This window comes from Tinamus guttatus, unplaced genomic scaffold (assembly GCF_059628265.1).
Source record: "Tinamus guttatus ecotype Peru unplaced genomic scaffold, ASM5962826v1 Tinamus_guttatus_pri_ptg000213l, whole genome shotgun sequence".
In the NCBI taxonomy this organism is placed as follows: domain Eukaryota; kingdom Metazoa; phylum Chordata; class Aves; order Tinamiformes; family Tinamidae; genus Tinamus; species Tinamus guttatus.
The window spans coordinates 11,055,467-11,199,645 of record NW_028288747.1 but is presented as its reverse complement, the minus strand read 5'-3'; the positions used below and the strand labels follow the sequence as shown (position 1 = coordinate 11,199,645).

The 144,179-nt window shown below is 37.5% G+C and overlaps 2 protein-coding genes across 2 annotated transcripts; one reads left to right on the top strand and one right to left on the bottom strand.

Annotated features, from left to right (window-relative positions):
- The first annotated feature begins 37,020 nt into the window (after window positions 1-37,020).
- On the top strand, window positions 37,021-37,765 carry LOC148594702 (cyclin-dependent kinase inhibitor 1-like). The gene is made up of 2 exons (XM_088524826.1): window positions 37,021-37,414; window positions 37,496-37,765. The coding sequence occupies exons 1-2, from the start codon at window positions 37,021-37,023 to the stop codon at window positions 37,546-37,548; spliced, it is 447 nt and encodes a 148-aa protein (XP_088380952.1). The 3' UTR covers window positions 37,549-37,765.
- Window positions 37,766-59,249: 21,484 nt separating this feature from the next.
- On the bottom strand, window positions 59,250-141,791 carry KCTD8 (potassium channel tetramerization domain containing 8). Its single transcript, XM_088524749.1, has 2 exons — window positions 140,916-141,791; window positions 59,250-60,550 (listed from the first exon to the last, which is right to left on the bottom strand). The coding sequence occupies exons 1-2, from the start codon at window positions 141,748-141,750 to the stop codon at window positions 60,090-60,092; spliced, it is 1,296 nt and encodes a 431-aa protein (XP_088380875.1). The 5' UTR covers window positions 141,751-141,791; the 3' UTR covers window positions 59,250-60,089.
- Window positions 141,792-144,179: the final 2,388 nt, after the last annotated feature.

The following is a 144,179-nucleotide window of genomic DNA, read 5'->3' as shown; positions in this document are numbered from 1 at the left end:
CCATTCATTTGGCCTAGTGTGTAATTTATCGAGTATTTATATGTTCTATATAAAACTAATTCCTCCCTAGGTCAGGGTACTGCTGCAATACTGATTAATGCTTTTGTCATTTCACATATTGATTATTATAATTCACTGCTTATTGGTTCTCTCATTGCACACTGAGCTTACGCTTATGAAAAATGTTGCTGCATATATCCAAGTCAAATTATAAAAGTTTAATAATATCACCCTCATTTTAATGAAACTTTGCTGCCTCACTGCTCATCCATGGAATAGGTATGGTGTTCACAGTTGTCATCATAATGTGTAACCTTTCTAAATATTTGCAGGCTTTTTGTGGTAAGTGACCTTTCCCATGTATTGCATATTAGTTTCTTGTCTGATAACTTATGGGGAGACCACTGACAACAATCAGGCAGTAAACTTTTATATAGCTTGTTTTTTTCTCAGTCCCTTATGCAACTGGTCTGCTTTTCTTTCATATTGACTCATTTTGTCATAAAGTGTAATCATGTCTTCTGAATAAGTTTTGCAGGGAAAAGGAAAATTATAAATATGACAGGTCACAGTCTTTGTTACTTGTTTATTAACTTTAAGTGATCCCAGTTAGCTTCTTAGAGTAATCATCTGCTGGAAAGAAATTTTCCATTTTTTAATTATATATTTGCCACTCTGAGAACTATATTAAAAATCTTATATTTTCCCCTAAAACGTTGAAAACTCATACATTCATTGCATTGTAAAAGAACTGAGGGAATAAGCCAGTTTAAACACTCCAAATTCTAGAACAGTTGGTTTTCTTTTTTTTTTTTTTTAGTGTGTACATTGTCTTTGTGAAAGAGATCAGCTCATCTTGGCCATTTTGTCCCATGGGTAGGGTGTGTCATGGGCAGGGAGTCAGCAAATGAGGTGCAATCAATTTTATAAGAATTCTTCACAATATCAGAACTATCAGTTGTCTAATGAGAGTGGTCCTTTAATAGAGGTAAAATACAATTACATTCAATAATGGGGACAACCTGAGAAAGGCAGATGCTTAAAGAAAGTGTTCTTTTTATTTTTGCTTTGTGACTTTTGTAGAATTTAAGTATTTTCTAAATTTATGGAAAAGCTGCGTAGTGCAATTTCACAGAAAACTTGTTTTCTGTAGCTTCTATAAAGAGTTGCTGGAAAAAAAAAAAAAAAAACAGTTCCTGGATTCCTGGGCATAAGTTATTCCACATCCAAGACTTTATGAGAAATTGGTTGAATATTATAGTTTTATGCCTTTAGCATATTTTTGACTTAACAAAAATGATCAAGCGAGGACATTTTTTGATCATTAACAGTCAAAAGGGAGAAGATGATGGCCTCAGGTTCAGCTGCTGTTAATCCCCAAATTATGTCTGTACCATATCTAGTTCCATTATTTTGAGATAAATTCCCTTTTCTTCCTGTAATTTAGTGAAGATAGATAGAAAACAATTAAGATTAAAAACTACTCTTTCTTACAGGTATTTATTTTAGACGACCAGACGGTTGTGTGTAGGGTCATAATGCAAGCTGATAGGTACATGTGAAAAGTGGAGATCTGGCACTGCAGGTAGCGCAGGACCCATTTAGGAGTGTCTGCTGGAGTGCATGGAGAGCAACATGAGGGCTATGGCCTTACCCCTCTAAGAGAGGGTGTTGCTGAGCATTTAAAACTGGTCCTGACATCTAGTACAGCCTCCCCAAACAGAGTTTGGAAATACCAAGCAATACTAGGTCAGAAACAGAGTTGCACTGAAACTACCTATTCGACCATTCACACAGTTGAAAGGGAACATGAGTGGATTTTCCTTCAACATTCACCTTGCAAATTTTTTCAACCTACTTCTATTATCATGGGTACAATTTAGCCAGATAAATCAATGGTAATCACTGCAGAAGTACAGTAAGTACTAGAGCAGATTCCAAGCTGAATTTGTAGACTGATTTCTTAATGTAATGCAAAAACTAAGGGGAAAAAAATAACAAAAAGAATGAGAAACTTCTATTTCCGTAGACAATGGAGAAGAATATCAGCTAAAACAAAAATATTTATCTAATATACAGTGAGTTTACCTGTATTTTCCTTGACTTTCTGTATAGACTTTCTGTTTGTGCTGTAATAAAAGTCTACATTTATCAGATTACTTTTACTATTGAAAGACTAGAGAGTTCCTGCTGGGGTTATTGCAAATCTTTATCCCACAGTTGACACATTTGCCTATCTTTGCCAGCATTTACTAAGAAAAAGTTCCATAAAGGAATGTTTCAGGTAGCGGAAATGAGCAAGAATTATGTTTTATTGATCCATCATCATATATTTGAGAATACTCTTCAATAAACAGAGCTTTGAGTGTAGAAAATGTATGCCATTATATCCGTGGAATAGTATGTAGGCTGTTAGCTATACTGGCAAAAACAAAACACATTTCAGAACTGTATTATAGGCACAACAGTACTGTTTATCTTCAAGATCAAACAGAAAGAATCAATATCCTATAGAAACTGCTTTCACCACTGACAAAGAGAAAATAGAAAAAAAAAAAAAAAAGCTGAAAAGAGCACAGAGCTGGAGCGCTATGGTCCTCCAGAGTCCTGGGAGCTGCAGCACAGCAACTACCTGGATATTTTCCAGATAAAATCCTAGATGTAGATCAGCACTCTCGGCAAATTCAAACAGGGAGCAGAATAATGGAGTTAAAATGATGATAAGCAAGAAATACAATTCTTCACGCAGTTTTCATGTCTGCACAACCTTTATTTAAGCAAACCTGCTTTTGGAAGACCCATCCTACTGGTCAGGGAGTTCCCATTCCTCTTCCTTACTAAATGGATCTGTTTGGGATTTTTTTAGTAGAACCTTATCATTAAAATTAAGGGAGTAGAATAGTAGAATAGTACCTATTCTATGATATGCTTTTTTTAATGAGATAAAACTGAATGTTTCCTGCCATCTAGGTGGAAAATTCCACCTCATACTAGATCAGCTAATGTTCTTAGAGTGAATGTTGATGGAATGTATTCCCTACAGAAATCTTCCAGGCCTGTCATCAAAAGTGTATAAAATGAAATCCATTTCAACAGGACTAACACACATGCACATTCACCTGAAGAAACAGGGAACTAAATTTTAGTTAACTTCCACCTGATTCTCATATTACTTCTACAGAGAAACAAATAAACATATAAAGCAGGACATGAAACATGGTAAGGCCTAAAATCTATCACAGAAAATAAATTCTCTGTGTACGTTTTTGTTTCTCTGAATATTTTTGTTTCTTTTACATTGCTTTTCTTTAAGTAAGCATCAGTGCAGGGAAACATTCCTCTTGAAGAACATATAAAAATATAGCACATGTTTGGTAAATTCAACTATAGTCTGAGCAGTCAAATGAACATGCAGAACATACTTTGTTTCTCTATAAAGTTATGATTATCAGAAGTGATGATATGAATCACTGGAAACCTTATAAGTAGCAGCTATATAGTTGTAACTTAGCTATATTCAGACACTTCAGATATAAATTCAGAATCACTAAAAGTAGTACATTCTGATTACTCATACTGTTTAGGTTTGAAAATAACTTCTAAAAATCTGCCCACATTGTAACTCATCGTGCCAACTAATACCATTAGTATTGATCACATTTATCCTCTTAATTGTTGCCACAAATTCTCTGCGTATATATATATATATATATATATATATATATATATGTAGTTTTAATGCACCAATAAGCAGTTTCTACCATGAGAAAAGAAGTACTGAAAATGGACCAGGACATAATTTCACTTTCATCCTTAAGGTGACCGGCAAAAAAAGCAGATCTGTGTATAAGGTTTTGCCCATGTGTACTAGAAACAGTACTGAAATGCGCCGGTGTCTGTGCAAAGCAGAAATACATTGTAGCATATGATTTATTGCATAAAGAGCATAGATCTCACGAATTTTAGTTGCTCAAAATCAGGTTTCCTTGTAATGCTAAAGAGGAATGTGGCTAATTGTTAGCAATAAGTTTTACCAGTGATGGGAATTAACACAGAATGTTATAAGGGCCACTTTTTTACATAAATTTAAAATTTAATTCACAGGGATATGTTGCCATATCACATCGAACAAAAATATCAGATTCATTTTCATTGTCTTAGGAAAATTTCTTAGCATTAAGAAAATGATGATATGTGATGGAAACCTGTTAACCAAGAGGCTGTCAGATTCCTCGCTCTCCATACTGCAGACGTGCTTGTACCATGGTGCTGCAGCCAGATAATTCGCTCTGTGTTTTCAGCTTGCAGTCTAGAAATCCTGGGAAGTCACTATGCTACTTTGAAATGGATCCATGAAAGGAACCTGAGAAAAGCAAGCATCTTTTGACTACTGCAGGAAATGATTTAGAAGTCAGCAATTTCACATCTCTGAACTGGAGATAGAAGAAGGATAAATAGAATCTGGCCACTTTGGGATGGATACAGCCAGATTGAGATATTTGATGTACTGATGTATTAAAGATGTGACACCCTGGAAGGCTGCTAAGAAGTGATTCCTCTAAAGTGTGGAAGCAAGGAGCTGTGGAAAGAGAAATGTGAAATAAAATTAATTCAAGGTCTACTATCGTTTTTAAGACAGAATTTGACTGGCTTAGGTGGGAGGTTTTGAGGTGTAGGAAAAGCACACGCATGGGGGTTAGGCATAGAAAATACTGAAGCAAGTCAATGCAGATCTATTAGAATTGAACTGAAGAAATTTCCCTGTATTGGTGGACCACTACACATTTTTTTTTAAAAAAAGATCTGCTGCATCACACTGAGTAGCAACTAAACTAGCACAGCTGGCTCATTCAGACTCTGGAGGAGTTAATAGTAGAAAATGGGTCATCGTTCAGGAATGACTCATTGCAGCAATTCTTTTTGATACTGCCTATGTCAAGCTCCTCATATTTACAGGCAAGTATGTTAACAGAAAATCTCTATAAGCAGCAGCAGACTTGGCTCAGAGCAGTGCCTCACACCCCAGGCTGTGCAACTGCACACGATGAACACTCTTCAGCAGCTCTTCAACAGGAGAAGACAAAGCTTCGGTATCCAGATTTACAATTTCTTGGTATAACTCCACAGCTTTTAAAGAAGGCAAGTTATGAAAACAGATAAAGGGACTCATATAATGAGAGATCCCTCATCTGTCCTTAAGAACTAGGTTCTTTCCCAGTGATTCCTGGTATTTTATGCAAGCTGAAGTTCATGAAGATCACCATTAGCTCTGGCATAAACTGCCCTTTAAATCGATGTGGAGCAGATAGCTTCTCTGCAGGTGAATTGAATGCTATTGGAGCACATTAGTTCCTTGAACCAAAGGTACGAATAATTTGGGATTATAAGGGCTCTATGAGTAGCTAATAACTAGAAAGGTAGATAGAATCCTCTCAGAGCAAGCTCCCCACACTTTGTTGTCTTTTCAGTAACAAAATTCTGGATAATTCAAAACAAGCTCAGAAGCTAAACCTTGTTCAGCTTCCTGTTTCAATGTTTTGTACTATTGCCTTTCCTTCTTCACAAGAACCAACCTGCTACATTTTGAGTGTAATGGGCTATTAAAGAAAGAAAGAAAGAAAGAAAGAAAGAAAGAAAGAAAGAAAGAAAGAAAGAAAGAAAGAAAGAAAGAAAGAAAGAAAGAAAGAAAGAAAGAAAGAAAGAAAGAAAGAAAAGAGATTTTAACTTTACCTACCGAATGATTTTTGACAGTCCTTTTGTCTCTTGGAATCTCACTTCGGTCTGCAAAATGGGGATATTCACTGCAGAAAAAAGTCTAGGATGTAGTGATGAAAAGTTCTATATAAAATTAGGTAAGCAGGCTGACATGCTTCCTATGAAACTGTCAGCAGCTTTTCATTGTTACATTTTCTCTCTAAAGCACAGTTAAGAGTTTTGCCTGCTATTAGTGACACTTTAATACAAGACCTGGACCAAAATAATGGTCTTAGTTACCCCACAGTTCCAGTCAGTGTGAGTCTGCTGAAGTTATTAATGATGGTACACCAAAGCTCAAATGATGTAGGGAAAACGAGATTCATGCCCTTAATGTTAAAGGTGACCTCTGCCATGCATGCACACTATGAAAATCTACAGCCCATAGGCAATTTGATTTTCTGGATGAAAATTACTGTAGAGACTTCAGGAGCTGTGAGGCAGACTCTTTTCCTTTTAAAAATATTAGTATGAAGGGCAGAGGAAAGATATTAAAAATCATCTCAGAACTGAACTAAGAATCTGATTTTAATAGTCACTTGATTTTAAAAGCAAGGCGCAGTTCAGAGGTGCAAGGGCAGTTTGTGCAAGTTTGGTGGTTTCTGATGGTGCAGAATCTGCTGACTGCATTTCCATCTCATTAACCCAACATTCCCTGGAGGGAGAGAAAATCTGTGGTGCTGGAGAAGTGTCAGGCACATCTAGGTCTGTCATTTGTTTTTCTTACGAGGAAGCAAAAAAATAACTTGACTTGTGCCTTTCTCCAACACTGCCCATAGCAAATCCCCTGTGGCTACTGCAGACCACTCTCTAGGGATGCGGGTTGGACACATACACCAGCTAAAGGACTTCTTCCTTCTCAAACCCACATGTGGAAAAGATAGAGCTCGGGAACCAGGAAATAACCCAGAATCAAGGACTTTGTGGTCCACTAAAACACAGAAGGAAGGAAGGGAAGATGCAGCCTTTGTCCTCCTGCATCTTCCTCCTGCCTGTACGGTCTTGGTCATGCTTTACAGAAGACAAAAGACTTCTGTGCCAGGATGTCAGATATAAATTATTCAGTCATAAATAGGAGCATATACAACAGAGCAACACGGGTAACACTCTGTCGTAAGGACTCATGTGCCCTTACTATGCTTAAGGCACCTTCAGTGTAGGGTATGAAAACAAAGATCAGTTTGAAATAAAATACTTCCCAGGGACTGCTCAGGAACAGAAACAGATGGTAGCAGGGCCTTCGCAGGAGCACAGGTCTTTCTGGTCACTGGCTGGTCACAGAGCTGCACTGGAGCAGCTCCAAAGGAGCTGAGGCAGGTCAGCCCCCAGCTCTCCGGATTAGGTCATTTATTTAACTGTACGAATGAGGCTTTAGGAGTCCTGTTGTAGGCGCCCAGGTTTGAAATGCTTCTGTTCATAAGGATCTGTTCATAACGAGTTCCTTTATCATCTTTCCTGCATTATGCAAGTTGTTGATTTTTTAAAAAAACAGTTGTCAAAAAGAATTTTAAAAAGCCTCCATGCTGTCATTGTGCTGTAATCCAAATGATTTATTCAAGTTGGAGCTGCTGAGCATGGCTCAGTGAATCAGAGGCTAGCACAAAAGTCCCCCAAAACTCTTTTGCTCACTCTTGCTCACATTTTGAGTTCATAATGAAGGGTAAATCTCACAAATCCTGCTCAAATCTGTACCGCCAAGACGCAGTTCAAGCTGCATTCAGAATAAAAAAAAAAATGCATCCAAAAATAATTTTATTCTTAAAATATTTCTGGTATAACAGAGCCAAAGCTTGAATGATTTGGAGAAGAGGGGAAAAAAAAACTCAAAATAAAACCCCCAAAACAAACTAACAACGTGCTGAATTGCAAAACTGTGAATAAGAAAAAGCTACAGAAAAAGTTGGAGAGGTCAGGGAGAAAAATTATCAGTAGCTTGGGGTAGAATATGTAGAAGTGAGAAATTGTCAGAGGTAAATTGCTACACCCAAAGAAGGGTTTTCAAAACATGAACTGTGTGACTTCAGTGGGGTCCAACATGGGTCACTGGGCAGTGAAGTGTGAGGTCCAATTAGGGAGGCACAGAGTGAGGCTGGACTGAGAAGAAGCAAGAGGTACAAGAGGCTAGATGGTAAAGGTGCATAGGTGAAGCTCATACAGGCTGGACTAAAGGCTTGCAATGTAAAGCCTAAGAGGAAAAGAAGGAAGCTGAATTATTTGAGATGAGAGATGATGAGACAGCTTTGATAAATTATCAAAACTGTAGCATCTGAAATAGAAAGGAAATTATACAGCTTACTCATCTTACTGAGGAGTAACTGGAGAAATTTAACAAGTCTAGCAGTGGGCGGAAACAGAAAAGGAGAGTAGAATCTGAAAGCCTGCTATTAAGCTTGAGTGACTGGGAGTATGGGGGAGTTATTTCACAGTGAAGAATGGAGATAGCAGGGAAATTAAGGAATATGATGTTTGTATAATTTTATTTTCTGTATGTATAGAAACAATCAATATGACTAGAAAAGAAGGCTTATTTTTTGCTCCGCTCTCCCATACCTGTCAGGCATGGACTACAACACAGCACAATAACTGCAGAGCACTTTTTATTCTCAATGAGCAAGGGTGGGGATAATTCATTTTCATGTCATGCATCACTTACAGCTGTCTGCTGTGATTGCAGAAGGCAAATTATATCATCCTACATTCAAACTAAACCAGATTTGTTTGGGAAGCAGGAGACAGAAAGTGGGTGTGTTAATAGCAGATAATATCCTGCCTTAATATATCTATGAGGTCAAAATGGTCATATTAATAGTCCTGTGTGATATCTAGTGCTATTTTATGCACAGGGCCAATTCCCTTGCATGAGTTATTCAAACTACCACAAATGATAGCTTAATTTTACCATCTTACGGAGTTCTGTAACAACTGGTAATTTTCCGTGCATCTTTTTTCTTTTTCTGATAACATAGCATATCCCTAGGCAAGCATCTGTAAGGGTATTATTTCTGAACAAAATTCAGATGCAAGACAGAATAAAATCTACAGAAAAGAGAATATAAAAAATTAGCAATTCATGCCTGTTAGCCATTTCTCCTTTACTTTCATATACTCTGGAGATTATGGAACCATATTTAAGTCTGGGATGATACAATACTGCTGGTATTTCTCTCCCTTTTGCTATGTATAAGAATTTGATAAATAAAAATAAGTATCTTTGAATCTAGCTTTAGCTTTGGAAACAATCTATTGACAGTGAAATTTCTCTTTTCCATTTCCAGTCTGACTGCTGCTACAATAACGAGAAACATGACTGTGTACATAGATGTACACAGTATATAGATGTATAGTGGTAGGTGCTTAAGTGTATAACTGAAATCTCCAGAACCAAAGATGTCCCGATACTCCTAGTTACAGCAAGACATAACTGGGTAGATGCTTTTTTGCTGCTTCTGTGCTAACAACTTGCCTCTATATTTCCAGAGCATGGTGCTCTTTGAAAGACTCTTATTTAGTGAAATGCCACAGCACTATTGCATACATGGTTCTTTTCATAACCATTCCTTTAAATCTTTCTCTCTCTTTCTGAATGTGTATTCAGAAGTATTCTATTAGGGTAGCTTGTTGTGCTGACAATATGAGCTGGAATATTTGACTGCATACACACACTTTTTTTTATTTTTTTTTTTTAATTTTTGGGACAAAGAAAGTGTCCAAAAGTAATTTAAGTAAGTAAATTAAGCTGAAGAGTAATTTAATCTAGTAAATTATAAGTGAATTCCATCCTGTCAAGTATAAATAAATAGTAGAGGAGAAAAAGTTGCCTTCATGAGTTTCAGGACAGGAAGGTTGATGGGAAAAAAGTACTAGAACAGAAAATATTTAATGAGATGCCAGGTATAATAATTGGAATTCCATTTTCCACCTGATGCACAAGGGTATGAAATAGCCAGTTGCTGTGATTCTGTGATTAAGTTTACAGATTACCAACTGTAGTTGGAATTCTAAAGCCATTATAGAAAAAGAAATAAACAAATGATGCATTTCATTCCTGCTCAAATAAAAAGTTATGTTTGACTCTTTTTCTTTCCCTAAGGCATCAGATCTTTTGTGTTATAAGAAGAAAAAATAATTTCGGATTTGTAAAATATTGACTGTTCTTAGGTCATCAGGCACAAGTACATGCACGAGTTGTTAATTCCGCAGGCTACTACTTTCAAAGGCCTCCTATTCTTTTTCTCTCCAAAATAGCTTAGTCTCCCTTTAGCCAAGATAACGGAGTGCCTGAAAGTCATTTCAGCCTTATGTGTGATGAAAAGGAGCAAGGTAAGAAGTAGAGTGTCCTGTGCAGAGTGCAAGTCGAGCAACTTCTTGTTGTCTGCATCACAGGTCTTCCAGCAGAAAATCTTTGATTGCCTTTGATCACATTAGTATGGTCCGTTCAGGATGAGGTGTTATCTCAGGTAACCAGGGCTTAAATCACTTAAATTATAATAAATTCAACCCATAAGTTGCACCTGGAGCGTTTCTGGCATCCACACATATCAGTTTATTTATTGAAACATCACACTTGCACTTAATGATGGAAAGTGTTATTTCGGCTGCTTAGCTTCTGAGCAGTTTGAATGGTAACTTCAAGAGGACTGTAATGAAGGTTTTGAATAAAAACATAACACAAGTTTGTGAGCAAAGGGGTGAACACCAAAAGAGTCCAAGAATATCATTTAATATTTCATACTCGATTGTATAATGGAAAGAAAACTGGCCCCCAGGAAGTCCTGGATTCTAATTCCTTATAATTATGACTCCCTGTTCACTGAAAATATACTATAAAATATGGTAAACATCTGCTCTGACTGAAACTTTACCCCATTCCCTAGTTTCTCATGAGAATGTTTAATTAACTAAGTTAGGGATGAATTAGTAAATGCATTGTAAAACATTTCAATGATGGCAGTTGTTTTGCCATGTAAAAGTAATGTAATTGCATAGGAAATCTAAAACTATAAAAGATTAGCCCTGGCTTAATTTGATTTTTTTTATAGAGTTTACAATTTTCTCTCACTATGTGCTAATCATAAAGTATGCAAGAGACATATCACAAATTACACTTGTGAACCGTAATACTTTGACCTTTTCAGTATTCAGTAGTTTGCATGGCTAGTAAAGTGTGATTTACAAAAATTAAAACAGCATGTTACTTTCCCTTTCACATAATGGCAGGCGAAGTGTGTCTGAAGAAGCAAATAGGAAGCTAACTATAACACAGCAAATTCTTCTTATCTCCAGTGTCTCACTGCAGCAATAATATCAGAAATTCCAGATTAATGTTTTATTTCTATATGTTAACGAGCCAAATTAGTAGAAGCAGAAAAAAATCAGCAAAAGACATCAAATTAAGGCTATGAAAGACTTCCACATGAGGAGCATTTTTATATAATAAGATGGACTGAAAAAGAAACAAATATAAAGAGGGATGAAAGTTCTATAAGTCATGGCTGATTTGAAGAGAGTGCATAAGGATCAGAGGATAAGGACCACTGTGTCCTCCAATTCAAGACTAAAAAAATACCAAATGAAGCTAAAAGGCAATTCAAAAAATAAATAATAAAATATTGTGACATGTAGCTTGTGACATGTAGCTAAGCATCTTTTGTACATGTATCTCATGACATGTAACTAAGCTGTAGACTTCTTGACCACAGGAGGATGCATCTTCTAATACGCATTTTAAAATTGGGCAAAACTGCAAGAGAGAAATCACCAGTGATTATTAAATACAAGAATACCACTTTCCAAGGGAGCCTCTAAACCATGAACTACTAGAAGCAGAGAGAGCATTCTGGGAAATTCCTCTCCTGCATCTTCTGCTCTGGTACCCTTCTGGGGCATTCCCAGGGGCTGCTTAGATGGGCATTGCTCTGATCTGTTAGGGCCATTTTAACAGGATCTAGTTCAAAGCAGAATCCATCAGAGAGAATATTCAAGTAAAGCTCAGAGTATTTGAGTTCCTTAGGTCTTTAGATCCTCTTCAGTAGGTCTCACTAAAACTGTTCTTGCAAGGGTATAAAATATGAAGAGACAGATCTTACTTCCATGAGGTTCTGTATTTCAGATGAGTTACAGTATCCATTATCAGCTCAAATAATGCAACAGAATAACTATCATGTACATCAACCAATATAATTAAGTAATTAGGTACAATCTATCAGAACAGTTAACAGTTATATATATTGTACTCTACTTTTCCCGACCTGTCAAAAAGGAAATGCAGTGGAAGCTTGATATGCTTATAATAGGGGAAATAACAGATTTCTATCACACAAGAACATCTCCTCTAATTATGTGTGAAGTGACTAAGGAAATGCTGATGCCATGGAAAGAACCATTAAAATTCCTCGGTAAGATTAAAAATAACTATGTGTGACTGGCATTAGCACGTTATGAAAGTATGCATAAATTGATGAAAATTATATGAATGTGCTACTGTATTTGTAATATATTGTGAAAAAACTTTATTCCTTAATAATTTAAGTGTGAAGAAAGGAGAGTAAAAACTATGATCTAACTTCTGAACTTCAAATTAAGAGACGCTAAAGATATTACTACTTTTCTTAGCTGTAAATAATTTAATATAGCATGCAGTTCTAAAAGTCAGGCTAGCTGTAAGGTTTTGTAAAAAGCTGGAAAAAATATAGCATTTTAATTGGAAAGTATTTTATAGTTTCACCCTCAAGGGTCTCTAGTTAATGGTTTTCTTCGTCAGATTCTTGCTCTCCAGGCTGCTCACACAGGCCTGGATTTTGAAGGTATCCTGGCCTTACAGAACCTCAGTGAGTCTGGGACAGTGATTCAGCTACCTGAGAACAGATACGAACTATATTAATGACATATTATAACATGCTGCCACTTCAGAGGACAAATTACTTTGCTTCCACTCCCATATCAGATGACACATAAAGCAAAACTGAAAGTACTATTTCTGAAAGTACTGTTATATATATCCTTTTTTATTATTATTAATTTACTTTTATTCCTGGGGACAGCTGCCTAGATCACAGCCCTTCCAAGGAACATCACTGTCATGGCTTCAGAAGTAGTAGGAAGCTTTGAACTTTAGACACAGTTATTTCCCTTTCAGGAAACCTTGAGCAAAGATAAAGATATAATAAATTATTAGAATCTGTAGCATTTATATACATTACAGTCTCACATAAAACCAGGATTTTTTTTTCCTAGGGAATCAAACAGCAAAAACAGGATATACAAGAGCAATGCATATCTTCCTGCAGACGGCGACCTCCACATGAGCACAAACACACTCGCAATCTTCTTCGTTTAATGTTGCTTGCACCAGCTGTCTGCTCTGAATTGTGCTGTCTGCATAATTCAACAGTAAGACATAAAATCATCAGTACCGAGCTACCTTGCCTCGATGCTTTATCTCTTCATACGTCCCTTATTCGTTCTTTTCTGTCTTTAAAATTTTGCATTAAATTTGAACTTTGGCAAAATAATACTGCAAAGTGATATTTTTCTCACAAAATAATGTTATTTCTGCAAAGTACCTACATGCCATGAATGGTTACAAACATCTTGATCAGATTTATGTTTGTTTTTCAGAGTGCCTTCCTAATTATTTTGATTGTATTTATGAAGAATGGGATTTGTCTCATCTCATTTTGACTATCTGAAGTTTAATGTGTGCTAATCATCTACTTTTTTTGAGAGACAGTGAAAGGAGATAAACTGATGTCAGGAAATGGTTCAAGTTATTTCAAGTAAGTTTAAGTAAGATATAGAGTCTTGCTCTCTCCATTGACTGAGGAAGCTTAGTTGCAATACTCCTGATAGAAGCTTAGATGAGACCATCTTTTTTGTGGCTAAAGTTAAGGGAGATGTATCCCGTCCTAAATATAGATTTTGTCACTTACGCTACATTAAACAGTCTGTGGTGGGAAGTGCAGAAGTCAGATCCCATTATCTGTGTGACCAGTCACACGGAAGAGACTTGGCCCTGGTGGCGTAATAGGAAGTTTGTTGCTTCAGGAAACACTCATCTATACTTTCAAGTGCCACCACATCTAGTCTGTTCCTTTGTTTTCAAGGACACTTTAGCATTATTGAGTAAAGATATAGCATAAGTCTCATGGAACCCCCATTCTATCATGAGACAATACCAACAAAGAATGGATTCACTAGTATTTTTTCTGTTTTGGAAAATCTCAGCTATAGACTGACATTTTCCTCATTTGTTTTCAATCCTACTTGTATTACTCAATAAAGGACACAGTAAGAATGCATTTACAATTGTGATTTAACATACTCACTGCAGGAATTCTTTTCTTTTGTGAATTTACCTTGCATCTGTATGCAAGAGTCTTGTAAGGTAGAACCGAGCACATTCATGGTGCTCTTGAAATGTCCCTCTGGTACCAAGGTCTAAGTCATGCATCACCAAATTGCATCACTTGCTGTGTAGACAAAAGTTCTCTATACGTACTAGTCGATAATGTAGACACACCCTAAATATTTCTATTTTCCCTGTTTATGGAAGCTAGTTTATTTTTTCTTGCATCCTTCCACTGATGGTGTGCTTCCTTGGTCTTTATAAAATTTTGCATTCCCATAAAACAGTTGAAAACACTTTTAACCACATTATCTGGCTTTGCTTGTGCTTTCCAGAAATTCATCTGGCAGCACAGGGCAGCCGGCAGCAAGCTGTATCATATCTGTAAACTCACCTACATGAGTGCAGCATCACTCAAGTAAATAAACTGACACAAGGTAGATATTGCTAAAGTAGCATCCTGTGCTGGGGGAGAGGGAGAGGAGGAGAAGAATCAATCATTTTTCCATTTCTATTTGCATTCCTCTGAGCATTTAAAGAAAGAAATATTTGAGAACCAAGTTCAATAGTAGTGTTTTCCGAGATGGAATTCAATCTGTAGTAGGCATTAGTGTTTAATTATTGAAGAAAGCTTTTTGATTAAGCTAGATGACTTTTTGGGGACCTACCTGGGGACAATGGATTCTCAGTAAGGCAACATTATGAGGAGGACACAGGGAAAGCCCATGTCAATGTGAGTATACATGTCTACCTACCCACCGTAAACTTGGGGGTTGGTGGGATGCATATGTCTTTATGTGTATATGCATGTGTGGTCTCTGTTATTCTGAAAAGTCTCCATATTCAAAATCCTACTAAAGCATCAATTATTACTGCTGTGAGAAACGCTAGTTGTTCCTTCGTGGCTTTTCTTTGTTATATCTTTACTAATTTTTACCATTTTTCTGTAGAAAAATCCAAAATTTTACAGGCACTAACTTTTAAAAATGCTGATTCAATGTTTTATTAACTTCAGGTATATACTATTCCTTATTCCTCTGTTCAGCTTGCAAGGTCTTACAGCTGTCTTAAATACATTGACAGATGTTTGTAATTAAAATAATACAAGAATAAAACAAAAAAAACCCTCAAATTACCTTCTGTGCTGTTCAAGTACATAGATAGAGGAACGACTCAAAAAGCTGGACCTGAAGTAAACAACTTGGGAAGTTCCAATACACAAATGTCCAAAAAGATTTCTGAAGAAACAAGAATATGTAGTGATTATAGTATTCTTGACCTCTATGGTACTTAAAGCAAAGTCTGCAACTTATTATGCCTCCTCATCTTTAATGTGTGTTCGTCCTTTTCTATTTTTCTTTATCACAAAAGGAACATTCAGAAAAAAACGACACCCTACATTTGAAACCCTTGTCTGAAAACTGTAGTGAAAAATGACACGAATTTCTGGAGTGCTCAATGGAAGCAAAATTAAAGGTGGATTTGGCAAACTGTAAATGTTCTGCAAAATGTCACTTAAGTAGTCACTAAGAATATTTTTTTTCTATTGGAAACGGTAGTTCTGTATTTCACTGGAAGAAGATTCCAGGACTGAGCTATCAAATTTGTCAGAGAATGAGATGTCTCCAGTAAGCTCAGGAATGGTGTTCCTCATTGCAGTGAGTATTATTTACTAAAGAGGAAAAAGTTTTTAAAAAGTGAGAGAGACAGAGCTTGAGACACTTTTTTGCCTAGTGTGTTTTTGGGAGTCCTTCTGAAATTCACAGTAAAGCCCTGCCTAATTCCTAATAAGAATAAAAACTATATAAAAACACAGGGTGGTACAAAGTGTGGTACAAAGTCACATAAACTCTAAATGCTATATTTCAAAAATTACAGTATAATTTATTCTGTACTGATTCTGTTCTGAGATGTTTGTTCATCTCTCATATGCTGATGTAGATGAACATATTTTCTGAGGAACTTCTTATCATGAACAAATTTGACTTTTTCTTTTTTCCACTTCCCTTAGCACTGGCAGTAACTATAGTTTCATACAAGTTACTTGAACCTAAAACAACCTCCTGGACTTCTTCCAAGAAGAAAGGACGGATCCAAAGAAAGCATCAAAGTCTATAAAAATATGTTCATCATGCATTTCGATTATTCTGAGGACAGCAAAAGAGAAACCAGTCATCTGAGTTTATTTTTATCTAACATTGAGCTAGGTTTCTATCACATTGAAGTCAATGGTAAGTTTCTGTTGACTTCAGTGAAACCACAGTTTTCTTCATACTCCTCAACATTATTTATGGAAGTCTTCCTTTCTGTCATACTCACTGTGAAAATGTTATTGAAGTATAAACTTACAAAGAGACAGAAATCATTCCACAACTGTTACTTATTATAGCATTTCTTCTATACAAATAGCATGGAACCATGCCATATTATTGAAAGTTATTTTTCTTCTCTCTTTTTTTCAGTGACTTTGTGCAAATAAATTCAGAAATATAAATTGCGTTGTCTTCTGAAATGACATTCCTTGTTTGGAAAGCAATGTTGCAGCCTTTGAGAATTTGTTTTAGCAAGATACTGACTCCCCCCCACCCAGATTTACTCATACTGTTGTCATTAGCAAGAAAATGTGCTCTGACTGGCCTGAAATTTAGAGAGATTAAAAAATTCCTAGCACTAAGACAGTTTAGCTGGAATGTATGAGATTATGTAGAAGATGTTGCACTTCACAATCTGGTCAAAATATGGCAGACAAAGCAATCAAAGTGATACCACACACAGTATTACACTTTTTTTTTTGGAAAAATAATAGAGATTTCTATGCATCTTTGGACAGGAAACTGATTTTACAGCTTTGGATACCTTTTGAACTTGATTTATATTATCTGTTGTACTCTACTGGAAAAATATGAGATGTTCCTCATTTTGTAATGAGGATATGTTCCCTGTATATTGTAAATAAATTTTGGCTATGTTTAAAGATGAATCTGTCAGCTGCTGGCCTGTGGCATGGGTGTTTTGCTGACACCTCCCTTTTTCCTGAAAACTGACCCTAAAAGGGGAGTTTTATAATCGTTTTTCCTTCAGGTAAGAGTAGGAAGTTAAATTGTGTCTAAGAAAAACACTGTCCAGGCTAAGCTCTGAAGAATGCTAATAAGAGCAGAGCAGAGCAATCTCACCAGTGGTATAACCAAAGGCATGATCCCCATGAAGGGAAGAGAGGATGTTTAAGTTACTAGTAATCACTAATCCCTTTTAGGATTTAATATTTAATTGTGGAAGGATGTCAATCAATGACCCAGTCCCCAGTGTGCTGCACAGACAGTCCTGCCTGCAAAGGCTAAAGCTAACGCTGAAACTTTTGTCTTGCACATATGAATTCTAGGGTTGATAGCTGGTGGTTACGAAGCCATTGTTCAAAATCCCATGAATAATTCAAAATATACCTTTGTTTGCAGCAAGTAGCTCAGAGGAGAAAGTTCCTGAATTGCTTTTGTAATTTTCCATGAAGTGCACCTGACTTTGCCAGGAGATAACATATTGAGATAAAATTCACTGGCTGTGGTTTTTCACTTTCTTCTTAGCTCTTTCCATACTCTCTAACTCTGCTCCCAAAAGGGTTCTGCAAATGGAGGTGAGCTTTGAACACAGAAAATTAGAATGAGCTTCGTTATATCAGCCTCTGGTTTCAGAGTTGCTGCTATTCTACTTTACATTTTGAGGTGAACTTGTAATCTTATTCTTTGTGAAACTGTATTAGAGGTTTGGTGACTAGCAACCTAAGTGCCATCCGGAAAAGGTAGCACAACTCTGCAGGCATCTAAATTGTCCAAGCCATTCTATTCAAAATTCTCCTGGTGTGACTCTGCAACCCTCTGTGGGAGGAAAAACAGTGAAGGATTCTCTTACTGCCTTTGCTATAAAGCTGGCAGGGATGGCTTGCTCACTTCCTGATCAGCTATGAATAGATCGTCTTATATAATGTGATTGGAGAAGTGGAAAGAAATATATTAAATGCATCCTGCAAGCAGCATATATACAGGGCAAGTAGAACATACTGCAGAAAAAACTAAATTTTCTTTTCCAGTGGCCTTCTGGGAATCTACATTAAAAGTGGGCTATAGGCAGTCCCAAGGCAAGCAGGTCTGAATGTGCTCCAGAAACATGCTCCCCTCATGCTCTTACTTTACACCGTTTCAACCCAAGAGGAGACTAGACATTAAGGACCAGAACATCTGACCTACACAAGATCAGACTGACTGACTCTATTATACTAAAAACATGGGCAAAGCTGTACAAAAGAGGACCTTCCTTCAAAATGAAGATTTCACATATAAAAAATAGAATTGCTTGAAAATTATCAGTGTAATTAGAATAGACATTCTATGTACAAGTGCAGCAAATTCCCTTGTGTAAGTTGTTGAATCAAGCAAACTCAAAGGCTAGATTACAAATTAAATATTTTCACAATGTGAGGAGCATTCTTGATAAAAGGTTATGTTGAAATGTTGAAGGATTGATAATACAAAGACATATATTTGATGTATGAAATTAAAAAAAAAAAAAAAAAGAGAGAGAGAGAGAGAGAGAATGGCCAGGCAGATTTTGTAACTGTACAAACTCTGAAGCTTGAATTTGGATGTTTTATCAATGGTGTCACTGATACAACCTCAACCTCAATACACCAGTGTCGCCCATTTAGGATTAGGGAATAAAGATACATAAATTTAGAACATCTGTTTACCACCATTTCATAGAGGTTTGGCAAGGAAGTAGAGGTGTTCTGTCTATCTTTTAATCCTTCCATGTCTCCACTGATTCTGAACCACAGAGTCTTTGGGGTTGGCAACCCCTCAGCTCGAGAAAGGTTGTACAGAGCAGATTGCTCAGGGCTGTGCCCCTTTGAATATCTCCAAAGATGGATACTCCACAACTTCTCTGGGCAACTCATTCCAAGGTTTAAACAACCTCATATTAAAAACAAATTTTCTTTAAAAGTTCAAACAGCACATCCTGTGTTTCTGTTTGTGGTCATTGCCCCTTATCCTTTCACTGTGTACCACTAAGAAGAGTCTGTCCCCAACCTCTTTATCCCTTTCTACCACATATTTATCACCATTGATTCTTCCGACCTGTTTCTTTTGAGACCAAACAGTTCCAGCTCTCTCAGGCTCTTCCCAAATGCCAGATGCTTCAATCCATTAACCAGATCTGTGGCCCTTTGTTGGACTTGCTCCAGTATGTGCATGTCTTCTTGTACTGGGGAGCCTAGAATTGGACTCAGCACTCCCGGTGTGGCCTCACTCGATCTGAGTGTTTGGGAAGGATCACAGGATCACAGAGTGCTTGAAATCGGAAGGGACATCTGGGCATCGCCTAGTCCAACCTCCCACAACCTGCTGGTAGCATTTTTTCTAATGGAGTTCAGAATACTGTTGGCCTTCTTTGCTGTGTGAGTGCAGTGCTGACTCATGTCCAAATTGTTGTCCACCAGGACTGGCAAGTCTTTCTTTGCAAAGTTGTTCCCCAGTTGGTCAAATGCAGATGGTACTGGTGCAAAGGGTTATATCTCCGCAGGTTCATATCAACATCCTTCTGAATAGCAATGCAACCTGGTGGTGTATCAGCCACTCCTATCACGATATCTTCCTTTCAGAGTGTATTCCTGAAAATCAAATCATTTAAAAACAGGGGAAATAAAATATGGGACTTGGCCTGTTCTTTCCCCATTATAATGTCCAGGAGCAAGGGAACAATAATCCCATATTTGCTGCATATGCAAATACATCTGTGAATAAATTCACTGCTTCATGAAGGTAAGGTATGTGTTCCCAGTGGACACACTTCTCTATAGAAAAGCATAAACATTTGTTCTTTCTTTTTTTTTTTTTCCTTTTAGTTCTTAGCTTTCCATTAAATATTTATTGAAGCAAGAATCTAAGTGCCCAGTTCAGTAATAGATTTTCTCTTGACTTGTTTCAAGGTCATTTTAATTTTGTTTTGAGCAGAGACTTTAGCTCACTGGAATCTGGTATGCAAGATACAATTCCAATTGCACCTGGGGGTGCACACATCTGAAGGATGATCTGCACAATTGTCTTCCTTAAATGTTGATGTATTTATCATATAATTAAAAATAGCAGTAGAAATGAAAGTTTCTACAGTAGAACAGTAGAAATGAAAGTATATCTTTAATAACTTTAATTTTTACTGTTACTTTTAACAGTCACTACAGTCTACTGTTAACATTTAAGGTTAGTAAGTACTTTATCAAAGCCATACTCATCATATTTTCTTCATTTTTAAGCATGATATAATTTTCAATTATTTCAGAGATTGTAGAATACAGTGTAAGATACATAAAGTGAAAGCTGTAATGCTATTTACAGTAAGGCTGAGCCAACATGGGATACAAAGAATTGTATAAACATATGGCATATACAAGAGAATTTCCAGTCGGAGTGTCTGATCATCTTTTTAGGCAGGCTTCTGGTGAAAAGTTATTTGACTTTTTAATTCAGGTTTGAATCTAATTTATCTAAATTCTTGCAATTAATGGAGGTGTTTATGTTAAAATTACAACCACTCTGGGCTGCTTTAATAGTCTTTAGAGAAAATAAATGCCTCTAGACAATATCTTAGCTCATCAAAATCCTGAATTTCCTCTGAAGATGCTTCTTCCTTTCTCTTCCTGGAGAAAGCAATGGAGAAAGTTTGAAGAGGCAATGATGCTACTGATTTATGTGCTTTACTGAAGTGGGAAATTTCCAACCTCATACACTGAGTGGATGTGGAAGTTCAAACAAATATAAAACCAGTTGCTTATAATAAATAACTTTGTTTTGTTTTGTGATGTGTACATACAGCATTCTGACAACCTTGAGTTAGAACTGTCCTTCTTCTACCATCTCAGCTGTGTTGTGATCGTTACTTTGGTAATGACTATTTTTACAAATCACCATTGCCATATTCCTTCTCTACTTAACCACATTTCATAGTACCTCTTGAAATCTGATTGCATTGTAAATATTAGGCAGTGGCAGTTTAATTACATGATAATTGCCATAGATGTTCAAAGTAAACATAGCCAGTGTCAGTTACATAGTAATTATTCTTGGCCCTACTAAGCATTTTACCAAGTAACCTGCAGGAACATGTAATTATTTTATCACCTTTTCACTTGTTTCCTTTCTTCCTTTCTACTGTATCAGAAAAGGAATTTAAAACTACCTTCTTGACTCCCAAATTATCTTTATTTACAGTTTTGCTATTTGCATTTGCAAAGGCCCATCCTGCTCGTGAAAGCCCAGCTTATTCTCTGTCATCACCTTTTGATCGTACCCATCAGGACAAGATAGCGCCTTCCCAGGCTGTCATATTAACATTTACAAATGCAAACATGCATGTCCCATTTGCATTTCTTATTTTTAGGTACCCATCCAAGCATAGATAAATCACTACTCAAGTTCATGCTCTGAGAAGACACAGAACTGTCAAAGATGCTTCCTTGCGGAATAAGAGGATAAACAGTGTTAGGCAGGGCTTCTGCAGTGTTACAAGCAGAGACCAAAACTTTCCTATGTGATTCCTGCTAGTGTGTGTTTCTGAGAGCACTTTTTGACTTTTGTTGCAGCTATAGCTAGGATTTTCAGAGCTCACATCAAGGTATAAAAGCTCCCCATTATTCCACTTCCCACCACTCACTCTCTTTTCATCCTTTTCTCCCACATGATGTTTTCCCCTCTATAATATTTTGCCGACTATGTTTTCCTTTATAGTACCTGTTGCATCTGATGCCCAAGACAAACAATTCAATAACTGGTGTAGGAAGAGAATAATGATGACAGCAGCAAGCTTCAGTTAAACAAACAAACAAACAAACAATAAAACTTCCCTGAAAAAAAACTGCAGCTCTCTAAATAACATCTGTGCTTGTGGCATTCTCCATACTGATGAGATGTTCATTGAAACCTCTCTCTGCTACACACTGCTTGAAAAGCCCATGCAAGTGAACTTGCTTGAAGGAACAAGGATTGGAAAAATCCATAGTAAATAGTCAGAGAACCTGAATGGGACTTCCCAAATTCAAACCATCTTTGGTCTCTGTATCCTGTACTAATTCACTTGTGGCTACCAATTCATCTTACAGAATGATCTGGACTATGTCAGGAGTAGAATCATCCACAAACAGTAAAAATAAAGTAATGGAAGAAATAGTTGTCCTAGTAATTTCATATGGCTATAGATGAAACAGGGCCTGGATGTTTCATCTGAGAAAGAGAAACTAACTTCTTGCCTGGAAGTGTTTCATTTTATTAATTTTCTTTTACAGTAAATTCTGCTATCTTTTAGAAGGAGCAGATTAGGAGCTCTGTAAGATTACTTTATCTCTACAATAATATTAATTAAAATATCAACTCACACAGTAGTTCTGCACATTAAAGACTGCTTTGGCGTTGACACCATGCTGTTTGTGACCACGTAGGCATCAGAGAGTTTGTACTTTCACATATGCAAATTTACGGTTCATTACTCTGGCAGTAGTGTTATAAACATTTCTTCAACTCAGTTCGTCTTAACCATGTGTCATTTTGCCTGTTGATAAATTAACAATGATAATGACAAAGAGCAGGAAATAAATCACTACACACAGCAGTCATTTCTCTCTCATAGTTCAGGAGCAATAGCTAACCAGTAGTAAGAGAACCAAGAAGGAGAAAAAAAAAGTGTTCTACGATGAAAGTTTTATCCTTTTAATACAGGTTTCAGCACTCATTTCACAGGTAGTGTTGTAGAGGCTGGAGTTATGTTTTCCTTCTAGGTTTCCTCTGACTTGTTTTAGGATATGCTGACATAACGAAGAAAAACTTGTGAAGGAAGAATATGAGGCTCATTTTCATAAGTGCGGTGTAAAACTATCATCAGAACTGGAAGTTCATTTTATTGCTTTCCATGACATTGATTCCAAAAGGTGTTGTTATGAAAAGCAATCTCAGTCCTCTCTTGGCCAGGGTGCCTGGGAACAAATCCCTCCCCATAGTGAGGGGGCACTGCCCTTGCCGTGCCACAGCCCTGGTGTGATGAACTGTGGGCAGGTGGCTCAGCAAGAGCAAAGCAAAGCAAGACACAGGAGGAGCCCCAACCTCATGTCTCTTTTGCAGTGACAGTGAAATATGGACTGCACAGTGGGGACAGATATATGTCAACAGCTGTTTAACACCCACCTGGCTCTTTCCACATGGAAAATTACCGGGCACTGAAGTAACATCTGCTTAACATGGGGAAGGCCAACAGCATCTAAGGAAGGCTTTCTAGAGCTCAGAACTTAACTCAGTATCACTGCATTTGGAAAACCAATTTTGCTGCTTCTTACATTCTTCATTGCTACATCGTGATGTGTTTAAAATGGTTCAAAAACCAATTTCAATCAGTTTCTTCAGGAAATTATCTCAAAGGTTTGAACCGCAACATACTTCGGGACTGAGGGGGTTGTGATGTCTCTCTGGTATTTTTTCCTTTCTGAAATTTTTCTTCCAGTTTAAATAGGATCAGGCAATTGCCGAATTGCTTCACTACAATATGTGTACAGTCATTTGTAGCTCATTTGCACTGCCATTAACAAGTTTTTCAACACCCTAAAGTAGTAGGAAAGAAAATATTCCAAGCTATTAACAAATGCAGCACTTAATGACATTATAACCCTGCCTGATCAGAGCCTTTTACTAGATATTGGATTGCTTGTTGAAAGTCAGTTTTACAACAAAATAAACACTATCAGGACATAAATTTCACTGTTTTAGTTTTCAGCTGTGGTTATATACCATATTGCTCCTCAGGGGTGAAAACCATAATGTGTGCAAATGAATTTAGATCTATAGCAATCCATTTCCAGTAATGATATAATTAAGGCTATAAAACAGTGCCTATGTGTAACAGCTATTGTGGGAGCTCCTCACACTTACTCACACTCATATACATGATGACCATACTTTGTTTTTCTTGGTTTTCTCTAACAATTGCTTTTGTAAAGCAAGAAAATAATTCATTGTCTAAAAAAGTTCCTAAAAGACTGAGAAGCTCAACAATTACACCATTTAAACTCAAATTTTGCATTAGAGAAAAACAAACATTGCTGAATCAAATCACATTCTGTTTGTTTAATGTTTTTTTTTTATATGCACATGAGCCTCATGGGAACAAAGTGAGTAATTTTAACATTTTGGTTTTCAAAAATGATCACCTGATGTGTCTATTAGCACTTCACTTGTTCCTAAATAAAATATTGATCCACTTTGGCTTCATATGGGATTAGAATAGCACCAAATAGACACAGTGCAATATTTTGTTTTGTACCAAGGAAGGCTTCACTGGATTGCTTTTCTAATGATGCCAAAACAACTAAATGCAGCAATTGTGGGCACCATTCAAATTTCTGCTCTCCTTCTTCACCTGAGAAAGCAGAAGTTAAGTGACTGTAGTTCTCTGTTGGCTGTACAGCACCAGCGCAGAGAGAGGGCTGCTTGGCTACGCAAGCACAAGAATGGAAGGAGTGGGAATAAAGATTTCTAACTATTAAAAACCGAGCTCCATCACTGGAAAAAAATCTCATCTGTTTTAAAAAACAGTTAGGAATCTATGAATAACAGTGTATAAAGACACACTTTAAACAAGGAACAATTTATAAATATTAATAAATTTATTTTCATTTAACTTCAATTGTATTATGGAGAATTATTTTAATAGATATTTAGAGGCAGTTTTCTCTCAAATTTTATGTGTATAATTTCACTTATTTCCCTAGGAATTTTGTCTCACTTTAAAAATGAAAAAGAAAAAGAAAAAGAGAGACAGTTTCCATTTGGAGGCAGTTACTTGCACTATGCAGGTACAAGACTTAATAAGTAGGGCTGATCAAAAATCTGCTATTAAATTTCTTTATGAGCGCAAATTTGCTTCACTGAATACACAGACTTTGCGGGATAAAAATTCTGCTCTCAGCAGAAATGTCAATATTCCACTAGAAATACTAGTATCTGAGAAACGAAACATCTAGAGTTTTGACTGATGATATGCAATATTTTCTCTAAAAAGTCAAGATTTTAGCTCAGCATATTTTTCCCCTGTGAATTAGATATTTTAATTGACCTCCATCTCATAAATCATACATCGTGGTTGCTATCTTCGTTAACAGGCGAGAAAGAGATGCACCATGTGATAAAGAGTGAGTCAGGCTATAGAGTCCATCAAATGAGAGAATAGGACTTTAAATCTTGAGCAACAGTCATGGCAATACCTCCATCTGTCATGTGGCACCATTCTGAAGATAAAACTTTGACATGTTTCAGTTCCGGATTTGCTCCTGAAAAAAAGGAGCTTCTTTTGCTCCTTAAAATTGTGATGTTTCAAGGCACTAAAAATTCCATCTTAATATTTGCCACATATTTGCCACATCTTTGCCTTTGCATTTCTATTTATGCAAAATGCATTTACACAAGGCACACTGTATTTTATCCAGACTGCTATTCCCCTATTATCAGTTGAATTGTGAACTCCAAATGGTTTTGGATCCTTGCTTTGCTATCATTAGAGATGCTCAGAGAACCTCTCAGATTAATTTTGCAAAGGTTCTAAATCTGATATTAGATCTACATCACAGCTGCCGAACAATCACAGCCACTTTCAGAGCCATAAGTAACATAGGTCTGTAATTTGTTAGTAAAAGAAAAAAAAAAGTATTTGGAGACTGTGAGGGTGACTTACCTATAACGCAATCTCATTGCATCACTCCTCATCCTTTCCTGCATCACCTATACATCACTCCCTTTCCAAAATAGGGTTCTTCTGAGGTTTTCCTAAAAGTAGATGCTGCAATTATTTCCTTTTCACTTCTGATTGTATTGTCTTAAAGAGTATCCATAACGTCCACTTGTCCCTGAAAGCAACTTTGTGAAAATCTGTATCAGAAATAATGAAAACTCAGGCTGCAAGTATCCCAAAGAAGCTCCAATTCATGTAATACTTATGGGCCCACTCAAGCACACAGTTATATTTATTGCAATATTTCCATTCGCTCAGGTGACTATTTGAAAGCTTCGCAAATTCAAAATTGAAATATATTTGCTCTTCATCATTTTCTTTTTTCCCACTATAAAACTTCAATCATCTGTCAAAAGCAGAAGAAAATTCAGAAAATTTTGGTGACCACTTGTCACCTTAATATTCAAGGTGACAATACTTGAATAATAGTAACTTTGGTTGCTTGAGAGCAATTCACCGAATTCTATGCAATGTTTTGTGGTAATGCTTAACTGTTCTTAAATTCCAAATAGTTTAAAATATTCCATCCAGTGTGTAAATATTTTAAGTAAGACTCAACATTTTTTATAATGTTATATGCCACTGTGACCTTGGGTTGCCTCCAGTAACATTATTACGAATTATTTTTCAAAGACTTTAGACTGCATTTGCAAGCTCACTGAAATCTAAGTTGAAATTGTTCTTCTTTACACACACACAAAAAACTCAGCAATAAGATTACAAGAGCTTTCAATTTTTCCAAACCTTTCATATCTTATTTCTTCAATGTGTCAGAAACAAAAGTGTATTCAGTTCATTCTGAATAACATAGCCAATTAGTGTGTGACATGATAACAGGTAAATACCAAGAGCTTGGACACACAGATGAGGCTTTGTTTTCAATAAAAAGCCGATGCTTTGTGGTTGCCAGGATGTAACGCTATACAGAGGTGGAGAAATTTTTAGCACTTTTTTTTATTGACTGTAGTGTATTGTTCCAGTAGCTACAGAGTTTATAATTGAGTTGGTTTGCTTTTATTAGAAATTTGATGGTTATCTATTACATACATTTTCTTTTGTTTCTATTAGGATTATAAGCAATAAAATGTACAAAAAATGCTGAGGCCTGAATAGCCCTTCAACTGTAACAACTGATTTCACAACTGCAAAGAATTTTAGATAGATATTAAGTCCTGCTGCTAGTCTTATTCCAAGGGCAATGAACAGAGTCATAGAGGGATATATTAAGAAAGCCTAATGTACATCTTGCTAGCTCAGTTGCTTTTAAGGACTACCACCAAGAAGTAACTTATATAAATCAATGATTCCACTCTCAGTGTAACTGGATGTGCCATATCTCTCTTCAGTAGTTATATGCGTGGTGTAAAATTCCGGGCATACACTGACCAAATCGAGGAGAGGAGAGGAGAGGAGAGGAGAGGAGAGGAGAGGAGAGGAGAGGAGAGGAGAGGAGAGGAGAGGAGAGGAGAGGAGAGGAGAGGAGAGGAGAGGAGAGGAGAGGAGAGGAGAGGAGAGGAGAGGAGAGGAGAGGAGAGGAGAGGTATTCTTTCTTTTTTATATATAGCGAGAGTATACAACACATCAAAAGTTGTTTTTGACATATTAGCTTAAATATTATTGTCCTATCCACTTCATAAATATTGTTCTACCTACCTCTCAGACATTTAAATCAATGTGCAGGTGACAGAATTATGCTTCAAAGTGCCTGAAAGGGTTAGAAATTGAATTGCATAAAGAGTCATTAAATTGCACTTACAGGCTAATGGGCAATATGGTCAACAACGTTGCATGCTTTACTTAAGATGAGATTGCAAAGCATTTACATGAATCATACAAATAAGATCATTTAGGTAAGAAAATATTTCTCAGTATGAGTAAGGACTACACAACAAAACTCTAATATATAATTTTCTGTCAAACTTGAAAATCTTAGTTTGATTTAATACAATAGGAGCAATAAGCACTGAAGTTTTACTATTCCCAGGAGACCAAGCAAATACGTACTTAGTTAACTTGGACAGTGTACTGAAAATACAGTAATTATTATAAAAGGTGCAAATCCCACAAAATTCCCTTGCTGGCTACTTTTTTTAGGACAATGCAAGCCTAAGATTGCCTTTTCTTGCCTTGAAGATGGAGAGTAAAAATGCATTATAGAGGCTTGGAGATGGGAGAAAGAGCAAGAGCTTCTGAAACCGAGAAGAATTTAGAAGATGACTAGGATTTAATGAGGAAAACTGTGAGGAAAATAGGGCTAAACAAAAAGGAGAATTTTGTGTGAAAGGGAGACTGACATTTTCGCATTTACAGTCATGAGATAAATCCCTACTCAAAATTCGCAGGAAAGACATAAAGCATTAAATAACCAGTAGGTCTAGCCAGAGTGAGGTAAAGAGAAAAAAGAGATCATTTACAGCATTTTCAAAACTCCTAAAGTGATAATGAATCTCAAGTTCTATTTTCAATGTAAAAGATTTCCCATCAAATGTATATCAAGTCTAAGTTTATGAACAAAAAATAACTAAAGACAACTTCCTGTTCTGGGCCTCTCAGTCTATCCCAGGCTTGGAATCATCAGGCTTCAGTAGAAAACTCAATATGAAGTTGCTTTTTTATGCTATACTGATCTCACTATAGTATATAATAAATAAAGAGTGTAGCAGTAAGTCCACTATCTATCCAATAATATTATATAAGCCATATTGAACAATAATATAAATCATATTAAAGTATTGCAGGTCAGAAACTACACTCTATCCTTGTTCAATGAAAACTTATTTGTCACTGATAATGTGATTATTCTTACTGCTTCAGAACTCATTAACAAATAGAAGTCCTGAAGAGCTATTAGTTCCACATAGAATGATGCTTTTACTGGACAGATATCTGATTCTCAGTTGTGATGAGCTTGGTGTTTACTAACAGGACTTTTCTGTCTCAGTAAAATCCTCTCTACCTATTTTTAGAACTCTCTCACACTTATTCATGCAATGCTTATCAGCGTGTAAAATTAAAACATGAACTGATCAGTACATAAAAGTGAGGTTCACAAAGTTAATTTATAAATAAATTAAAACAGAGATGATGAATGCATTTAAGAAGGCTGCCCACCCTGCTGAAATGAGCTACTACTACTACAGGGTCGAGCCAGAATGGCTCCGAACTGGTTGGAGTTTAACAAAGTCCTGCAAATAAAAGCAAGTTTCTGAATACAAATGGCTATACTTTGCTGGGATGGCTAATATAAATTCCTATCTTTAAAACGTGAACTGTGGGATTAAAGCAACTCAGTTTATACTGCTGAAGATGTGCATTTTAAAGACAGCCAATGTGTTAACCTATTGAAGTGCTTTACAAATAAGAAATGCATTTTTATGCTCAATTTATTGAAAGCAAATGTGTCCATGAACAGTTATAAAGTCTTTGCATTAGACAAATACTTTCTTAGCTCCTCAAACAAGTGCATTCTAGGGTAGGTAAGAAGTGGATATGACCTGCTAAACAGAGCAGTTAGTTAGTCTTCTGCTGCCAGATAAGTTAGACCACTTTTAAGCAGCTTGGGTTCCAAAAGACTGTAAAAAAACACTTGGATTCAGAACTAACATGAAATGGAAAAAATAATAGAATGGAAGAATGCTGCAGCTAATGCTCCATTAGAGCTGAAATCCTCTGGAAACTGAAAAGTGCATGGGAAAGATTTAAGTCATACCTGTGGGAAGATAATCAGAAAGTATTATTTTTGATAATAGATCGTTTGGGTGCAATTAATGCATCTTGAGAGATAACTGTTTATGACAAACCAGGGATACATAGCCTGATGTGCCTGACACATGACTGATAATTTATCTATTCTCTGCTTTCAGGTGGATGGTGGGTTTTGGTAGCAGAAACATGGCTATTCTACTGCACCAGGTAAAACGTATTATATGGACATGATGCTGGAATCATAAATTAAAAAAAAACCCACAGGATAGTCAACTCATCTTCAAAATGCTTTGTTGGAATACATTTATAGTAAAATATATTTTTAAATAAATTAAACCTCTTAAAAATGATATGCTGTAAGCTTATTTAAAAGCAAGCAGATTTCTGGACATAAAAATGGAAATATGATCAGTTCCGTTTGCATAAGTTGTATATACTTTACATTTTAAGAGACTGTAATCCTTTGTGTACTGTTCTTTCCTGTAAAAGTGCAAGTTGGTGCACAATTGAATCATATAGAAAAAGCCCTAATGGTGCCTTGTATGGCTTGTGAAATAATGAACATGTTCTGTTCACAACCTTGGCCATTATAATGTTATTACACAGTCATTAAATTGAAGCTGTTATTCCACTGCTAAAACAACTGATCAATACCCATTACCATTCACTGATAGCTGGAGCCAAAATGAGATTATATTGCAAATGAGCCACAGACAAGGTAATGGTCCCTCCACTTTGATATATTTAAAGGCATTCCCTAAAGCAGATAATTTCCTTAAGAGAGAGTACAACATTTCCATCAAGTCTCTCAGGTAGGTGAATAAAAAATGTGCTTAATTATCAAAAGACTTGCATTATATGGTTTATGATGAAATAATAGTGTTCTAGAACAAAGAAGAAGCAAGTTAGATAACCACTGCTGTGGGTCAACGAAATCATTTCTAGTTTCTACCATCGCAATGGATTTTATAAATTTTGCTGTTATAAATGTTGTTTTAGAGTTGAGTTATGCCTTACCAAAGGAACATTGTTATGGGCTAGAAGCCACTGCATCTTCTACTGAGATACATTTTAGGTTTGGCCAAAAAATGCAATAAATAAGGGAAATATCTTCTTATATTTGTTCCTTTCTTATGAGATGCAAGATAATCTTATTTTACCTCCTCTTATTGGTTACTAAGTTCTATTTGAACCTCTTCCAAGGCTATGTTGAATGGTTCCTTCAATGACTCATCAGTTACTGACTTAAGGAATCCAGTCTTTGTTATCATGACATTAGTTGTTTCCTCCTCATTAGAGTATCTGGGTTTTTATATCCCCACAAACCAGATGTCCTTACATCCCACATTTCTATATACCTTTCATAATCTGTGCATCCTTACAAAATGCAGGTTTTCCAATTACTCCCTCACACATCTCTCTCTCCTGCAGCTGGTCCTGCAGTTTCCCCGTTGATGTAAAAGGCCCCAGTCGCATGCTAAACAGTCTGGGACAGCTACAGCCTAATTTCCAACTATATCTCAAGCCCATTTGCTCTTTCTGGCTTGTTTTTCTTCTGTATTTGCCAGACTTCATTCACATTTTTCTTTCAGTGTGGCTGTTGTCTTATCTTATGTGGACAAAATGCTCAGTTTCTTTTTCCTTTGAACTCAGACTTCTGTGCTTTTGAACATCTTTTCAGAATACAAATATCACTATAGCCCTCATTAATGCAGAGCTGTTCAAAAAATATAGTCTTACTTTTGTCACTATGATGACTATTCGAAGGGAAAAGATTACTGGTGATTATGATGTGATGACACAGACATTTATATCTATAAATGTATCCTATGACCGAAAGAATTTTTTTCAAGATTAATGTGCAAATATGAGAAGTTTACCTCTCCTCTTCATATTCCCTCTTGATCTTTTCTGGTAAGTCTTACTTTCTGTTATACTACTTAGTTTAAGGTCTGCAGCAAGTGTCTGAAGGACTTTTGACTAGTCCTAGAGTCAGTATCTCTGCAATGGACTAAAGGCAAAAGGCAAAGAAACCACCTTCTCAACTGGTATAAATTAAGCTATTGTCTTAGTAATCCTATATAACTATAAAAGAGAAGCTGTGACCTAACTGTGCAAACTGGACACATTCTCTGACCAAGCTATTCAGCAGGAAAAGAAAAAAGCTAAACATAGACTGTGTTATGATGTTAGTATTCACCATTTCTTTCTTCTTTATCTTATGTGAAGCTAAGAACTCCTGCACATTCTCACAGTTTCTCAAAACTCATTTTTCTAGCCTATTTTTTTCCCTGCTTCATCCTTAGCTTTTCATCCCACTGGCAAGTTCTTCTGTGTCTCATGAAACTTTTCCCTCTTATTGCCCCTGCTCAACATCCCCTCTTAGGATTGTTTGGGCAGTCTCTGCTTCCCATGCATTACATTTTTAGAAAGCGTAACTGGGTTGTCCTCACCATTGGCCTCGAGGCTTGGAAGGCCTCTTGGAGAACATCTGCTGGGTTACTTCACTCTTCTCAACATATTCCTCTTTGCCACAAAACCTTGAAAAAAAGCTTTTCTAGCTAGGCACCTGGTGTCCTGCGTCCATCGTGTGCAATCCTGAACAATGCTGGGCTCACTGCTTCCCTGCCCTCTCTAATTTCTGTGCTTGCCCATGATGGAGCCTGGAGAGCATTAAGCTAGATGGCGTGACCACTACAGCAACATCACTGTTGTGATACGTGGGCAGGGTAAGACCATCCAAGGTCTCAGGAATGGGCTGAAGCAGCACAGGGCACGTGGTGGTGGTTTCACTGCTGTTGTTACCCATGCTAGAGAAGAGTAAAGCTGCCCTGGCTATGTGCTGTAATCACTCCCCTGACTGCAGTTTATATGGACCCTCAATTATAACTTCCTTGGCAGAACTGCAACTCGCAGCAGGAACAACTGGATCAACAACTGAGTCCTTGGTAACCCTGAAGCACAATAACAATACTACTAATAAACAGTAGTAATACCTTTGCATTATCTGGCAGCCCAAAGGCATATTTAATGTAAAAATAAATAAATCACTGTTAGGAAGAGATTCTTACAGCCCCTTCTATGCTACAATATTCTGCTTCATTTAGTGTAAAGTCCATATTCCAGTCTGACAGCCCTGACAGCAGAACTGTCAGAAGATTTAGTGGAATTGTATGATTTTCTTTCTCTGATCGAATTGAGAACCTAGTTGTCATGGCAAATTATAATGAGTTTTTGAATGTTGACAGAAGAAGGGCACTTTCCGGAGAGGTGCAGGATATAAAAGCTCTCTTATCTAATGAATATTGTAATTCTTAATGAATTTTGTCTTGTTTTTTTCTAACATGGCTGTTTGCAGGGAGTCCTCTAGTCTTAGTTTACATATTCTATATGAATACACTAATTGCATCTTAGTTTTCAGAGATCTGAGGACTGGTGCTAGTAGCAAAACTAGATGCTCCTATTTATAACAACTGTTTGATCAATAATGTATTGCAGATGCACAGCCCATAGTACGTTGTTACAAACATACAAATAGGACTCTATGTGCTCCGTGGTAACTCGCTCTGCACTGTCTAAGGCTGTTCTGTTGGAATAGAAACCAGTGGAAATCTTGCGATTTAACTGCATACCCGTTAGAAAAACACCATAGGTTATCACAGTTACTGACATTTAGAAAGTTAAAATCAAGTTCTGAGTAGGAGAAAGGAAGTGGGGTACTATTTTTATTCTATGAAAAGAATAATTTAACTGAACTCATAAAGATGCTCTTGTTGTTATTGCAGTGCTGCATTCTTTTTGGCTTTGGGTGAATACTGTAACAACATACAAAAAAAGAGATTAAAGAGAAAAACAATTCCAATTTCATTTTACTCATACCTGCCTTACCAACTGGGTAGTGAACTAACTCCACTGAAGAAAATGTATAGGTGAACTGATTCTGATGTCTGGTTTTGTAATTTAAGACATGAATATGATTGAATCAAGTCAGAATCTGTCCTAATTGTTTCCTTAAGTTCTGTGGGTAGAAATAATTTCCAGAATAATGCAATATAATATAAACAGAAGGCCTATTTAGATTTGTTGTCCTTAGGATAGCAAATGAAAATTATTATGTTCTATATAATAAGCAATAAAGAACAATGATGACTAACTAATGGCTCAATTTAATAGAATGAATTCAATAGATCTAATATATATACACACTAATGACAAAATACGTTCTTTTTCTTAAATGAAGATTCCAAATGCTTTTCTTCCCCCACAGTAGTACCTTTTTTTTTCCCCCCTCCCCCGCCAAGGAATAAGATAGACTTGTTAGTACTTTGTGCTTAGAGCATTATTAAATGCCTTTCTAAAGATATTCCCTTGTAACTTCCTGAGCTAGATGCAAGAGATGCTTGGTAAAATTCTATTGGTTTTCTTAGATAGAAACACAAATGTTTTCTTTCAGCTTTGAAAGTTTCTAATGTAATATCTTTTGACACTACATACACAAACATCAAATTCAACTTTCTTTTTCAAGATTAGTTATGTTAAAATAGAGCACATATCAGTTTAGTCTTTTCATATACTCTGAAAAGCAACTACTAACATACTAAGCTGTATTTTCTGTCCTTTTTAATTTCTATTTTTTTTATTCAGTCCATTTTGCTATTTTTTTCTTATTATGCACTATCTTGCATGACTTCTAATGTCTTCATAAATTTTCAGCCATCTCATGAGAGCTTCACGTAATTCATTTTACACAACAAATGCTAATTGAATGACCAAAATTTTAATTTTTGAGAATAATTTAGAATACTTTTTTTTTTCTTCAAGATTTTCAGATATCTTAAAATACATTTGATTATTAGATTTGCTTTTGGAATTCAAAAAATGCATAAATAATGCTGGTCACTTTTAAATTTTTTTTTTCTTAGAATATCAATATATTAACAGCCAATAACAATTATGTTGCCTTTAACTTGTTCCTTTCAGCATCTTAAGTTGTTCAATTTCTTTTATAACACATACACATTCTGTAGTGAGTTATATAGAGAATTTTCTGTTTCTATCTATGAACAAAATTTGATTGCCAATAACATTCCACAGACAGAACAAATGAATTAAGTTTCGCTGGTAGCTAATCAAAACCCCGTCATAATAAACTTTATTTATTTAATGCTGTACTCATTTATACTTCCTTTTAAAATTATATAAATTTATCCTTTTTGTTTAATACTGCTGTTTTTTTTCCTAAAAGGCCTTTTTATGATGGAGCTCAGCAGTAAAAATGATACTTACATAGTTTTATATTTCGGTTTGTAAGGCAAAAAACAAACAAGCAAGCAAACAAACAAAAAAGAACTATACAATTTCAGCTGGGTCTTGCCTTCTGAGCACATCGCAGATGTGCGCATGTTGTCTATAGGATTTCTTTCCCAGGTGGTACGTTTTTCCTACCTAAATGCTGTTTTAAGTGTTTAGAATGAAATTGATTTTTCTAAGGGAGTTTCCTAACTATGGACATCAGTGGGAATCGTGAGAGCAGAGTTTTTAGGTTTAAATGGCCCAGCCCAGCTCATGCTGAAGTCAATGACAAATGCCCATTCCATTTCAGAGAGGCAAGTTTGGACTCCAAGAATTTCAGGAGAGAAAATCAGATAGCATAAGAAAAGACCAAGTAGATTCCAGCAATCTTTATACTAAATTGTATAAGTGTAACTCTAGCAATTTCAGCTGCTTTCAAATTTACATAGTTAAATAAAAGCAAAATTAGGCCCACCAAGATTAGATTTAAACTTAAAAGGGGTTGCATGGAGCAATACTTGATTCGGTAATTCTTGTTTATCAAAATAAGGGACCTAATTTCTGTAGTATTACCTATATAGGCTAACAGAATTAATGTTTAATCCAAAGCAGTAAGAGTCTACAATTTTTCTGCATCATTGGTTTAATTATAGTGGAAGACTTATGCTTTATATTATGCATTATGCATCCAAATGTAGATTTGACATGTCTCTGAGTGAAGGAGGCCAGCCGGAGTCAAGACGCACACTCAATGTGAGTTAAAAGATCTTGCTCGTTTATTAGCTCGCATGCAGTACATTTCTATGATTCTGGCAGATAGTGATGTAACTACACAGGCTCCTAATTGGTAGACAATGATGTAACCGAGACCCTTATGTCCCCCTCCCCCCCGGCCCCCGCCGGCCTCAGCCTTTTACTTCAACAGCTCTTTCATTCCGTCTGACCGTGGCCTACTTCCTTATCCCCTAGTTAGCAGTCCCTTTGTTCTTTCACTGAAGTCTGAAGACCCGGATTGAGCAGGCCTGCTGGGCAGCCATGTCCGCAGCTCCCTAACCATTTCTCTATAATTCCCCCTTTTTTCTTTTGCACCAGCCAGGCCTGATTCGTAGTAGAGAATAACATTCATTTAGCGCATGTGAAAGCACAGCTAAATAAGCACAGGACAAAAAGCATAACAATCAAAAGCATTAATCCCCTGTTAAGCAAAGATTTGAGCCACCCACCAATACCCAACAAATCTGTTAACCCATCCAGTCCAAAGAAACACACGTCCTTTTGTATCTTCCGGGTGTGCTCCATCAGCTGCTGAATCTGCTGGTGGATTGCCTTAGAGTGGTCTTGTAGGCCCATGCAGCACATCCTTCGAAGTCTTCACATCCATGTCTGTGGGCCAGTAGCAGGAAGTCAATAGCCGCCCTATTTTGTAGCACCGCATGTTGCACCTGTGATAAATCTAGCGCCAAATTAGAGAGGACCTGACTAGCGACATTTGCTTGTTTAACTACCCAGCAGGACAGGGTGTCTAAGATTTTGTGGGCTCTTGCTGCCGCTGCCCCAGAATTCCCCGGAGCTTCCCCGATTTGCACTCCGTCTTGATCTTGCGGCAAGTCGCGATCTTCCTGGCGTGGCTCCTCTTTCCTTGCAGCTCGGGTCCATTTGCTGGGCACTCATAGTGGACCTGAATCACAGTGTGGTGGATGCAACCATGGCACATCGCATCGACAGCCTCGTGGCTCTGAGCATGGACAGGTCTGGACTTATGCGAGAAGGACTCAGGGTGCCCAGTAATATTGCCTATTCCGGCTTGTGCGGACTTGGCTCTGAGAAGCAGTAGAAAATGTCGCCGTCACCGCGAAAGCCCCAAAGGTCTTCAGCACTATGTACAAAATGCCACCTGAATGTAGGCGGCGAGTTCCCGTCGTCCTGGCTGCCCAACGGGAAGCTGCCCAAGACGAGCGAGGCGGTGGAGGCGGCGCCCCCAGCCATGCCGCACCTGTGGAAAGCTGGCCCCGAGCGGAAGGAGAGCCACTCTGGCCTCGAGCAGTGGTGTGGCAGGCACGACCCGCTCATGGAAGCTGTATACGCTCGCTGGAGAGCAGCAGAAGGGTGAAAAGATGGAGTGGAAGCCAGGGAAAACAACCCACGCCCGGATGAACCTCTTTGGCCCCGTAGACCACGAGCAGCTGCAACAGGATTTCCAGCACATGCGGCGCAGCAGCATCGAGGGAGCCCGGCAGAAGTGGAACTTCAATTTCCTCCAGGACATGCCAGCTGAGGAGCTCCTGCAGTGGGAAGAGGTGGAGGGCCACCAGGTGCCCGCCTTCTACCACAGCTGTGCGGTGGGGGACACTCGGGGACCCCTGCAGCACTTGAACTTGCCCCTGGGCAGGGAGGACAAGATTCAGCACTTAGCCCAAGTGATACTGACTGAGAAATCCAAAGCTTCAAAGAAAACAGGGGTCAAGAGGAGCCCAGAAAGGAAAAAACGAAGACAGACATCTCTGACAGGTCTTCTTTCTGAAGTGTATAGTCCTGAAACCCCAATTTCTGCAGAAGAAGTGGGAAAAAACAAGGGAGAAATGAAAGCAGATTACTACTCAGCAAAGAAGCGAGTCAAAACGAATATGCAAGCTGCTGTATAGAAGTCAACTCCTTGAATGTGAGCGTAGGATTGTTCTGCACTGGGGAGGTCAGAGACGTCTGCCAAGTTGCGTTGACACTCAAAACCACGTGCACAAGCTGTGGACACTTAGGGGCATCACTCAGAAAAATACTCGTTGCAGCAGCGATGAAAAGTTTTCTGGGCACACAAAAACTTTCATTGGAATGGGGTCATTGGAATCAACTGGAATCATTTGGATGGGAGATGACTAGCCTTAAAAACTGCTGGGCGAGTTCCCCCCGTCCCAACGGGAAGCTGCCCAGGGTGAGCAAGGCAGTGGAGGCAGTGCTGTCAGCTGCACCGCACCTGCGGAAAGCTGGCCCTGAGTGGAAGGAGAGCCGCTCGCCGCCACTGCTGGAGAAGCAGGCGCCAACCAAAGACGTCGCGGACAAATGGCTCGACCTGTCGGTGAAGGTGGTCAACGCGGAAAAAGATGGCACCGACGGTGCTGGTGCACAGCCAGCTGCAGGGCAGCTCGCTCCTGCCCGGAGGCGATGTCCAAAAGGAAACGCTTTCTCCAGGCAGCATCTGCCCCCTCTACAGGACCGAAATTATCAGCACAGCCTCGTCCTCATGGATCGTTCCCGGCCCCGGCCCCGGCCAGGAGAGTGGGAAGAGCATGCCGCTGAAGAAGAAAGCGCTCAACTGGGTGATCCCGCAGCAGCGCAGCTCCTCTTGCCCCCACATGGGCGGCGGGAGGCTGCGGCTGGCGGCGGTGGCGGCGCCTCGGGCTCTGCCGCAACGGGCGGGCGGCCGGCGTCGGCATTGCCCGCACCCAACGTCAACGCCGAGTGCGCCAAGGCGAGCAGGACGGCTGCGGACAGCACCACCTCGGTCACACAGCATGTAGGGCAGCCAGCGGTGGCGGCCGCCGTGGCTGCGGCGCCCGCGAAGCATGACAGTAAAGTTACGAAATCCTGCAGCCAGGACGCCAACTTCAAAGCCAGCGAGAATGCCCTCACATTGAGCCCCATATTTTTGCCACCCAATGAGGCGGATTGAGCAGGCCTCCTGGACCATCCTTTCCTAGTTGCTTTGCCGAGTGTCTCCATCCGGGTTTGGATACTCTTTTTATTTATTTATTTGGCTGCATGGATAGAAACACCCATTCCAGAATAGCGATGTCGTCTCCCCCCTTTTTCTTTTGCCATTGCATGACGATGGCACACACTGTATCCTCGTTGGAAAGAACCATAAGTCTTAGTGGGAGACCAAGTCGCCTCCTTTCCGCGCACCAGGCAGAGATGAGGTATCCCAGATGGCGTATGCACTGCTCTTGCTCGGGTGAAAGCGTGATTGATTTTGCTGCATCAGTTCCTTTTAGCAGCGGTCGTAAGGGTGCGAGGTCCTGTTTAGTGAGGCCCAGTAGGGGACGCACCCACTGAAGGTCCCCCATGAGGGTCTGAACGTCAGTGAGAGTCCGCAGTGACATGGTGAGGGTCGTCTTTTGTGGCGTAATAATGCTATCAGTAATTACCCACCCAAGATATTTCCAGGGCACTATCTGCTGCACCTTTTCTGGAGCGATTTGTAAGCCGGCTGCTGCTAAAAATTTTGTCAAGGTCTCCACATCGTGACCCGAAAAACCACGCTCTTGTGCCAGCAGGATGTTGTCCATATAATGATAGATTATTGTATCGGTCCATAGGCGCCGCAGGGGTTGAAGGACTACAGCAACAAATAGCTGGCACATAGTAGGACTATTCTTCATTCCTTGTGGTAATACTGTCCATTCGAAGTGCGTGGCTGGCTCCTCCTTGTTAATCGAGGGTAAAGTGAACACGAAGCGCTGTGTGTCATGAGGATGCAATGGTATAGCGAAAAACAATCTTTTAAATCAATTATTAAGATGTCCCAATCATTTTGGAAGGTTCTCTATTTCCATTTCTATTTATGTTTGCATGGCTTCAATTTGGTTTCCTCCTCAGAAATTGCTTGGGATTTCCATAGGCCTCCGCTCCAGTAGCAATTGAGGCTTTTATAATTTGTAAGGACTGTTGCAGGTCCTTCCGTGCCAGTCACACTGGAGCTTGGCCATCGCTTCATTCTTGTTTCCCATGCTGAAGTATTTCCCTAATCTCTTTCCAAGGATACAGTGGAGACTCCCAGTCCTCCACTGCTGGTGGGGGGGGGACACCGTAGTCTGAGTTATTCCTGGCTTTCCCGCTTTCAAATTCTGCACTATGTTGTTGTGCTTATTCAGCCCTCTCTGCTGATATATATTACACAATAAAGATCTAAAGACCACAGACACAAAAAGCACAAACACAATTTCTATCCAGTGGCACGATCTCACCTAGCTGTGCACTCCACTAGTGAGTTCTACTGTTTCAATTGTCGAATCCCATCCTCATTGCCAATTAGGTTGCAGATGGGCTTGGGATTCGGCAATAATCACACAGAACAAGGTGGCTACGACTATTCAGGTGAAAGCACATTAAAGAAGCAAATTATGAATAATTATTCTTGAGGTAATACTTGTCAGCAGGATACTGAGACTGAACATTCTCTCGAGTTGGCAGATTAGAGGGTTGCTGACAGGCTCCTAACTTGGTGGGTGTCCCCACGGAGACAACGCAGGCCTCTGTGTTAGGAATCTCGCCCCCACCTCTCTCCGCACTGTCTGTTTATGCCCGGTGCATCCTGCCACATAGGGCCAGTACATGCCAGCAGGCAGACCGGGGGGCAGACAAACTCCACCTTCAGTCACATAACCTTCCCGGCTGTCAGTCTGAGGGTTCTGCCTTTCTCATCTCCCTCCCTCTCGGGTGTTTTGACCTTCAAACTAGTTTAGAAGATGTTTGCAGTTAAGTTGGCTACAAGCCCGGTCGAGTGGCCACCTTCAACTGCTTTCGGAGGAGGTCGGCTGTGAACCTGGCTGAGCAGCCACCTCCGTGCTCCTTATCGCTCAGCTTGGGCAGGCAAACATCTTCTTTCTCAGGGTCTTGGATTCTATTTCGCACAATAGTTTTATGACTCTACAGATCATACAAATTTCCAGCTTTCAACCATACCTCGTGTCAGCATCAATATACAAAGGATACAACACGTAATACAGACTAGCACAGCACATAGGAATAACAGCCCTAATAACAGTTTTTGTCCTCACTTAAGGCATTACAATTCTTCAACCCCCACATTAAAAGACGGGCCAAATTCCCCTGCACCTCCCTCCTGGCTCTCGTCAAGCCCTCAGCAACACAGGTCTCCTTGATCTCATTCGCCTTCTCTTCCCCAGTCCCCCTTCTCCTTTTTTCAAGGCGATCGAACAAGTCCTGGACCCAGCCAGGCCATTCTTCAGGTGCAATGGGGGCAGAGGGGGTGGTCCGGAAGCGGGGGCACAGACGGTGCAGGCGCCACAGGCACAGGCGAGGACGTGGGCGGAGGGGTTGGCGATGGATCTCCGAACACCAGTGGTTTTCGGTGGCGTGGCAGTCCCAGTCCGGAAGTGCTTGCAAAGGCGGACATGGCTCTGACGGCCACTTTCCTTTTGATTTCACATCAGATAAGGTAGATAGGACCAGCTGCCATGTAGTAGCAAGGTCCCTGGCCTGCTTATCCCCATCAGCGATATGATTCCAGAGCTGCCGCCCTATGTTCTCCCACGTCTCCACATCAAATACTAGGTGGGGCTCGGCTTTGAACCCGTTCTCTCTGCACCAGATTGAAAGCTTGCAGAGGGACTGTTCATCATGCTTAATTCCTCTCTTAGAGAGAATATGTTGGAGGAGCTTAACCACTGCTTCTTCCTCCACCCCTACTCTGTCCCACTCATAGAGCTTCCCTGTACTCACGCTGGCCTCTCGCTCAGTGAGAATTTCTCCCAGCAAAGTGAGTCCCGCCCCCCTATCCATTGTTGCCGGCAGTCTTCAAAATGCAGGTCCAACCTTATGCGCGCTATTCGGGTTGGCAGCCTGCCCCCTGACCTCCCCTGTCTGTCTGCCTCCCTGACAGCCACCTCTCTGAGAGGTCTCCACGTTTTAGGCAATTCACCTCTCGGTCCTCGACGCTACCCCTCCAGGCTGCAGATTTGAGAGTTTCCTGCTCCCTTCCTTCTACTTGTTGGTGACTCGGGATGCAGATCCAAGGGTTCTCCGTGTTTTAGGCAATTCGCATTGAAGCGAAATCTGGGGTGCCTGTTCGGGCGCCAGATGAAGGAGGTCAACCAGAGTCAAGACGCACACTCAATGTGAGTTAAAGGATCTTGCTCGTTTATTAGCTCGAATGCAGTACATTTCTATGATTCTGGCAGATAGTGATGTAACTACACAGGCTCCTAATTGGTAGACAATGATGTAACCGAGACCCTTACATCCCCCCCTTACTTGTTTAACTCAGCCTATTAGTTCAACAGTTCCTTTATTCCCTCTGACCTTGGCCTACTTCCTTATCCCCTAGTCAGCAGTCCCTTTGTTCTTTCACTGAAACCTGAAAGCCTGGATTGAGCAGGCCTGCTGGGCAGCCATGTCTGCGGCTCCCGAACCATTCCTCTATATCTGAGGAATTGGATTTTCATTACGTTGACCCTAAATGAAAGGGAAGAAACACATTTTTTTCATTTAGGAGCATGGCCCTCCACAGTGCAGAGCACATCTTAGAAGTGTCAAGGGCTTTGAACTGCCAGTAAAGTCAGAAGCTTGAAAGGTTGAGTCATATAGACACTTATTTTATGGCAATTAATAACCTGAGAAACTAAGTCACCCAGATACTGCACATCTTAATTAGAAGCCACATCTTCAGTTAATTTTAATTACTTTCTGCTTCCCTATCTTCAATTTAATTACTTTCCTCTGCAGCTTGAATAACAAAGGTGCAGATGTAAGATTTAGAATATATTCAATTTTTTCGTTGTTTGTTTATGTGAAACTTGATGAGAAGAAAGATGAACACTAAGTGATCTATTTTTACTCCTCACTCCTTTACAATTCTCACTGATAGTAGAACATGCATCACAGAGAATACTTTCCAATGTTTTTAGGGAAATGCTGAAGCTGTACTGCTTTTAAGATGGATGGCTTTTCTAACCTACCCCCTTTATTCCTTTTATAGTAATGCATGTCGCAGTGGGATAGTTTATCCCACTGAAGGTCCAATTATAATGAAAAGTTCAGTACACAAATCAAGTGTGAGATACACTGAGACAAATAGATTAGGAAGGTCTTCTTCCAAATACAAATTTCAGAGCAGGTCATGGACATCACACACAATTGAAAGCAGTTGCCATTGCTTTCAGATAGGGTGTGTTCTAAACTGACAGAGAAAAGCTCCATGTTTTCACCCAGTTTTCCTATTGGCAAGCTCAAGCAGTTACTTCTGGAGTGCTTATTTTAGTAGACTTTATGCTGCAGCACTTTTTCCTTGTTTTGCAAAGGGGATCAAGGTACCTATGCCAGAGCTATGGACCCTGCTCCTGGGAGGCAAGTTAACTTCACATAAGTTTGGAAGCTTGTTGCTACAGGATTCTGTAGAGCTAAAATTATAAATGGGTTAGTGGACATTCTTGGAGAGTAGATGAACTAGCGATTATTGAACATTATGATCCTTTAAGTCAGGAAAACCTCAATTTTCGATTATCAGTTTTGGGAGGGAAAAATGAGGACAAAGATGCTATGTTTCCTTCAGTGTTTCTTGGGCTCCTATTACTAAGCACTGTCCAATACAGGCCATTGAACTGGATGGGTTTCATTGTGATTCTGGAAGGTAGTTCATGCCTACTTTAGATATACAGATTAAAAAACCTCAAATTAAGCTGTTACTCTAGATGTCAGAATAAATTTAAAAGAATATTCATAGAAGTCTACAAGAAGAATAGACAGACATGTAGTAGTTCTTCATTTTTTTGTCATAAATATTGTCCTGGGGAAAAAAGGCACAATTAATAGCAAGAGGTTTTATAGATAATAAGGTTCTTCCGGGATTTAAAGCAATCCCTTCTGTCTCACTGAATTCTACATTAAAATGTTTAAATTAGTTGCATTAGGAAGCTGTGATAATGACAAAGGAAGTCAAACATATGTACATACATATGTGTGTGTGTTTCTCCAAATTTTATCTGTGAAAATATTAAGACACAAAATGTTGATGTTATGGATTTACTAGGAAGAAGAAGAAAAAAGAGACAAGAAAACACTCTTTAAACAGTAGCTTTGAAAGTTGCACTGGTAATTTTAGGAATTCTGGAAATACACTAAGCCGTGTTTGTCCCTTAAATCTTCCTAAAGCTGGTGGATTTTTAACTGCTTCTTTTGATCCACTGTGCAGAAAACTGATACAGTAAATCTGCTATCATGGCCCTCCAAAGGCAGTTAGTTTATTGACATTTTAATGGCCCCAATTCACATTACATTACCATTGTTGTAATGTCAGAGCCATTCCAAAAATAGTGGTACTCCCAGTTGTCATGTATCTTACTGCTTGCAAATGCAATGCTGCTAGTTTTTAATGAAAAATATGTTGTAGGAATGGTGATCAGGGACTGCTCTTTTGAACATTCACCTCTCCTGTCCCAAGCCATTATATTCACCCAAGCTATCAAAATAAATGAAAAAAAAAATCCCTAGAATCATAAAAATATGCACTTCGTTTTTCTAATACCTGCTTGATAGAATGTCCTTCCTAGGAAGATTTCTAAATCAACTTTACCAGGGCAAACACAGACACCCAGAAAGTAACAGGGCTCTAATAACATTTTATCTACCTGCAAGGAAGGATTATATGTGATTAATAGAACTCTCAAAGCCTGGCTGTGAGCAGGTCCCTTCCAGCTAGTGCAGGCACAGCACTCAGGGGTAGCAGGTTTCTTCTGGTCTTTCTATGAGATTGTGTGGGCAGAGGATGTCCACACACAAGGATAACCATGAGGTAAGTGTACAGGCATGAACACATGAGGCATGGGTATGAGGTTTATATTTTCTTGGAAGACACCTTTCTTTAGAGCATCTCTGTATGCAAGACTTCTGGACCATTTGATTTTAAGCTCTCTGTGTCTTAGTCCCCATATGCACAAATATGCCGCAAAATGTATGTAGGAAATATTCAGATGGATGGGATTGTTGTTGTAAGGAACAAGGTGAGGTGGTCGCCTGTGAATCCAACGGGAGCAGGCATACAAACACAAGGTACACAGCGGGCAAATTAGGGCTTTTACTACTTCTGCTTCTGCACAGGGGCTCCCCAGTTTCCCGGCGGGAGGTAGAGAACAACAGGGATTCCAGGCACCGCTGAGCACCAGTCGATGGCGAGTAGCAAAGAGGGAAAGGGAACCTATGCTCTTATGCAGCTACTAAGTGTGTGATCGTCCCGTTACAATTCAATTGGTGCTGATTTAGCAGGTAGGCATCACGTGGTACATCATTGTACCATAACAAGCCTCCGCTTGTGTACGTGGTGTGTACGTGACATGGCCATAAGCCGAGCACGGAGTATAGTACAGTTAGGTCAGTGTGCCCCATAACAGTCTGGCCAGCCCCCATCACCCATCTCTTCAACATTCCTCCGCATCCTATTCCCTACAGGGGTGTAGAAGGTGTGTAGAAATATGCCGAAGGAAATTGTCAGTCTATCTTCACTGCAAAGTTTTACAAAATCCGTAAGAGAATGTAGGGGACAAAAAGTCATAATGAGTTCTTGTTCCCAAACTCATATCCCATTGTATTTAATACCCTGAATGAGGAACTGATCCTAAGAAAGAACAATATTTATCCAGGTAAGGTAAAAATGTGTATTTTTAATACCACACATAACTGAAGATTTCTAATTTTGCAAGGACTGATCTTGAAACTTTGCACAGCATTACTCTAACATAAACATTATTGATGGGTAATGTAATGCGTGAATTTTGTGATGTGTCTTTAATAATTTGGCTTCTAGAATACAATTTAAACTGCTATTTTTATTTAATATTATTTAATTATGTTACTTTTACTAGGTTGCCTTTACTAAAGACTATCTCACAGGTCTCAAGTGGGTTGGTTGCATAAGACAGAATATTTTTAACACAAACTACCAGCTCAGTCCTCCTAATATAACCATTCCATTTCTTTTTACTTTCCTTCAGGCAAGAATTATAGGCAAGAGGTATAGTGTATTATAGACTGAAAAAGTCTTGGAAAGAAGATGGAGAATTTCCAGAAAGCTAAAATAATCAGAGATGTAAGTTCCTGAAATGCCCAGTTTTTGTAACTGTCCTTTCAAGCAATGAGTGAGTAGACAGAGATCAATAAGTTAGTAGATGTCCAGTTGTAGTTTTAGCTGTAAAGACGTAGCTAATTTCCTAGCTAATTGAAGCCATCATTACAAATACAGATCCACTGTATTAATGACCCCAATATTTTATTTTCAGCGTATACTTTCAAGCTGAAATCCTGCAGAGAAAAGTTCAATTATCGTCATATCAAATTAGAAAAAACAGGTTTTATCCATGGAAGATAGCTTAAAATATGAGAAACTAACCTAGCTTTGTATTACTAGTTATCGTCAAAGTAGAAGTGGGGACTCTCCATCTTAAATCTGGTGTTTTTTGCTCAGTATTTCTTACCTGATGAAATAAATCAGTCAAGTCTCATTAGAAGACAAGTACTTGATCCAAACCTTAAAAAAGTTGCTGCAAATGTCCCCAAGAATTTTAACTAGCCGCAAAAAAATTAACTTAGAAAATACTTTGGCCAAAATTGCAAGAGTTGTTAATTCTATGATCTCTGCATCACATAGGTCAAATTTGGCTAGAGGTCAAATTTCATTCCTAAAATTCTCAGTTCATACCCATAGTCTACTGTTTGAATTTGGGATAAAGGTCTTCTTTAAAAATAATTCTTACTCTTGTTTTGTTCATGGCTAATATGTTCTATTACAATCTATGCAAAGTATATTTAGTCTCAGTACTGAAGCTAGTAGTCTCTTTTTTGTCCTTTCTCACAGTTCTCTTCTGGTATGTTTCTTATGGTATAGAAAACAAATTTGCAAAGACAAATGCCTCATTAATCAGATTGATTCAAAGACATTGTCGACTGTTAATTACAAAGCAAGAATTGCTGTTGGAATCTTCAACTATTACTTTGAAAAGTAAAAATAGATAAGCAAACTCCCCAAATCTTTTGTGTTCTTCAGAGACTTCTTTATAGCCTTTTAACAGTTAGATTTATAATATAAATATGTTCAAACTAATCTGAAATATAATTTAATTTGAAATTCTTACAATTCTAGATCAAAGTTCCTATAAAACCATAACCTGATCTTTACTAAGATAAATAGTTTGTGTTTATCCTATACTCAGTTTCCATTTTTATTCTGGTGATTTTAATGTGTTGCAAACTAGATGACTGTTCTTCCACTTAAAAAGCCCTTTTCCCTATATAAAAAAATCCAAAGTGCTATTTAATTGCTTGATGGAATAGGCAGTTTGACTTCCTCAGCATTTCCTGAATGAAATAGCTTAAAATTTTATAGCAATATTTCATGTTACATTATTAGAAATCCGTCAAACAAATAAGGACATGTAATTCTGGAAATGGCAAATTGGCTAGTAAAAGCAATGCTAGATTAAAATATTACTGGTAAGGAAGGACAAAAAGAGAACTTGCACAGAAATATCTTAGATTTCATCTGTTAGAATACATATGGTAGCAAAAACTCATCAAGACTCACTGCCACAATACTTGTTCACTGCAATGTATCAGGATGGGCTTGGAGGAAACTGAATCCTTAAACCATCTTCAAGAAATGAATTACTCAACTTAAATCAGTAATCTCCCTAAAATTAGGGTATGTTTTAAAAAATAATGAGAATAAAACAGCTCCTAAACATACTTTTGCTTCATCCCAGCAATGTGCAGCTCACCCCTGCTGATGTCATGAAAACTTTGCTTGTCTAGTTTCTTCCATTTAGAATGATGCAGGCTCCTTTTCTATATGCAGCTGCTATGGAGCATTTGCTCCAGCTTTACATGCGTTCACATCTTACAAATCCCCATTCACACACCCATAGCCTAATTTAAAATTAAAGTTGAGAACCTTATTAGTAGTAGATTGAGCAGGACTCTCTTTAAACTTGATCACAGATTACCAGTAGCACCTTTCCATCTCATCTCACTTATGCATAAAGAAGAAAAAATAAAGAACTTCTGACCACAAGTTATTATTGGGAAATGGAAAAAATACTGCTCTATGTTACAAACTATTTATGTTTTGTTAATATGATAGAAGGATAGGAGGTGGATTTTTAATGATTCACAAAGAGAACTAGTTTTCTAATTTTTTAAAAAAAAGTGCTTGCATCAACAAACAGAGTCTTCTCCTTTCATTTCAAATCATAGAAAATAAAGCCAATGGAGCATATGATGTGGGAGGAAAAGAGTCATTGACTGCGAGATGCAGATCTCAAAGGGAGAGAGATGAAGGAAAATATAAATGGAGAATTCTTCTGATGGATTGAGTAGTAGTTGTCTACATTTTATATATGCAAAAATAAATTGTGTGTGAAAAGAAGTGGTAAGCTGAATTGTACATCTCTGCTTTGTTTTAAACATAGCTTACTCCTAGGATATATATCAAAGATTATTTAATCAAAGTTTACTCGCTGCATGATGGCAACTATAAATAGAGAAAAATAGGAATTAGGAATTTTAATTAAGCCCTTTGAAAAAAAATGCAAAACTTGAAATAAATAAATAACAACAACACGGCTGCATGGGAAAGGGAGTGTAGGTGGTATTGGCAGGATATGCCTGTTGCAACTGCTGATATGACAATTAAATAGGAAGGAACTCCAAGCCATGGCAGTGAGACAGGCATGAAACTGCAGTAGATAATGGGGAACCAAATTTAATTGCAGTGTCATGGCAGCAGTGGATAACTGCATTCATGCTGATCAACAGACTGTGTGACAAGATAGCAGAGAGCAGCTCTGCAGAGGGTGGCACCCACATTTCTTTGGACTCCAAAGGAAAGTCTTACACTGTGTCAAGGATTTGCATCCTTGTCTGCAGAACTAAGGAAAGGGGGAAGTAGAGGGGAAAGTAAATGTCACAGGTAGCGTTGACAAATATATATAGAGAGACCATGTATATATTTGTATTTAGGCAGTTCCCAAGCTATATTCTTTCCGGGAAGCATGGAAGAAAACATCTGTTGCAGAGAGCACAGGGACTTTGCATTCCAAAATGTTCCATCTTTTATGCACAATTTGGTCTTCTATGCATATTACGAGACATTTGTAGTGGTGGCTCATATGAGTTGTGTCTCCCTTGTGAAATCTTGCATTGGGGGAGGTTGCTGGAAGCCAGTAGCCATTACAATGGTAATTTGAGCTGGGACAGAATAATGGCAACACATTGCAAACCAGTAATGGGACACTAATGTTTGTAGTACACTCTTGCAGTGCATAATAATGAAGGGAGAGTGTAAGTTTGAAATCAGTCCTTAATTATTTGGATGATTTTTTGACTCTGAGTTTAACAAACACTGAAACTTGTCCAGGCTTTCAGCACTGACTCAAAGCGCTTGCAGTGTGTCTGTGTTAGAGAATATATAAATATACCTACAAAGCAATATTTCAAGGGGTGTTTATTTTGGCCTTTATTGAATAAAACCACCTGAGCCTCTGAGTAGCTTTTCAAATCGCTTAGATTTGCATAGATATATTCCTGTACTGCAAGTGATCTTACGCCATTTGGCATCACCCACCACCACCGTGATGAACACATGTCACTGTTTCAACAGAATGAGATGGCAATGAAAAGAGAAAACGGTGGCATCTTGGGTGCAGTTGGCTTATTTTTGATAACTGTGAGGAAACAGACACTTAGCTGAGGAAAATGATTTCAATAAATATCCTCTAAGTGCGCTTCCAAATGTTTGAAGTGGCAAAGGTTACAAATCTTCCCAGCATGGGACATGGCTGCATACAGGATGCCTTGAATTGGAAAGACAGTAATTAAAACAACCTGTTACTGATTCAACATCCAGCAGATTTGGGTTCAGCATCTCACCAGTGTGAATGGCACCCACAGAGAGTGATGTGGAGGGCAGCATTTTTTCTTATCTTGGAAGGTCTGAATATCATGTGTTAGTCATATGTGGGGGAGGAAGTGGTAAAATAAACAAACATACGGCATGGTTAAGTCTGCCACAATATTTGCACACTGGCCCAAATTCTCTGCGGCTACACTGTGGTATCATGCAGACTTTATAGTAATGTAAATTGAGAAAGAAATTTGGCTTCTTGAAGCTAAGCTGCAAAATCTCTTTCTTATTATTATAATTGTGTTTCTGTTTTAAGATTTTTTTTATACTTAAGAATAATGTGTAAGAATTCTCTGTGTTTGCAGATTCAACTGTACCAACTTTGTGCTGTATTAAGCTAAATGCCCTTGCTATTTTCACTGACTTCGTAGAAATGGTGTAACAATTAGAGAACCAAAAAATACCTAAGAAACGATAAAATATGACGAGTACAGATAGCATACACAGAGTATGTTCATCAATCCATTTGGCAGGTCTTAGCTCAGCTAAAGCTGTCAAATTTCTTGCTGAGCACTTAAAACAGAAAGGAGTCTAGAGAGATGGGCGAGATAAGAAAATAGAATAGCAGAAGGAAATTGTCCATTTGTCACTTCATGATTTAAATGCTTGTACTGGGAACATTTTTGTTCAAAATGGAGTTGGCAGTTCTCTTCACTGAAGCCTTTGGATCTTTGTAGAAATAAAAGGAAACATTTAAAATAGTAACTTTTATGGGCATTTTATTATATAATTGATTTGTATTTTTCCCAAAAGATGTATTGTAGTCATCTTAGAGTATTTATTAATATCTAATATTAATAATGGCATTTATTATTAAACCCTCTTCAGTTTGTTTTTTATTACCTTCTTAAAGGCAGGTCAACTAATTCAGTTTTTTACCGTTTAATCATGATTATAGGTCATGATTTAATTTAGGCCAACTAAGTAAGTTGCTAGAAATTTCAGCACATACCAGGTCAATTCATTACCTTTTTTTTTTTTTTTTAATTCGTCTGAAGATTAAATTTAACATTTTGCTGAATTAGAACTCTAATTAATTATCTTTTACAGTCTTCATCAAAAGGAGCTATTCTTTCCTAACTTAACCCGATAAAAACTGGCAGTGATTATAAGGAATGTGCCAGATTCCCATTTGCACTAAGAATCTTCACAAGAAATAATGGTGAAAGGGTTCTGATAGGGATATAAGATATCTTTTTCTCTAGTTTTAGAGGCCCGATTATAGCTCTAATGTAATAGACAGATACTTGGATAGAGTGTCTAAATAGGGACAGATCTGAGATTTTGTGGGTAGTAAACAAATAGCAAATGCTAATTCTAGGATTTAGCACCAATTTTATGTACTTTTTTTTAAAAAAAATCTTTTAAAGTTTTTCGTATGTGTTCTCCAGCCAAGCTCATTGCTTGTAAGGCAACTATATATACTGAAGGCACAGGAGGGTGGGTTGTTTTTTTGTTTCCCTGAAGAGCAGGACTTTGCAGATAGCTGCAATGCTCCGGACTTCTCTGGCCTGGAAGAAGAGCTGTTTTGTGGGTGATTGCTTCCAATCTACTGTGCGGCAGCATCATTCCTGTCCTGCATTATTCCAAGCAGCGGCCAGGACTGCCCACGGCCCTGCCTGTGAGGGCAGCCGTCCGGCACCACCGCAACGTGGCAGGGCAGGAGGGCTCCCCGCAGGCTGAAATGGTGGCCGGGGTCTGGACAGGAGTGGGTAGGCTGGGCCGAGGCAGTACCCTCAGGCCCCTAACAGAAATTCTGAGTGCGCTTATGTATATCTCTCGTAAACAAATGTGTTTTGAGCCTGTACTTTAGTATATGTAGGCATATAAAAGCATACATATTGTAGGTATTTTTGCATTTCCGAGCTCATTTCCCCCCTAGAGACACTCATCTACCCGTGCTGGCTTGCAGGCAGGGGGAGGCAATGGCTGCTTGCTTCCCCTCTGCCCCACCATCTGCTTGCGGAGCCATCTCTGTTCACCCTCACGTCCTTGACTCCAGTCCCCAGGCCCTCCTGAGCGGCACACACCCCCTGCCAGGAGGGCTGGCTTCAGCCCAGCGCATTCGCTGATGATTTCCACCTCTGGCCTTGGAAACGATGCCCACTGAGGCTATCGATCCTGCTTCCTCTTCCTCCATGGCTCTCCCGGGCCACGCTCCGACCAGGACGTTGCCATGGAGCGGGCACGGCAGGGCTGCAGCTGGCAGAGCGGTGCTGCAAGTGCTTTCTGCTCCTCCACTTCGGTGCCATATGTCAAGGAGAAGCTGAGAGCGGCTTATCAGCAGCACCACCTGGGCCCGCCTGGACGAGAGGCTGCACATCTGCAGGTGCCCCATGTCCGTGCGGAAATTGAGAGCCCCTCTCCGGGCAGCACCTAAACCGCTGACCATGGCTTGCTCGAGTGTCGCCTAGCTGGTGCGAGCAGCTGAGTGATTTTCCTTTGCCCTCGCTGCGCTTGCCGCAAGCTCTCCCGTATTTTTATTCAAGGAGAGACGGAGTTGGCGGCAAGCCCAGATTTGCAGCTGGTGTCTCTAGAAGAAAGCTTACAGAGGGGAGGGAAAATGAAAAAAAAAAGAAACAAAACACACAAACCAACAAACAAAATCACCCAAATTCTTTGCTGAATTTGCAGACTATGCAGTCGGCATCACTCAGCTGTATGGGAGACAGGAGGTTAAGGCTGTAACTGCTCTCAGTCTCTCCTGCCTCGCTTCCCATAAAGCGAGGATACTAGGAGAGAATAGTGCTGTTAGATGCCTGGCTCTGTTCTGTAGTTCTGCAGCCTGGAAAAGAGAGAAGAAAACAGGAGATTGTTCATTGTGGCTCACAGAAAATACACTATACGTTTTCCACATCCAGAAATAAATAACTTTCTCCATCCTGCTCTGAAAATTATTCCAGTAGCAGTCCAATACCAAAATGTGCTTTAGTTTCCTATTAATAATATTCACCCACTCTACGATCTAGTGAATAGAATACAAGTGAGAAGATGAGAAAGAAAGAAGTCCTTGAAGTTGCTTCTTATATACCCCACATATGTATTGGGGACGGGGCTGGGCAGATCTGGTCAGATGTGATAATAGGAAAGATCAGGGGCTGGCCTTCTTAGCTAGCTGTTGCAATGTTCGGCTCTTCTTCTGAGTTTGGGAAGTTGCTGAGACTAACTTTTCCTACAGATTTTTCTTCTTGTTGCCTAAGCCACATTTTGAAATGAGAGGTGGGAGAGCTGGCATTAGCATTGAGCTTTGTGCGTTCTTTGCTTATTAAATCCCTGGAAAGGTCTAGCTTTCTATTTCTATAGGTGTTTGAACTTGTCAATTAGTTAAACACTTGTTTATCAATTGTTTTACTGGGGTTTTTGAGGAACATGAGGTAAGACCTCACGTCTGGCAGCTGCATTAGAATACTTCCCTACATTGCTGGGTGTTTAGTATATGAGAATTGTAAGGACTCAGTTTTAAGGCTCTTGTAACCTGATACACATGGAAAAGAACCCCATTCATATCGCAGACTTTTATCCAACCACTGGGTCTTGCATAAACACGAGGCTGCAGGTTTGGGATGTATTAAAAAAAAGTAAAGTCCTCATTCACTCAGGAGCTTTTCTGCTTAGTGGCACATGACAAAATTTCTCAAATATCTCACACCAAGAATAATTTTCAGTACTGGAATAGGAGGTAGGTAAGGGTTTTTGTGTGTGTGTTGTTTTGTTTTGTTTTCCCTCCTTTGAATTTGTGTTATATGATTTGAATCTTAGTTGGTGAAACAGTTGATGAGCAAACAGTAAAGCCAATTGTTTGGTAAGCCTTCAAAATCTGAAAGTGTTGAAGAAGAAGGCAGGTGATTAGGCAGTTTTGATGTGAAGAAGTATTGTCTGGAGTTCCATTGATTTAAAAACAAAAGAGTAATAAAAGGTTGTGATCTTACTCTGTACTCCATAATACAGTTGAAGCAGAACCATTCTGAGGAACACAAAGAAAAATGACATTGAACAACCAACTAATCTCTTTGCAGTTGTGTTACATTTATTTTAACTGTCCCAGTTCCTGTTTGGGAAGGGTTGGTTTGTCTGTTTTTATTTTCAATTGTCTTGGGTTATTAGACAAATCTTTATGCTTCACTGTAAAGCACTAACCATGCATCTCATGCAAAATAAATAAAAAATGTGAATCATGATAGGCATTCTGGGATATTAAGCAAATCAGTACACTCCTTCTGCATGAGTAATCTTTCTTACTGAATATCCTTCGTGTATAAAGCACCAGCAGGGAAGAAGAAAAATAAATAACATATTTTCAGGTCTGGGAAGAAGAACCAACCAGATAATCACAGGAATGCATATTGCTTCAAACCCTGATCACTTAGCAGCTGAAAATAATCTCCTAATAGCTACTGTCAAAACATGATGTGATAATTCTTGACAGAGGTCCTGCATAATATTGCAGTTTTGCTGAGATTTTCTTAAGTCGCAGACTGTGATGGAATGTGGTATACATCCAAGAACATAAATTCCTGAGAGTGGTATGTATCAAAAGCATGATCTATGAAATAACAGCCATATTTTCTAAGATTGGGTATTGATAATGTTGAGTAGATGAGGTCCCTGAAGGGTATTTAGAAGTCAGGCAGGATCTCAGCTCCCGAGCAACAGCAAGGTTGCTTTGGGAGCCCCAGTCTGCAAGATGCACAGAATCAATATAGTCATATGGAGAGGACGAATTCAAAGCAGCTGAAGATCTCTCAGCTCCCCAGCTACTCAGAGACTAGAGAGAACTGCTTTGAAAAGCTGTGGAAAATCTATCTGTTGAATTCTTGTTTTTATTTTCTCCCTTTCTTCTATGACAGTTTCATTGTATGTAGACTTAGGCACATGGAAGTCTTTGGAAAGCTTCTATAGATTTTGAGAACCACTGATGTACATTGGAAGTTCTTATATGTAAGAGTCTTCTCATTTCTTTACGCCACAGAGTAGCAGCATTCCTATTGCAGGTTGGCTCAGGAATTGTTATTCACTGCAGTGTAAACATACGGCAGACCCACAAGAAATATTAAAGAAATATTAAAACACAGGTCTTGTCAGAATAACTTATTTCTTTTAGTAAGCACCATGGAAGTAGTGGATAAAGGGCCTGGGACAGCATAATCAGTCCCGACTTTTATTTTAAGAAATCTTGCTTGTAAAATTAATTCAAACTGCCTTGGAGTGAAAATGGGAAGCTGTAGGTGAAGATGAATGACAGGTTACATTAAGATGAGGAGAAGGGCATAGGGATTACTGCAGCGATTTTCAGGATCAGGAAAAAAGTTCCAAGTTCCAGTAAAAGCCAAGGGAAATCGTATCTCTCTCACCTGAGTGCCCTTGAAAATCTTTCTTAAAAGTTTTATTTGCCATCCTATCTAATTATCTAAGATGAAGTAAGTAAGTGGAGTGTTCATGAAATTCAGGAAAGAAAATAAAAGAAAAATGAGTAGTTATAAACAGAAATCTAATATGTGACAAATGTGACTGAATTTTTGAAGAAAGTGGTCTGGTTAGAAATAATTGAAAATCTATCCTGGATATTTGCAGAGGGTGGAAGTAACCAGGAATAAGAGATATTAAAAAAAAAAAAAGTGTTTCATTCTAGACATGAATTTGCAATATTAGGAGGCAGTAAAAAAGACCATACAATAATTATATATTTGGAAACATCTCAACACAGTGCAGGAAAGGATTAACCTGTTTAAATCTATGTCCTTCCATTACTGGCCAAAGACAGAACCACATGCATTGTGGTACCTACCCAGAGGTCTGCTAATATAATTTGAATCAAAAGTAGGTACAAATCTTGTGTGGGATCAAAAAAATCCTGGGCGAGAGTGTTCATGACTCTTTTGTGCTGCACTGAATCTCATATTACCTTCAACAGAAAACTGACATGACATGAAAAACAAAATTCACATAAATAGGGAGAGAAATGGAAATAAAAAACATTAAGGTCATTGATTGATTGGTCCACTCTCCATCCCAGGTCAAACTAGCGGATTCCATCTGGCGCTGCCTGCAGTCAAGCTTTACACCGAGTATGCCTGGTATACACTTATGAAGAAAACAGTCTGTCATTAAGCCTGATTGGCATATTAAGATTTGTTCAATATTAAATTAACGAATGACATGCAAGTTAAGCAGCTAGTAGATAAAGTGATAATATTTCAACATTAAGTGTTGCTTCAGAATGTGTAAAAATTATTTATTGCCTATTTGTGATCTCTCTTCTTTTTATGTTAATTTAATTTAGTTCTTGTTACTGATACTTATCTATTCTTAGGTGACTTCTTGCTAAGAATTGCACTGCAGTGTTATAGAAACACTTAACATGCTCAGTATTAGAAGATGATCAAGATTATACAGTCTAGTGTCTCAAGATTAACCCTGCCAAACTATTTATGCTCTCCCTTTCTGTATATAAAGGAATATAAAGTCAATTTTTGAAAGAAGATTGGAATTTTAAAAGGTGCTTGATGCCTGCTAGTCTGAAAGAGTGCACAAGGGGCAGGATGACACCTACCTGACTCGGCCTGTTGCTAGGGCTATTCAAACCAGCAATACTCCCCATGTGCCCATCTTTCCTCAACACTTTCTCATGGGAGCCCTACTGTAATTCCTTCTAAATTTGGTTATGGAAATTCAGATAAGTTCTTAACTAAAAAAGTGACTATAAGAATGTCTATGGTAACTATAGAATAGAGAGGAGTAGTGCAGAATGTAGGAAGTAGGACAAAAATTACTTCTCAGTAACAGATCCCAGAAGAAAAAAAGGCACTAGATGGCCTGCTGAAGAAATGTGTGAATGCACTTTTGATGTTGAGCCACATGACTGGTGTGATTCTACAAAAAGCTAAGGGCGTCTAGAGGATTTCTGAACACTCCTTGGTTTCAGGATTTGAGTCTGAGAATGAACCCAGCTTTGCTCTCTGTATACCAAGTAGTTCACAGAATCAGACAGAATCACAGCATGGTTGAGGTTGGAAGGGATTTCTAGAGATCATCTAGTCCAAACCATCCCTGCTCCAGCAGGGACAGCTAGAGCACATGGCACAGCATCACATCCAGGCAGGTTTTGAAGATCTCTAAAGAAGGAGACTCTTTTGCACCTTCTGTAGGAAGTTTATTTGGATATCTTTCCTTGAACAAAAAGAGCATTAATATGTCAAATCATTTTGTCTAAGCACCCTTTTTTTTAAGTAGACCACAAAATTAGGGAGGGAACTGAAGGTAAGAGGAAGTATTTGATAGAAGTTCTCTAGCTTCAAACAACTTCACTTTTTATAAATAATTCCTTTAATGGGATCACTGATATAATATGTGCGACCTAAGGCAAAAAGGAATAAAAATGCTTAAGTTCATCAAAGCGAATTCTAAAATTGTATTTCAGAGTTAATTTCAAGACATATGCTCAGTTGTAAGATTACGAGCACTACTGACATTTGTCTAAACAGCTTTCCTCATCTAATTTGTCTGACATTTTTCTTACAGTAAATGAAAAAAGATCAAATTCAAGCCTTGTACATTTAAGTTAATGAAGGAAGGGCTCATACATATTCCTGCAGTAGCAGAGTAATTAACTAACCATGTGATTATGTGCTTTGTTCATATATTTCAGTAGTGTAAGCATCTTTGTGTGGCAAAACTGTATCACTATTTTCAATCTGTTCAGTCAGAACAATAAACTGTATTAAGATAGCAGGTCCAATGTCCATTGTGTGAAATTAAAATTATTTTTTGTAATGAATAAGCATGTGCAATGATAACAGCATTTTTGCAGCTGATTCTGATACCTTACACGTGTGAAATCTTAGCTCAGTTAGGGACATTACTGAAGAAAGGTCTGTTTTATAAAATAGTTAAAATTCTTCAGATAGAGAGTAGAAAATAACTTCCACACTGCTAAATTTCCACACTGTTAAAAATCAGAAAATAAATGATTTAAACTTGGCTGAAAACGTTATGACAGATATTTTTACATGTTAAATTCTTGATACCATCACCGTACATTGATCTTCATTTCCTTTCCACAACAATGTATGTTTTAAGAATATAGAACTGATTTTTTTTATGTACTGACCACCTCCACTAAAAAACAATAAAAAGTTGAGCTTTTTAAAGCATAAAATGGATAGTCTCTTCAAACATTCACATAAACATATTGTAGGTGTCTATCAGAGTATGAAAATACCTAAGAAGGCAAAAATTTCCCCATATTATAAGGTAAGGTTTAATGGGATGGTTCAAGAATCTGTCTGAATCTAAAAGGTAGCATTTAAGATGAAAACTTAACCTAAATAAAGGCAATGGAAAACAGCATAATGTACGATAGGTGCTATGAAGACATATATCCATAAGGCTAGAAGAAACTCAGTGTGAGATTTTCAAAAGCTCAGAATTATAGTCTAACTTCACACTAAATAAAAACAAATTTAACCTCTGAAGGTTATTAAGCTAGTGTTAAATACTTGGAAATTTCATTCTGTAAAGACCAGAAAGATAATTTAAAAAAAAAAATCTTTGATGAGTATAAGAAGCAATAAACTTTAGAGAACGGACAGGTTGTTTGTACCTCAAAGAGAGAAGCAAGTAAGGAAGATGAGGGTAGTGCAGAGAAGACAAATGATTTCACACTGGACTGCACCAATTCACATAGACTTACTACTCCTTCAAGTTAAAATCTTTCAATATCAGATATATTCTTTCAAGAAAAGACTGTTGAAAGAAGAAATGCTGGAACAAACTGATTAATTAGAGAGGAAAGAATAACTATTTCTAGACAGATTTTACCGAAAAGAAAACAAAACAAAAAAGTGAATGATGCAGCAGAATGGCTATCAAAAGTATGCAGCCTTTTATAAAAGTGGTCTGTTAGAAGACTGAAGCATAATAAGGGTTCTAGAAATAATCCTGGGAATTAACCACAAGAAATCCTATTTAGTTTAGTTAAAGCAGTTACAAATTATAATCAGAAATAAAGTAACATCTCTATTCCCACATCTCTGCAGTTACTAGTATAGAATGCCTATGGAGATAAATCCTTCTATATGTATGTAAATTTTTGTGCAATGTGCAGACAGTAATTTTTTCATGTATGTAAGAACTAGAGAGCTGTCTTGCAAACTCCAAAAGTCCTTACGCATTTCATGTATGACTGCCTGAGCCAAAATCATCTTCCTCTTGTTGATATTATAATGAAAAAATAATTGATACTTCTATATCTGGTTTGAGAAACCAAATTTTATCACTGAGTTGACTATTCATAGAAAACTTTCCATTTGTAGTAGTGCACTTTGCTGCAATATTTTAAATGCTGTATTTCTAAGGTTTTTTTTTAACTTGTCATATTTGAACTGCTTTCAGTACTCTGAAAAATTACTCATTTTTAGTACACACTCCAGTGAGACTATCATTGCTAGCTTGCGTGCTAGCACTCTGATGTAGCTCTTCGTCTTAAGAGCGTATTGTGGTTTTAGTTAAATGGCACTACCCCAAGTATTAGTCATCCAGTCTTCAAACATGTTTTTGTTTTATTTTTCATCAGAGTAGTTACAAAAACATTAAATAAAAACAATTTACGTAAGCCTATTCTTTAAAGAGTAGAGACAATAATAGCCAAAAAAATCTACCAGATGGTTCTTTTAATAAATACATTAGTCTCTTTTATTTTTCTCCAGTTTTATCAACTAACATAACAGAAACTTTCAGACCATCAAACCAATTTTCACAATCTGCCATAAATTTGCATTTCACAGAAATAATTCTGACAAGCACTAATAGATGAATGTTGGTGCAATAATAAAACAGTATAAGGCATATTTACACCATCTTTACATACAGAACACTGTACACACAAAAAAATCACAGATCCAGAACAAAGCAAATTCAAACCCTTAGACATTTTACGTTTATAGGCTTGGATTCAAACAAATAATTCTCCAAGCAACAGACAACCTCTTGTTCTTGTGTGATTTATTTGTAACATTGTGCTCATGCAAAATAGATATTTGCTTTATTGCATTAACATTGAAAGAACATTGGGAATTAGTTCTGAAAACAGTTCAATCACTTTTTAAACCCTGTTTCTCTTCATCCATCACAAGTCTGAGTCATTTTTACTGGTGACATAAAACGAGGTGTTAACTGATGATTGAGATTTTTATTTGGTAAGTTCCAGAATGACAATGAAGCTTGTCTGACTATAGTTTGAAAACCATCTTTCTTGACCATGCACTTTTTGCTTAACTATTACAAGGTGGTTTAGATGAGCCATCTTTTGTACATTTTAAATTTCTGTCTTCTTATATATATTTTAAAGAAACCATGTACACTATCCAACATCTACTGTTCACAGAAAGAAAGAAGCAGCAGGAATAGTTCTGGTGGCAGAGTGAGCCAGGAGGAGGACATCAGTAAGTTAGTGGCAACTCAATAAACATCAAATGCCACAGAGATACGTCACGAAGGAGGTGATCACTATAACCCATATTTCTGTAGGAGTTCAGATTGCCAAGGACGTTTGCGCTCTGGAAAGTAATCTGGAATATGGATTTTTTTAAAATCTTGGATACATTTTCTCATCTCTTCCTCAACGCTCAGCTTCTCACACACCTTCTTTTTGGAAAGATTTGTTTCTCTGGATTTGCTAATGAGAGTTTGAAAGAGTTCACTGTTCCTACGTTTGTCTGGAGGCGGCATCCACTGCACTGGAGCCTTCTTGGATGGACGATCCAAAGTGAGAGTACTTGGTTGGTGGGCTGTAGCTTGCTGGGTGCTAGCAGCATTTTCTTGAGGAGTGCTAGCTTCTGAATGGCTGTCACAACTCGAAGTGGACAACTCGTTACAGGAAGTCCCACTTTCACTGCCTTTGTCCAAGACTTTATCATGCTTCCTTTCTTCATGGTCTTGTTTGGGGGAAATAGTTCTTTGTGGGGGTCCTAAATGAAGGCAGGAAAGGAAAAGTATTAAACAAGTATTGGTTTGCACAGAAAACTTATGTTCCAGTATAATGTAAAGAAAAAAGGGACTCAGACTCAATTGGGATAAATTGGTTACATTTTCTTCAGTCAAAAGAACTATGCCAGATTATTGCAGAAATTAAGGGATCAGTGTTACCTGCGTTCAATATTCTCCTTCCCAAACAAGTGTCTACCTTAAGGATAAATTGTCTGTCTGCATAGAAATCCAGGTAATGAAACGTGCATAACGCTCAGAGATTATCTACATCAGAAATCCCTGCAAGCAAGTTTAAATGCTTTAAATGCTATTTTCCTATTATAGTCCAAAAAGTTTATTATGAGGAATCAGATTGTTGTAGTATTAAGAAAAATACAAAACTTGCAAGCCTTTTTCCTTAGCTTAAACAAAAACATTTTTTTTGGAAACTCTAATTTCCTTTTCAAAACTGATACTATGCTCTGCTGATAACCAACCCTACACAAAAATTCCAGATAAGAAAAACGAATACTAATCCTAGAATAACCGAGAGAGCAGTCTCTACTAACAGAGTCTTCAGGCTTTTCTGCTTCTTTATCCTACAGTGATTTCACTGCACTTCTTACTGTCAGTTATTATACCAGACTTGCTTCAGTGCAAATTCAGAATTCAGTTGTACATATCTTACTGCACAACCTGGCAAGGAAAAGAAGGTTATGAAGTTATCAATAAAAAAGGATTCTGCAATGGCAGAGAGAGAGAGGAGAGATCTACGGCCTATCAGCAGGAACTGCTCAGTGCTCTACATGGCTGACAATCAGATCTGGGCTGTTGTTCTCTCCAGATACTTACTTTTTCTTTGAAGTCTCAAGCAGAACAGGAAGAATTAGGTGGTAACCACTAACACTGTACAGGCATTTTCATTCCTAAAGACTGATTTCAGAACTCCAACTGTGAAATGATGCAATTCTGGCATCATAATAAACATCATGATCGCAATTTGGGCCGCTATCTAAAGCTCACAAAAATATCTGCAGAGCTCAACAGGCCAAAGGGACAAATTTCTATGATGTTCAGGCAACGAAATGAAAATGAAGAGTGGAATTTCAGAGGCAGCTGTGTGTTTGTAGGAATTCTGAAAGAGTCTAAACAGTTTAGGCATCCAGATATCTTACAAAAACTAGCTTATCCTTATGGTTTGCCCAAGCACAACCAACATGACTTACTGCCTTTGCCAGTACCAAAATTCAGGGAATAGTAACCTAACTTTGAGTTATTGGGACAGAGCTGCCATTAATGTCTTTTCCAGAATGAAAAATTAGAAATATAATTACAGTTATAAAAAACATGGGAGCAGTCTTGCGTCCTCTTTAACAATTCAGAGGATTTTGAGAAGATTACAATATTGTACGTGAAAGCTAGGTGGAAACTAGACAAAACACAAAAGCAAATAAATAATAGTTTAACAGCAGCAACACTCGGCAACTCTGCTTTTCTTTTGTTTTAACCAGCATTCTAAGACACTGTCACATTTCTGGTGATACTGGTAAACTGTCGTATCTTTTTTTTTCCTGCCTGGGTTTTAGAGTAACTTTGAAAATCAAGATATTATTTCTTGTTGGTCTATTTAGAATTACTTCTCCATTGCTAAGTCTTGCTTCACAAGGACTCAAAACTGCAATGTACTAAGAAGCAACTCTAAGAAAGTACTGAAATATACATATGTACCTTCAAGAATATGAAAAATTTCTTTCACTTCTACAAGATAATTCAAGAGGCTGATATTAAGCAGCTATTTAAATGCTACTTTGGAACACAGCCCTGAGATTCAGTACCTTGAGCTCTGTATGCTTCACTGAATCATCTAAATTCACAATGACTTTAATCCAAACAGAGGCTTTTTCCACACCTCTCCTTTTAAAAATTAACAAATCCTCCCTCACAAAGGACTCTTTACATGCTTCTGTACTTTCTTCTCAACAATTTGCTATTAACAGAAGCAAGAGCTTTGTTGGAGAAAAGGTCTTTCTCACATTTTCAAGCTGCTTAAACCCCAAAGCATTGGTAAATACATGAGAAACGATCTTCAAAGGATACTTGGTTCCATTTCAAAATCAGTGATTAGATACATCTCCAATCTGAAAGCATCTCCTTACTGTCCTCTACACTGGAATGCTCATCTTCAGATGGGACTACATGATGTTTCTACCATACTTTCTCAGCCCTTATTTCCTGCACCAGAGGCTAGTCACATTGGAAAAAAAAAACTTAAAAGGACAGTAATAATGATATTTTGCTTATCCATATTTCAGTTTCTTTTCAAAGATAACCATTTTCTTAAATATGAATAAAACTGCCGTAAGTAAAAGGAGTCCTATTCAAATCCAATTAATTTGACTGCTCCATTTCCCTATCCCTCTATGGTGGGGCTAGAGGATAAAGCAGGTAGTAAGGTCCTTCCCATCTGAGGCCCTCTGAGCAGATTACATTTATGTCAAATGCCCAGTTTATTGTATGCAGAGTGGCACATTCACTAATGAACTACTACTTTACTCAGAACCTTCTTCCTAGAGTGTGTCAAAGATCACTTGTTTCCCTAGAAAATAAACATAGAAATTTTTGCCTTTTTACCATGTAATTTCAGTGAAAACAAAGTATTTGGTAGATATTATCTTCATCAGTTTTGTTATGTCTCTTCAAATTTAAGTTTTTAAAAAGTGGTTCCAGTAGTGTATCTATACAGCCTCTCAAATTGGATAATAATGATTGAAACAACTGATATATTACAGACAGAAATAACCAAGAAATATTAAAAAATAGTCTGTTTCCATTGAAAATGGGTCATAATAATAACATTGAAGCAACATTAATGAAATACTAATGTAGTAAAGCTTCTATTTTTTAGCTGATCTCATCAGAAACTAAAGAAAACAGCAGATTTTTAAACTCTCTAATTATAATGGAAGGCTCAGAAAAAAAGATAGCAAAGAAATGTTATTTTTAATTGTATTTGTAAAAGATAATTCATCCAATAATTGTGTTGTCAATTTCACTCATTTTTTTGCATGTTTGAGAATATGGACAGTATGATTTGCACCTTACATTGCATGAATTATTTTTTCTCAGCATTCTGGACAGCGAGAAATGTTGCTTACAGCCTACACACCACTACAGCCTTGTACATGTCAAAAAACTTCCTTCATGGACAATGACACAAAGTTAAATCCCTTACAGACCTTTCCTTGCACCTACTTGCTCAAATTGCATTACATTCATATTACATTATTGTGAACAACTAAGGAAAATGAACATAGAAACTTAAAAATAACATCCTATTATTTTTATGACTTAATCCCAAGGATCTATTTTATTATAATTAATAAACTGTCACAGAAAAAAAATACTTCTTAGAATTCACAATAAAATAGACTAATCCATCTTGAATAACTATTTTTTCAATACTTTTCACCACATTCACTGTTTTACACTAACCTGAATGCTTACAGAGAAGTCACCTGTGAAATCTGATAACGGATTATGTCTACCATGGGAACATTTTCATTACTAGACCTTTGGGTACTTAATACCACACTTCAGTGGTAAATTAGTATCTTTTATATTTAATTTCACTTTGATTTTATGTTAAAGAAAAGATTTTTTTTAAGAGCTATAATAAGATAGCTCTGAAAACCTGACATTTTCTGTGGCGTATTAATGATACTTCAGTTATTAGAAGATAATTCTGTTCTTAGAACGCATTAATTCATTCCCTGAGACTGGCAAGGAATTCAGCTTGTGTTTTACAGCTCAAGATCCAGGTTAAGACTCGCAGACGTAACTTTCTGCGCCTATCAAAATCCCTTGGACATTTGGTAGAACAGAGCCTTACAGCATGCAACTTTGCAAAGGACCTCCTGATCCCAGGCTTTGCCCTCTTTAATCCAGAAAAGGGTCAAGCTAACTCCACTGTCTCATAGCCAGAAAGAAAGAATTTTTGTTTAACTATTTATATGTTGTTAAGGAAACTTTTCTACTTATTATAAGTAATGCAATTTACATACAACTCATTCTGTCTGGTGCAACAGCCCAATGCCAATGCTTTACTTACCTTCTAAGTTAAGCGTATTAGTAAAGCCTAATAGGAAGGCCTGCACAGGGTCAACTAGTATCACAGTCTAATCTGAATGTCTACCTATGTATGACTTTTACCAATTATGAACATCCCAAAAAAGACAATAATACTAGCAACTAAGCATGTAATATGAAAAATTTCTACTTGAAGGAAAAACTGAAGAGTTTAATGTAAAGAATTCAGTGGGAAAAAAAATGTGTAGTTCACTCACTTTCTCAACCGTTTAATTAGTTTTACTCACTGCAAATAAAAAATATACATATACTCTGTGTTCAGCTTGATTCTTATTAAAATGCCAAACCACCGTTTGAATTAAAGTTTCAAACTAAAAAAAGTGAAGTATTTGCCAAAAGGAAGATGGAAACCTACTTCCTGTTTCCCCCCCCCCATCAGATGAGTGGCCAATTGTTATGGAGAGCCAAACGCCCACAGCTTTGTGCTCCTCAGCCTGGTATGTCAATACACAATAATACAGTTTCAGTAAAAAGAACAGAGATTGTTCTCTTTACCTTGGATTACTGTTGTGTCTTCAAAGTAATGGTATTCATTTGGAAGAAGTGAGCTAACTTTCCTCAGGCAGCACAGACAATTAGTATATGGGATTTAATCTAGTTAATGCTCTACGCCCTGAACTCTTGGGTAAAAAGGACTGCACTGTTGAAATGCCGTATTCAGTACTCTAAGCAGAGTCTAAAGTTTATGGACCTGTCTCAGGAGTGCCTTGCTTGTGGATCTCAGCAGGACTTCAATAGAAGTCAGACATATAGCTACTCATAAAACTCTACTGAGTAGAGTTTTATCACATTTTATCAGAACACTTTTGTAAACATGCCCTATGTTCTGGCAAAGCTTCAAGTGCAGACCTACAGGGTGTATAAATTCATTTGGCTGTTTTGATGAGAAGGCAAGACACAGAACCACTAACAAATTGCTTGTGAGCTGTGTGTCCAGTTCTCAAACTGCATCCATTTAAGCAAAAAGCTTTACACTTAAATGCTGACCCTCTTCAAGTCAGAGATAACACTGTTCAACCTAACAGGTGCAGAATCACCATGAAAGCTACAAAGATTTGGTTCCAAATGAAAGCACCTTTATTCTATCTTGAATTCAAAAGAAGATTTTTTCCCCGTATTTAATGGGGAAAGCAGAAAGGATGCTTTCCTTATACGTATGTATTTTATACTTGTATACTTATATATTATGTGTAAGTAAAAATACTTATGTATTTTCTTTTTTTTTTTTTTAAAAAAAAGGAAAGAATGGTTGCTAGAAGTTTTCTGTGCATTACTCAGAAACAGCATACATTTTGCGAACTTTCCTAGCAATTCATCCTCAGGTGCATTAATACTGTAGATAATTTCTGAGCCCCAAATATTTGAGTAAGAGCTTGTGAAAATACTGTGTTCTAAAGAAAACTTCACTGCAGGCTTAATTATCATCTTTGCTAGAAAATAGCTCTTGTAATAGCAGTGTTCAGTGAGTCATTGTAGAGAAACTAAAGAAATGATGGGAAATGAAAAATAATATGAAGGTTATGAGGGAGATGAAGGCAAAATATATTCCTTGATTGTTCCAATATGTTTTATTTGATTCAGAATGTAATAGGAAGTATGACTTTTTCCCATAATATTTCCTGTCCTTGATACTATATCTATGATACCTCTTGTATGCTTTAATCCCAACTCAAAATTTCCAATTGGGAACTCTACATTGAGTTATTGTTATGTTTAAGGCATAAAGATTTTTAGGAATGTTTACAGCATTGAGATTTTTTGGAATGTTTATCTGTTGTTTGAACAACAAATGTTTCAATATGACAAATATGTGTGTGACTGCACTCTTGACAAAGCCTTTTATTTAAATTTCCTTACCTGCCATGGGAAGATAAAAAGACACTGTGTAGAGATTGCAGCTGTACTGGGCATAGTTCCCACAGGGGAAATTACCCTTTAATGGTGTTAGGCTCAATGGTGTGTGAATGGTTATGTGGTACTTGAAGTGAATGAACCAATTTATCTTTCAGATTAGGACCACATGCCTGTAAGAGATAAGTGCTTTGTCTCAAAAGAAAAAAAACAAACTACACACACAACAACAACAACAAAAACCCACACAGTTTTTCTGGCACACTTACTACTACCTGATGTTAAACTAATTTCTAAAAATGTAGAGTAGAATGAGTTACATCATGTCTTTTAGGAAAAAAAAACATATCAACTAAGATCATTTTTAAATACTGGCGTTACTTAAAATATAAGAATACTGTTTTGTGTATAGGAAATGTGTATTTTATGTTGTTTGGCGTGTCAGAAGAAGAGACAATATACACAATAAATACTCCTGTATCCAACTTGAATTCATTAAATAACTCACCCTAATCTTGTTTTGAATAAATCACAGAAGTACACTCTCGATTTACTACTTTTGCAATTGTGTTTTGTGATAGATAAAACACTATTTATATAGGGGAGAGCCAATGAAATTATGTTGCAGACAATTTGCCACATTCCAGTAAAACTAACAGAGCCAACATATTTTTTTTTAATATGTTAAGCTAAATATTTTGAACTTGCTGTGAAAAGTGTCATTTCTAAGTAGGTAAGATAATAAAAATCAGGTAAGACCTGTTTTTCCATATCCAACTAAGAACAGAGTCAAGTATTAAGATGACCTTTTACACTGTGGAGTTAGTGATAGCCAGTGCATTGATGCTATGCTGCAGATACAAGAAGAAAATGAAATGTTTGAAATACACATAATGCAAGCTGAATTAATATCAAAAGACTGAAAGTCAGGAAGTCACCAATACTGCCAATATACACCCACACCAAGTGCACGACAGATTTTATCAGTTTCAGGAATATGTAACTAGGTCAATACTTCACAGCCAAAGACTTCAACTGCCTTGATTTTCTTTGTTTATGAAACAGATTGCACAATCTTCTGCAAAATCCCAAAGTACATCTAAAAAGCCTCTCCAGGCTCATGCCAAAGGCAATCTTGTAGCAGGCTCTTAGCAGACATTACAGATTTCCTGAGCTACACAGATACTTCATAGTTTGTACGGGAGTTATTTGGAGAAATGGAACTCACACAAGATGAACAGAATTTTCTTCTTGAAGCAAATTTTGCTAAATTGTCACTTTTTTAGTGATGGTCATATGCTATACTAATCTCCACAGACAGCAGAATAATAGTAATAGCATACAAATATTATAGCAATAGAAATAAGACTAAGCTTGAGATTGGAGGGCTTGGGTCATGTTAGAATGAAGGTAATTTGATACAAGCGCATTTACACGCAGAGTGGTTTGTTGAATCCTCTCCTGTAATTTTATTTTTCCTTTGCCCCAAACCTGAAAGTGTAGGTAGTTAAGATAGCTTTGATGCTTGAAGTAAATTTCAAAAGCTAAGGCACTTGTATATATGACAAGTAAAGATGACTATCACTAAAGGCATGCCTTTGCCGTATCTTTGCTTGCTACTGTTAGCAGCTCAAACTGCCTGTATCTCAGTAGCATTTTGAGTAGCATCTGGTATAAGTGCTTGTCCTTCATTTACAAACTGTCAGTAGGTTTGTGTTGAGCTTTATATAATAGATGTGTAATAACAAAAAACATTTGCCCTTGTTTGGATGTTATTCTTCACTGGCTGTCAGAGTTTGTCCAAGAAAAATGTCTATTAGATTTTACAACATTGATATTAAACTACACCAAAGCTTATCTTCACTCATCTCCAAATTATTAGTTTAGGCATCAGAAAGTTAACAGGACCTGGCTAAAGCCATGTTCTCAACTGACCACAAATGGTGTCAGGAAAATGGTATTTAAAGCAGGACATTTTATCATACGGTTATTATAAACTCCCTTAAGACGCCAGTGTTTCCTTCCACTTACTAGCAGCCAGAAAGTTTACTTCATTAATGCTCATCACTGGAAGAGATTTACTTGACACAAGTCCCAGTCAACCAGCTCTGACACCAACCCTTGTAACTAAATGACTTCTTACTCTTTTGATACCCTTGTAAAGGAAACTGGGGACTGCTACAGAATCTCCACTTCAAGCATCTAAATGTTCTGAGATTGTTCTGACTTAACCATTTTCTTGAAATCACCTCTACCACAGCCTTAAAGTACAAGGGGAAAAAATTGACAGCAGACAATACACTTGCAACAGGTTCCTTGAGGAAAAAGGGCAAAAATGAAAGACAATCATTTCATTTTACTGTAGAAACAAATCCAAACTGTGTCTCCTTCCCAGAACTCATAGCACAAACTATAAATCACTACTTATGTGTGGTTTTTGGGACTCAGTTCTACTGCCTATCCTGTGTCCCCAAACATCATTTATATCACTGTCTTTTCCACTTATCCTTTATATCATGGATAAAGGATTATTATCCTTTCTTAGAAACTCTCTGAAGTTGACAGATACTATGATTCCCTGCCCATGCTCCCTTCCCTTTTCTTCTAAAGATGTTTTTATCCCTAACTCAATCATGAATTTCAATCTGTCTTAAATCAGATTGCTGGCTGCTGCCTTCTGCTTTGTAAATACAAATATTGGTTGGGCATCTGCTCAACTGTGAAATAGTCTTTTAGCTACTGGGTCTGTGTTTGGCAAAGCCCTAATCAAGAGTGCTAGGCAATGTGAACTCAATCCCTTCCACCACGATGAGCAACACTCTGTTTTGAACCATTCACGTTTCACTTTTCCTGTATTAGTTTTAGCTTCTCAGCTGGCAGATGTGGCTCCCTGTGTGGCAACTCAAGTGCTTGTGCCAGAACAAATCTCACCGGAGGGATAGGAAATATTCAAGGGAAAGGAACCATGATGGTCTATGCCAATGAAAAACACACACAAAATTATAGCTTGTCTTCTTGTGACATGCACATGCAGCACATATATTGATTTAATAATATTCTTGTTGGTGTACAGTTTGTCTTCAAAACAAGCATAGATGGAATTGAAAAAAAGAGTTGTCTCGATTAAGTTCTACCAATCACAAATTGATTGCAGTGGAACCTTGGGGATTTCACCACTTCCAGAAAAACTGTCAGTCTCTGAAACTTGGACATGACCTGAAAGCAGAAGGGGAATGACTGAGACAGCAATTTCAGGAATTTTTGCTTTGACATATTACTTAAAAAACGTTCATCCACATCTTGGTAAGAACTCTTGCCTCTGTGGATGGTCGGGGTCTTAGTCTTAGTTCTAATGGTATGAACAACAGAAAAAGAAAGAATAAAAATAAGATGGAATCAACCATCACCTTTTAGGTTTGCTTCCTGATTTAATTTCAGATACTAAATTGAAATCTTTCTTATAATTTTTATTTCAGTTTAATATTTTTCACATTTTTTTTTTGCTTTGTCAATTACTCTCTTATATGATAAAACGTGCAATTTTCATTTCTTCCTTCCACCTCTTTAAATTTTATAGTTTTCTTTCCTACTAGCATGTAAAACAAATTGACGTTAATGTCAATTTACAGATTGTTTATAAAATACGCTAGTGGAGAGTTTTCAAAATGCCATGCATTGACTTAGGTATTAGGAAAAAAATCACATTAAAGAAATATTATTTTAGACACTATCAATCCTGGCTGACTGTGTGTGTTTTTTACATGGTATTAATGTCAGCACTTCAGGCAAATGTGAACAATCATCGGAAGTGCACACTCAAATCAAATATGTATTTTACTGTTGATTATTGACAACCAGCAATGATTTAAATGATTTGGGTAACAGTCAGCAGTGAACTCTCTTAAAGGTTTCAGAACTAAGAGGTAACAATTCAGAAAATACTCAGATTAGATTTGCATAGCTTTATGCCTTTTCATGTTTGTTTTGGAATAACAGCAACCTCACAGTCTTCAAGAATCTGTGAAAAGCCCAGAAACATTTGCCAAAAGATTCTTTAAGTAGCAGAAGCTGTTGTCATCATATGAGGTCTTTCTCACTTCTGTGTTCATAGCTTGAAGTACATTTCAGATTAACTTTGCAGCAGTAGCAACATCCATCTGTTTTATCATTAGGGTCTCGTACATAAAAAAATAAAGTAAAACAATATGAAATTAATGGAGCATTACATCCTAAAATAGGTAAACATGCGCTGATATGTAGGCTGATAACAACATATTATCTTTACATCCAAATACCTAGATGTGCTTTATGGAACAAACCACTCATTCTAAGTAAATAGATTAAAAAAATATGAAAACATACACACAAAGCTGATCTTATTTTATGATATATATTTAAGTAAAAGAAAAAGCACTGAATACGTAAAGGATAATGAATTAACTTCACACACAACATCTTGTTCTCCTGTGCAAAAACAAAATAGTTTGTGAATCATTTCCATCTAAAAGTCTTATATATACATATTTACAGAAGCAAAATATTATAACTATATAACATAAATCCACAAACATACATAAACAAACAAAAACACTGAAGGCTGAATGCATTATTATGAATACTCCTTCAGAAACAGTGAAGGTACATGGACTACAGCTGTTGTGCTGTAAAGACCCTGTGAAATTCTTAACAGAAATGAATGATTAGTTGAAGAGGCAGAAACTACACTGTTGACAACATAGAACCAAAAGCATTTGAGGGACAGGACTAGCCTACATTTAAAAAGTCGATACGTATTGGGATTTCAAGCAGCAGTATTTGAGATAATATAAAATTCCTTTAGGGAAAGAAAGGTATCACAACATTTCTTCTTCTTAAATAATACTTGAAGATAAAAAAATATGTATAGTTTCATATCATTTATCCGGTTAAAAGTATTAAAAGAGTAGGCCCCAAAATGATTTGCCACTATTTCTGTGGTGACTGCTGTGGATATTAATAATTACCGTTGCATACTGTATGTTCTAGCAATGGGCCCCACTGTGTGTGATGTACATCAACACTAATGAAATAGATAACCTTTGTCCAGTACGGGTTAGAGTCTAAGAGCAAGACAAGAAACAGCAGATGGGAAAAGGCAGACAGATGGGAAAGCACAAAAATTGTCTTTTCAAGAGAATACAACAGATGCTCTGGAAGGAGATAAAGTTGTATTTTTCACAGCTTAAAGTCAGGATTTTTAGGTACATGATGGAAAACGGAAGGTATTTCCTAAAAACAGTTTCATTTTTTTGTATTTCTCAGTAAGCCCATTTGAGATTCATCCATGTTCCTTTTAATATACTCAAATGTGCCCATAAATAATTGTCATCCAAAATCAGAAGCCCTGATTCTTCAGCATCTGAATTTCATGTGGATATAGTTGAAAGTTCAAGCTGCTACAAGATACTTCTGTGCCCTTGGTTAAGCAGCCATGTAGGCTTATGGATCAGACAAATCCTAGTTGGCTTTTCCAAGTTTTCTTTGACACCTTCTTCCCTCCTGTATCCTAATGAACCCACCTCTCTGCAATTGTAATCAAAGCATAAAAGACACTGGACATGGTCTGAGCTCCCTTAGACCAGTAGGATTAGTCCTACAGATGCAAGATACCCTTCTGATTCAAACTCGCTTTAACATGATGCATAATATGTAAGCAGAGACATCCTGCCTGAAATATGCATTTATTCCTTTAATCCATGCTCAAGAATTGTTTTCTATATGGTGATGGCTACTTGTATCTAATCCTGGCATTGACAGGTGAAATGAAAGAAAAGATGAGCAGAAGCATTTATTTCAGAAATTTCAGATATTTCATAAGGAAACAGGATCAATATACATGATGGGGACATGACATTTAATCACTTAACACAAATAGTCTACACTGTATAAATTACACTCAACTCAAGCTGAAATGCGTTTATTTAAACTGATTCCTTCTTGAAATATTAACTATGTTTTCTAAGTTTCTAAATAATAAAAGTCTTAAATTATAATGCAAGGATTTACTTTCTATGCTCCTGTAAATTAAATACAAAATGCATACAGAATGCTATCCAGAGAAGGTAGCAGTACTCTGTAATGAATATCTTATTTCTTACATTTTTTACTGGAACTTGTTTTTTTTTTTATGAAATAAACCAAATTATGACACTCACAAAACATGACTTTGCATTACTGAAATACATATTATTAGTCTACACCTAATTTAGCCATCTTAAAGGCAAAGCAAACAAAGTACTACAACAAATAAAGAAAATTCAGAACAGGTACGCATTTATTTATACATTTCACCTTAATCCTACATTCCAGTAACTATCAGAAAAAAATTTCAATTAGGAGCAAAGTAACATTTTGAGCTTTGAATAGCAGCAGAAAGAATGGGAGCAGAGGAAAAATAAATTAAAAAAAAATCAGCTCAGAGAATGAATACACAGAACTGTTGATTTTTTTTTTCATTAAATCTCATTTGCCAAACAAACCTGATCAGCTTTCTTTTTATCACAGTAACCTACTTTACAGCAAAAATATTACATGGAAAATAACAACCACACTGTGATTATCACTAATAGTTCTACATCAGTTTTACCAAAGGCATAATTGATAATTGTTTCTACTAGAGCTTCATTTAGTCTGAGCTAATTTACTTTGTCTTATTTTCTTTTCCCATCTTGCACCAGCTCAATTGAGGATTGACCAACAGATGGAATAATTACTTGGGAATACTGTCGTAAAAAAAAAGTCACTGAGTTAAAATAACATTAAATAACATTATTCAATGCATATTGCTAAGTAATAATTTATCATAAATAAAATTCCATGTTGTATTGTTTTTCCACTCAATTCATCTGAGAAAGTTATGTTTTAGCTATACAAGAAACTAAAATAAATAAAGTGTGAAAAATAAGAAAAAGATAAGCTTTGAAATGGAACATATCTTTCTTCTAATAATCATAAGGCTTAGGAGTATTTATTATGTCAGAATACAGGAATCATTTGTTGTCTTACATATGAGCACATTAACAATCACTTTCCTGCATTTCAGGCTTTCTAACAGCAACTTAAACCAAAGTCCGCCTGTGATGACACAGATGGTGCTTCTCTTCTGTCACCATCCAGAGCTGACAAAGAAAAAGGCAGGACTATGTGTAAGGACAGCTGAGGATGCAAACCTGGTCCCATAGATTTCCCAATGCAATCTGTTCAGTGGAAGGCTACATGTGAGATTTCCCCTCATACTCGATATTCCCTCAAAAGGACCCAGGATCTAAGTATTCTCTGTGGTTACAGCCAGTGACCTCAGGCTTCTTACAGTAAAATACTTTGCTTTCCACATATTGTTTTCCTTTTACTCTTTTACATTGATAAATGCTAGCTTCAGTTAGCCAGGCTTTACCAACGAGAGCATCTCTTTCCCATTGAGCTGTATATTAAGCTTTCACATACACGAAGACATTTACCCCAAACAAATTGTCTCTCGAACTATTTTATCTCTTAAAACATTATTTTCTTCTGCTTTTCGGTGTCAAAAATGAAGACGAGGGTGCTTATGCCTTGGAGCCTGAGTTTCTCCAGCTGTAAAATGTGGGTGATTGTCAGTGTGTGACAAACTTCTGTAAAATACTTCAAGATCTACTGCTGAAAAGACTGCACAACAACTGGGTATTAATAATGTCAGACCAGAGGAGACCCCATTGGGATGGAGTTACAAAATAAAATACAGCCAGGGCAAGTGGAAGTAGAATCAGGATCATAAACCAAGTTTATGGCATTAATGTGCTGATATGGGGTCTTATGTTATTCACAGAATATATTATAACTAACACACTGTTAATATCTAGCTTTTGTGTGGTCCTTAGCAGCAGGGCTTGGAGCTGCCCATATTCCAGGCAAGGTCGGAGACAGAAGATGAACACTGGCAGTGAATTTTAATGTAAAAATGAAGACCTAGTCATTTCCCTTAGAACAGAGTGAGTCTGTATTGACTGAATTGACAATCTGTACAACCAAATCAACAGTTCAACAGAACATTATTTTGTGATATTTGTCTGAAGCTACTTAATGCTTGTATTTGAAAGAACAAAAGGAAAAAGGCAGAAAAAAGAATGTAAATAATTTTACAAGAACAAATGCAAGAATGGCAATGTAATTAGAATATCTATGCATAGTAAGGATGCACTACCAAAAATATAGGTATAGAAATGCAGTTTTACCCTGGCAAGACACTGTTTAATGTAGCCGTGTAACATACAAAATGCTGCTTTTTACCTCAGCAGGTAGAGGTAGGCAATTATTTTACAGCCATCATGTCCTTTGCTTCCTGCTGCTACTGTTGTACTCAATAATGAGAAATACTGGCACATTCATATGGATACAGTTTTGATAGTGTGGATCAGATTCTGAACTGAGTAAGCACTTCTCATTTATTATCATGCATTAAAGTGAATATATTTAAGGGAACCATATTCTTATATTCAACAGTGTTATAGCTTGTCCTGCAGGTTCTCAACTCCTCCTTTTCCCCAAATCATCTGAAAATTCTCTTTATCCAAAAATTCACAAACGCTTCCATGGTGATCAGCAAACTGAGGAGTAAACTGCACTACAAGCGTTCTGTTCTATCCTGGAACCATTCTATTAATACAGCAGTTGATTCTTAATAATTTGTGTATTTAGACAAATTTTAAAACACAGCTGCCAGAAAAGTATTTATCATTTCCAGATGACGTATTTTCTGTATTTGTGGAATAACGTCAGTCCAGGCATACACACTTGGAAAGCTAAAAGCCTGGAAAGCAAATGCTGTTATAGTCTGTAGGTGCCTCCAGAATGAAGCCAGGATGACAGCTTTCGACTTAGCTGTCTAAGTTTTACCTTATCTGTCTAGATCTCATTTTTTGTTGTTGTTTTGTTTTTTTTTGCATATGGTTTTCAGTTTTTCTCTAACCAGAACACAGCTTGAGATATTTTCAAAACACTTATTTGATTGAATGCTGCTTTTCTGTCACGTAAGCAACGATTTTTTTTCCCTCTCATGCTTTTTCTAGTTTAGTTTAATCAAAATACAAGGAAAATCTGATGCCTGAAGGGGTGAAAGAATCTTGGAAACAGTAGTATATGCACTTGCTGATCAGAAATAAAGATAGCGAGAGTAAGATGGGATGCTGTCCAGCATAAAATCCTGCTCTAACTGAGCATTTGCCGGGACATTAGAGCAAAGCAGATACAGGTAATGGAAGAGGGGGGAATCAACACTTCTTGGCGCCATCCTTCAGGACATGCTCTAAATCTAGTTCTTCCCACTTTTTTTTTTTTTTTTTTTTTTTTCCTGCTCAGGGACACAAGCTAGATGATAACTATTTCAGGTAGGTGTTGTTTTTACCCCAGCGTTTTTTCAGAGAAATAAAATTCTCTTGTTTGCATCAGGAGGAACGCTGAGAATGGGCTCATTTGTACAGAAGCAAATTTTGCTTGAAATGCATGATTTCAGAAACAAGAAACAGTGATAGTAGCTGAATGGCAGTCTGCAACATTAAACCAACCCCCTCTGCGAGCAGCATGTCTTTTTCAGGATTAACAATTTATGAAGTTAATGCAAATCTAAGTATGCAGCTGTCCTTTTCTATTTTTAATAACCAAATACATACATATATATATGTATATATATATACACACATACACACACACACACACACACACACACACATATCACCAAGTAAGGGGGAAAAAGCCTTGCTTCTCAGTTGGGACTGTACATGAAATGGTGACAGCATTATTCTTCATGCTGTAAAATTGATACTAACCAGTTTTGCTGCGGAGTTTAAAAATACAAAATAGCCCTAAAAAATTAAAGCCTATTCATTTTCCCTCATACTTTTACTATTCTTTCTATTAGCTTACTTTTAACTGTGATAGTTTACGAGCTGTGGTTTGGTATAAACAAGCATTATATAAAGCTACTCTAAATATTCCAAAATTTCCCTTTTCTTACTGCTTTACACAAGATTTAGTAAAAATAATAATGCCTTTCATTCCTTATGCATTTAAGCATAAAGAATTCTTAAGTACTTTGTAAAATTAAATACATAAAATAGCCCTCACTGTTCTGCAGTCCTATATTACATATATAGTCACTATATATATTCTGCTTTCCATGGGATTCTCAGAGTTTGGTGATGGATGTGTTAAAAATCCTTTCATAGGAATAGAATTTGCAGCTGCAGGAAAAGATAAATTTTGAGCAATAAATATTTTACTACGACGTCAGTACAACTTCTCAGTCATTTGAAAAGTATGATGGAACTTCTGCAGCAATGGCGAGCAAAGCTGGGCAAGAAAAGGACTGATACCAGAATACAAAGGTGGATACATTATTAACTAAATAGGAGGTGAAATGGGTGGAAATTGTTGAGTTAGAGCGAAGTACTAAGTGGTTTCCTTTAAGAACCATTCTCGAGACTCATGTCGTTTAATATTTATAGTAATAACTCAGAAAGGACAGTGCTGGTACAAAAAAGAAATAGATAAAACCAATTATGAATAAAATTTAGGAGAAAATCTGAAGAAGCTTTTTAACAGCAGAACAAAAAGACTTTGCATTTAGATACATTTATAAGCAGGATTAAATGGGACTGCTTGTCATATACAGGAACAAATTCAGTAAATCAGAAATTGCCTTCCAGTCCCACCAATGATGAGACTCTCAAATAAGCTATAGCTGTGGGGTTGATACAACTACATATTTTCCTTACAGTTACTTCTCAAACAGTTCTGCAGGTGGGAAAAAAATGAAAAAAAAAAAAAGACCAAAAAAAAAAAAGGGTTTATTTGAATTGCTTGGCTGTGGGCTCCCAGTCTTTGCTTAGTCTTTCACACCTTACAGCTTCAGAGACTTTTTCTGACCTGAATATAACCGGTGATCACACCAGGCAGAAGCAATCTTTCCTTTCCTTCCTCTTCTCAGCCTCTGTAAAAGCATACAGTGTACCAGCTTAAGGACAAATAGATCCAACATACATTCTTTCATGCCTTCCTAGCAGGAGAGAAGCTGGTCAACTATACATAAAATAATATTTATAAGGTTGCATTCTGTTTGGAAAATACAAAGAAAAAGCCCTACTCACTTGGCATTTCTGAGAATTTGTTCTGCAGTTCCAGGAAACATACGTGGCTGCACGCAGGGTGCACGGAACACCGTGTTCTCAGCCAACAACACCATGTGCCGTTCCAGGGCAAGGAAGGGCTGCACATTATTTTGAAATCGGATGAGAACAGCAATCCAAACCCAGAGTAGAGAAACTAATCCAAGGTTAAGACTTCCCTCTTATAGCAGACAAAATGAGCCTGCCTCAGAAGAACTGCTGGATTCAATAGACTTTTATTATCTATTTAACAGATGGAGTTCTCTTGATAATTTGGAACCAGGTGCCTGCTGTAACAACTATTCTGGATGCAAAAATAGCATGTCAACTTTCAGCAAAGCTCTGTCATTGTAGCTGGTGAATATGTATTCTACATGCTATTGATGTCATACCGCTTTAGTACTTCCATGTCTGTCAGTCTCCGAGTCCTCAATGCTATTTTTCTTCCTCCCACATCCTCTTTAACTTCTCTAGAAAGGTCAGGTTGCTTCTGTGTTACACCATCATGAGGGTAACAGTACATTATGAAGTATAGTTCTTTCCCTATTATGTAAGAACTGTTCAGTAATGGTCTTTTTATTGTATAGCTAATTTTCCATCATCACTATAATCTGAATAGTGCTGGTTAGAAGTCTAGTACAGAATCAAATGATTGTATACCAGGGTCACTAGTGCTACAGGTGACAAAGTAAATTTATAAATACATGTGGAAACCTTTCCTTTCCATAATCTTTGGGGATTATGGTAATAACATGTACATTTCTTCATAATATGCCTATCAGGCAGCAGCTGCACTATTTAGAAAAAAAATAGTATACAGTGCCCCTTCCTAGAGCAGAACTTTCAGATCCTTTGCTCACTTGAATGTCTCCAAAGCAGGTAAGTAAGTGGAAGCCGGTATTCACTGCCTCCTGGAGCCTCTCCAGTCATTCATGGGAAAGGAACCTTGAAGAGTTTCTTCCATTACCATCCTGAAAACCCATAAATCCACCTAACACTGCTATGATTCCAGAGGCAAAATTTTGAATTTCCAGTCCCTCTAGGAGCCACAGGACCGCTTATCTGCTGACATACCAAGTTTCTATTTTCCAAACAACTGATTTTTCTCAATACCTTGACTAAAAATAAATGTGTAGGAAAACAGGAAAAATTAGTTCCTAATCCTATAAAGCGATAAAAAGCCAACTAATAGCATAATGAGATAAGGAATACAGTCTAATTGGTGATGAAATGTCAATATTCCAATAGATGCATGCCAGCAGTCCATTAGATTTAATTAGGCTCTCTTGGCAAGCAATAAATCAGGTAAAAGACAATTTGCAAAGGAAATCAGCTGACTGCTGTGAAGCATTCACAGGTTAGTTTACCAAAGCTAACCTTTCTGTAAATTAAGGAATAGCACAGCCATGTTAAACAGAAGACTTATTAGACCAATGTCTATTATTAGTGCAGAATTAAGAGATTACATATGAAAATCTAAAGGCAATCTAAACCTGCTCAGGTTTTAATTATGATCTCATTTATTGATAGCATAGAAAAGATATTAAGAAACATTTGGATGATGAGAAGCAGCAGACTAAACAACCTGGCTGTTTGTGCGCAGCTCAATCCTAGAAATCAGTATTAGTGCGCGGAGTGCGAGGAGACCCCAAAGCTTTCCTGTGTTCAGGGGGCTCCATGTAGCTGTCTCCATACACGCTATCCCTGGATTCAAACCTGCAGTTACTGAGGGATGCCTGGAAAATGGAGTTTGCTAACAGACAAAGCAGAAGTTGAAACTCTGTTGTCAAGATAGGGGCAGAGGAGGGAGTTGTCCAACGCACATAAGATGATCACATAAGAACAAGTAGATGAAAGGGACATGACCATGAGAACAGAAAGGCCGCATTTGCCTGGATTACAGCAACACTGTACAATGAAAAGCCAACAAAATTTAAAGCAGCTACCTGAATTAAAATTGTACTTTAAGTGGAGCGCAATGATAGGATTCTATTTTTATATAGCTTTTCTCTCTTCTTCATCAAAAGATATGGAAAGAAAACATAAGACATTTTAAAAAGCTTTACGAAACTGGAAAGTAACAGAAGGCACAAGAAGACAAAAGAAGGATTTTAGTTCATATTTGGACCATGGCATTCAAAGAAAATTGCAAAACTTTGTTTTTCCATAAGTTTCCAATTAAAATCTGCATCTTCCCTGTAGAGCAAATATGGGATGCTAGGAAGGTTTAATCTCCCTGTAGGTTTATTTGTTGCATTTTTTTTAATGATTACCTTTAAGAATGTAGTGCTTATGTTACAGCATAGCCTTTGGTCAGTATTAAAGCACCTACTTATTCACATTTTATAGCAAAAAAAAAAAAAAAAACCTCCAGCAAAATTTTTTAGTTAGGAACTGTAAACCAAACGTTTAGCCACCGCTATAGACTCACTTGAAATACATATATAGACCATTTTTAGTATTAACTTGAGGATTTAATTAGTTTGACTATCTAATTCCAATTCAACAGAGAGTAACTTGGTGATTTGACCTTGCTGTGATAGAATGCTTTATATTTGTTCAGTTTAAAATTATGTACAGTAGCTTAGATTTGATGATGTGTTTTAATGAGTTGAAGTGTTCCATTAAATCTTATTAAGAAATACTGTCACATTTTGTGAAACAAATAATCTAGCCCATGACTTTTAAGGGGTAGAAGGACATTAGACTCTCACAAATCAGTTTCTCACAAAACCCTTGCACTAAACTCTTTGCAGAACAAGAATTAAAAGTATACTTTAATGCTTGCAAACCATTCTGTAAATGAACTAAATAACTTAATCATTACAAATTACTTGCCCAGTGGGAAATGACTACTTAAGGGAGAATTTGGCATTTAAATTCTGTTTCAAGCTGTTTATGTAGAAGAAAAAATGAAAACAAACAGCACCATTAAATCTGATCAATACATGATAGAGCAACCCAGCTGAGAAAGCTCATACGTTCCTGTTGATGCACAGACTGAGTCTTTTAATAAACATACAAACTATGCCAAAAGAGTCCTTATTTGACATTTTCTCTAACTAAGGCTATATTCGTACTTAATGAGCAGCACTTATGGTCCACATGGCCCGCAGAGGTATCTCTCAAGCATTTGCTGGTAATGAGCAGTGTTGCATGTAGCAAACTGAAGGGTTGAATCTTAGGATATGAGCATGCCTGCATCATCCAGAATTGTGTAACTTTAAGGCTGTGTAACTTACAGGTGAGCTAATTATTCCTGCAAGACTTCAGTAAAATTTACTGAACTGCTAAGGTTAGAATGGACCTCTGAAATCATCTAGTCCAACACCCTTGCTCAAAGAAGAGTCACTTGCAGCCTATTTCTCCAGTTTGGTTTTGAATATTTCCAAGGATGGTCACTCCACAAGGTACCTGGACAAGTTCTTCCAGTGTTTGCCCATCCTCACAGCTGACAGGATTTTTTTTACCTGTAAATGGAATTTCATATGTTTCAGGTGTATTCGTTGCCTCTTGGCCTGGCATTGGGCATCACTGAGGGGACTCTGTCTCCATCTCTTTTCACACTCTCCTATCAGTAATATTTAAGCATATTGCTAAGATCCCTTCCTAGCTTTCTCTTCTCCAGACTAAGCTTTTCACTAAGCTTTTTCACTAAGGTTTTCACCAGCCTCAGTGTTCACTGCACTCAGAGGCCGCTCTTCACAGCAGCTCTAAGCCACCCTCTCCGTAGCCTGCTCCCCTTCTGTTCAAAAGCTGCAAGCACAAGGCAAAAGTCAGTGCGGCCAGGCAGGCTCACAGGCTCCTGTTGGAGAAGGTCGCCAGCACTGGGGCCACCCTCAGCAGACAGTCCTTGCACTTCCAGTGCGCAGACATTCATGCCTACACCACTTCGGATGCAGTCTGCATGCTTACATTAATGCCTACACCACTTTGGATGCAGTCTGCATTTAGGCATTAATGTACGAGTTAGGCATTAATGCAAGAGTTAGGATGTGGGAGAGAAGGAAGAGCTTTCTTGACGGCTTTCTCATGGAGATTCATGCCCGAGACGAGCACTGAAGCAGCACAGTCCTTCCCATTTGTCAGGCCGCTGGTAATTCATCAAAGTTTACAAACCACACAGGCCAGCTTTGGGGAGTGCTAGGGAGTAGGAGATTATTCTTGTCTCCATTACCAGTATAGAACACAGGGAAGGTCAGGAGGTAAAGCAGTGTCCCTAATAGGTTATTAAAATATTTATCTTGAAGAATTTTACAACTTAATATTTTGTTTTGGTAAATACAAAATTAAGGAACAGTATTTGCATGTGGACAGCCTCTCACATAGCATTGTTTCTTTCAAACATTACATATGTCTCTAATCTTGTCCACTAGATTATTTGCCTCTAATCCTGTATTGTTCCATCAGAAATTTGTGTGTCAAAAGAAAGTTCAAAAGATCCCTCTTAGTTATCCACAGGATTCAGAATTTCCTTTTTTTTTTTTTCCTTCTCTCTCTCTCTCTCTCTCTCCTGTTTACAGTATCTATCTGCTGTACCAATGGTTCTATGAAATCAGTTCTGTACTGTTAAAAGTGTTTTCTACTAATAGAGAAAGATGAGCAATGTACCTCTCTTTACGTTTATAGAAAACATAAATATATATGTTTATGTTTCATCTTCCTAAATATCTATTTAAAAAACAGAAAATAAGTGATGCTTAGTTCAGTGCCAGTTGACAGTATTTTGAATGTTATACACGACAGTTCATTTCTTTTATTCATTGACAGCTCATCCAAATAATATGAATGAGTATATTCCAATAAAATATATTCAGCATCAATAAATATTCCAACAGAAACTGCTTTTCCTTTGGGGGATATAATTCATTCATTGGTCTGCCTACTACCATAACTCTTATCAAGAGAAATTCCATGATGAGAAATTCATGCATGGTGTACACTACATGGTGTAAAGTTTGCTACTTGTGACAGATAATTACGGTTTTGTAGATAAGAAGCAACCATTTCCCAATAATGACTCTTCAAGAAATAACCTGAATAATTCTAAAGTTTTGTACTTTCTGAAGTTCTAAAGGTTTTAAAGCTAAAAGAATTTTTCAATTAAAAATTACAGGGTACAGGAAGCCTAAGGGAGTTTTTAAGGCCAGATGATATGAAGTACACTACAGACCATGACTTCAAAGTTGTAGGTGCAGGGTACATACTAATATTTTAAAATCTTTGAGGCTTACTTTTTACACTTTAAATTATTTAGCCATTTTAAGTCACACACTTCTATGCAACTAAGAAAAATTGATAGTTATACCCTTTGATGACAAATTATTTCAGCTTGTGGATGTTGTTTACTCTATTCATGAAATTAAGGCTTTATAAAAGCCTGGATTTCTCATACCTTTTAAATAAACAAGAAAACAACAATAATCATGGAATCAAGTGCATACATACATTAAAAAACACGTAAATAATGTACAGGTAGAAGTAGATTTTCATAGATGTCATGGGCTGAATTCTGTATAGAAAATTACAAAGGGGCAACAAGGAAAACAGGATTAGAAATATTTAGAAAGTCCCTTCTTGAAGAAAGACTAGTTACAGGACCTCATTTACAGAACTTAGTCTGCTGACTAGATAGAAGAACTAGGGTACTAAACCTCTTTACTTTTAGGACCCAATCCAAATTTTATCATTAGCAAATGCAGAAAAAGAAACAATCATTAAACAAACACGGTTTTGGTGTATGGGTCTTTATTTCCTCCTTACTAATTTTCCATAAACAGGCTGACTTGCTCATTTGTTAACTCCATTTTGTGGAAAAGTTTGAGCTGTGGATAAATTCTTACGACTGTTCAAATTCAAACAGCTACATGCTTTGCTGTTTTAACAAATAACCTGCAAAAAGATTTTATTTCAATAACTTGGATGTTTCTTTTAATTAAAAACCTCCTTCAGGCTCTTATAATTGTAGACACCTAATTTATTTGTACTTCTGTACACTTAAAATGAAAGCCAAATATGTGGCATAAGGTAAAGAAGGCAAAAGAAAAGCCAAAAGGTCAACTAATGAGAATGTGATTGATAAAAACAGAGGTGCATAGTATTATATGTGTGAAGATAAATCAACAAGTAATTTCACTATGATTCATGATCCTTTAGGCCTGATCCTGTTTAAAATTCTAATATATGCACATGTGCCTAAGCTCTCAAAGAGCAGTATATAGCAAAAGTAACAAAATATCTATAAAAAGTAAAAAGACTAGTAAAGACTAGTCTTGTAAAAATGTTTGAATTCTAGCAAAAATGTTTCAGTAATACACAAAGCATATTTAAAGGTATTTACAGAAAATTAATTATAATTCTTCATTGAGATAAGATTCTGCCAATCCCAGTTGTGATGAGAAGGATGAGGCTTCACAGATCATTCTTAGTAAAAAATAAAAAATATTTTTACTATTCTAAAAAATATTTAATAGTGCCCATGACTAAATCTCCACTAAGCGGTATCTGAAAATGTAAACTTATAGAAAGAATTCTATTTTACATATATTATTATTAATTTTCACATTGAATCCTGCAAAAAAACTCTCTTTTTTTCGTATCCTTCGCTAGCACTTGACAGTTACTGTATTTATATCCTGGATACTGAAAAGAGACAATATTGCAGTTACAGGCAAAAATATTAAATCTTACACCACCCTCACAAAGAAAAGTGAGAGGCACCAGCATATCCTGAGGACATTTTTTTTGAAAGAACTATTTCTCTGTTTATGAAAGTGAGTAATTACAATTCCTGTTCAAGTGATCTCACTTATACACATCATCCACTTCATGCCTTCCACTATTTTGTGCCAGTAATCAGCAGCAACAATCATATTTTCCTCTACTTCAAATTAGATGCACAAGGGCATCACTATTGCCCTTGAGAAACTCTGATGAATCAGAAATTTTAGAATCTTTATTGATTCTAGACCTAGTTAATTTGACTAGGAAATGAGCTTCCTTCCTTCCTTTCCGTGCTGGCAGTCAAGTGCGGGAAGACTCATTTGCGCTCCCCCTAAAGCAGTAAGCAGGGAAGAGGCCAGTGGTGTCCTCTACACTTCCTGAAGGCAGCCCAAGCACCATGAGCACGTTCACAGCAGCCGTCCTCAGAAAAAGGTTATATTTTATAAGTAAAGCTCTATACTGACACTTCTTCCATTTTCTTGTGCCCAACCTACCTATAATTTGGGCATTTCTATTCCACTGGGCTCTCTTAAGTGTGTGCTTAAGGACACTGAACTTGGTACGGGACTCATCATCAAGTCTACAAGATATTATCGTTAGCGTAGATATAAGCTACAGCAAATTCTTGTTAGGGTAATATTCACTCAGCCTTTCATGTCACTCTTAAAGAACTCCTTGAGTGCACCTGATTTCTAGCCTATAAAACAATGAAGCTGTCTGAAATACAACCTTTTATGTGCCTGACCATGTCATCCAAACAGAGATGACAGCTATTAATGCTTATTCAGAGAGTATCAGCCATCTGTGGGACCAAAGCAATGATGGACATGCCAAACATTACAGTCCTGTGCTTTGCACAGTCACCAAAATGCTTACACCAACTAATTTGTTACTTCTCACTTATCCCTAGATGGGTCAGGATCCCAGGAGACAAAAATGTAAGTGACAGATAACCACTGCTGGAAAGAATTATTCTGAGAAGTGAACCTCTTCCTAAACAGAGGCTACAAGTGAAATATCCTCAGAATAAATTTGTAAGTGGAAGAACAGTCACTAACAGCTTGAATTTTCTGCAAATAGCATCAAATTCTCGATTGCCCATTATATAAATCTTGTTAAACTCTAGTAGTGGAACACTTTGTTCAAAGTAGGAAAAGAAACCACGTTTCCTCAAGCAAGTTTGTAACTTTACATCGATTAAATTAAGAAGCGAAAGGCTTTGTGCCTGGTGTAACCTGATGGTAGGTAATGACATCCAGACCGAGCTGACCCATTAGACTGACCTGTAGAATTGTATGCAACGTCCAGCTGATGCTAAACATGGCATGGGCGTGGAGCAGCCTGCACTGCAATGTGGGAGCAGGCAACTTATCTTTGAAACTTAACTGTAAAATAGCTACATCATGTTCTGCTAAAAACATAATCACGTTGGCACAGCCCTTAGCCCAGATGACACACTAAAGAATTTATTCTGTTCCTTAAGAAATGCCAGGCTAGACTGCTACCCATACACCAGCTGTATAGCTCACAACTTCATACCCTATGTTGCAGTCACAGGAAAGAACAGCAAAGATTGCAATAGAAATAAACTCCATTCCTTATACCTAGAATAAGGCAGTGCGGGTGTTACTGAAGAAATGTGGATGGATATAAACCCTGCAGCATCATCCCAATACTTTCAGGAGTGGGAAAAGTTAATAACTCCCCCTGAAATTCCCCCTACTCTCCAACACATAAAAGACAGCTGTTGACTTAACAGAGCTGATACATGAATAAATAGCTCAGCTAAGGTCTATAAAATGAACTTTCAAAAGTAAATTCCACCTTTTTTTTTTCCAGGAAAGAAATGTGTGCAGCAGAAACAAGATAACTATCTGAGAGATTTAAATCTCAGCGTAGCGAGTTTGGTGGGTGGATATGTTGACGTCTACATTATTTTTCAAACACAGTAATTCAAAACAGATTTATGCGTTAGGGAAAAGAATTAAGGTAGATCAAGATAGTTTAAACTGTCTTAAGTAAAGAAAACCCCTAAAACAGTAATTCATTTTCATTAATGCTTTGACTGCTGTTCTCCTGAGAATAGGTTCAGTGAGAGCATTTATTTGCCCATTCTTCAGCCTACTACTACTGAAATTAGTTCTAAATATTCAGGCAATAAGGAAGTATCTCCTGCGATCAGGCAGCATAAGCAACTATTTTATGAAAGAATTTATGAAAGATTTGATTAGTTTTAGTTTAAATTGACAGATTTTGAAGTACAGATGATAGCTTTATTCTTCTTTTCTATATAAAATGCTAAGTACTGGAATTGCAAAATATAATTTATAGCTCCAAATCAACTACAACTCTATGGCAGACAGGTCTGAAAGTCATTTCAGGGTTTATTTTTCAGCTTCTTCCTATTCTCTGTTGTGCTGCAACCCCAAACACAGAATATTCTCTCAGCAACTGTTCACTGACAGACACGTTTCTCTCCTAAATCACACACCCCATGAATGCTTACTGCTGTCTCGATCATTTTGAGAAAACAGTCAATACGTATTAAAATCATGAGCAAATTACCAGATTCTAGGCCATTATTACCATAATCAATGAACTACACAATTTTACCATCCCAGGAAATAAACCTTAAATTACATCTTTCTATAACCCCTTCTCTATTTATTCTGTTTCTTTAAAAGAATATACACAAAAATTCATTTACAAACTTCAGCAAAGCATCTCTTTTTAATTATTAATGCAGTTAAAAGAGCTATGGTTGCAGATACTGTAATAATAAAGCTTAATAATAAGCCTTATGCATCTGTGGCCGATTAACGTCTTACTATCTTTTCGAACACTCCATTGCCAAAAGGAATAAGATGAACATAGTATGATTTTTGGTAAAACTGGTGAGTCTATGGAGTCTGCCTGAAAATAATCTGAACTTCAAGTGGAAGGAGAAACATTTCCACATCCTGTGGAATGCAAACACACTTTTAAAGGAACAGTATTTATTCACAAACAACAACAACAAAATGTGCCTGGAGATGAGGAGCAAAAGCCAGAAACCAAAAGCAAACTGGCAAAGCAGAACTTGGACGGAAGTATGTTCATAACTCTAAATTTATGATTCCAATTACTCGAAATTTCCTCTCCTTTATTGCCTAAATTTGAATGACACACAGTAAGCAAGCAGGCCTCTGGCAAACTCAAACACTATAACATGCTACATTTACTAATATAATATTAGATACTGATTTCCAATGGACAGTAGAACTTTGCCAATTTTCTCAAGTAAAGATTAGGAACCACTAAACTAAGCAGTAGATGTTCTGTCGACACCTGCACCCTTGGCACCTGTGTTTTGAGCCAGATACAAACTGGAAATCAGACTGTGGCACCAGAGCAACATGTGTCCAATGCGGTTCTGCTGAGGGGAAGCACATTTCTGCTAAAGCACATTCAGCGCATGTTACCGTGTCAAACAGTATGATGTTAAAACATGATGATTAAACATGAGCAGGTTTCATACTCATCAGCCTGAAACTCACATTCAGTCTAAGAAGGTGGTTCAAAATTTGCAGCTCTACCTGTACAATTTTCAGTACTCAAACATACACTGACAAAGATCCTTCTGCCAGAGCAATTCCATGTGTATTTCTTCCTAGAAGATTAAGAAAAAGTCAGACTGGACAGCAGCAAAGCCAACGCAGAAGGAACTCAGCAACTCAATGGGCTAACCCTAAAGTTCAATCTGTTTTGTTCCATGTTATAAGAAGATTTACGAGCACCCTTGAAGAAACTATATCATTTTTAGATAAATTCTATCTGCTGAAACCAGGAGACAAATCAAATTTAGAATCCTAATTACTAGTGGATAGATACAAGCCTAGATAGCCAAGGAAAATCAGAGAAGCAATAGGGCAAATGGTCTGAAATACAATTCTTTCATGCAGTGCAAAATCTCTAAATCCCTAAGTGAAAAAAAAAAAAAAAAAAAAAAAGATAGCTTCTAAGAGTATTTGGCCTTAGGGTTGGTATTTTTGAATGTGATAACTATTTCAGATGTTTTCCTTCACAAAATCCTCAGGACAGACTATATTGTCAAGGATTTCTATTTTAAAGTGTGAGAATATTTTACTTAAAACCTTTCCACAGGATAAAGATTAACAGTATTTTGTTGTACTAACAGAATTATAGTACAAGAAACCGATAGGCTTTCTTAGAAAGGCATTTCCTGTCTGGTAATATTTACTATATGATTTATTCTTGAACTTTTTCATTAGTGATGCTATATTGAAACAGCAAAATATTTCAGGACCTCTGCACTGCCATGAAAAAAAGATGCAACCATGAAAATCCAGGATTTTCAACACATCTGCTGATGTATGCAAAAAATAAAACTGCCTTAAGACTTTAAACCATCCATGTTTGACAATCAACAGTCCAAAACCACAAGATTGAAGAACTCTGGAACTGCTTTATTTTGAACATTTTTTTCTAATGATCCAAAATGAGGTATAAAGAGGTAAGGTAAGGTGAGGTCTAGTTGCAGACTAGGTAAGGTAAGAGGTATAAAGAGGTAAGGTAAGGTAAGAAGTGGTCTAGTTGCACTAAACTAGTACAGTATTCTACCTAAAGCAATTTATCATCTCATAATTTACTCCATTACCATTATTTCAAGAAATGCTTAAGTGAATTCATTTTCTTAACAGGATTTGAAGTGAATGAGTGGACAACCCTCTTAACTAAACTCCTATTTTCAAGCGCTATTATACTAGCCAAATAAAGACAACCACAATTAACAATTGCTTCCTCAGCAAGGAGCAGCTCTTTAAAGTTCCTACAATCTCTTGAAACAAATGGCCTTGTGTGCTAATTACTATTCAGATAGGTGGATGACCATTTCACATGATCAGAAGGTTTAAATGTCTAAAAATATGAATTAGTCTTATGAACTCAATTATATGCCATTGCAGAATTGTATTTATCTGGCTTAAAATACTGAATCAACTCCTGCTACCATTGATTGGCATGATTAGGGTGCATATGAATGCCTGAGACCCTTAGTTTGTTTAACGTTATTTTCTAAAAACCTTTTTTTATGAAATAAAAGAATTTCTTACTTCTTTTAATTGGTATGATAACCCTATTCTTTAGCAGACAGGAAGTTTCATCATATGGCTTGGAAAATGAATTTGACCTTATTTTAGAAGGAACAATTTGGCTGTTCAAAACTGGGTGTGGGCAGCATTGGAGGATGCCAATCTTGGTTCCAATTACAGCCTTGCCTTCTCTTTGATCATGCTAAATAAGATTGAGTTTAATTCACACGTAGGTGTACCCTGCAAAACTCAAAAGAGTAAGTGCTACAAAGCAATAGAAGCATTCACAATTTAAATGACAGCATGTTTTATATAGAGGACTGTCAAAGAATATGACAAAACTAGCAAATTGAATGGAATTTAAGAAACCTAATGCAGTTGGTAGAGCTAAAAAGGGAAGGATTAATATTCCTAAATAAGGAGTAATGTGAGTTAAAGCAGCTAAAGATAGATGTGAAATCAATGTAATGATCACATAGTACATTTCTAATATTATGCAAATAAAAATAACCACCCATTAACAGAAAAGAATTTATCAAAACTTTTAAAGAGAGGAGCTAGATGTAAAAAAGAAAAAGACTTGGAAAAGAGAATGGAAGAAACTGAAAACTTATCACTTTCACTTATCAGTTCATCTCTTACTGATGAAAACTTGTGGAGATCTTACATTGCTCAGGTAGCCTCACAGGAGTGTATTGAAGCCATTTTTCAAACGAAAATAGATTGACCTCAGTCTTGAATTTTCACTCTTCATGTGAAGACATTCACATTTTATTTGACATTTTATTTGATTTGGAATGGCAAATAAACTGAGTTCTCTTTTCCTTCCCTCTCATACACACATGATAACTAGTCTTAAAAAAAAAAAAAAAAAAAAAAAAAAAAAAAAAAACAATAACAACAACAACAAGCTTTTAAAATGGCAGCAAGATTATATTCATCCATAAATTAGATTTCATGTTCTAATTTACCAGCATGCTCACAAAATCTGAAATCACAGTAGGGAAAGTAAGGAGAGCTACTGAAATTAATGAAACTATCCCAGGGTTAGTTTCTATCTGTATTCAAGCCCCTGAAATTTTCTGTTGGAGCTGGCAGCATCTCAAGAAGAAAAATGGACCACTTTGGAAGTCTCTGGAGAGACTGAAAGGATACAGAGACACAAAGAAGAAATGATAGCTTTTCTGCACCATTTAATGGTTATTTATTGGCAGGGGGATCAAATCTTAGCTTTGGGGGGGAAAAAAAAAAAAAAGTGACAATCACTCTAATTCCTAGATATCTTTCACTTTTCATGCCCAAACATGCACTAAGAAACTACTGAGTCTCCTCTTGTGTACTGTTGTTTCAAATTCAAGGTGGTAACAAATGGGAAGCTATATAAGGTTCCTATTATTATCAGGAACTCTCAAATACACCTTTATGACAAGTAAATATTAATCTAAATCTTACATGTATATATATGTTTAATTGAAAGACCATTAGTGTTTCCTTTATCTTACAGATTTAACACCTTCTACAATCAACCTGAAAGTTGTTCGTTTGTCTTTAGAATTCATAACAAATGAAATACAAGCAGTATTTAAACCAATAGTACAAACCTGCTATTAAAATAGCTTTAAGAAAATTTCAGCCTGCTTATTAAAAAAGAAAGGCAGCAGCTGGAATTCAAGTATGGCTCTAATGAGAAAACTAAGTCAATCTCTTGTTCAAAATAAGCCCAAACAGGATACTCCACCCATCACACTTTTTCATGGGATCTAACCATGGTCCTACTCTTCTGAACCCAAGTGTCTCTGGATGAAGGTGAACACTCCCTTGCTCCCTGGGACAGCTGAATTTTGCCAGAAGGAAAAGGCATGTTCCACAGTACAAGAGTTACTGCTGCATCTTCTTTTCCTCTTTCTGTACTGATTCTTCCTCTACCTGTCTACAAGTGATGGTAAAAGTCATGGTGCTTTGTCTCCACGGCTATTTTGAGGAGAGAAAGAATTTCAGCAATGTCTGCCATTCCCTCCAACACCTCTAAGGGAGAAGAGGAGACTCATTGATGCTACAACACTTTGAAGGTTCCTACGTGTCAGATGATAGGGGCCAAAATCTTCCTAATAGCAGCAGGTACACAGAATTACAGAATAGTAAAATGGTTTTAGCCAGGCAAAGCTAGACAAAGCCATGGCTTATGCCACACAAGGTAGGCAACCTTCAAGAACAAGATTGCACTAGGTGACCTCCAGAGTTCCCCCTGGAAAGTCATCTTTTCTATCATTTTGTGAGAATTATAGATGTATAGAGGCAAATTTGAATGCCTAACATCAACAATTATAACCACATTTTTGTAACTAGAAATCAAGTGATTCAGAAGCAAGACAAGTCTTTGGACCTCCTCCTTATCTACAAGCATTTAGAATCAAGGATTTTTTTCTAACAAGTTTTCCATTTCAAAATAGTTTTAAGTATGTCATGATATTCATCAAACAGCCAAAATGGACTATTATTTTTGTTAGCATAAAGTAAGTTTTAATCTTAAGTACCTATAGCTTAAGTTTGAGAACATGAGAAGTGAATTCCTTGCTCATATTTTAAAACCACTGGTAATGCATACAACGTAAAAGGTGAGAGAGACAGTTCTTCTGAACTGAAAATTCTCAAACTTACATATTACCCATCACTGGGTAGATATAAGGTCAAAGACTCAGCTGAAGATATAACACCCCCACCTCATGTAATATGCAAGATATAACACCATTTTAAATTTGCATAAAAACATTTATGCAAGCGGTATAAATATGTTCTTTGAATAGGTTAGCTGAAATTTAACTATGCTGATGAACATGCATGATTTCCAGTACTTTCAGTTTCCATCCAATAAAAAATATTTTGAAGTTGATTCTTGCAAACCATTTAAAAACAATTTTTAAAGAAAGATTTACTTCTGCAGGCAATTTTCAAACTAACTCTATTCAAAATTCACTAACTTTTAATTACTTTTCAAGGTTGTTATGAAAAAATTGCTACCACCAAAATTCAAGAAGCCTATATTCTAACAATTTTATGAGTGCAAAATCACCTTACATTGAAATAAATTCCAATAACATATTTAAGGAAATGGATTTTACACAGACCTTTCTTCAAAAGTGGGCGTTTTTCCTCAAAAAAAAAGACAATACAAACACTTTTAACTGTTGAATTAACAATTTGCTACGAAAAATAGATTTCATACCCAAATTGCTTAATAAGTGTTCATTTCTTAACCAATGCTTCTAATGCTTCAGTTTTCTCATTTAAGAACTGAAATTAAAAACAAAACAAAAAAACACAAATATGTAGTTAAGGCCAGTTGGATTAAGTCATCTTAACATGATTAGCTGTTAAAATAACAAATTGGAATGTGTATAAGCAACTGAATAAACATTCAGTCTTCATGAAATAATCATAAACCCATGGAGGTAAAGAAATAGTTAAATATCAGAAGATTACTTTTATAATGGAGAGAACTGGCAATAATAGCATAGAGTGGCTGAAGGATACTATTTCTAAAAGAGTGATTTTAATAGCTCACAGATAAAGGAAGTAAATCCTGTGATTATCTCTTCTTCCTGTCTTTAAAAAATTCCAGTGATAAGAACAGCTCATATAGAGCCATCTAGATTTGCTTTTTCTATGGTGATGTCAGTTTCACGGATATACTTGGCATAACAGCTTTGATTAAACATTTTATATAATTGTAAGCTTCCTGAGGGGACTTCAAATGGAACCATCAGGTGTTTCAGTTAGATTCCAGATGGCAAGAGATTTGTTCAGCTTCACACTCTTCTCCTCACTGATAATACCAAACCACTGTGGAATTCAATTGTAAGTAACTCCAGGAACCATCATGTTCAAAATTCAAAGAATTCAAAAATTCTGTTTTTAAAACAAGGCAGAAAAAAAAAAATTCACAGGCTTTCCCCAGAGTATTTTTTAAAACAGTGTCTGCATTCATTACCATCTAAAAGCAGAACTACTGCAGAAGGCTGTATGCAAACTGAAACAGGCACCAGCAATACTTTTTCACTCTTCATTGGAAATGTGGCTACATGAACTAGACACAACATCTAGAAACATACAGCTATAGTAGGGTAGTAAGGAGAAGGTAGTCGATTAATAGATTCACTTGGCCTACCATAAACATTGGCCAGTATTTATACAATCTTTCACATGAAAAGCTAGTTTCTCTATGACCTGGAGGAACAGCAATTCTGAGGAATATCCAGCGGTACTTGGGAACATTTCCCTCTATATCCATATTCTGGAGAGCTTTAAGTGTAGAGAGCTTATAGAATAATCATAGAATCATAGAATGCTTAAGGTTGGAAGGGATCTCTAGAGGTCATCTAGTCCAACCCCCCTGCACACGCAGGGTCACCTAGAGCACGTGGCACAGGGCTGCGTCCAAGCGGGTTTTGAAGATCTCCAGAGAAGGAGACTCCACAACCTCTCTGGGCAGCCTGTTCCAGAGCTCTGTCACCCTCACTGTTAAAAAAAAAAAAATTCCTTAAGTTCCTGTCAGAATAATCATTCTGACAAATGCCAAATATCACTTTTCTGCTGCTTGCATTTCCCTGTTCCCAGTGGTTGTGCCCATCTCTGCCTTGCTTCAGCTCCAAAATTCTTTGTTCACCACAGATGTCAAAACTCAGTAGGTGCCACGTGGAGGTTGGCTGCTTCTGCTTGTGCTCATGCACAGCACTGACCCAGACTGAGGAACTAACAGCCCAGCAGGCATTTAACCTCAATCCGGCATTCTTTCATTTCAGCTCCCTAAAAGGTTTCATCCACTGGATTTTGGTTTAGACGCACAACAACAGAATTGGCCTTCTGCCCCTTCTGTGCCCGATAACACACAGCTGTGACAGCTTGAGGATGCCCAAGGAAGAGGATGCAGCTATTGAAGTTTGAGGGTTTTTCCTGCATTTTGTCAAATAACCATAAATGTAAAGTGATCATCCTGCAAGAGCTCTGCTTGACCCTTTGAAAGAATGGGTACAGATACCCAGCTGGAAATAAATAAAATAAATTTGAATTTCTTTTTTTAGAATCAGAGCCTAAATCTAAGTTTTGTTTTGGGTCCAGCACACAGACCCAGATGCCAAAAACAAGGAGATTGCTGGCTGAGAATAAAGGGTCATCACAGCTGCTGTTACGTGTGAAACGACTCCAAGGTAGCAGTAAACAGGGTGAATGCAGTGAAATTAATGCTTGTCAGCTAGGATGGAGAACAAATACAGAAGGAGTATGTTCACTGTGAATTAGCCGGTTTTTCAATGATAACAGAGGAAAATGGAAGAGCAAGAACTTACACAAAATTTAGAATTAAGGGAATGGTACAATTCTGAAAAGACTTCACTGTTATGCCAATTGACTGTAGATTTCAACTGTGGATTTATCCAAACACTGTATCTGACAAAATCGAATACTCTCTGTAAAACAAAGGAATTTAGTTGCTGATATTCATTTAAAAATTTCACATCTGTAATCCAGTGTTAGATTGTCTTACCAATTTAAGATAAGGCTGAGCAATTCTTCAAACTTTGGGTATTTCAGAACACAGCTATTTCATATCCTGCTTCACACAAGCAGAATACAGAACCAGTGCACTCTTTCATCTTAGTATAACTACAGAAATTATTCATGTTCATTATGAACATGAATAGTTTCATTCTGTGAAAAGATCTTCTCTTTCCTTTATAATTTGCATATGTTAACTTTTTCTTTTCCTGTTAGCCGAAGTTATAGCAGCATCTCATGATATGGAATTCTTTCAATGAGAAAACTAAACTAATCAAAGTCTGATGAATTTGAACTTCAACATAAACTGTAACTTTTTCAGACTTTCTGATGTTTCTTTTTAACAAAGGAAAGACCAGTAATGCATTCAGCCAGTTTACTGATAAATGACACTTCAATCAAAATCATTTCTATGTTTTATGAGATTAAAATATCATGACTCGACTGTATTTCCAAATTCGCAACAACAGCTCTAGCAACGTCATTGAGGAAGAACCCAAATACACAATATAATGGGACAATTATTAGATGTTTTAAAATTTAACGTATGGATTTGTAGAAGTTTAAAACAAAAACAGTGCTTAGAAAATAACATAAAAATCTCTGAATTTAATCTTCTATTAAAAATAAAACTGCCAATACACATCCGATCTCTCCGGCAACTACACCGTAATTATGTACTCTGATCCATGTAATATCCAAAGGTTTGGAAAGGTGTATTTCAATGTAATATTCACTGAGATTTCATTTGATCTCAATGGAATTTTAATCTGAAAAATATGCCAGAAAAAGCAAAGGTAATGACTCCGTTTATGCAAAAACATTTTTATTCCTGTTGAAAGTACGTAAAAGCAGATTAAAAGTCTTTTGAAGCTGTACTAATTCTTCCTGTTTGTCAGAACTGTCCAGGAGATCGTGTTCTTAGTTCATCCGAGAGCACTGTTAATTTTCACAAATTTTTATAATTCTTTCTGAAATCCTGTAATGGATTATAGTAAATGTTTACCTAGTGTTTTTGAATGGCTAGGAAAATAGGTATTTGGAGAAGTCTGAGGACATGTAAAATGTCAAGATGTTATGAAGAAGGGATAAAATTATCTGCAGCTATACAGATGCTACTACACTGATATCTTCTCAGGAAACAGCTTTGTCATGCTCCTCCATTAACTGTAACTTCAGTATGTGCTAGATTTATTAGTGGAAAGCTCCTTAAAGTATTTCAAACACATCTCATAGGCTTTCTAAAGTATTCATGAGAAACTTTGAAGCTTAACGGGCTTTTAAATCAATTCAGCACCTAAAATTAAAAAGGATAAAACAAAAACCTCCTCTGAATTGATAGTCATGGCACTAATTTTCCGTGCTCCTGCAATGAGCAAAGAACCAAAATTTTGCTGGTAAAGGCATCCTGCAGCAATCTAAGGGAGAGACAATACTTATTTAAATTATAGATACATGAAACTCAATTAACTTTTAAAACCCAAAGCGTACATTGGGCTTTTCTGAATTTTCAATCTGTCAAGGTCTTTTCTGTTCATTTTTTAAGACATTCCTCATCTCTGAGGCAAAAAAAGATAACTATTACTTACAGTAAGATGAAACAGAAAGTCCAATGAAAAACTGTTTGTCACATGAACACTATCATAGATAAAGATGATTTACATTAAGGATTCCTCATTGTTTTAAGAACTGTGACCAGTCTGAGCTGTAGGCTGCCTGATGGACTCGCTAGTTATTTCGAGCAATCAGAAAATTTGTGGAGGAAAAGATGAATTGATAACGAAACCATCCCACTGCTTATAGCCTTCTTTTTCCTCTCCTTTTACTGCAGGATGATATTGTTCATTTCTTTTAACTGTTTCAAGACACACACAAAAATGTTTCAAATAAAAAAGGATCATCTGTTTTGGAATTTACATTACATGTATATTTCCCAAAACAGTTATGGGCTGGACACTGCCTGGCTTCTGAGAAGATACAGAGAGCTGCAGAATAAATGCTCATTACCCATATCTTCTTCTGTGTTCCCACCTGGGAAGAACAGCAGCTCCCGTTCTGAGCAACGCAGCTCTTCTCTCTGAGCCAAAATGGGCAGAAAGCAGCCCCTGGTCTGCCTGGACAGGCAGAATGGAATGGATTTTCTAGACTCTTCTAAAGGATGTTGCTTGAGGTGCACGTTATCTATATGCCATGCCTTTGGGAGGCCACTCCCAAAGGAAAGAATATATAGATTTTTCTGAAGCATTCAAAAGAAGAAAGCAAACTCTGTGGGCACATGGGGACATGGTGATTTCTGATACTACACCATGCAGCAGTCCTGCACTACGTAACTTTCTCCCTTTTGGATATTCCTATGCAAAGGAAATGGGTGAAAAGTAAATCTTCAGCAACTCTGAGAAAAAAAAGAAAATTGGTAAGACAAGGGCATGGACAATTTCCTATGATTCCATAACTTTAATTTAAATAATAGAAAGACTAACTCATTAGTTCTAAATAAGTGACAAATATTAGCATAGTCTTTACTCTGGAGGCTAATGGAACAACTCAGATCAACAGCAGAAACTACTTATGACAACAACTAAATACATCTCTCATTTTTATGACCAAGTTTCAAGGCTTACTTAACAAAGGCACCATCTAAAATTTACTGAACTTGGCAATAAGGAAGCTTTCTTCTTTTTCATCCCTCAAATAAAATTACGATTAAAATTCTCAAACCTTTCAACAATGTATGTTATTTTTTTCTAAATGAATCCTTTTATCTACCTTGTTTCCTTATGTCATGGAAAAATTGTGATGAGAACTTTTACAATGAAGAAGAAGAATTTAAAGATAATGAGAAAATATAACAAAATATGTAATACCATAGAGAAGGAAACCTATTGGCTATGGTGAAGTGTTAAGAAAAAAATAAATGAAAGGTTGTACTATAGGGAACAATTAGTTCATACAGAGCTGATTACAAAACCTTCAGAAGAACAGCAGATAGTATCATTAAGACAAACAAACTAAACGTGTTCACATACCCTGCTTTCAAACAAGCATAACCACCTCTGGCTGAGTCAACAGAGAAAAGCGGCTGTGTTTTCATGCTCATGGGTAGACTGTATTGATGCTCTTCGGATGGTTGAAACCACAAGGATATTCATTAGGTAATGTGCATTAAAGATGTACATAGGCCCTTTTTGGGACCCTGAAGCATTTGTAGACATGCATTTTTCCCCCCAGTGTTCATTCTTTTCATGATTCAGGCCATTTAGCTGAATATGGTTTTTTTTTTTTGCTGGGAAAAATCATGAGCAGTATCCCTAGGCTGCATTTATCCTTTATTTATAGCACAATCCTTGGAATTGTCAGTACCAATGATGAAACCAAGGAGTAGAAAATGGAGAATGGAATTATATAATCATTTTTCAAAAGTACATCTAAACACACACATCCTACACACATTACATTTTGTAGTGAATAAAACTGTAACACTATATGTATACTATATGCACTATATGTAACGAATTGTTATTAAGCAACTAAACTAAAAATTTTGATAAGAGAAGAATTTTCATTTAAACTAGAAAATGTCTGTATACAATGAGTATTTTGAGTTTGTCAGAAATGACAACAATGAAGATGAATATATGGAAGTGTTCTAAATCATAGAATTTATCTCTAAACATACAGATATTCCCAGTGCAGCCCAGGGCTCCCTATATTCTACCATATAGAGGAAAGTTATTAAGAACTACAGAAAAGGTTACTCTTTTGACAGAATGGCCTGATAGCAGTTGGCATCAGCTGAGCACATAGTACATTCTCTTGGTGTGCATGTGTCCAGAAGACAGTCACAGACAAATTTCCATTGTCAGTTACATTGCAGGTTGATGTTTTACCACCAAAAATATACAACTGCACTGCTGATTGAAGACGACAAAAAAAATGAAAAGCTCCAATGCATTCTTAAAGAGTTGCTGTAAAAAATGCTGTAAATCTGATTAATTGCTCTGTGGCTCTAGCCACCTGTAAAAGCTTCATTTCAAAGGACTACACCCATGGTGATATAGTAGGGAATCAGGATTGTAGGGATCACTTATTTTTCCCTTTCAGCCTACTAAGAACAGCACAGAAATTTTTTATTTTCACTAGTTGAAAATATAAATGTACATGAGAGATGAAAACATGGGCAGAAATGCTTCCCTAGCAATATGAAATACATTGTTAAAACTCAGTCTGTTGGGTTTCAGCATTTTGACCCCAAATACTTACTGAGCTTAAGCATTTTCCTTAATTGTGCCTGAAGTATTAAAGCTGTGATGCATTTTGCTATTAGTATTCTTGACTCATGTAATGTCATTTAAATTATATATTTTGGATAACTTTTTATCTCTAAAAAGAAAGTTTATTTTATATATATGTATTTATTTCACAGGTCTATATTCCAATTAGAAACAATCACTGTAGTGGATAGATTCCAGTTAAATACTTGCCTGCTTAGATGTTTACACAGTTCCTTCTTTTTAGCAGCTAAAATTTTCTACAGTCAATGGTATTCGTCAAAGCAGCTATAAAGGCAAAAAAGTAAAACACGAGGGTCTAATATGCCTTTATATTTTTTCCTATTATTTCCTTTACGTATTTCCTCTTTGCCATCTTACAAAATAATCATAAACTCATCAATCATCCTGGGCCCACGAATGCCAGGAAGCAGATTCTAGCAATTGACAGCATCTCAAGGGAGGCTGTGCCCAGAAATATGATCAATGTGATTTTCCCCAGTAGGCCAGCACTGCTTTGTATGCTTCTTCCTTGCCTCTGCCATAGGATAAAGCAGTAATCACAAAGCCTCTCATGAGCTCTCATGCAGCATTCATCAAGATGCAGGGAGAGATACAAAGGAATCTGTCTTCAAAATTATTAATGAAGCTAATTTTTAACTATGTATGATGCCTTTTTCATTCATAATTATTTCCTACTCAAACAAGCTTTTTTCCCAGCAAATCTTTTTTTTTTTTTTTTTCCATTATGGAAACATCTTGCAGTCCTGGCATATTTCATTTTGTTGAATAACTTTATAAAATATACATATATATAAAATATGTAATCATTATTATAATAATGCAGGCATAATAATATGTATTTATATTATATGATTTAAAATATTTAAAATATTTTGATATAAAAGAACTTGTGCATAATTACAATTGAAAGACATGAAACTAATATTAAATAAAAAATACTATCACTCATCCCATAATTAAATCCAGCTAAGCTTGCACAGAGCATCTGAAAAGGTTTCCTTGCACTCTCCTAGTGCTTGCTTTGGTAAGGAATAGGTTCCTCTTTCTACATTACTCCATCTGTCAGCAGCTTTAAACTATTAGCTATTAGTAAGACAGAGGAAAGTCCTTGGCACTTCTAAGGTTAGAAGCATGGAAAGGGCACTGGACTGCTATTCCATCCCCTGTGCAGGAATGATATTCCTTGTTTCCTGACATTTGAGCACTCTGGTAGGACTGCTCCCACCTTTCCCTTTCTTTCCCTCCACAGAAAGATCTCCAACATTGATGTTCCACCGCAATGGGGAAACTGAGAGCCAAGAGGATAAGTCTCCTGAGTCCAAGTATCTCCTCATAGACATTCACTGGAGCCAACACAAGACAAATGAATTCACTAACTACAGAAACAGTGTGACTCTGGGGCCTATTGATTAAAAAAAAAAAAAAAAAACCCACACTCAAAACTCTTCCTCATTTCCTTATCATCTCCTCATGCATGCAGAAACACCTGCTCAAGAACAAATATATGCATGCACATAAACAAACAAAATTATTTTCAGTCTTCTATAAATTAATATACACAGCATACAGAATGTGTTGTAATGCATTCTAGAAAAAGAAGGAAAAAACTAGGAAAACGCACATATGACCTCATTGTAATTAATTCTTTTTCAAAATACCTGCGATTTCCTTCTCAGATATATCACATTCAGCTCTCTGAGGATAATCCTTAGCTTGCCACTTAGGGACAATTTTACTATCATCTGAAATGATCCCAAATTTCACTTGTTCCATTAGATTTGTTAAAAGTTCTTTGCAGTATTTCTCTGTAGATCATGAAGTTATAAGTAGTATGCACTATTAAAAACTTTGTAAGAAAATATATGCTTTTCCAAACATGGATCATTCCGTTGAAAAATACTTTTGTGCAATTTGTCCTGTAATTCCTGCAGAAACTGTCAGCGCTTTTTCTATTGCTACTCAGTGTACGCTGAATGTTTATGTTAGAACTGGAGAATTTCTTCTTGGCAATATCCTGTCACACAAAAACCAGAAACCCGAGACTGTAGGCCTACTGAAAGTTAATTCAACATTTACCAGTCCTCAAACAAAATGGTCATGTAGCAGGCAAACAAATCTGCCTTTCCTTTCCTTTTCTTTCAGAATCCTGGTCAATGACAAATTGTGGCCCCCAGGACACACATCTGCTTCACTAAGTGACACAACCCAAGGAAAAGGTGGAGAACAAGGGTTAGCAACAACGAACATCTTTCCCAAAGACAGAGAGCCTACACAAGAGAAGCTGGAAAATGGCAAGTAACAGCTGAAGCCAGGAAATACTACCTCAAAATAAGCCAAACATTTTGTTGATAGTCACAGATCACAAATTTCATATCTCATTAATCTTTTTACATTTCTTAACATTGCTCGTTAATAAAACCTATTGCTATACTTTTTGAAAGATGGTTCTTGTTCATTATTTAATAATTCATTTTGAAACAAATCTTACAAGTCCTGCTATTAGTGGATATCAGATTTAATTGATGCATACCTAATTATTTTATTATTTTTATTCTTTAAGGATCTGGAAAACACTCCCAAAATAATATATATCTTCTTTGTAACTCATTTCTGATGTACACTCCGAGTAATTCTTACATTAGAAAGAGACATACACAGAAGCGGAACTGAAAGAATTCTCCTTTTCAGGAAAGATTTATTTTTCAGAAAGATTCCAGTGACAACTTGGGGCCAGCCTTCAGCTGAAGTACCGAATGTTGTCTGTGAGGATGTGAACTTCTTTGCCTTTCTAGAAAGTCAGCGACTACCAACACGCTCAGGACTTTGTTGCTAAAACTGACCTCTGATAATAGTTCGAAGACAAAGAAAAAAAGGAGTTTATGAAACCTCATTACAAAACACAGAGCCTAGCATTAAACAGTTGCCAAGAAAAGGAAAGAGGTTGCATTTTGGAAAGGAGAATGTATGGATCAGCATTGTGCTAGTTCAAGATCTATTTTCATATCTAGTTCTAGATTAAAATGAGGCTGTAATCTGACATTAATGGAATATTCAGGAAAATCCAATTAAGTTCTGAAAAGCACTCCTTTGCCTGCGGAACACATTATTTTTACTGCAAATTTCACTCATAATGGGATTTCGCAACAATTTGGGGTTTTTTATGCTGTTTTAAGGGGTTGTAGGAGGGGGAAAAAAAAAAGTCTGTAATAGCCTGGATTGTGAGTACAATTTCTGGACTGTGATTCTTTTATTACTGAACTTCCCTTTCCACATCTTTTTCTTTTATTATTCCTCTACCTCTCTCTCTCTTAGTATATGTATTCAATTGTGCTATTATATGCACACAGGACTTTCTGAAACCCCAAAGGTTCAGAGATCATATAATATGGCTGCTTTCCAAGTACATTTCAGTTCAGTAATAATTACAAAATTGCACAGCAGGTTTTGCTGTTTCAGCTCGGGGCAAGCTGCTTGAAGTCCATGATAATGGTCTTTTGGACACACAGCCGCAATTAGCTCCATTCCCCCCCACACACTCAAAAAAGACACAGCGGAAGCAAGAAACAAAGAGGAGAGAAAAATGAATGAAAAAACAGATGCCTACAGCTAAATTTTGCTTCCTCTTGCATTCCAGCAAATACAGTGAAGCAAATCAGAAAATTTCATCAGTTTTCAGTGGGTATGAAGTAGCTATCACTCACAGTCCAACACCTTGTTCCTCAACCTGAAAACCACAGAATTCCAGAAACCAAAATTATTCAATTTTACGGAAACTCAATTTTATGTTTTATAGAAACGATGAAAATACAGATCTAAATTACTCTTTATATATATATAATATATATAAATAATTTAACCCTGAGTTTTCCACTTTTGCAGAAAGATACATATGTCAAGGCCTTATTAATAATAGTAGTCTTAAAGCTTATCTACCTTTTATTCCATAAAAATTACTATTTTTCCTCCTTGAATTGCAAAAAAATGAAATACTGTAATTCTGAATACAGTGCCCACACATGGATATATCACAACAGATAGACTTACTCAATAGGCAAACTTTTAGTTCCTGCCACTTCCTTGAGTCTAGATTCAGGAGACATAAGTCCACAGAGGTGAACTACACTCAGAGCCAAGGACTTCAAGACCAAGATGATAATCTTTTCAAACAAGTAATACCAATTTAAAGCATCCAAAAAACAAGAGACAAGCCTAGCACAATCAAAAGATCAGCTTCAAAAATCTTGACATAAAGAAAAAAGGAATAGGGTTTGTCATTGTCTTTCTAGTTAGGTACAGTTTTCAGGAATTTGAGGGAAAAACACACACATACACACACAAATATCTAATTTCTGTTTTTGATCCCCAAAGAATTAAATATGAAGTAAAAAAAAAAAAAAAAAGACAAGGGAAAGGCAGAAAGGCTAATTTCAAAGTAATAATTCAATTCATTATTTATTTGTCACCAAGGCACAGTAAAATCTTAAATCATCAGATGATCCAGTAATAGCATACTTGTTGCTAGTTCAGCAATGTAACTCCCATTCTCTGTGAAGTTTCATCATCTTTGCCCTAAGCAGTGGAAGAATTTAGGGAGGCGTATCATTAAACTGAGTTTGACAAACAAAGCACTTTGTCAGTATTCAGTGTAAATACTCAGTAATCACTGCCCTCAACTTTATAAAATAATCCTCGGCAAGCTTATGTGCAAGCTTATATTTACTCAAGTGCTTAAAGTTTGCTTAAGGATTGCATAAATCTTTGTGACTGATTAATATACTCAATCTTCCTGATGAAGTCGTGCATCACTATATAAAGCAACGTATCACTGTCACTATTTTTGGAAAAGGAATTTACTTGTGGAAGTTCTGATCACATGGGCTGGCAAGACAACATACCCCAAAACTCGCAGCAACTCTGCTCTTAGTGGAGACAGTGACAAAATTCCCCAAATTTAAAAGGGAACTGGGACAGAAAGTTTGCAGAGACTGCAAGAATCCCACCCAGTGATGGATGACTGGATTTATACACAAAATGTGATATATACAGTATAACCTTTTAAGGCACGGCAAAATTTAAAACTAAATACATAAATGGCTGGATTGTGAGATAATTCCTCCTTTGCCAATTTACATTTTAAGAAAGGTCTAGAGAAATAACCTAATCAGACTCTTTCAAATCATCCTTTACTTAATGAAGGTAAATTGTAAAAAAAAAAAAAAAAAGAAGGAAAAAAACAGAGTTTTCCTTAAAAACATATCCATGCATGCATGAATTTTCCCTCTGACTCTTACTTCTCCCAACTTCAGATACGCTGCCACTTTATTATTTATTTATTACACTGCCATGAGAGAAATACTCAGAGGCATCAATTTCTCAATAGTTCAGCAAATGTACACCCACAAAAGTTCGAGTATCTGCAAATGCTATAAGAGACTATTATATTTCCAAACCCAGTATCTTTAATCACAGGAGTATGTTTTCCTTGTCTCTTGATTTATTGAAATCAGCTGTGAAGCTAAGTGCCCTCAATACAGAACGAGAGGGCAGAGAAGTTTCACATAATTGATTCCAGCTCCCTGTTTTCATGCTCACCTGGTACAGACCCAGACCTGGCTATGGCACATTATGGAAACACAAGTCCCAGAGGAACTGCCTGCAACAAGCAAGCAGGGACAAGCCATCGGTGCCATCCTCAGCACGGCCTTACAAACACGACCGTGACAAGAATTAATACCGTTGAAAAAGCTGTTTCAGCTGAAAGAGTGTTTCAACTGTTTCAACTACCTAATCTAAGGTAATTTATTAAAAACTTTACACCTGTGTCTAGAAAAGTAACTGCACTTTCATATTTTAGATTGTTTCCTCCTTTTTTATGTCCTATTTATCTTAGAAATAGCATTTTAACAGAGTTTTAACAAGTATGCCACCCAGTCCCACATTTTATATCCATTCCAGTTTAAAGAATTTAAAAGAATTTATACACCTTTCAGAAACAGATTCCCTGCAATGGCAGAGATTATTTGGAGCTTATATACCTCTGTATTTGATACCTTGTCAACTGATTCCACCTGCCAATGTATGTTTTTTCTCCAATGTAAATGTTTTATAAAATGTGAAAGGGAAAATAAAGATATAGTTTGCCAGTTTTTCACAGTCCACTTCGTCCACTGTTTTTATTTTTAAAGCTGGTCTACTTAAAATAGTTTTTTTTACTAAGTTCGTTTCTAAGATGGAAGAATTGCTACCCATATGTTACTAACATTTCACATCACCAGTAACAGGCTTTTTGTTGCTGTTGTCTTTCTAAGTTTACACATTTAGAAACTCAAAGGTTGGACTGTGTTACAAATCGCTTTTTAGTTTTTAAATGGTGCTTGCCCAAGATGCTGTTGCAACAATCATTAAGGTATACAATGCAAAACTATCGGTTTGGCCAAGCTCTCCAGCCCACACAGGCTGTCCGTGAGGTCTGGAATTTACTACTAGTTGAAGGGAGAAGCAATTATTTCCCACTCTGCCCCTGAGAATTCAGAGCAAAACAAGCAAATGAAATAAATCTCTGACTGGTAGTGAACTGGAGAAAGAAATTCTGAATACCAGGGGAAACAGTACATAGGAACAAAGGTCTGTTTTCATAATTTCCAAGTAAAAAAAACCCATGTGTCTCTAAAAGGTGCATACTTTAATTAACTAGAGAATTTTCAAATCTTTTTCTTAAATGGACTATGTTTATAACCTTCACCACCCTTCATTTAAAAGTTGCAAGCCCAGAACATAAAATTCACAACTATTAAACTATTACTTTCAACACCAGGTGCTTGTCTATAACCAAGCAGACTTTCAGCAACGCCACTGTTGTGGAAGAATGAACATCTCCAACGAGAGTCTCTTCCATAAACCTTGAAGAAAACAACAAGGGAAAATCCCTGAGAACACCTAGAGAGCCCTGCTATTGGCCTCTATATTTGACTAGTAATTACTCTCTTCTCCTACTTCGCATGTGTCATTTATCCTGTAATTAACTTGTCCTATGTTTATAAACATCTATACATAACACTCTTTTCAATGTCACAAACATTATAGTGTCTTCTCATTTTTCAAGGGATTGGTCATGGACCTCTGAATTCTGAAGAGGAAATCTGACAGGAAATCCTGAGTATTAGCCTATACAAAAATCTTTTTTTTTTTTCTCATTTCTACTACAGAGTGGTATATAAAATAATAGCCAATGGACAAAAATGGCCTATCACTGGAAAAACAACAATTTAGCCTTTGCAAATTCCATGATTGCTGACAAACTATTAACTAGCAGTTATGAACTGAAAACTAACCCAGTTCTCAGTAACTAAAAACATCTGATACTGGGAAACTGTTTTACGTGAAGTATTCATGAAGCAAAGAAAAAAGGGCAAATAAATTATGAATTATTTTCTCAGCTCTTTTCAGGAGGCAGGGTGATGTGCTGTGGTGCCTCGAAGTTTTCTCTACATTAAACATAAAACATTATCATATTTTAAAGTTTAATGAACAATTGGAAAGAAATGCACAAAGGATGTGTGCATAAGAATCACCTCAGAAGTATTTTAGGTGGGTAAAGTCTAATGTTAGATTTAAAATAAGCAGCTTATCACTTACTGAGGTATTCCATTTATCTTCTATTGAAAAGATAATTTCTTTGGAGTAAACTGTTCTAAATTCTAGCGAGAATACACAGTTTTTAAAATCACTTCCTCTCAAATAGCCACAAATCTATTTCCAGACAGATTCTTTGATGTATCAGGACTTACATTACATTTCAAATATTTGCAACAAAATATTCTAACTTTATATATAGAGGAAGTATCACTATAAAAATACCCATATTCATTCACTTTTCTAGGCATATTATTTGACATTGATCTTGTTTTCTATGCTCATCTTCATCTTAATACCCTTTTTACCTATAGAAGAGCCACTCTTTCTGAGGAGATACTGACTCAGGTTAACGTTTGGTTTAACACAATGTGGCCACTATGTTCCTTTGTGGCATGAGCTCCACTGTACAACAGACATTTTGCACGTCATTTTGCCATGAGACACTTGCTATCATCAAATCTTCCCCCTTTTAATACTTCCATATCCTATTTATTTTAAGTAGTGTTTTAACAGATGCTGGATAATCAGCTCATTTCGTGTTACAACATTATAATCGGTGGCATCATTGCCTCTCAAAAAAATTAAAGACCTATAAATAATTTTTCAGTTTAATGAAATTTTAAACTTGAAAGCATAAACTTACCCCCCGTTGAACTGAAATTAACATCAAAGGAGGTAATCTAATTAACTAAAAAAGTAGACATGCAACTTCCACCCTCCCAGCATTCCCTAAAGGTATCTTGCTCTTTCTCCATTGACTATATAGAAAACTTTGCCAACCATAGATACTTTAATCACACCTAGATTAGATACTTAAAGGTAGCTTAAAGTTGACATTTTGGAGAGTTCATTATGTGACCGTTCAAGGCATAAATATGTCCTTGAATTTTATTCTGGATGCAAACAGTTGATATATAGCAAAAAATATATGGCATAGACAGGTTTATACATAACAGTCCTAATTGGAAATAGCTAGTGTTTTTTGTTTCTGAAAGGTTTTTTTTTTAAAAGAAAAGGAAGTAGGATATCCAATTTGCACTCACTAGAGTTCTAGTGAAGAAGGCCTTATGTGAACTGTGATCTAAAAGCAACAATATCATAGCATCCAAGCTACCGATTCTCACAAAAAAAACCCTTTCTTTTAGGTTATTTAAAATTATGTTCCTGCACCTAAAATAAATAAATAATAATAAAACCATTACATATGGTTAAATATATGCAATAATAAATTTATGCAATATTATGCATTAAAAATAATATCCGAATAATATTTTAAGTATGAGTAGTATCTCTCATGTATAAATTCTCGTATATTGTGCCATCCATTATCATTGTTTCTTAACTATATTTTAGCATCAGCAAGTAATTAATTTTCATCATACTTTACTACTTGAAATACTTCAAGAACCTAAAGACATTCTGTGAAAGAGCTTTGTACTTTCTATTTCCTTTGTTCTTTCTATTTCTTTCTCTTATTCTGCTGGTTCACACTTGATATTAAAAGATACAGGAAAAAGGTCACAAATGAAAAAATATTTTGAGTAAGATAAAAACAATACAGAAAGTACATCTTTATAAACATAATTCACAGATTCTTGTTGAAACAATTTACTAAATAGCTCTTTAGTGTCACTGTTGTCAATAAAGCTTACATCTCATTTCCTAAGCCACTAAACTGAATGGCCTTGGCATTTCAGTTTTCTCAACCAAGTAAAATTGGGTGGATTCAGGTGAACTTAAATTTCTTTGGCCTGATGCTCTCTTAATTTACCCATCCATTTCTTACTTTTCATATGAAAACCTTTCTTTTTATTCATTGTAGACCTCTCAGAAACAGAATATATTAGCTGTTTCCAATTAGGAGTGACATCTTGAGAATAAACATGAAAAATCATCATATCTTCAATTTTACAAAGTTTTCTAAAAGGCAAAAAGTACTGATTTTATTCCAAACCACTTCCAAATGGCCACTACTACCTAACCCCAGGTGCAATAATAACTACACCCTGTTTTTGATTAACATAGTTTTTGGAAGATTTGCATGTGTTTAGCTGAGCTGTTACTGTATGAAGGTAATTATTAAGTAATTGTATAATTATTCAAGTACACATAGCAAGACCTAGCATCTTTACTATGTACTTACTTTACAGTTGATATTCTATTTATTTGTAGTGAACTATCTCAGCTGTATTTTGTACACTGTGTAATTTCATAATGTTACTTCTAATGTATACCATGTGGCCATATAGTGTTTTTCATTAAGAAGTGAAGAACCTCAGTATCAGTAATACTAACATCACTATTTTCATCTCAAAAAATTGCATTAGGCAATTAGTAAACAGAAAATATACCTATTGCCAACAATTTACATTTTCAGTGCCAGTCAAGAAATGACATATGGACAAAACAGACAGGCTGCTAGCTGCCGACGGGGTAAGTCCACAACAAAAACGACAACGTTGCTGCAATCAAAGTCAGAGTCTGCCGTGTCAGCCAGTAGTTGGTTGGTCCTTGAACAGATGCAAGGAGGGTGAAGGGAAACCTTGGTATAAAAGAAAGCAAAGGGAAAGACAAGACCATGGCAAAAGTGACAGGTAATGTTGGACTTGCTGATTTTCTCTCTAGAAAAGATGGCTCACTCCTACCCAAGGGAGCAGCAGCCTCTGTCTTAAGGAGGCAGAGAATGTGATGTGTGCATAAAAGGATGCCATTCTGCTATATGCAGAATACTTCTACTTGGTTATGCAAAAACAATTCATGAGGTGTATATAGAGTTCCTCACCATGAAGGTGAGGTCTGGTTTTGTTGATGTTACTAACCATAAGAACCTGACGCTGCTATGCAGCGTTCCTCCGCGCTGTGTGCCACTCTGCACAAACACAGCTCCAGGGTTCTGACAGGAAGGGTGCAATCCTGCCGTGCTGAAGCATGATAGCAGCAAGCAGCAGCATGGAACTGGTCCTGGGAGAAGGAAGTGGCTGCCTGGAGAACAAGCAGGAAGCATTCAGCGAAAGGCTGACAAGCTGCCCCAGTCACGGAAAAAATGAGCTTGCCTGCAAATTATATCAACCCTGCTGGGATGCACTGAGCAATTCCATGTAAGTGCACTTGCATCATGGGATTCTGCTTCAGAGTTTTTTATATTCAAGAATAATTTAAAACAAGAGAGACTATTGTCAAGCTGAAGCATGCTGTTCTTTCAACTGCCCATGTTTGCCGTTATAGTCACTTACCACTCCTGCTGTGCTGAAAATCAAGATTAGCCAAAGTTGTTTTTCTGCCCGTGTCATCTGTCACTAACTGGAGATTTCACTTCCACAAACAAGCTCGGCAAACTGGTGAGCGTGCTGCTGCCTCCACCGCTGAGCTCTGATCAATCACTTAACACTGTCATGATGGTGATTCCTGTAATGACACGTTGTGAAATCCGTGTTTCATCTGTGCAGCTTGAGCCAAAGCACTTCCTTCCTTCTCGAAGAACCACTGCAACACGGTGCCAGTCTGTGCCAGTCTGCCTGTAGCTGAAGTCTGGATATTCACTTCCCTCCCTGGCCACATTTTCAATCAACCAACTTGGAGCCTGCCACTTCCATGAAAGTTAAAAGGATGGCATATGGAAAAACTGCTTGAAACCATCAAACCCACTCACATTAATTATTGGCTCATAAAAGTGCTTCTGAAGGGAACAACCTTATTGCTATTCCTGAAGAGACTGTTGAGTAATATTAGCTCCACTACAGCATAACCAAGCATAAGTTCTATGCTTGAAAACATATTCTGAAGAAAGAGTGATGAATGAGTGATGCATCACCAGGCGGATTATTCTCTGTGACTTGCCAGATGTCAGCAAAGCAGCTGTTGTCCCAAATCTGTATTGATGTTCCTGAGCTTTTCCAAAAAAGAATTTCAGACTTTGGGAGACTCTTATTCAAAATGATTCAAGATCACAAACAGCTACTCTAGCAGTCTCTGCTCTTTGCTGGCTGGGGCTAAGTTACCAAGTCCAGGCACTTTCTACAGCAGACCTGCACTTCTAATGAATGTGAGGACCTTGCCAAAAAAAAAAAAAACTCATTTAAGTTATTACCATTTCCAAACAAATCATCAGGATGATCAGGATGAATAAATGGTGCAGACAGTTGAAAGTGCCTTATAATAATTACTGAAGGAAAACAGCAGATAAGGCTTGTCATGCCTCTCACCACACAGCAGGTCACTTCCACAGCTGGATTCTCTTTGGAACCTCTGTGGCTTTACTTCAACATTGACCCACCCCAATTCACAGCCTGATCTTCATGACTTGCTGGCACGGTTAGTCAAGCTATATTGCTCGGGTTACATGGTGACTTACAATTTCCTAAGAAATCTGCTCCATTCAGGAAGGTAGAAATAATGCCTTGTGTGCCCATGTTGTACAGATGGGTATTTCATATAAAGTGAAGGAGTGTGTTTATGTGCAAGGGGGTCTGCAATTTTTGTGGATAAGCTCAATGTCTACATGGCCTGTAGGGAGGTAATAAAAATACATGTGAAAAGAGCTAATACTGGTCTATTATCCCAGAAACATGCTAGACCGACCAACTAATAGAAGCAGGGAACAGAATTTTGGGTACTTGTGAATACATAAAGATGTTCATCTGTTCATCTGTGAATACATAGGTTCATCTGTTATGAACGTGTGTACAACTGCCTCAGTGGTCCTGCAGAGCTGCTTATTTGTCCAATTTTCTATACAGATGTTTGAGCACTACTTCTAGGTTAATTACAAAGACCCTCTAGTAAGGCAACTCTGGATTTTTTGCGGAGCCATTCTTGTGATGAATGGCCAAGTCCTGGCTGAGAGATCAGAGACACAGGAGGCTCTGTTCATATTGCTGCAGGAAAACTGTCAGCATGTGTGCCACAGGTTTCAGAGAATCTGGAAGTATAGGACAATAAATTTTAGACGATACTGGAAGGGTTGAGGCTGTAGTTCCTTCCCATAATCTGATTTATCGGATCAAAACTGCCCAAATGACTTACATTCTTACAGTGTGTTTATAGTGTTGAGTACAAGGATACATACAGCAGACAAGGATTCTCTTCAAATGCCCACTCACTTGTTCCTTTGGTAAGAGGCCCCAGCCAAGCTTGCTGTGATTCCAGCCCCATTTATTTTCAGAGCCAGATGGGGTGACTAGAGTTTAATGACTGCCTCTTTGCCAGCTGTTGGTGGACAGATGATCATCACAGGAACAAGTAAATAGAAACAACAGACTGAATGGCAATTCAAGACACTGATCAGAACTATGCAGCAGTCCTGAGAAGTTTCAGCTAATGGTGCAGATACAAAAGTGAGTGTAAGAAAGAAGGACCCAAAATGCCAGACAATGGAAAAGGGTTGCTATTGAAGGGGACTCTTGATAAGATTTCTAGCACTAAGAATTTTCTTTGGGCTGCTTCTAAAACTGGACACTAAAAGGCAAAACTGATGTTCTTGGAATCTTCAGAGCTCTTCTTCCACTGCCATGCCTTCTCCCTCCTCCTCCTCTCTGTTCTCCTCTCAGCTGAGCAATGCCTTTTACAACCCACACAAAACATGGCAGTTCACCAAGGCAAGTTGCAACGGATCTGGAAAAAAAGATGAACTGGCAGTCACCATGAAACTGGTAAGACAGAAACTACATTATCTGCTTTTGGCATGTCCTGAGGCGTTTTGGTGAGCCTGGCAAGACCAGCATTAGGATGCATATCTAGATCTCTCGAGCACATCTTCTGTATCATGAAATTAGCCCATTTAGTTTGAAAAAAACTGCAAAAGTAGGATGAAGCAACTGCAATAGTAGTATGGAAAAACAAGGTACATTGTGCTGAAATGGAGGCAAAGTATCATATATCAAAAATGTGAGCAGATGTCTAAGTGTGAGGAACTTAGCAGTGAAATGCTTCTGTACCGTAGAAATATATATACACATATATATATTATATATATATATATCCTCCCTCCATTCTTTTTCTGTATATAATCATTTGCTAAAGATTACTATGAAAGTGTCTAGGGAACTGAAGACAAACAGTTCATTTTAAGAGCAGAAATTTCTATGGGTTCTACTATTGGCTGTGCGCTGGTAATGAGTACTTTAAATATGAAACATATTCTTATCTTTATTGCCACATGTTCCAAAAACAAATGCTACCTATGGTCTTACTAACAACATCAAAGCTTTTGAAATTGTTGTGCAAGTCTTACATTTTCCATTTGGCTCAAAGACACAGAGGGAAGCTTTCAAAGCCTTTGGGATTATATTGCAAGCACACTTGTATTAATCAGAAAATGGCCTGGCCTTGTAAGAAAAAGACCAGCTTGCAAATTATAACCAAATCCAGAGGGATATATGCAGGTAGGTTGAATTACAGGTGGGCTAATAGGCAAAAAAATACCAATACCAGCTTATTTCCATTTCAGCAGAAGCCTAATATTACATATTAGATGAAAAAGCTGGAAATCTTTCAAAGCAAAAATTTCTTCGTATTTTAAAAGCAATTATCATTTTAGCATATTATGTGGAACTAAAGGCCAGAGGAGAAGATTATTATTCAAAATGCTCTTTTTATTTTTTTCTTACGCAGATAATCCCTGACAAAGACATGAGAAAATGTAGATTTTAACCTTTCAGATATCTGTCTCATACAGTAGTTTTACTGAGTGTAATACAACATATTTCTCTGTGAGGCAACTGATGGTGTAGGTGAAACAAAAGACCTGTTAGGATTACAGAGACATTACCATTGATTAAGCAACAATTCAATTATAAACATTTCAAGGACAAAATCTGAAAGATCCCAAAGCTTCAGACTGGCAGATAATGTTGCAATGGACAGCAGTGTTTCAACACACAAGGCAGTATTATGGAAGTGACCAAAAATGCAAAGCTCTTTACCTCCCGTGAAAATTTGACTAGATCTTATCCTGAAATGTAATTAAAATGTAAGTGGCTATGCTAAGCATTTCAAATGTTACATATATATATATATATGCATATATAATAGATTATGTAGATACATAAAATAATATATATATAGTTGATATTTATTTAAAAGCAAGATGAGTATGTCTCTTAAGTGGATTCCCATTCTGCTATTCCCAAATGACTGTGCCTAATACATTCTGCAAATAGACAACTCACAAAATACAGACTGGAATTTGTGGTTGAAAATCAATGGCTCTGACAGTGCCAGTAATGCCTTCTGTTACAATAAAATACTGTTCCACAGCCAAAAAGTGCATAATATATGCAGATATGTGCATAACTGCCAGTCCAAAACTCATGGCATGTTTTCATCACGCATTCAAAACAATTGAGGAGAATTTTAAAATTGTAACTGTTAAAATATCATAAAATGGGACTTAATTAATACATGTTGTGAATAGGATTTGAAATAAAAATGTGAAATTTAAATCTCATGCTACTTCCTATTTATTCCAAAGCACTCCAAAGCACATCTACTCCACATAAAGTTCGGAAATGGACTGTCTTATCAATTTGCTGCAGCAGAATAATATTGCAGGAATGGTTTAAATTCATTTTGCACCAAAAGCCCAAGGGGAGTAAAATGTCTAAGTTAGTAGTATGAATGTCTTTTTCCCACTAGAAGACATAATGAATCCCATTACTAAAACACAGCAGTAAGTCTAATTTTGAAGTCACATACAAATTATAACTTTAAAATTAGCATTTTTAATTTTATTCTAATTTTTAATATAATTTCCTAGCAAGTTGGTATTTTAAAAACGTAAAGAGGAAACAGCAGGCAACGATCAATACTTGATTATATGCCCTTGCAGCAAAGAAGGCCAACGGTGGAAGAGCGCTGCGGGAGGGCCGGAGGAGGGGATTCCTCCTCTTCCTCTAGCTGAGCCACATCTACCCGGTTCTCCACAGTGCAAACCAGACATGGTCGTATTAACGTGAGTCCACCCAAGGGCTGCTAAGATAGTTAACAGAGATGATATGAGGAGAGGCTAAGAGAGCTGGGACTGTTTAGTCCAGAGAATGAGAAGGCTCTTACTAACATGTACAAATATCTGACCGGCTGTGGCATGCTCAGGGGCTCTGGAGAGATTCAATAACCTGGACAACCCAAAACCACATATAACACAAGACATATGTAAAGTTAAGCTATAAAAACACACAACAAGGGTGTACTGGAAGAAGAAAAGGAGCTGATGTTAACCGGTAAGTAAGTGTGATCCACACGGAAGCACCCATCGGGCAGTTAAGAGCACCCTGTGGATCCAGCACGGGCCTGGCTATACTCCTCCTGAAGTGGAAGCAGCTCATGCAGAGCCAGCTCTGGTGCCTCTGCACCAACAGCACGGGTAACCATCAGGCTGGGTATTTCATCCATGGATGATCAGGAGTTAACTGTACCTGGATGAGCTGCATTTATTAAGCGTTACTTAAAACCATGCCTACAACAAACAACACAAAGAAAGGTTATTCAAATGTGTTCCTTTCAAGAACCTTTCTATACACTTCTGAATGTAAGTTTCCCTTTGCCATATATTATGTATTGAGCAGGATTTTTATATTCAGATTCTTAGTCTGCTAGCTACTTTTTTAATTTAAATGCTAAGATAACATTTCTCATAAGCAACCCTCACCCAGGATTATCAACGTGGCTTCAATCTGGCATTGCAGGCATTTTGATTCAATTAACACTATTGTAAAAAAAAAAAACATAATCTTATATGTCCTAAGGATGATGTAGGCAGTATATACATTGTGTTTCAAGTGAACTAAAATCTTCATGTGCAAGGGAATACAAAAATTTAAAGCATTATTACTAATACTCACCAAGGGAAATCAGGCTAATTACCATTATACCTCCCCATAATATTATACTGCCATTGTGTCTGGTGGAGGTCAAACTGTGTGCTGGCAGCCTTTCTGTTTGGCTTCAGTTAAGTGATCGAGAGACATTTTTAGTGCAAACTTTGGGAACAGCTATCAAACATATAATATACAGCTGAATTTACAAATGAGTCGGATGAATAGTATGTTACTGATACTTTTCATTTAATGTCAAACTACATTTCAGTTAGATTTTAGCCTAATACTTTGTGCAAAGAAATAACGCTGCTATTACCTCAGTGGGACATAACCCTGACCTTTAACTTGAAAAACCTCAGCAAGTTACCTTCCTGATAAACAATGCAATATTAATATCGCAGCTGGGCATAGTTCTCTGAACACTCACAGCAGGTATCAAAATTGTTGCTCTTTTTTTTTTTTTCAGAAATACAGCATTCCTTTTTAATGGGTATCTTTAGCTTCAAATAAGAGAGGAACAAGTAGAGTTCAAGACGTAATTGAAGTAATATTGTGTTAAGCTAAAGGAAGAAACAGCCCATGAAGCAGCAAATATTAAATCATGGAAAGCATAAATGTTAAAAGTGATTCTAACCATGTGTAATGTTATGATGCAAGTTTCTTAGTTTCAATATGCTTATTCGTAGTACAAAAATAAGCAATAACAAGGATTTGGGGACTCTCTTAGCATCTCTTGAGATCAGATATGAACAAAAGGTGTCCAAAGGTTAGTGTTAAAAGGCTAAACTCCCAAAGTTTTAAAATAAGCTAGCGGCCTCAAAAGAACTTGAAAGCAACTCTTACAATAGAGCAGAGATGCTATGAGTATATTTGAAAAATGAAGTCCAGTTTATGTTTGTACATAAATAAGCCTAAGAAACCAATGATGACTGACTTTCGGGTCATCTGTGCAGTGTAAGGAACAAAGATGCATCTCAAGCAGTATGAAAAAGTATCTAGACTGGAGAAGCACCCCATTTTATAGCTGGAAATGCTCAGAACCGCACTCAGATGTCACTAGAACCCATCACCAAATAAGTGAAGTCACAAAACAAAACCAGCTACAGTATCAGGGATCTCTCAGCTGTGATTTCTGCATGGGTGCAGAAAGGCACAAGAGCTTACAGACTAAAACAAAAAAGTGGAAACAGAAAAATATCAAGCAAATCCTTCCACTCAGTACAGCGTTCATACAGGTCAATATCCTATGAATTCAAACACTTAAAAAGAAGAATTGAAGCAGCGGAAATGGGGTGAACAGTAATACTACCAAGAGAATTGATAGCTAGACTACTCACAAGAATTTTTCAATGGAGGAATAAAAGGAAGAGAGAGATGAGTAAGTCAGCATTGTGATATGGCTAGTGAAAACTGTAAATGTTATCCTAAAAAGTATAAATGCCGAAACATTGGTAAAAACTTACTGAATGTACTTCTACAACTCTAAATACATTTCAGGAAATGTTCAGTTAAGCAGTAGCGGATACAGAGAACAGAAATAGTACAGAGGAATGGAGAGATTATCTAATAAGAAAGAGTACGTAAGAAAATCTTGTTCATCCTAGCAAACTAAGATACAGAAAAAAAATATGATTGTTCTTACAATGGAACAAAATGCAACATATGAAAGAACAGAAAGAATAAACTGACTTTAAGCTGGGCATTTTAAGGTGGTTTATGACCAATAAAAAGGACAGAGGACAAAGTGACGGGTTTTAAACTGGCAGAGACCTACTAATGGGGCTATAATATTTCCGGTACCTATTTAAGAAAGGGACTGCATTTGAATATCTGTACTGTCACTTCCAGGCTTATGTTCTGCTTTCCCGAAAGTTAATCCCCAGACCCCCAAAGTTGCAGAGAGAGAGCAGTAAAACAGCAAGCTAAAGATGTCTGATTGGGTTACTGGAGGACATCGGTTATTTTATCTTTATACTCTTTTAAAAGACAAAATGTGCGTTAAGTGACAGATGAGAAAGCGGTAATCCACTTTATCCAATCCTTAATGATATCTGATTCCTAGTTATGATTTATTCTTTAATGAAATGTTTGGATAAGATTTTAGTTGCTTTAACATTTTTAGAAGAGGAGATGCAGCACCATATGCAAAAATTTTGGGTCACTGCTCAGAATGACTCCTGAAAGATCTGTAGGAAGGAAGACTGATTCTGTAAGAGAGGAAATAAAGAGTGTCATTCATCTCCTACACACAGTCGCATTAGAAAGAACTGAGATTTTTAATTTCTGTAGACCATTGCACAGTGAGTGTTGTCAGTCATATTCTAGCTCACAGAAATGAAGTTTTTACTGTATACTGCTAATTTACATACACTTTAAAGTATATAAAGATGCATCAGACTGCAGCTGATTCTTCACTTGACCTTATTTGCATCCAGTCCTGCATATTCTCCCTCAGTAGAATTACTTATACAATGAAGAATTTAGAGGTTTGGGATTCGCTGCAGTATTTACAGGAATTACATCAGCTCCACAGATACTACCTGTCAGATATTACGGTCCTATGAGATTAAAACATTGGCAAATTGCATCCTTATGTTGCAAAGGAGCTGAAATATTTTTGTAGTTATGAAACACAAAGACATGCTACAACACTAATAAAACAGATTTCAAACTTTATATATGATGCTATGTATGTCATAAGTGCACGTAACAAAAGAAGCTAAATGTTGCATTTTCCTTCACTAAGCCCTTCCATTCTATAAATATAGTAGATGAATAAAACTTTTATGACAATGAGAAGTTAAGTTGTCTACAGAGATTGCCACTGAACATTGCTGCTTTCATCTGCATGTCACGTTGATGGGCATTTATATTGCCATTACAAACCAGAAGCCAGTAAAACGTGAAGCTTAACTCAAGATGCCTAGCTGATCTATTCATATCATACAACAGATAGATGTAATAACCTGAAACTTCTGCAAATGTTCTACACGTGTTACTATGGAAACCTAATAAGAAGGATTTGCCAGAAAATCTTATTCTAAAGTCCTTCAGAAAGATCTAAAATCTTCTGCAAGCGGAAAGGTGGACAGAGGTGAATTTTATAATTTCCTCTTCAAAAATCATCATATTCCAGTCTACCCTCCCGTCAAGAAAAGGAGATTTACAAACTCAGAATAAAGACCAACTAACTCACAGAGAGCACAACCTCCGCATAAAGACTTTTGAAAAATACTTTAAATAAAAATGAACGGAATACAGAAAAGATTTTTTAAAATACTAACAGAAAGCAACAACATTATATATGTCACCTGCAAAGAGAAGGAACACTGGTATGTGATTGGAAAAGCACAGGGAAGAGAGGATTTTGTTTCTTTCTTCACTGTGTCACAAAACTATGTAGTTTATTTTGAGGGACTTTCAAATGATACAGTAAAGAAATTTTACTAACTATGAGAAGACATGAATTAAAGCTAAAGGAACAGAAGATTTTAGGGCTGATGTTCCATTTAATTCCATTTTGTAAGACTTAATTCAACCAGTATTTAAACCAATAAAAAGTACATTAAGAATTGAAATGATAAAACAATGTCTTTGAAATCTCAGGATAAGGTTGATGTGAAAGTATTTTATTCTGGAATTTGTATTCTTACTTCATCAATTAAATCATACTTAGCCACGAAGAAGATAAAGTGGAAGAGCTTTATGATACTCCTACATCATTGGTTCTTATTTAGTGTTTTCTGTGTTTGCTCTGCTTTTTCGTCTCTGATAAATGCTTCAGCTCACTTCGTGCTGCTGGCACCAGCTTTTTCCAAGCCACCCCAGATGCAGGCAGCTTCTTCTATTTCGATGGCAGAATGAAAGAATCCAGGAAGCAGTGCACGCAGGACGCTGCCCAAAGCAGTCAAGTAAGCCTGCAGTGTCACGTGGAAAGCTGGAGACAGGAACGTGTTTCCAGAGCAAGACAAAGAATAATTTTCATAGGGGAATCTTGGTTCTTCAGGACCAGCAAATCAGGATAGTTTAAATTAAAATGCCACTTCTGTTTTTGCATCCTGTCTATATGCAGTACTGTGGTTGTTCCAGGTAAATATCCTATGTCCTTTGTTGCTGACTTCTTAAGAAGAGGCAAGATTGAATATGATATTCCTTTTCCCCCTCAAACAATTCATCTTGAATTTTAATGCTTTATGATTTTCTTGCCATCTTTGTAGAGAATATTATTTTCAGTGAACAGTCAGGTTAATATTAAGTTTCACAAAGTCAGAATGACAGTTGGGCAATGTAAAAGTTACATACCTAAAACTAGAAAAACAACTCCAGAGAATACAGCATAAGAAATGAAAATAGCTGATGGACATTAACTTTTACAATAGCTATCTATTTGTGAATTTTTTTATCCAATAACTTCCAAATTGAATTAAATTGTCCTTTTTCCCTTTAATTTCAAAGAGAAATGACATCTGATTGAAGATAATATAAACATTAGCTCATAATAAAACAGCATTTATGAGGATTAAAAATTATGTGATAGACCTTTAAGCTGTTAACTCCTCAATAATTCAGTTTAACAAATTATTACATATTATTCTTATATTCAACACTTAGGAGCTGGTACATATAAAGAGGTTTTCACATAGGACTATAGTGTAAGATTAAATCTAATTCCTTTGGAAATCCACTGGAATTTTACTGCTAGCTTTGAATGTAGCAGAGTCACACTAAGCAGCTCTGAAAATCTGTAGTAACACTGAAACCTTACTTTCTTCCTATTTATTTAAACACAAACTGAAAGAAACTTTATATAGCAAAATTCTTGCATGAATCAGAGGCAAATCGGGTCCTGTAGTTTTAAGATGTTCAAATAAGGGTATGTTTTTTCAAAACTATTTCCTCCAAATATCTGTTGTCATACATTCATTCCCTACATGGGATCAATGCCTTTGTGAACCTTTTTACTGAAAAGAATACTACAGAAAAGTAAACACTAAACAAATGCTACAGAAGAATTTCAGAATGAAAATATCAGAAGTTTTCATTTAATTTAAACAGCAGATTACACCTGGATTCAGCAAGCACTTAGACACAAAGTTTTCCTCTTACAAGAAGTAATTTGAAGACTTCAGAGTAACTAGTCAAGTTAAATTCCTTCGTAAACAACATTATCTTGATGACTGCAGACCTCTAAAATCTACAAGGAAAGGAAAGGAAAGAATCTCTACACTTGAGAAAACTGTGAGCCTTTCTAATGCTGGGAGCATTATAAACACCACGTGCAGCTCCTGTTCCCATTCTTCCCCATGCCTAGTGAGTAACATCTGCAGGGAAAATGACATATATTTCCTACAAGACATAGCAGTATAACTAGGTACAGAATGAGGAACCATGAAGTCCCAGCAAAGGAATACATGAAAAGGTACAGGAAGAAACAAGGAATGGTAAAGAGAGCAGTATGTGCTTCTAAATGAGATGATGAATTCAGGACAGTTTAAATGTTGGTCTGGGAACTGCTGATTTGGCTATTGTTGTAGTTTTTATAGCAGAAAATATTCACAGAAGTTCTGCAGACTGTATCAGGAGTTACATGCTTCTACACATGCACCTGAAACATTCCTCTAGCAGATAAATCAGCATATCAGCAGGATTTGAATCTAAGGCAGCAACCAAGAGTAGTAAATGGAAATGAAGGACTTCTTTAAGTATGTTCCCTATTTTAAAACACAGGTATTAAAGGAAAAACTGATCAGCAAGAATGATAATATACAAAGTGAATACTAATTTTTGGTCTCTACTATGCCACCCATAGAATGGACATTGATACCGAACAGAATAGGATATTAGGAACAAAAGGTTGAGGAACAGAAAAAAAGGGAGCCAGCTTGTCCTATACGTCTGGTAGGATGGAGATGAAAACAAAAGTTTTTTTACAAAAATGCTGCATATTAATTTTTCTATAAATGAAACAGTAACCTGGGATAGAGTCATTTTTAAAACACGTGAGTATAGCATATTCAGTCACTGGAAGAACAATGGCTTCTATTTACTGACGATTACACATGGAAAAAAAAAAGTACTGGACAAAACAAGAAAAAGAGCTAAGAAAAAATACAATTTGGTGGAAAATACCAATAATAAGAGCAGAAAAAAATCAAAAACTACATACGAATCACAACTGAGAAAAGAAAGGTATAAGAAAAACAGTATCACAGTTTATAGGATAATGAAATAACTTATAAGCCTTTAAAATGGAAGATGATGGGGGAAAAAAAAAAAAAAAAGCGCTGTGTAGGTCCAAGGATGAACAAGGTAGAAACCAGGCAGACAAGAGGACTGCTAAATGAATATTTTGCAAGGGTATCTGTGACAAGAAAAATCCATTCAAAATTGAATTTATGATAGGATGCTTCTGCAAAGCCCAATGAGTCAGAAGGGTATCTTCCAGAGGATGGTTAGAGTAACTCTAATGCCATCCGCAAAACCTGACTAATAACTGATTGGATGACATAAAAGCCATAATGAGAAATGATAGGATTAATTTAGCAATGGAGTTAGTCTGTAAGGAGATCACATTTCAGAGCCAGAAGGAGAAAAAGAAAACACTGAGGAAGGAAAGCAGCAGTAAAAATCCATAAACAACTTTTTAGTCTACAAAAAACTAAACACTTCAGTCTAGAGAAAGCGTGTAGAATGTTTCCTTCATGAACGTCAAATTATCAAAAGTGGAAGGACTAGATTAACTTGACACTTCACTTTGTTTTTCAAAGATATCATCACAGGAAATGCAATAAAATAGCCTGGAAGAGTATGTTGCCTTTGTGAGGAAACAGGATTTGAATCATGAATATGAAAATTTAATATGGATAAACCTTAACACTTGCAAAGCCTGATTCTTGACAAGCTGACCTAATGTACATCATGGATATGAGACAAGTCATTTGGTTGGTCTGAAGAATCCTGTCATTCATGTGTTGTTCAGGTCTAATCAAAACTGTCACATAATCAAGATAAGAACCTCTTATAAGAGAAGTTGCTATTTTTCTCTTTGCTTGCCCCGAAGAAAAAAAGGGGGGTTGCTGTTGCTTCCCCAAAGTGCTGGATACAGTGTTGGATATGGTTGTTAAAAATACGAAAAATGAGCTACAAAACTACCAATGAGATAATCAGTTCTTAATGACTCTTACTATTTTAAAAATATTGCTTCCGTGTTTCTTTGGTACTTACATTGAAAGTCTACCACATATCTTTCTTATTTTCAGCTGAAATTTGATGTACATGCTATCCAAACAAATTAGAGGAATTTCTGTCAAAATATCATTATATTAATGATAAACAACTTTTATTATTGGGCTACCCAATTTCTGGATACTTTTATCATCCATCCCACCAGACGGTGTGTTCACAAGACTGAAAAGACTGAAACTCTGGAAAGAATTCCATTACTCTTCATACACTTTTTTTTTTTTTTAGCCTTTCCAAAGATGTGTATAAAGTGAACACTCCAATTCATCATCTGCTCACAAAATTTTGGGGAAAGAGAACAAAAACAAGACAAACCATAAAAACAACCTCCTGACCTCAACAAATAACCTTCCCGAGCTCAGGTTTCTGTGTAATGCTGATCAAATAAATCGGCATTTTTTTTAACATACTTTGTCATCTTGTCATCATGTTGTCTCATGACTTTTCCCTCAAACAACTCTTCATTGCGTTCCCCATTGAACTGAAGGAAACTAATCAGGAAAAAAAAAGTTTCTGTGTTATGAAAACCTTCAGGTCATTATATTTATATGCAAAATCAGAACGAACAAACATGGTTGCAAAGTGGTAGGTATTTTCTTTGACATCCAACTTGGCAACCCGAAGATGCATCTGGGAGGTGAGAGATCTATATTCAATCATATGTCCTCTCCAATTAGAAGAACCAGCAACTTCTACCTCCCACAGTGCTGCCCCCAAAATTAAGTTCACTCTCTACCATGAAATTCATGACAAATTCCAACATAGCATCATATGTTGATTTCTCTAAATCATTTAAGTGGAATCTTTGAAATCTATTATCAAATATATTTTGAATTGCATTTTTATAGCAAGCCATCTGCATCTATTGTACAAGCAGAAGCATGCAATAATTTATATACAGGACTAATGCTGTTTGTGATATGCAAAAAATGGCAGCAAATAACAACAGCCTATTTTGTAAGAAAATTCAGTTTCTGTGAACACTGTGGTAAAAGGTAGGCAAACATTCCTGTGGCCTTACTTCCAGCAGTATTAATGAAACTTCAGCTATTATGGTAGATCCAGTAAAAAACAGTGAAAGAAACATGTTTTCTGTATTTCAGTTCGTTTTTATCCTGCTTATTCAGTAGGGAGGCAGTAAAAATAAAATAAAACTGAATAAATAAGGCAGAAGCTGCATGCATTGAAGTCACAAGAGACACCAAGTTTAGTCAAATTTTCTTTAAGAAAATGTATTCGTGACAGTATTCTTCCCAGCCCCAGGCAAGAGCTTTCCTGATTTCAAAATGCTTAGCTCAGTGAGCAAGATAAAGACATTGCATCAAATTGGACCTCATGTAAGTTAAATTTGACTGAACTTGAAACAATGATCTTATTTTTGCGCAAACTCCACCAGAAAGAGACTCTCAGGGAATTTTACGTACAGAATTATTTCTTTGTCAGCTCTTGACTTCCTGACATCACCTTTCCTGGCTTTTTTTTTTTCCTTTTTGACTTTTTCTCACTAAGTTTGTCATTCCTATTTCAGACCTTTTTTTCTTTCTTCTACTACTATTACTTTTATTGTCATCTTCATTTTTCTACTAGTACTACCTAATTTTTTCTACTTCTCTTACTAACTCTTATCTTACTGAACTTTTCTTTTTAACTATTGATATTTGCTGGTTTTCAATATCGTATCTCCTCCTTTCTCAGGATTAGGTGGAAATTTTCTTTCATGATAGCAAACTGAAGAGGGCAACTATGAACAGTAGAGACTCAGAAAACAAAAGGCAAAGGCTTTTAATAATTGTGCACTTCCGAGGACCTCATGCATAACTTTCAAATACTGTATCTTAATTTCAAGTTGAATTTCAATTCCAACCTTCATACTTTTAGTTTCCAATGGTATTGCTTACTCTTCCAGGCCCCATTCGTTCCTAATAATGACCTCTCCTTCCTACTCACCATCAAAGTCCCAGAGACCTCTCAGTTAGACAGAATACTTGAGGTTATGGAGATTTCAGCCTTTCCAATCACATGCAATGCAGGAGTGGTTCCCAGCTCCAAGGTACAAGTAGATGCCCTGGTGTCTTCCAGGCGCACCCCATCACCTCTCTCTGCTCTCCATCCCCACGTCTCTGGCATCTGTTTTTCTTAGAAAGAGAAAGAAGCTGTATTTGCCTTTCACTGACTTCCCAGTGTAGACAACATATGGCGCAAGACTGTGAAGCAATCTGCTCAGAGTCTGGATGTATTCTCAGCTTTAACTTAGTGAAGTGTTTTATATGAAGCTTACATGGAACAGTTCTTTGCCTGTTTTCAAAAGAATGGCTCTGGAGTGCTGCTGGAAGGCACAATGTACTTAGAGAACAGCAGTGGGAAAGTTTTAGGACTTTCACACATACTTAACATTTGTATTCCATAATGCGTTTGGAACATTTGCACCTGTCGTATGACTAGTTTTATATATAAAGTAAATGTTTAAGTGGCAGCCCAGACGCTCACTACTTAATTCTGTACACTATATACTGTTGACTACAAAATGGAAATAATAATGCTTCCCCGCCTGATAGTGCTACAGTTCTAGCAATTATTTTGAAGCTATGTTAAGACTTATGTTGAAGCTATGTTGAGAGAAAGCACAAAACTTCTTCTGAAAGAGAGGAAAAAAGAGAGTGCGCCCGTTCATCTGCTCCAGCCAACATAGGCCTGGCCCTATCAGCTTAAACAGGTTTGCATTTGTACAAAGGAGGAGGGGAACTAATCTGCACCTTCCTTTACACATGCATATGTGGCTAACCATCATCCAGTCTTCCCACCTGCAATTCTTTGATGTATGTAAAAAAAACATGAAGCAGAAGGGCTTTTTCCCAACCAGAATGTATTATTTTTCCCCTACTACACACTAGTGCTAATGCGCTGCCACCTAGTGTACCCAGACAATATAACAAAGAGAAAAAGGTTGGCAACATGGCAGGAGAAATTCTGCCAGCTTCCACTGAATGCTTTTAATTCCTATACAACTTACTTACAGCATCTCTGCATACATTATTGTTATTTTTCACTAAGAGAATGCATACAGACCCTCTCTCTTACAGAGAACTCCTTGACTTGATAGACTGCAATGACTTCCACGAGATTATACTGCAACATGTAAGATGGTCTCATCAGAACTTTTACTCCCTTTAATCTCATTTGGAGCAACTTTTTCTAAAAAGAAAAACAAAATTACACAGTATTTAAAGACAGGAATCTCTTAGTGGAAAAGTGTTTTTTTGTTTATTTTTCTCAATTACAACATATTTCATTTCCTATTTACAACTTCAAGTCTTCATTCTCTACAGTAAGAACACAGAAAGCATCACAATTTAACAGGTGGACTAAAGGACCAGAAATCAGGCACACACCTCTGCTTGCTGAAAACCTGGTCTTATCTTTCAGGAATACTCTGTTCATACAGCCCTGACTTTCCACTGTTTTGAACCCTATACAATTACCTAATATTGTATGTACAGTGGGCAAGCAAAGAGGTCTGCTTACTCTGCTAGGATTAACTTTGCACAGATGGAGTGCACTACACAACGTGAGCCAGTAGAGATCACACATTATACTTTTAAAATATTTGCAGAGCTGTTGCGAAAATCAATTATTATAGATAAATGCCCTAAAAGTTTTATTGTTTCCAGAACTTGTTGTAATCTCTATTTCCTACAGTGTGAAAAAAGGTTTTCCAGTAATCAAGTAACACTGTAGTCTACTTCGTTCCAGAACAAAGATTCTGTACCCTGGTTAAAATACGGTCATTTCTTTTTTCTCCAATAATGCTGTAGAAACACTGCTAATTTTGGCAAGAAATCAATAAAGAGAAAATAGTTTTATATGGCACGGAGTCAGCTTTTCTATTCAATGACAAGTGCAACATCATAATCTTAAAAAGGAAATATGCAGGTAAAAATTCCTACTTAAAAAGTAGAACTCAAAGAGAAAAACATACAAAAAGCAGAATTAGGTTAGCATAATATTCTATATTTGACAGCATAATTCTCATGTATTTGATGTAGGATTCAGCACTACATAAAATGATTACTAAATCAATATTCATATTTTGATAACTTTATATAGCCTGGATCTTTATTAAATCTTTGAATAAAGAAAAGGCTTTAAGAAGCTTTGAACCAAAATGCATGTAATAGTGTTTAGTTTGTATGAAATAATTTAGGATCTGTTTTTTTATTACAAATAATACTATAAAACAAACAATTTTGACATTCTAATAGTAGCAAAGGATCACTGACATATTTAACTATTTAAGAGTGTATGAAATAATAACAATTACCTACGACATGGCAAGAAAATATGGAATTATAGCAATAGAACAATTATAAATGTCAGAAAAAAAAAAAAAAAAACAGGTTATGTGTCTTACCCAGTCTATACAGTGTGTCAATGAAGTAATCAGGAAAAATACGGATTGGTCTTTGCAGAAAGAACTTTATGCCTCTCACATCATAATATGGCTCAATTAGAATACTGAGCCATGAAATCACAATCCAGTTAATGCCTTTCTTTATATACAAAGAAGGACAATAAAAGTGTTTAAAGATGTAATATACAAGTGTGTATATAGACAGAGTATGTGTGTACTTATTTCTTTCATACATGATATACAGTGTTCCTGCTTTGTGAAATATTTCGAAAGATCATGTAGCCCCAATTAGAGTCTTAAAAAGGCTGAGAAGAGGCCACTTGTTTACCCCAAAAAGATAGCTTAAAAAAAAAAAAAAAAAAAAAAAAAAACTTGAAAGCTTGAAGCTAATGACATAACCATAGTTACGGCATCAATTTGAGTCTGGAAAAGTGCCTGGAGTAATAGCCCTAAAATAAGCAGCCTATCGTACACGTATCATTGAGGTGCTAAATTTGAGGATTTGCTGCATCAAGGACACAGCACCAACGGCAGAGGAGAGGAAGAGGCTTCTGGTAAGTGCTGGCACCCCTGCGGCTGCTGTTCCTCGGCAGCAGCTTCCCGGAGGGCTTTCTCTCCTCTCCAGGGGGGGCCAGGAACCATCTCCATGACGCTCACAAAACACATGGACAAGTCGGAGAGGCTTCAACACGGAGCCACATAAATTCTGTTATCACAATTAATGTGAACGCAAAGGGATAGACTGGTGAACACCAAGACATCCAAACCTTCTGCTGGTGATTTTATATGAATAAAGATACCCATGCCCATCTCCCCAGTTCTATCATCACCACTAATGACAATGAAAATATACAATTTCTTAGCATTTTATTGCAGATACACAATGGAAAGTGTGGTAGACCTGTAGTCTTTAAACAAACTGATAAAAGAAAAATAAGCTATTTAATCTTTTTCTCTTTTCATTTTGTTAGTTTTTGACGGTGGTATATCACAAATGTCATGAAAACCCTTCCAGCAACTGGAATACAATTAAAATTACAACACGACCAAGTCAAACTAAAGACATCCCTCATGTGGAATATATTCCATAGTTACCATATGAGGTTTCTGATATTTTCCTATTAGGCACTGAGTAGCTGAAGAAACCTGATGGGGCAGGATTATCTTAATAGGAAGGTAGAAATTAGTGAGCCATTACTTACAGATAAATTAATATCAAACCAAGACAATGGGGAAAAAAAAAAAGGGAATTCAGGATTGTTTACATTTGCTTTAGGATTTTTCTTTTTAATTTTCTAAGCTATAAAAGGAGCTTACTCCCATTTCAGTTGCTATGTAAACTAATTCAGACTATGTCAGGGAAAATATAGAGCCACTGAAAAGTGCAAGCATTATCTGTCACATTAAAGAAAGTCAACTCTGAAAAAAAAAATACCAAAATGGGGAATACTCTAAAGAAAACCAAGGTATTCTGACACATTTATTTGTAAAGGAAATAAGGAAGGACAATAAAAATGATTGCAATTTTAAACAGTATTGGTTTGCTAAATTTTTATGAGAAGAACTAAAGAAAATGAACTTACACCCACAAGGAAGAAAAATAACACAAGCATTTTACAAACCGGTTTAAAAGCCTGTATACGCTACCTCAGTTTATACTTCATCTTCTTTGACCAAATCCTCAGTATGAATATATTATGACAATATTTTTACAATTACACAATGATGCTATGAAGAGATAGGATCAAAATAATCATCATCCAGTGAGGAAAGTGTTCATCTTATTTCCAGCCATTATATGCAATTTTCTATTGTGAATTTAAGTGTACTTACAGTAAAGTGTCTAGCAGTACATTGCATCCTAGTTACATGGGATCAAATCCCATCCTATCCAGTAATAATTTCTGAAAATCTTTTCAGAAGCTTTATTATCTGTGGCCTACCTGCCCATCAAGACTGTAAAATGAAAACTTTCTCCTGGCATATTTATTTCACTACGAGAAGAATTTTTGAAACTTGTGATTTTCAGAATAATCAAAATGTATACCTCTGTAGAGTCTGCTTAATTTATCTGCAGCAGTTTACTCTTCCTTCCCTAAGAAATTATTTCAAATAGCCAATGATAAGTTAAATTACATCACAGAGCTGAATCACAGGATAATTTAGGAGGTCTTCAGTGCAATCTCTTGCTCAAAGCAGGCTCAGCTATGAGGTACCAGGTTGCTCCAGGCTTGCTCCACTTGGGTCTTGGAAACCACCAAGGATGCCACACTGCACAGCTTCACGGTGGAACCTGTTCCAACATCACTGGACTGCCCTAATGGTGCCAAAATTCCCCCTAATATCAAACTGGAACATGTGGAAGGGATTTTAAGTCTTTTAAGAGAGACAGCTGAGAGTTTTATACAGCTACCACATGCAACATTTAATAGTCTTAATTTACTGATCTGGAGATGAATGCCACACATCTTCTCAAACGGAAATGATTACAACTCACTTTGAAATAGTACCTTGAATTATGCTGTAACCTGTAATGCTATTACTGTATTACTGCTTGATGAGTCAAAAGGTTTTACCTCTACAGCCATCATACAGCAGTTTTACTTTTATTAACTAATGCTATTGTCCATATTACAGACTGAGAGCTAATTACTGCTAGAAATTAACTGAACCTTGGTAAAAATATCTTAATTCCCTTATTGCTAAATCTGAATATAACAGGACAAGGAAGAAGGGAAGGAAGAAGTGAAGCATGCACCAACTTCTTACCAATCGTGAAGATGTTAACTTAGCTCCCTAAACTTAGCTGAATTTTCTGAAAATGCATTCAGAAAGGTAAGCATTGATCTGGAGTTTAATTTTAGATTCGTTTTATTCTAAAATATGATTCCTATGCTTCCGTTCTTTAAAGCTTCTCTTGCTATTGACTAAGATAATTCCAGATCCAAAAAGCATGTATTAAAAACAGGTGAAGAAAAAGGTGCATCTTTTCAAATTACGGAACATTTTTATACTTTTAAAAAAGTGAAAACCCAGCCCGGCCCATGGAGGTGTCTGGCCGTCCTGACCACCCTTCTCCCTTGCAGGCCCTGGGACGGACCACGGCTCCGCAGCCACCTCAGCGCGGGCCCGGCACATCCATTCGGCCAGGGCACACGACGCCGAGCTCAGCCCTCAACCAGGAACATGGAACGGCTTTCTGAAGAGCCCAAAACGGGGACTTTCCCACATCTTATTCGTCATATTTGCGGCAAGCAAACTGAGGGATAAAATGCTGCCAGGATTCAGTCACCAAGGACCTGATTATGTAGCCGGTGCTTAGCCTAATCTCTTCTGCAGCGAGTGCATCTCTCTTGCTGTAATTAAATGTGATCACAGGCACAGTTATTTGGGGGCATAATTCCATCAATTTCAGCCACCTAACTGCTTCAATTACAGGTGAAAAAGTTAAGTAATGAAAGGATATGAATGAAAATGTGAAGGTTGTAATGACTGGGGGCTAGACTGAGACAGCGAAAAATCATGTGAATGTGTGAAAGTAAGAGCCTATGCCTTGAAAGTTCAGAAATTCCACCAGTACTAAAAATGTCACATACCGAACAACTGAGACGTTTTTGAAGTTTATATCTTCTGCTTTAAAGAAAGGAATTACAGGATTGCATTAAAGCAAGGAATATTGCTATCTGTAAATTCAAATATTTCTATGAGTGGTAGCAAAGACAGATGGACCTTGTCCTGTAGTTCTGGGGAAGTAAAATTTAGAAATGTTACATTCACTTTTTACTTCCCAAAGACATACTGCAAGCCTGAAGAAATTTCACAGAAAAATAAATAAATAAATAAATAAAGCGGGTCAGAAATTGATGTTATGAGTTTTGACATCATTAAAAGAGGTAATAATTTCTTTTTTTGTTAGCAGTTGCCTCAGAAAGCTAAGCTGTATGAATACTAAGGAAGTAAATATTCTAAGTAGGATTATGAATTACAGTGATTAGCCTTAATTATATTCCTTAGGTATATTTTGTTTACTTATTTACGTATGGAATAAATGCCCTATATGGAAATTGGTAGTTTCTGCTCTGAAGAATCAATATTTTAAACAGGTAAGTCACCCAGAAAGGAAGATATGGTGTTTGAAACAAAAATCCTGGAAATTCAACAGAACAGAAACAACCTCAACAGAACAAATGTCTAATGCTCTCCTGCATCCTGAATAATGGAATTACCCTTTTGTGCCCCCTGAAGAACGAGGGGGTTCACTAATACTGACCACACTTTTACAGAAATGTATACTTTTCCTTTTTTAACAACCACAAGGTATTTCTTAACAAAAACTACCAAAAATGCTTAGCTTGAGTCTTTCCCTACTGTATTGTCTTCAAATTGTGTAAGTTAAATTAATTAATTAAATTGGCATTCTTTTTTATTGACTTGTTTTATTTGCTTTCTAACTCTTTTGTAGTTGATTTTCATATTACTTTGTATTCATGAGTTTGAATAAGGATGAGAGAATCTGGAATTAAGGACCAGAAGCATTAGAGAATACTTTTACATATGCAAAACAGATATTTATCATTGCTCTGGAAATGTTGCAGGTATGATAGCTATTAACACTGATTTGACTAACAGGCAGAAAAAAAAATACCATCTGGTATAAATAAGATGTTAGTAGACAGAGTATTGTTTTAATTTACATATATAACCAATATGCAATATATGCAAATTTATGTTTTTAAAATTCTAGGCCTTAGTAAGAGAAGTCATCTATAAAATATCTTTCTTTATATACAAATATTGGCACCAACTCTTTTATTATACTTATAAAGCATCAAACCTACATGCTGAGTTAGTAATACAAATATTTAATCGATAGGAATTTTACAAGTTTCATGATGTAGCTTTGCTTATCACTGGATAAAGGAAAGAATAGGTAAATTTCTATCTGACTTTTGGATATTGGGAGTCTAACCTTTAAAAACCTTTAAGTCCATACTTTTCACTGAAATACTAAATATATTTGAAAATTAAATCAAATTTACCTACCCTATTGATAATGTATGCTATTTTAGGTACTGGGCCAAGCCAATACCACTATCAGACTTCCATCCCGAATATGTTTTGCATCCAGCCAGCTCAGAGCTGAGCCAATAAAGGGCTCACACTAACTTGCCTTCAGGCCCTCAGGTTCTGCAGCAAAGGGGAAAGTAGGGCAATTAGCTTTAAAAAAAAAAAAAAAAAAAAGAAATAGAAAAATAGAGGGGAAAAAAAAAAAAGAAAAGAAAAACAACTAACATCTCTGTCCAACAGCAAAAGCTTTGTTTATCCCACTTTCAATACGTGGTGTTATACTTCCTGAGCTTGCTTATGTTTTTTTTTATAGACAGCTTGTCACCACAAAGTAGATAATGAAAAAAAGACTTGGAAAAGTGATTTCATATACCAGGGTAAATTTTTCCCTCTCAGTAAGTTTTTATGTTGGTAAATTGTTTATTCATGGGATAGGACATCCTACGTCTGACCATTTAAAATCATACTGAAGAGTAATATGTCATACCTTTACCTTAGCTCTTTCCTATCTTAAACTGCAATTATCGTATACAAATGTGCAGATATCTTATAAGTAATATTAACACAAAATTGGATATAGAAGAAAGTTTGCTAACTTTATCAGGTTAAAAAAAAAGCTTAGATTATAAGCAATGGTGCCAGCTTGTAGATGTTTGAATACTGGATAACCACATAAGTATACAGGTCACACTTATCCATGCACATAGATGTGTGTGAGTTAGAATTTGGACATTACCATCCTCCTATTATTTAACAAAAGAGTTTCACGAATATTTGAGAAATATATAAAATATTGACTAGAAAAGATTTTGCAATGATAGCTCACTTTTAATAACTTAGAAGGTTCCATGTAGTTAATGAAATAGTAACTTCCATGTAACACACACAGTTGTAATCCGTACAGGACCTTATAGCCATTTCTGTTTAACAAAATATGAAACAACTCCACTGGTAACTTAAGCTGTAGGAGTTTGTTTACAACAAAATGCAATTCCCTAAGGATCAATTCATCTCTCTTTGGGAATATTTGTTAATACTACTAAAGAGAAATAAACAATGAGGATGAAAAAAAGACAAAAACGTACCTCAAGATTGTTGTTGCTTGCTTATATATATAAAAATACACTTCTCTAACAGCATTCCTGAATCATATATCTTTGTGCTAATGCCATGTAAAGAGAACACCTCTATATGTATTGTATGCAATAGGACTGAAATTATATATTGTGGAAGCACAGACTGTTTTGTTTCATCAACAAAAATTCATGAAAGGTCTTGATTTCCCTCTTTACTTTCTCAACCCTCTCCTGCCCCAAAACTGCTGCTCAGTGCCTCTACTTTGAAGAATTAGTTATTTGTTTATGCATCTGCATTTGTGATGGAATTGTCATCTCTTGATAGAGCTGCAGTACTTCTAAAGACTGTGCTGTAGTATTCCCTTCAAAATGACGTTTCATGAACACCTTTTATAATCCATTATAGTTTTCTTTCTTCACTAAGTACACATCATTCGGAACTAAGTATGTCAGGCCCCCAGTATATGGCTGGAGTGCCACCAAGGTGCTGTAAACCTGGCACATTCACAGCACTGAGGCCACCGCAGCCCCCGGGGGCACCAGCTCCCATCTGTGCCTCCTTTGCTCAGAGCCCCTACCATAGGGTTTCGGCATATGGGGAGCAATGAGAAAGGAAATAATTGAATTTTGACCCAGTTACTCTCAGCTGCAAAATGCTGAGGAAGGAACCATTGCACCACCTATAACTGAGAGCAGTCAGACACTTTGTATGGCCGGGTCAGCCTCTATAGAGCAAAGAATGAGTGCAGCTCCCAAAACCTGAATGTTATTTGAGCACACTTTGGGCAAGATTACACTAAAATAGGACTGGAATTACTACTGTAAGTCCATAAAGGAAAAAAGAGTTCTATTAATCTCTTTGCTAGAAATATGGAACTCTCATTAGCATCACTGTGACCTATTTTATGTATGGTAAAGTTCTGAAAATATTTAGAAATGTGATGATACGGATATAGTGATATCAAGCAATAAGATGTACTCTTTCATTCAAACATCTTCTGAAACTAATTGGTCAAAATGTGACATAACTTGTTACATACATTCTGATAAAACACAACTGTAGATGGCATGGCATTAATTTCTACAAATGCCATAAAAATTGCAAATCATCACTGCTTACCTCCTGCCAGGAATATGTGTACTAGAAACAATTATGGAAATGAATAATTACTCATGTAATTTGAATTTCATTTTTATGTGAAAGACTAGTCCAAGACTATTTGCTGATTCAGTCCCAATGAAGATCTGCCTTGCAGCTGTTAATGGGACTTAAGCATGAATTTCAAAATCATTGAATGCTTGAGAGAGACAATCTAAATGTGCAAGAGATGTATTGGTTAAATTTAAAAAAGAAAAAAAAAAGTCAAGTCTACAAATTATTTGTACAGCAAAGTATTTAGTAAACTATGCTAAGAACAATCATTTCAGTTTAGACATAGAACTTCCCTCCCAACATCAATCTGTGCTTCCATTGCTGGGATGTTACCCGGTAGAACGACTCCAGCTTTTCTCAAAAATTACACCAAGCCAGAAAACCACCAACCAAACAACCAGTGTGCGATGTGGCAAAGCCCTCTCGACAACACTGTGACCAGTCTAACATTGTAGACTCCCAGCGTGACTCTGGCAGTGAAGTAATCCAAAACGCACAGCGGGAAAGGAGGACAAATCCAGAGCATGGGCATGCTATTCGCTTCCCTTCTAGTAACAGTCAGGATCAGATTTGCCCAACTGCTGAGGAAACACAGGGCAATAATGTGCGAGTGATCCACACCACTTACCACACAGGTTTTCAGCAATTCAGGAGGGAAAAGAATGCATAGGTACATATGCGCTTATAAATATTTCCTTCTTTCTCCATTTAGAGGTATTTGATTCAAAGATACAGTCCTCAAGCTGGGAAGTCCCCAAAATACAAGTGATTATTTCTAGTTGCTTCGTTCAGCTCATGGTAGTGTTGAGCTTGATCAGGGAGAGGGCTTTTCCTTTCCCCCCTTTAGTTTTCCCTCCTGCATCTATCACTTTATCATCTTTGAGAGCTGCCTGACCAGGCTTCACTTTTTTCTGCTTCTAGGGACCTATGCTTAAATATGCAACTGCGTCAGAAAGAGGATGTGTGTGCGTTGATAAACTCCCCATTTGTGTAACGCTTAGTAAACTTCTGTTCATCAAATTCCCAACACAGTATACTTAATTTGATATTTGCTGCAAAGCAAAAAATCAGCAATGAAATATTAGCCATATTGCACTGAGAAAACAAATATATTGTGAAAGATCATTTATCATTAGAAATTTTTGCTTTAATTTTAAATCAGGCAGCCGAAACAGTATTATAAGAAAAATTGCTTTGTTTATATAAATTCTGTGCTTGAGCAGCAGGTAACTAAGTTCATATCGACAATAAAATAAACTATGGTTTGCTCATCCCACTGTGCAAAAGTAAAAGTTCCCCTGCAAGTACTGTCATAAATCCTTGAAAATGTTTAAGTGCTCTGACACCAGGAAGTAGTTTTCCTGCAAAATGATGTTACCAATACAGTGTTAGAGAAATCAGCTTTGCTGGAACTTTGCTCCTAAGTAAGTCATCCACATGAAGTACAAGTTCGCAATAGTATCAAAACTAGTAGGTTCCCATTTTCCAGTATTGGAAGCAAAAACTGTTTAAATCAAGGTGCCTCTCTTATAGGACTTTGCACAACAGTCCTACTGGAAACAACATTCCTAAATCCTGATAGCCTCAGAAATTTAAAGCTTTTCCACACCATGCTTGTGATACAGGCAGACATCAAGGGTTAAACTGGTTAAACCACCAAAAGTTTGTACTCTGATCTCAGAGCCTGTGACTCAGGCTCAGAGTGAAATGTCAAATTTATATTCCACAGAGGAGCAACAGCCTTACTTTAGTCCTGGTTTAGACTCCTTTCTTTTCTCATCCTAGAGATACTCTTAAAAAAAAGAAAAACTGAATAAAGACGTAAATACAACCACCTCATCCCACAGACACTCCTAGCAGCAAAAATATCACCAAAGAAGGAATGATGGAGAGCAGGTTAGGATTGCCAGAGAAACTGGCATAGGATGCTCCCATACCACCACTCTGTGGCTTCAGAGCAGCAACCCATCGGTGTTGCAGCATCTGCCAACCCACCACTCCCTTGACAGCCCCCAGGATGTTGAACCGGATTCTGCACTTACAGAGCAAATAAATCCCAAGGCATTTTACCCAGGTGTTCTTCTCCTGTTTCACGTGTCACCTTTTTTTTTTCTTCTCCTTTGTATCACCCGAAACATGAAACTTTTTTTAAACAGATTACCATATTGCTTCCTGAATGTTCATTGCTTCCAATTGCTTATTCCCCACTGACAAATTAGTTGTTTAGGGTGTTTTCCACAGCAACCAATGTAATCTCACAGAATATTATGAGTTTGACTGGAAAATAAGCACCATAAACTCCCGTAAAACTTGCCTGTTAGAAACTAAGGAGAGAAGAAAACAAGATATTACATGCGAGACAGAAATGTCAAAGCAAAATACATGTCAATGTTTTTTCCACTGAATATAACTGCATTCTTCTTACAATAAACATGCCAATTCAGAACAGAAAGCTTCCAGCTGAGCATCATGCTCTCAACACCCATAAGTCAGACTGCATAGCAGATGTTAAATGTGAAATCCATTAAGACCAATTAGATTCTACAGAGAGGAGGAGAAGAAAAAAAAAAAAGCAGTAATAGCACGCAGAGGTATTACACAACAGTGCTGGGAGGCACAGAAAGCCGCAAAAGACAGAAGACCTGAAAAGGCCCAATTTTACCCTCCCCTCGTGAAGCGACCGACTAACAGCTCTGCTGAGATGCCTGCATTCCCAGGAAGCAAGGAGGGACTCTGGCCTCCTCTTTCCATCTAGAAACGGCTTTTGAGAGACAGTCCTAAGGTCATCCTCTACCACGCACCATAAGGCGGCCCATATGCTGAAATGCCAATGCAGCAGTTGGAGCCTCTTTCCCAAGCTTCTTGTGCATTTACTATTGCATTAATTGACCCAAGTCACTATGACGCATGCTAAGGTGAGAGTTTGGTAGCCCAGAGATCTCCATCAGCAGTCGGGCTCCACGTGAGCATGGCTTGTAGCCAACGTACCACAAAAAAAGAAAAAACATGGTATGCTCTAATAGAGCCTTTTCAATACCAAGATAAACAATTACTCTTTTTATCACCCAGTAACATACAGGATTTGTAATAGTTGCATGGGGCAGACTGAGCACTTTTCAGCGCTAAGCCATGTATGTGAGTTAAATTCTGGCCATGTAGCAATTGTGTAGATAAATGAGCCAGTCATTGCATACGAGATAGCTTGCACACCACTGGGGGCAAAGAATCTAATTTTGATAGGAATTATGCATACTAAAAAGGAATGTCAGTCTCTGTACTTGTCAGGACATGTTGCCAAAGGCTGAAGCATTATTTCCTGGTATGCAGTGTCAAACAACTTCTATTTCTTGAATTAAAATTAGTCTGCAACAACTAATCCATCTCTGGATATTAAGCAATTTATAAATTAAATAGATGCATACATAGTATCTAAGATGCATTTGATCTGCAGCATCATTTAACCTGCAGCATGCAGAAAGACAAGGGGCAGATTATACCTAGCAAAGTTAGGGATGTAATAGAAAAAGGCTTGCAATCTATTTCACAAAATATAGATTAAAGGCCACCTTTAGTCTTTGCACATTCCTCAGCAGCTTTCAATGAGAAACCCATTCAGCAACTCACGACCTAAGGAAATGGGTGAAAGATACATATCTTACTATATGTTTTTCAATCACTTTGTAACTTCCTGATGCTAAAATATGACTCGAGTTTACCAGAAGTCCTCAGGAGCAACGGTCCAAAAGAAGTCCGTGTGTCTGCTACATAATTATGGACCAACAACTAACAGTTTCTTGCTAAGGATGTTCATGCTGTGAATAACGAATGCCAGATAGGCATTTACAGGGACTTTCTACAGTGTAACAGGAAAGTAGGTAGGTTTCTTCTTGCCTGGCACCAATTAATTATCAGGTAACAGCAAAACCAAAGTAGCCCACACAAAGCTGTTTTATCTTGATATTTTTGCCTGTAGGGCACAGGGCAGGGTTGAAGATCCTCCATAAGAGCTCTGGAAATCAGCCACCTCCTAAGAGGCACAGCTCTATCTCCGAGGTTCCTGTGGAAATATGGCTGAGGAACCATTCGAGGAGCACATGCTCGTCTCTCTGGGTATTGAGCTCTGTTGAAGGGTGGAGAAAGGAATATAATCCTTCTGCTGGGAAGTCTAGAGACAGGTAACCTGACTGATTTTCTCACCCCGATACAGAGCACAGGCAGGCTTCCAAGCACAGCTTTCCCTCTGATGCACTCTTGGGCAGAAGCAAAGACACAGCAAGCATCCAGGGCATGTAATAAATAATAAATAAATAAATAAATATTGTTTTTTCAAAGGTCTTCATCAATTTGACATTTAGTCAATTAAAAAATAAAAAGACTTGTTTCAGGTGCTATGCTTTGCCTTTGCTTCTCTTCCTGTTTTGGTGGTTTTGTAATTTTCTCTCAGTCTTGCTGCATTTCACAAAAATTTATCTAATTATAGGAAAAAGTATGAAATCACATTAATTAAAATGTTGCCAAATGCACAGCTAAGTAAACAAAATTAAAGTATGCTTTTCTTTATTCGACATACTTGTAGCGGAACCCTTTTTTTGCTTTCGTAAGTAAAAACAACACAAGAAAAATATCTGGCAAAAATAGTTTTCTGATGTCAAATTAAATAATTAAATGTTTTACTTTACATATTACAGAAGACTAAAATCAAAACAAAAATCATAGTGTACAACAGCCAGTGCAACCCTGGCATAATTCCACATAGATCAATAGTATTACATCAGGGATTAATTTGGAACACTGATCTGAATTACAGCACTGCTCTATAGAGCAACTTGATCATGACACAAAAATAAATAAATAAATAAAGCTTTATGAGCACACACAAATGCACACCATGAAAAAAAATCTGTTTCTGCCAAAAATAGAACAAGCCATTTCACATACTCCTTAATAAGGAATTCTTACTATTTTGGAAATCAGCAAGGCCATTTTTCTCAGAAAGGGCATTTAAATAATTATGCCAAATACTTGACAAAGTCCATGCAGAAAAGTGTAACGCTCTCCTACAACTCAGTTTTCACATTTCTTAATTAAATATGACATGCTTGACAGGTTATGCAATTAATCTTCAAAAACTGTTTTATTCGAGTTTTGAAGGCTGTATTTAAAGCTCTGAAGCCTTCTCAGCCGAGGCTGCTCGCCACCTACCTAACACCCTGCAGCGTGAGCAGCTCGGTGAACTTCGCCGCCGAGCAGCGCGCTGCTCGCGTCTCCTCCTCTGCTCAACGCCGTGTGCCCAGACACAGTTTTGAACACAGAGCTGGGTGCTGCTCTAACTCCAGGACGGTGCAGGTGGAGGCTGCATCTCCCACCACTGAGGTGGGCAAATGTTTCTCCAGACCTCGCTCCTGCGCTCCATCACCTCTATCACCATGGGCTTAACTCAACTCCATGCACACATTACAGATATTTAAGACACATTACCTGTGTCTTTTAACGGCAAATCTCCACCAAGGGCTGGTGCTTTTGCCCAGCTGCGGTTTTATCAGCCCCAAACTTCCATCTAGCCCAGCTCCCATGCAGAAGGGCACTCTGCGAGACGGATGCTTGCCATTCGTCACCGCTTCATCTCCCACTTGCAAGTGACCCGAAACCTTTCAGGTTAAGCCCAGCCAAGTGGCAGAGTGACTCGGAGCCGCGGGCGTGCAACAGAGCGGGGCGGTTTCTGCTTGTTATCCAAGACGGACCCTTCCTTCCAGACTCCGGGGAAGTTGGCAGTGCCCGCAGCGCGGTGGGAATGCGCTAACGGCAACGGCAGCCAAGGTAGCATCAAATATTAAAGCCCTTCCTCGCTGCCGGCTCCGCGCTGCCATCTCGGCGGAGCGGCCCGTTCCCCCGCCCCGCCCCGGGCTGGAGGCCGCTCCGGGCCCGGCTCCCCCGCAGCGCCGGGAGCCCCGGGCGAGCGGGAGCGGCGGCCCCGCCGCGCCTGGGACGGGGCACCCGCGGCCCCATGTCCACCCCCTCACAGCAGGATAAATAAGTGTATACAGATAAAATGCGATCTGCTGGGGGGTGGGGAGGAGGAGGAGCGCGCTGTCCCCCGCTCTACCCGCCGCTCGGGGCCGGGATTTAGCCGCGGGCGGCACTTACTGAAGAAGATGTACTCGGTGTAGCTGCTCCAGACCTTGTCCTCGCGGTACTGGTTGATGAAGGCGGCGGTGCCGGTGGAGTTGCAAGCCACCATGTGGAAGCCCGCCTCGGAGAGGCGGTCGAAGGCTTGCTCCAGGTACGTGAACTTGAGGTAGAAGCGCGACGTGTACTTCTCGGGGGGGCGGTCGGGGTCGCGGCTCTCGTTGAGCGTCTCGCCGAAGACCTCCTTGGCCAGGGCGATGCGGCCGCACACCATGATGCGGGCCACGCGGCGGAACTTGGCGTCCGCCTGGTTGTCGCGCACCGTGGTGTAGGAGCCGCGGTAGCCCACGGTGAGGAAGCCCGAGCGCTTGTCCAGCGCCGCCCGCTCGCCGCTGCCCTGCGACGCGCTGTCCTCCAGGTCGCTCTGGCAGCCCTCGTCGTTGAGCGAGCCCTGCTTGGCGACCTTGGGCGACAGCAGCTTGACCAGGTCGCCCAGCTGGAAGTACTCGGCCTCGCGCAGGAGCCGCTCCTTCTCCGGGAAGTGCTCGGGCAGCGCCAGCTGCTTGTCCCGCAGGTAATCCAGCACGTACCTGAAGAGGAAGCCGTCGCGGTCGATGAAGAAGCGCGCCCGGCTGTCCCTGGGCAGCTGGCGGGCGGCGGCGGGGCCGCCCCGGCACGGCGAGAACATGGTGGCCAGCGTGCTGTCCGGCACGCTGAGCAGCGTCGCGTGCCTCGTCACGTACACCTGGCCGCCCACGTTGAGCTCCACCACCTCGGGGAACGGCGAGCCCGACGGCGCCGACACCATGTCGCTGATGGGCAGGATGCCGCCGCCCGCCTCCTTCAAAGCCATGGCTGCGAGCGGGCGGCCGCGAAGGAGGGTCTCCCTCCTAAAAAAGACGGCCTCCCTCCCTCCCTCCCCCCGTCCCCTCCACCCACCGCCTCGCCTCCTCCTTCCCCCGCCGCGCCCGGAAGCGCCTGGACGGAGCTGCCGCCGCCGCCGCCGCTGCTGCCGCCCTCCGGCTCCGCCGCCGCGGGACGGGGCGGCCGCCGCGCGGAGCCCGCAGCGCCCCCGGGCGGCCCCGCCTCGCCCTGCGCGCCGGGGGCCGCGGAGCCGCGCGGAGCCACGCGGAGCGCCCTCCCGCCGCCGCGCGGAGCGCCGCGCTCCGCCCCTCTGGGTCTGGGGTTGCACCCGCTCCCCCTACATATATATATATGTATGTATACATCCATCCATACAGTGTCCCAAATCTCTCCGCCTCCCTGGCGGAGTTTTGCAGCGGGGATGAGGACAGCCCGTCAAAAAGTCGCGCCCGGCAGGATGCGCGGGATGGCCCTAGTCGCCGTCCATGCTGCCTGGCACGTCTTCCCCTAGGGAAGGGGGGTTTTTAGCGGAGGTCATGAGAGATGCCGGGACGCGGATACCCTGTCCGGAGTGACGGGGCAGCGGCGCAGGGCGCTCGCGAGCCTGGCGGTGCCATCGGGGTGATTCAGAGCAGAACAGAGAGTCAGCTGCCTCCGGGGTCCAGGTGCCAAGCACACATTCCAGTTTGGAACGCACTGCCGTCCGGATTGTTGGCACTGTAGTAACTGAAGCTGTACTCTGTTTAAACAGTAGCAAAAAAAAGAAAATCATTTATCTTTTTATTTGGAGCCAAACCCACCTGCATCCAGATTTTTTGATGCATGCACTGTCAGTCTGTCTTGCTGGAATATATCAGAGCACAGATTTGTTCCTGTGAATTGTAAGAGATATGTACAGTTCTTTTTGCTGGTAGAAACTGAGGCCCAACACTGGCTGGATTCCTCTCACTACCAGTGCCACGTATAAGTGTCACTCTGTTGTGCTGCACAGTTCGTGGATGGGGACACTTTAGACTTTTATTATCCCTTACAAATTAAGTATGCAAGCCTTAATTGTGCCACCGAGGCAACTAGTTCTTCATTTAAACAAGGACCACTCCCGGCCTGCGTATAAACACCAGGTTGCAGTTACACTGCTTTTGGCATCTGGTACCTCCTCACTTCTGTGTAGTGATCAAGAGAGTGGGTTTCCTTCATGAGCATTAGACAGCCAAAGCTTAGTCATGTTCTTTAAACCACTTCTTATTTTAATGCAGAAACATCTCTACAGCACTTCATCCCACCTATCTTAGATACCTCTTTCAAGGTGAGAGCAACCAGGGCAGTACCTTTGTGCCTCCATTAGCTATAGATTAGCTATATCTAATGCTTAGGGAGAACTCGCTCCTAAGGCTATGTGTGGCAAATGACCCTTCCAGACGCCCCATGTGGAAGCACTGGAAAAACTTGGGCAAAGACTTCTCAAAAGCTAGATATGTTATGTTCCAAACATGAGGAATATGTGGGAGTGAAAGTGTTGTAATAGAGTATAAATGAGGCTGAAAAATATTTCTGCAGTGTCTGACTTCTTGACCTCCTATTGGGGTGTGAAAACTGATGAACAGTTTTGAAAAGAGGGATGACTGCAAGAAACTAAGCAAAATTGTCTTTCCATGGTGATTTTGTTTGTCATGCTCTTGAAAGTCAGAAAAATCACAATTCAAACTGCTGGGCACCAAGAAAGCGGAGCATCCTTGTTTTTTGACCATTTTTTTCATTATTTCTTAAGGCTCTCATACTTAACGTATGAGAAAAGCTTGTCTTTACGCTTTTCGTTGTTCATATCTTTCCTGTAGGTGAAACTGTTTTTCCCCATAATTCAGCTGAAACATTTTTGCTGATTTTCTAACATAACAGGTTTCAATCCACCCTCTTCTGCGTGGTATGGAGTAAGACAACTCCACAGGCTCTAAGACGACTCAGGCCAGAGTTGCAACTCGTGGTTGCAACCCCGCAGCACGACACTGATGTGCAGTGCTGAGCTAATGCAGCATCCGTGATTCTCCCCACCCCTGCACACTGCACACCTATTTTTTGCCAAGTGCCATTAGCAAGGAAAGAATTGCATTTCTTCCTCATCTGCAAAAACAAATGGCTGCAGCCATTTGTTCACCTTCCTCTCTATTGACCTGTAGGTTGAAAGGATGCAACGTAATGATATGCAACTTGAAAATCATTAGAGGGGAACTGTTTGCTGCACAGGACTGCCCAAGTTTGGCATAGTTGCATGGAAGTCATGTATAAAATAAATACTAACTCAGGGAAAGAGGAAACTTCATCACAGTATTATCAGGGAAAGGAGGGAGAATCAATGCTTCATCCTTTCTAGATTCAACAGCCATTGCCTGAAGCACTTGAAAAATCCTCATTCCTATTGCT

Excerpts from the sequence above, each read along its gene's own strand:
- LOC148594702 (XM_088524826.1), top strand. The coding sequence starts at position 37,021 with ATGGAGTGGAAGCCAGGGAAAACAACCCACGCCCGGATGAACCTCTTT. Across the intron at positions 37,415-37,495 it reads AAGACAGACATCTCTGACAG|ATTACTACTCAGCAAAGAAG; the intron begins GTCTTCTTTCTG and ends AAATGAAAGCAG.
- KCTD8 (XM_088524749.1), bottom strand. The coding sequence starts at position 141,750 with ATGGCTTTGAAGGAGGCGGGCGGCGGCATCCTGCCCATCAGCGACATG. Across the intron at positions 60,551-140,915 it reads CACCGAGTACATCTTCTTCA|GACCCCCACAAAGAACTATT; the intron begins GTAAGTGCCGCC and ends GCCTTCATTTAG.